The sequence below is a fragment of the Globicephala melas genome, chromosome 14 (assembly GCF_963455315.2).
Source record: "Globicephala melas chromosome 14, mGloMel1.2, whole genome shotgun sequence".
Classification (NCBI taxonomy): domain Eukaryota; kingdom Metazoa; phylum Chordata; class Mammalia; order Artiodactyla; family Delphinidae; genus Globicephala; species Globicephala melas.
In genome coordinates, this window is record NC_083327.1 from 54,106,265 (window position 1) to 54,240,975 (window position 134,711).

The 134,711-nt window shown below is 38.0% G+C and overlaps 1 protein-coding gene across 2 annotated transcripts; it reads left to right on the plus strand.

The window, feature by feature from the left end:
* Nucleotides 1-14,898: 14,898 nt before the first annotated feature.
* On the plus strand, nucleotides 14,899-92,313 carry RSPO3 (R-spondin 3). Of its 2 annotated transcripts, none has more exons than XM_060283558.1 (5): nucleotides 14,899-15,504; nucleotides 47,061-47,252; nucleotides 48,823-48,969; nucleotides 53,606-53,803; nucleotides 91,176-92,313. In XM_060283558.1, the coding sequence occupies exons 1-5, from the start codon at nucleotides 15,408-15,410 to the stop codon at nucleotides 91,367-91,369; spliced, it is 828 nt and encodes a 275-aa protein (XP_060139541.1). In that variant the 5' UTR covers nucleotides 14,899-15,407; the 3' UTR covers nucleotides 91,370-92,313. The 2 variants fall into 2 exon arrangements, with proteins under 2 accessions (XP_060139541.1, XP_060139542.1); XM_060283559.1 differs by lacking the exon at nucleotides 14,899-15,504 and adding an exon at nucleotides 17,791-17,888.
* Nucleotides 92,314-134,711: the final 42,398 nt, after the last annotated feature.

Sequence of the window (134,711 nt, forward strand, 5' to 3'; positions counted from 1 at the left end):
AAATGATATTCAGCTTTTTCACATGTATAACGAACATACATTCATTTGTAAAATGTGTAAATGCTATGTGTTGTTTCATGGCAAGATATATATGTATGGTTTCCATACTGCAAAAAGGAAAATCCGGGACTTGCTTAATTCTCCGAAAATCATAACATCTGAATACATTTAAGAGATTCTTTCACCCGTTTTGCATTCTCAATCTCAGGTAGGCTTATTCAACATAGAAGTTTTCTCAAGGTCACTGAGTCATTAAGTATCATACATCAATAACAATGGAGGTATTTATGAAATCCCTCAAGGGAATGATACTTATGCTAGGATAATCAAGTTACATCTAATCATTTTTGTTCTTTCTAGCAGGAAACCTACATTAAGTACATATATATATATGTGTACATATATATGTATACAGATATCGATGTATTGTAGTTATGGATATAGATAGATATTTTAGTGACCTGTTTAATGAACTTCTGCTATTCTAGGTTGGTAACCCTATTAAAGTGTTATTTTAGTATCTACCACCCCAAAATTTAAATAGCATATTTTTGGGAGAGGCATGCTATGCAGCTTGTGGGATCTTAGTTCCTGGACCAGGGATCGAACCTGGGCCCCAGCAGTGAAAGCGCCGAGTCCCAACCACTGGACTGCCAGGGAATTCCCTAAAAAGAGTATTTAAAGAAACTTGAAAATAACATGAGAGAAGAAACCATAAGATCTTAATTTGAAAATACCTTAACAGTCACCTGAATTTATGTAGGAATTCTACTCTGCAGGAAAACACATTCCACTTTAGGCAGCTCTCATGGTCCAAGACGGCCCTTATGTCCTTCTCTCTCAAAAATGCTCCTCTCAGTGAAGAAATTTCTCATTAGGCCTTGGGTCCCCAGCTATTAGCTGATTAGTAAAGTACTTTGGCTTGTCTACTAATATTAATAATTAACTTGATTGATTAATATACATTAAAGGTGCAGAGGAAAGTCAGGCTGGTGGGAACCTGTAACGAACTGCTTATTTATTTGGACACTCTGGTACATTGAGAGTTCATTTTGACTTCATTGAATACTGCAAAGCAGATAATTTCTCACTTTCTGCAGGAGTGAGAGAGAACTCCTTTTTTGACAAGTTGCAAAATGTAGTGACTAATCTTTATTATATTGTATTACACAGTTATGTGACGACTCCTGACGTCCACAGACCATTTTCCATTCCACAGACTGGACTCACTTGACTTTCTGTTTATTTAAGTGACACTTTTGTTTGAAATTCTGGGTGCTTCTTACCCCTTTGAGTCACACACTGTGTCTGGGAGCCTCTGCTCTGGCACTTTTAGCACCTCATTAATTACTAACTGTAGCAAAGTCCTGCTGTTTTGCAACTCCTCTGCCTTTCTTGGGAAAATCACAACCCCTTGTTAGAATGAGAAGGCAGGACAATAGTTATCTGCCAAATGTCCAGTTTGGAAGCATATTACAAAGGCTAATTATCTTAAGGTCTTGTAATTTCCCTAGATATTCAAACTTAGTAAGATAACTCATTGTGTCTCTGAAGTACGTTTAAGTTTAGCAACAGGGGAAATCCAGGGAGCTTTTGCATTCAGCTAAGATTAAGAGAAGTTAAATGATTGTTAAAGATATAAGTGAGAAAAAGTGATGAAATAGAATATAGTCTCCTCGTTCACATAGGCATCTTTTAGCAGGAGAGGCCCAGAGCTCAATACCCACAGGCATAATAGCACTCCCAACTTCTTCAGCACTTATTGTCTGAATCTCCAGTTTGGCTTTCAGTATGTGCTCTGCTTCAATGTTGTTTATTTTCTTATGCATACAAGTTCTGACCATCCGCCCCACCTCCCTCAGAGGCAGGGCCTGTATCCTTTAATATTCTTTTTTTTTTAACCTGTAGCACATAGCAGAGCACTCCACACATTTCTCTATGTAGGTATTTAAAATACACGGTATTTTCCTACTACAAAACTATAACAAATAAAAATCTAATCATATAAATCAATGCAAGGTCTTAGAAAGAACAAGTTCTTAAATGACAGCTAACAATTTTATGAAGGATTAATCTGTCAGACCAATTTGGTGTTCTATGTTAAGAGGGCAGATATATTGAACAGATGCAATGAGCATACTCCACACCAGTATTAGAAACGTGTTGTTGCACTTTGCGTCACATATACCAATAAAAAGACTACATATTCTTGAAATCAGTATTCCTCAATTTGGGGGTTAAATAAAAGAAATCCAAAGGATAGCTTTCCACAGTACTGAAGAACACCTACTCATTCCCTTCACGTTGAACCCTAAGACTCTCAGTCATGTTAACCATTCTGATTTGCTCTCTTGTCTTCCCCGAAATACTCTGGTTATCTTCTCTGAAATGTTCCCTTTCAGCACCACCCCTTTCCCAAACAAAGAGATTTAGAGTTGTTGAAAATTATTCACTGATCTAGATGCAGCAGGGGCTCTTGATAAAGTTAAGGGGACACAGACTGATTTGAGCTCTACCCACCTCCACCTCTGCTTAGACTCTATCAGATATTTTGGAACGTATATCTCATCCCACATTCTCTCCTTTCCATGTTTACCTCCCTGCTTTGTGGGTCTATTCCCTCTCGTCATCTGGTAAAAGGATATAGGGGCACTGACTAGAACCTCCTGGGAAATGTTGAAATCATACAGATGCCCAACAACCAGAGATTCTGCTTTAATTGTGTTGAAATAGAGCTCGTTCATCAGTACTTTGAAAAGCTCCCTCAAATGATTATATTGTGAAGCAGCTTCTCAAACCTTAATGTACATGCAAATCACCCAGGAACATGGTTGAAATGATTCAGTAGATTGATTCAGCAGGTCTAGAGTGGGTCCTGAGATTCTGCATTTCTAGCAAGGTAATCTCTGGGGTGCTGCTCTGTGGACCACATGTGAGCAGCAAGGCTTATTAAACTGACATCTTTGGGAACGGAGCCAGAGCTAGAGCTAGCACTTACTCACCCGCCTTCCCTTCCGCTCTCCTTCTCCCCCACATACATTACTTATATATTTTAGATTCCAGTGGTGAGTAAGACTAATAGCATGGAGGGGAAGATTGAGAATAACCTGGCAACCTGCCTCGTTGGAAAAACGATTAGGTGAACAAATGTGACAACACGCCATAGCGCCTTGTGTGGACACTGGAACGTGAGCTCTCAGGAATTGCTGCTGAAAGAGAATCTGAATGTTCTGAAGGGGCAGATGTACAGACTGGGTCATTCAATTGGTCTCAAAGGAGAGAGAGAAAAATTCAAGCGTAAGTCTTTCTTTTGAACAGGAAGAACTTCAACACCTGAACTACCCTTTCCCTATATCTTCATCAGATTTGCTTCAGAATCTGGCTTAACACCCAAGTCTTTAAAGACTGATACCTTGACTGCACTGACCTAGTTCTGCTCATTTCTCTGTAGTCTAAAGAGGAACCTTTGTAACCTTTTTATGTCCTCCTCACAACTAAATTATGAGCCCCTGGAGACCTGTGTCCATCATTTCTTTGGTATAATTTTCACAAAAGTTAATACATTTATGTTTATTGTCCACATAGCAGACATTCATCATTCTCACTAATCGTTAGTCTGGAAGCAGAATCCAAGTGATTTTCATACATTGAAGTAATTTGAAAATAAGTGACAATTTCAGCAGTACAAGTATAGGGTATTGCATGGAATAAACACATTGCCTTATTTAATTGAGGAGGGTATATTTTTTTTTTCCTTAAGTACAACTGAAAAATAAAAAAACAGAACAGGGCCACTTGTATAGCAAATCCATATTGGAATTCTCTATTATAAAAACAAATATGGGCTTCAGTTAGGAAAGTAAATACAAAAATATTAGATCTTCCTTCTATTATATTCAGAATTCATCTAACCCTAGACTTTGCAAATGCAAGTAAATGAAAGTCTATGAGGAATTATTAAAAGAACCAGAATTAAAATGTTTAACTCAAGGAAATGGGTAAATTCATAATATTTTAAACTGTATTAAGAGTTCTTCCTTTGAAAATGGTAATGAGAAACAAAGGCAATGCCCACAGAAGGTAGTAAAGGAATGTTGAATAAATGTGAGTGAACAAAAGAATGAACTAGTGAATGAATGAGTTGTTCTCAGACTCCACTGATGTGAAACAAAAGGATACAGATTTCTAAAACAGCACAAGTGATGAAACACTGAATGCCAAATGAAACTGTGTTCAGAATCTTGGTGTGGTCAAAAATATCCTAGTAATGAGAGTGACTGGGCTGTAGTCTCAGCTTTACCAGTGTGACCTTGGGCAGGTCATCTCATCTTTCAGGTCTCAGTTTCCTCATCTACAAAACAAAATAATATATATAGGGCTTCCCTGGTGGCGCAGTGGTTGGGAGTCTGCCTGCCGATACAAGGGACATGGGTTTGTGCCCCGGTCCGGGAGGATCCCACATGCCGTGGAGCAGCTGGGCCCGTAAGCCATGGCCGCTGAGCCTGCGCGTCTGGAGCCTGTGCTCTGCAACAGGAGAGGCCACAACAGTGAGAGGCCCACGTACCACAAAAATATATATATATATATATATATATACTAAGTGATCTCTAAGAGCCCTTCCAGTTCTAGAATTCCATGAATTTGGGGAGTCAAATTAAACTAAAACTTTCATTAAGAACCAGAAGTTTTACCAGTTTTTAAGCAAAGATTCTAGTTTGCTTTTGAAATTTCAATTCAGTACAGAAAACTTATGTTGGCATAAGCTGCATTAGAGTGAAATAAAATTTGTTCTGTATTTTTTAAAGCTTGCAAAGAAGATTGTAAATTCCTCCCCACAAGGTCTTTAAAAACAATGCAGACTTTTGCATCTCAAGGATGCCTTTTGTGTTCTCCTGCCTCAAGTTCAAGTGTCAAACAGGTTCCCCTATTGTATTCCAGCTCCCATCTAATGGCGGTCACAGCAGAGAGCCCTGTATGTAAAGCAGCCTGAAGCCCCTTAGGACTTGGTGTTCCAGGGTGCCACAGTCACAGCAATAAGGTACACTTCAGTGGGAGGGAGTTGTAGCACCAGACTGAAATATTGGCCAAGTATGAAAAATTAGATTAACTACCAAACCCTTCAAGTTCTCTAAAACACATATATATTAATTCATCAATAGCAAACATATCTTACTCCAGGGGATTCAGCTGTGCCATCTTTCAGTCAATTTTGCCCATTATCAGTAAGAGCCTATTGAATCTTACCTTGTAAATTATCCATTATTTTTATTCTGATGGAAATTGTCTATTTTAATTCTCTTATTTATTCTCCTTCTGCACACTTGTCTTGACTTACATATGCTAAGACCTATATTGACTGAAGGAATCAGAATTTGACTTAAGGGAAGTCTCAGTAGCCCAATAACTACAAAGCTGTATTTCTCACTCATGCTGTATATCCAACATAGCCAACAGCGCGTAGAGAATGAGAGGGCTGTTCACCATAGTCCCCCAGGGACCTAGTCTGAAGAAGGCTTCATTTTGTCCTGTGCTTCCATGAACATCACAGCACTAGAAAGAAAATGTGGTAAACCTGACTCTGGTTCTTAAAGCTTTTATCTTGAAGTGACTTAGTATCACTTCTACTCTCATTTCTTTCCACGTATACATTCTATGCCTAACTTTAAAGGGAGGGAGAGGGAGGGATATGAAATCTCTGTACATGGCTAGAAAGCATAGCGAACGGAGATAAGACTATTTGCTGAACATTCATGTGGCTACCACATGAAGCCATGCCAGGGCTGGCATTACAATTATTATAGGGAAACTCCTGTGCTCACTTTCAACCCATACTTGAGTGCTGTACAAGATGTCTCCGGCTCCCAAGAAGGTCTGTCCTTGAACTATTATGTTAGGTCCCACCAGCATAGGGAGGAATTTTAGTTCATCCTCTGATCTTTGATTATAAGTTCCTTATGGACTTTTTACACAAGGCCCTAGATATCCGTAACAATTGTATCCCTCCTATATGAAAAGAGACATGAATGATTGCCTGTCAAGAGGAGACTAGACTATGACTTCTTTGTCCTACTCTCCTACTGTATTTCTTCCTGTTCCAGAAGAATTCTCCATGTCCTCTTCCTTCTGACAGGGAAATCTTTAGTGACTACACTGTGACTTTCAGTGGAACTCTGTATTTGTATCTCCAACTTTGCTTGTATACATAAAGGGAAGTTTTAAAGTATAGAAATATCTTGACTCTCAAAAAATCTATGGCAAGGTGAATATTACTGGGAATTCAAGAAAGGCAACATTGAGACTCAAAGCAGAACAATGAAATTGTGGTCTAGGTGATATCTGCCCTAACCCACAAATAATAAATAGCCTTGATTCAATAGATACAGTAGCCGTAGGGCAGCATAATTTTCAAGAGAATGAAAAGTTCATGTGCTTAACATTTTCAAAATTGGTATCTTCAAATTAAGCAACGTGGAATATTAAACTTCAGGGCTATAAACTAAAACGCTTTTCACTAGCTGGTACAGTCTTTATTTAAAATGTAGCATGGGTCCTAGTATACAATCAGAAATATCTATGTTGCCATTGAGGGTTCCCCCAGTTAAGCATTTAGAAGTTGTTCATATCAGAGAAAATCCTTTCATATAATTCTCACTAAGAGGTACCAACAATAGCAGCAATTTTGATAACAATTAATTTTTCAAAGAAAATGGATAAAACGTAAAAATGGCGTAGTATGTTTTGCCTCACCTTTTTGTGTTCAAGAGTATATACTCATCTATTTTCAATCTTCAGAGCACTTTCTGTACAACTTTTCTTCTTTCCTAAGTCATAGGACATGCCTACTCTCAGGTGAAGCTGTATCAGGGAATTTTAAATTACTTTCAGAACAATCCATTGTTTAATCTTTGCCATAATCTCCTCCTATGGTAAGGGGATTGCAGTAAGGTGTCTAATTTACATTTTTGTTAATGCTTCTTTGGGGTCACCCCTAGAAAACTAAGTTCATCCTTGAAACAGTCACACCTCCCCTTCTGCTGCTTGTTCTTTCAGCTTCTGTTTCTGCCCTTACTTTTCAACCTCCCATAGTCACTGAGCATCCTTATTCAACACAAGTCTCCACATACTCACGTTTCATAATGCCCTGCACATGTTGGACCTTCTTCCCTTGCCACATGTCAGAGATCTGTTAAGAAAAAACAATCTAATTAAAATAATTCACTCCTTCTTAACTTTCTTGGGAATACTTGCCTTTAAATAAATTTTTAATTATGAGGATTTCAAGTCGTATACATGTGAACAATTTCAACAATGGGACTAGACAGATGAAAAATATGTACAGTCATATGCACACATAGAGAAAAAGTAGCCTTACATCTTCCCTACATCTGGGGCATACCACCCAGGCCAACATGAAATCAAAATCAAAATATGTTTCTAGAAAGAAAGGTTTACGTGAGGGTAGAGCAGAAAGAAAGAATGGCAGAGCTAAGCTAATCCTTTACAGCGGTCCCCCGCCTTTTTGGCACCAGGGACCAGTTTGGTGGAAGACAAGTTTTCCACGGTCGCAGCGGGGGAGAGGCAGATGAAGCTTTGCTCGCCCCTACTCACCTCCTGCTGTGCGGCCGGTACCTAACAGGCCGCAGTTGGGGACCCCTGCCATCACTAACGTGTGAACTAGGGTTAGGTTTCAGAGTAGGGCGCTTCTAAAGTGGGGAGGGGGCTTCCCTGGTGGCGCAGTGGTTCAGAGTCCGCCTGCTGATGCAGGGAACACGGGTTCGTGCCCCGGTCCGGGAGGATCCCACATGTCGCAGAGCGGCTGGGCCCGTGAGCCATGGCTGCTGAGCCTGCGCGTCCAGAGCCTGTGCTCCGCAACGGGAGAGGCCAAAACAGTGAAAGGCCCACGTACCGCAAAAAATAAAAATAAAAATAAAATAAAATAAAGCGGGGAGGGCTAGATTGCCCAATGGATGAGACTCAGCAGGGGACGTTTGGGTAAGATTGGGTGACCAAAATCCTGTCTGGGAGAACATGTTGCAAAGAAATACCAGAATGTGTAGCGGATGGTGGAGCGTTGGGGCTAGGGTGGGAGAATGAGAGCAGCCAGACACCTAGAAAGGCTGACCTTCATTTTTTTGTTGGTTACTATAAATATACTCAAACACTTATAAGAAATTGGAGAAATGAAACGTCATTTTTCTCCCATGAGAGGAATCCACCCACAGTGCAGCTACAGTAAACTGGTCAAATCATTAACCCACAAAGACCCCTGCATAGGTATCAGCCATTAACAACACTCCCACATAGTCAATATTGAGCCACATTGAATTGCCGGAGGAGGAGGCCTGATACCATTCCAGGAGCATGGCTGCCTCCCTAGCAAGCGGGCAGCCAACCTTGACCACCGACCTTCACAAAACAAGATAGAAGGAGAGCTTATCCTTCCACCTCGGAATTAGGGCCAGTCTAAGCAAGGGAAGGAATCCCTCCTTATCCACATTTTAAGACTCACCATTAGTCCTTTAAATGCTGCCCATCTTAGACACAGAGTTTATCTCCCCCCACCTTTCCCCAAAGCATTGTTCCTTTTTCCTCTTCCCACAACATACCACCAGCCTTATCACATAGCATTTATCTCGTGGAAGCTTTAATGGTTTATGTGGCTGTCTCCCTCACTGAGGGTGTTCCACTGGAAGGCAAGGCCCTAATCCTCATAGTTTTGTATCCCTGGAGCCTAGCGTGGTGCTTGCCACATGTCCAGTGAATGCTGAAATAAGGGTAACCAGCTGACCAAAAGTAGCTACCCAAATGCATTGGTAACAACAAATGTAAACCATAAATGATAGGTAAATATATAGGTAGAGAGAGGTTGTTTTTGTTTTGTTTTTTAAGAGTTGCTTTGATGAATGTTTCCTTAAAGCTTGTTGTTGCACATGCCCTTATGTGCCTCTACATGCCATTTTATTTCTGTCATAAACCATAACATTGTTTTTAACCAGAGCACCAATACAACCTATAAAGTCATCCCTTGCATGTTCTTATCTTAAAGACCTCGCATAAGTCTCTGCTTCTTTGTCCAGCCCGGAGTTCACTCATAGCAGGCACCATCAACATACATTTCTGGAATGAAGGGATGACTGACTTACCTTAGCTGCCACCCTTCACTACCCTTTCCAATAAAGTACCCTCACTCACCTATGGAATGTAAAAGACTGGTTTTAGACCTAGCAGGAAAAAATAAATATAAAAAATGACTTATTCAAAACAGCCTTAAAATCAACATCATCTTTTGCTCCTGCTGTATCCTGACTACTTTGCTCCTTCCCTTCCTACGTATCACCTTGTTGCTGACGCCTGGCTACAATTTTGAACAGGAACTTCGCTTTGCTCCTTGCCATTCTGATTCTAGTTTTTCCCTCTGGTTTAGCCCACAGCCATGCTCTGATGTCTGTTGTATGCCTGCTTCTTTACTTGCGAAGCCTTCCTGGCTTGTAACCCTGCAGTCTCCTCTATTTCCCTCCCCTTCACCCAACTCAGTTTTAATCAGAGTGCATTCCTCTGGAAAGGCCAGACAACATGGTAGAAAAAGCACTGGCTTTGGGCTTCCCTGGTGGCGCAGTGGTTGAGAGTCCGCCTGCCGATGCAGGGGACACGGGTTCGTGCCCCGGTCCGGGAAGATCCCACATGCTGCAGAGCGGCTGGGCCCGTGAGCCATGGCCGCTGAGCCTGCGCGTCCGGAGCCTGTGCTCCGCAACGGGAGAGGCCACAACAGTGAGAGGCCCGCATACCGCAAAAAAAAAAAAAAAAAAAAAAAAAAAAGCACTGGCTTTAAGTCAGACAACCTTGTTTCGAGACCCAGCTCTGACACTTATGCGTCACTTCAGGACCCCGCAAGAATTTTTGGAAGATACTTTTAAAAAGGACTATTTATAATAGCACAAAGTGAAGGGAAACAACAGGAGATGTTAAGGCACCCAGGAACTAGTCATTTCCACTCCTAGGTAAAGAGGCAGGGAGAGTCAATGGTGTTATTGAAACCTGGTTAAGAACTAGGGCCACAGAAAAGGGGATGCTTGACGGAGCTGTGGTCACCCCTAGGGATACAGCCATTTCCAGAACTATGTCGAAGAAGCGAGGGAGCAGAATCACTCTTTCCTCCCATACTCTGATCTCCTGCTGGTGCCCTCACTGATTGAACTCAACCAGGAATCAGAGGAAGAAAGTTCTGGGGATTTGTCCATAGAAATCAACATCCTGGGGGTCAGGGAAGGCAGAGAAAATAGATGTTGGGGTAATATAACCAGAGTAGTTTCTATATAAGTTTAGGCAAGCAACTTTATCTTTCTGGCTTACGTTATCTCATCTAGGAAACAATGTGTTTTGAGGCTATTTTGAGGTAACACATGCAAGAGCAACTGCAAAAGTGTTGCTCATTAAAATTATCCCTCATGTAGCCTTGCCCACGACATCTTATCGGACTTGTATGTCGTCGACAGTAATCCTTCAGCCTAAGTCTGGGACCACAGCCACTCAAGCTTCACTGTTGACTTTCTGAAGCGTTTCCTGGGACAAAGGAGACATGGATATCAGTCCTCATCCAAAAATATAAGTAGGAAAAAGAAAGGACTAACACAGAATAAAAAGGAAAGGCTGTGCTCAGTAAAATCCATGTTCCTTCCTCACTTACAATTCCTAAAAACAAAAGGAGATTGAGTGGTATCTCCATGAGGTGCAAAAGTCCTTTACTCTAATCTCTATGGGCGTCTGCCCAGAATCTGAGGTTTAAAATGTGTTCCTCCTTGTCCCAAAGTCTAGAGACATCTAGACAGATTAAACTAGTCCCGGACCTAATTTGCCAGGCCAGCGTCATCTAGGATTCTTGTAAGGGTTTAGGCATTTCCAGAAAATCAACGCGTTTACAGGCAGATTTCTAAATCTGGACCTATTCAGTTAAACATAATTCCGTAAGTGAAAGATGTGATGTCACGTAACTAGAAATAGCGTTGACATTTGCAATTACAAGTCTGTCTTTCTTTTTTGGATATATTGCCATTATTTTCAGAGCTGAAAGGGACTTTGGAGATGATTTACTTGAATTCCCTCATTTTTCAGATAAAGAAAGCTGAAACACAACAATAAATTCAGAACAAGGACTCACCTTGATCCCTAGATTCTTGCCCTTCTTACCACAACACACAGCCTCTTTCTGTTAAAACTCTGTAGTCAAACAAAATTTTCTGAGGTAGTAAATAATTTATATTAAGTACTACCAGATATTCACTTTTTAAATGAGCCCAGCAAAGAACTGATTTGTGAAAGTTTTTAAAAATAGGCACACCAGACAGTGCTCACCACAATTTTATAAGTGTCCCATAACTTCATCTGGGAGGAAGAACATTCTTTCTTGTTGACAGAAAGTAATTCATCATGGGTCTTGATTTTCTCATGTTCTTAATGCTATATAACCATTTAATCATTTTTAAAATTGCTATAATAATTCTGTCTCCTTTATTTCTCTTTCTAAAAATAGTAGTTTCCTTCATCTACTCATTTCAATGGCTTTTAAATACTGCTGTCTGCTCTCTATTTCAGGGATGACTTCTAGCTGCATCAGTTAGTTACACAGACACCACCCGGAGGACCCTGCTTGACTTACTCACTCAGATGCCTCCAGATCTGAGTAACTGGAGGGTTGAGCATTTTCAGGATCTGCATGTTAGCTCTGTGGTATAATGACTGATGTCAGCCCGAACTTTGCCAAACAACTCTCATCACTACCAGTTATGTACCATTCCAAACTATTGGGCTTGCTCTCTCTTTCTGGAGCACACCTTTCACATATTTGCAGTATGGATTCAACAATATGACAATCATTTTCTTTCCTTAAAGTGGCACTGCTGCAAGTGACAAAAATAACTTGTTACTGTTGTCACTGCCTGGTGGGGGAGGTAGAAAAGGAGAGATGAGAAGTTACGGTAACTAGTCTGGATGTGTTTAACCCTCTATCTTTATCCAAAACTATTCTATTCTCCTGGCCGACTCAAACTCCTGGTTATCTAAACTCCCTGGGACTTTGATGTTTTCTGGAGAAAAATAGCAAGGAAATGTTGACTTCTATGCTGAGCCTATGGTTTTTAACTTGCTTTAGGCTTGGGCCCTGGAATTCATTGGCAGCCACAGGCTTCTGTGAGCACTGTTTTCTTGATTAAAAAAAAAAAAGTGCTATGTTGCACAAAATAGGCCATGGCAAGCTTTCCATAAGCTGTAAGGACAGTCGAGGGACGCAAGGCTCAGCCAGGGAAGTAAATACACACTTAATAGAACGGTAACATGGATCAGGAAAAAGTTATTCTAAAGCATAGTGTCAAGAGAGAAAGAATACACTCGCCGTTTATTTAATGTTTTCCTTATGTTTCCTCAGAGCAGCACTTATTCCTTGACAAGCTTTTCCTGCCCACTGCATCTAGTTCTTTTCTGGGATGGCTCAAGAACTGCAGCTTCTCACTGTGTTTGTTTATTTATTTACACGCCCATTCCTGTCCTCATCCAAACTAACATATGTCTGCACAACACACAGTGAAAAAAGTAAATTCTTTCTTCGTGTTTATTTCCCTGAACTTATTCACCAAATTGCTTTTTTACATCCCCTTTTGCAATCTCATCCCATCCGGCTCAAGTATCCCGGATTAGAAAGGCCGTCTCTGGAGTCCTTTTCAAAGGGAGCCTCCCACAGCCTTTAAATCCCCCACGTTTTATGGTGCAGATATTCAGGATCTGAGGTATTAAGAAGGAAAGCAAAGCTGACTGAGACGGGCATAGAAAAGTAGAGTAGCTTCTTTTCTGGATAATCATTATTGGAATTGTCCTGTTGTCTGCAACTTTTCTGGTTCAAAGTAATAAACTCGGTCATTCTCAACTGGACATTATGCAACAGATAAAGGAAGGGAGTGTGTGTGTGATGTATGGAAAATACAGTTCCATCACAGAAACAGAAATCTTGCAAATGGGAATTTTTAAATAAGCCCCAAATCATAATCTTGATGGGTTGTTGTCTTCCTCATAATAAAGAACCTAAAGAAAACTATTCCTGCCTCCAAAATTCCAATACAGGAATGCAAAGTAATAAATGATATTTAATTAAGGAATTCATATGGGAAGACCCAGTCTCTCAGATTCTAATTTTTAGCACCTTGACAAGAGTGCCTATTTCATGTTCCCTTCCTTTGGCTTCCAGGCCATTTCCCCTCCTCAATCCTCACTTTTGGGATGTATAACAGCTACAGCATAGAAGTCGTCATAGACACAACAATTTGAAGCACTGCAAGCTTGAAAATGGAATGGCTAGATGCAATCACTTTTTCTCCTCTCATTTATCAACACAGAAATTAAGGCAATCTGGTAATAGGGGTTACAAATAGATAAAAGAGAGAGAAACACAAATCTTAATTGTTCCTGCAAGGCTTTAGCGATTTTCGAAACCGAAATTATTTGAGCATAAGAATTAGCAAGGTGTCTTTGAATCAGGGACTTTTAAAAAGCCACCTCTCAGAAGTCTGGGGCTGTGTAAAACTGTAATGCTGTAGAGTGCAGTCCTTGAGGCAGTCTGTGTAATACAACACATAGGACAGATTTATGTTAAAAATCACTTCGGGGGCTTGTGACTTTCAACTAAATACTTCTTCAGAAACTACTGGAAGCTCTTCGACTTGTGCTACTGGGGAAAAGAGGTGGGAAGCTACCACCGACTAATAAGAGCCAGGGTGTACGCTCTGAAGGGCCGGCCCTCGGCCTTCCCACCCCGGGGTGGACCAACGAACCTTATTTTTCGCTGCCAAGGGCCCCTGGACCCTCTCCTCTCCTCCCCAAGCCGGGAAAAATCTTTCCAAATCTCATTCCCAGTCCCCCAGGTGAGAAACCAAATTGCACAAGAGATCTCGAGAAGATTTGAGAGACGGAGAGTGAGAGAGAGAGAGAGAACGGCGCTGGGCGAGGGCAAGCAAACTGCGGAGGGAACGCCTGAGGGGAGGAGGAATCTTCCAGAGCCTCAGCAAAGACTCCGTTTGGGAGAAAGTCTCAGCACAGTTGGATTTCCAAAGGTGTGTGAGCGCACACACCTCTGAGTCCTACCCGCTCCGGGCAGGTAACGGGCGGCCGACCTGACCACCAGTGCCCACTGAGCTTCCCCAGGACCACCCGCCCGGCGCCCAGCTGCAGCTACTTCTACTGAAAGAAAGAAAGGAGAAAAGCAACAGAGGAGGGGCTCAAGAAAGCTGGGAAGGAGTCCGCAGCCAGAAACCCTGCAGCGATCTGCCAAGGGGGCGAGAAGCGAGTTGCCCTGGGGCAGTGGTTGCGCGCCGGCGCCGGGAGTGGAGGCGCGAGGGAGCCGGGACGCAGGCCCCCGGGAGCGGGGTGCGCCCAGCCTGAGGCGGTTGAGACCGGCCGGAGTCGGGGGCGGGGAGGGGGGCGTCCCGCGGCCGCTGGACCGTCCACCTCCACGGTCCCAGCCCGAGCGCGCCTGCCTCTCCCTGCGACCGCGACCGTTCTGAAGAAGGGCTCTTCTGGGCACGCTGTGCCTCCCCCCACTCCCTCCGGCTCCCGTTCTCCCGCCTTCTTTGCAGTGTCCAGAGATGCTCCGCCGCAGACCCGGGACCCCTTAGGCGCCTCTTCCCGTCCCTCTGCCAAATCGCGACGCCTGTACTTTTCCAGCTCCCTCTTTCCCTCTTGAAATTGAAAGTTATTGAGGTCGCTCAGGGTTGTTGCTCCAGCAGTTTCCTTCCCCGCCCCCGAGCTCCCCCCGCCCCCAGCAGCCATCCCCCTCCCCTCCCCCCTCCCTCGCCCCGTCCCTCCCTCCCTCCCTCCCACCCACCCTCTCGCCCTCCCTCCACCACTGGAGCGGCTCCTGCTCGCGAACAGCAGAAGCAGCTCGGGGTCTCTCCGCCGCCCCTTGGCCATGGCCGCGGTGCTGACGGCGCCCGCTCCCCTCCGCTCCCGGGGCCCCAGCCGCTGCCGCAGCAACCTCTAAGCCCAAGGGGCCGCCACCGTCGCCACCGCCCACCCGGATCCCGCCCGCGGCCGCCGCCGCCGCGCACCATGCTACCTGCGGCCGCCCTGGCGAGGCCGCTCGCTGCTTCTGGAACCCTCACTTGCGGCACTGACAGCCACCGTACAGGAGCCCCCGCAGCTCAGGGCTCGGACAGTTTGAAAGTACAGTAGTTGGTTTCCCTGACCACCCGACCCGCTTCGTTTGCCATCCCAGCTCGCCTATCGGATCTGAGTGGAGGAGTCCGCTGCTTGGATTCTCTCTTGCTCTCCATATACGCCTAACACCTACGTGTATTTCTAAAACATTCAATATTAATTAACAATCAAAAGAAAAAGGAGAAAAGGAAGGGAAATATTACTGGGTTACTATGCACTTGCGACTGATTTCTTGTTTTTTTATCATTTTGAACTTTTTGGAATACATCGGCAGCCAAAACGCCTCCCGGGGAAGGCGCCAGCGAAGAAGTAAGTGCAGGCTTTTTTACGCATTTGCTCCCTCCCGCCGCGTTCACCTGTCGGGTCGCTTTGCCTGTCCTGAGTCGGCTCCCAGAGGCAGCGGTCCTCCCACCCAGCACCCCACGCCTCGAGAGGAGGTAACCGTTTAGGCTCCTGTGTTGGCGTCTTTCACGCCTTCCTCTCCGCGCCCCTCTCTTCCCCCGCATCCTTCTGGGTGCCAGAGTCCGGTGGACCCGGCGCTAAGGTGGCTCCCGCACCCTCATAATTTCAGGTTCGCGGAAAAGTTCGGCCCTTCGTTAGACTAGCTCGAGGGATTTGTGCTTTCCCCCCGAGACGTGGACGGGTGTCTCGAGCCCCCAGGCATCACGGACTCCCGGCCGGCTGGATGCCCCTGACCACTGAGTTCCCGCCGGGGAAGGCGCGGCCGCGGCGCCCGCTCACCTTGCGTCGCCGCCTTGCTTGGGGAGACCTCGCAGGGTCCTCCCGCGGCGCTGGGGTCGCGAGGAACTCTCCCGCCCCTCGAGAAATGGCGAGCGAGCGCCTGCGCGGCCGCTATACCCCCAGCCACGCACGAGTGGAACCGAAGGGCGCGCGGGGCGCTCGGGGTTCGCGTGCCTGCGCGCTTAAGGAGACGCTCTGCGTCCCAGTACGAGGGATGTGAGGGCTGCCGAACCGGCCGCTGGGAGCTGGAGGTGCCAGGTTTCCAGTTACAATCTTGCCTGTCACGCGTGAGCGCTTTTACCGTCTCAGGCCCTTTAAAGTGGGTCCCCTGGGGCAAACACACACTGAGGGTGGGGTTCCCCTAAAGACTCAGGCTCGCCTCCTCGCTGCCCCTTTTCCCGATTCCAGTTACTTGGAAGGTTGGCTTGTGAAGACTTCCTAGGACAGTGCCCTAGCTGGTATGAAACGGGCACCGCCCCCCCACCAGGGCACCCTCAACCCGGGTTGGTCTGTTTCAAGGTGGCGTCTTCCATAGATGAGGAGACAGACCCGAGAAAGGCACCTCTCACTGCCCCTGCGTAGCCCAGCGCGCTGGCCGCTCTGCTCCGGCGTATGTGCAGGCGTGGGGAGTTCCTTCGCAGATAGAGCCGAGGGCGACCCTGGCTCCAACGTGGGGGGCGCTGGCGGGGACTGGGAGGGAGAAAACTTCCCGGGGCGCAGAGAGCGATGCTATTGCTTTGACCAACTCGGACCTCCGCCGCCCAGGAGCCAATGACGCTTGGCGGCGCCGGGTCCCGTGCGCAGAGCCACCTCGGATCGCTGGCCCGCGAAGCCCCTGGGGGCAAGCTCGGGTACAGCGCAAAGGACACAGCACAGTCTTGTGTGAGATGGAGATTTTAGTAATCGCTTCTCCGCCACTGTTTGTGCCCTGCTTCTGGACGTGAGGGACCGCTGAAAGCTCCCTTTGTGCCGCTTGCCTAGGGCAGACAAGGTTTGATTCACCTGAAAATTGCCTCTAAGAAACGCTGTACCAAAGCGCCAGGGGCTCCCGCCCGGCCTCAGCGCCTCTAGGATCGCGTAGCCGGGGGGCAGGAGGGCCTAATTTAAGCACGTCGGGGGCATCCGATTTATTATGTTTGGCCTCTGGATGGTTGTATTCTTCGAAACTCCTCCACTCACCCTTTCACTCGAGACTTGCGGCCGCCTCCCAAAAGAAGTGGCTTGGAGCTCGAGTCTTGCCCTCGTTGCTGACGGTCCCCAGGTCCCCTTCTCGCAGAGTCCGGCCAGGGGAACTGAATCGCAGGTCGGTGAGGAGAGAGAGGGATGCTGGGCACAAGCGCAGCCTCCTGCTTTCCATCCCTCTTCCAGCCAGTGCCCACCCGGCGCCCATGGCCCACACCCTCCTTCACCCCACTGAGGACCCCAGGGCCAGGAGCCACACAATCGCAGGGCAGGGACGGGGTCCTGAGTGTCAGAATGGTCTCCGATTGCAGTTTGGGGGCCCCTGTTTCTGATGGAAGACACCGGAAAGAAAGCTGGCTATCCATTCGTTCTCACTTCCCCCCAGCAAGGACAGCGTGCAGGAAGCTGCCCAGTGGTGCGGCCCCAAGTCTTCTGGGAGCAGAGGGGGGGATGGAGCACCCTTAGGCTCCGATTAGAGAGGATTTACAGAGTCCAAAGGCGAGCTGCTTTTTGATCTGCCTTAATCTTCTCAAGGCGAAGTCAAAGGCGCCCTCTTGTTGAGTAGTGGGGATGAGAAAGGGAGTGGGTGGAATTGTGTTGAAATTCCGATTGTTCTGTGGGTGTGGGGCCGGGAGAGAGCTCCCCTAGCAGGGGATGCTCCTTGCTCCTTCACACTTGAGTCTGCCTTTGCTCCTGGGGTTTGCTGATGCAATCCTGGGAGAGGGGCGACCCCTTGCGTTCTCCGAGGAGACAGAGGAGACTCTTGGCAGGTGCAGCATGGGGTTTGTTGTTGTTGTTTGTTTGTTCGTTTTTTCTAGAATGGGGAAGGAGTAGAGGGTAAGGTCCAGAAAATCAAGGTCAAACTGCAGGTGTACAAACTCGTTTCTTTGGAAATCTCTGAAAAAAACTTTTTCTCAAATAGGGACTGGGAAAAAGTTGTTTAAATGAAAAATAAGATAGTAGTCAAAGGTATTCTAGAAAGAAACGGTCTTTCCTATTTTTGCTTCAAGAGACAATTAAGGTATTTAACCTTTTGGCCTATAGTTAAATAGCTTCACTCTCCTAAACTTTTAAATCTTAACTAATGATAGAAATTTGGGGTGTAAGAACTATTTTTCAGAGTTTTTAAAGTGGGCTCTTGAATGTTTTGGTAGAAAAGTTTCTTGCAAAAACACATTCATTTGCAGTGTTAGATATTATCAATTCTAAGGAACCATGGCTTATCCGCAGATAAAGCAGATAAAGCTATCTATATCAGTAATCTCCTGTTTCCCTCAAGGAACTGCTATACCATTTATCTCTACTTTGTTGCAAACTAGTGATCCTGTTTCCTCTTATAGAAAAAATAACATTTTAAACAGGAATTTTGTACTTTAAAAAAATATCTGTTATGTTACGGATGAATAAATACTCAATAACTTTTTTACCTGCTTGGATTCATATACAGCTCCTAGAGTTGACTCAGTTGAATTTACTCAAGATAAAAATGAAATGCAATCCTTATTCAAAAATCCTGAGCAAGAAATGTTTTCAGAGGATGTTAAATAAAGAATCCTGAACGAGTTTTAAACTCACTTCCAGCTCAGCCTTTGCTGCTTGGTACAGTCAGCTTCTGAATTCTAGCTTATCTGCTAATAAAAGTAAAGGTTATATGTGCCGTAATAACCGCAGTACCTTTCAATTGCACCACACTTTCACTTGAGTTATTCACTTGGGTCCCTAAATAGCCACTTGAAGTTTGGAGGCCGGTATTAATATCCCCATTTTACAGGGAAAGAACCCAAAAAACAGAGGCTAAGTAACCTATACAAAGCCATACAGCTACTAAGTGGAACTTATCTCCTGCCGTTTATGCTATATGTTGGCCCATGTCAGAGAGAAGATGTCAGGCGTGTTAAATAATAAATCTGATGGTCTCAAAACCATCATTTATCCTATGTTTGTAGAATAAGCTGTTCTAATTGACTGGAAATTTTTGAACTGATGTTTATATGTATCATACATTAATGACCAATGTCAAAGAGTTAAATACCTGATAATGATCATGAAGCTTGCTAAATATAATATTATTTAGTTATTAAGAAGACATTGTAGGATCATATTATGCCAGAAGACTATTGTGAGAAACATCAGATGCCATTGTAGTACCCTTTTAATTTGATGCCGTCTATTAATTGGTTTTTAAATGCTTAGATTCCAGATAGATCCAACTTTTGAAAAGCCATTGTAGGCATAATAATTACCAAGCACTCACTGCACAATCTATAAAACTTTTAAAAATCTTTCATAAAGATGTTTGAAATAAAGGAGTAAGAACATAAGAGAAATCATTTTAATGGTGATAAAATGAAAACCGATTTATTGGAATACAGTGGCCATTGCTCATGATACCGTTTTGGATGTTAAGCCATTCTTTGAGATTCTGATACACTCTTTTTTTAAAAAAATTTATTTTGTTTATTTATTTTTGGTTGCATTGGGTCTTTGCTGCTGTGCGTGGGCTTTCTCTAGTGTGGCAAGCGTGGGCTACTCTTCGTTGTGGTGCGCGGGCTTCTCATCACAGCGGCTTCTCTTGTTGCGGAGCACGGGCTCTAGGCGCGCGGGCTCAGTAGTTGTGTCTTGAGGGCTCTAGAGCGCAGGTTCAGTAGTTGTGGTGCATGGGCTTAGTTGCTCCGTGGCATGTGGGATCTTCCCAGAGCAGGGATGGAACCTGTGATCCCTGCATTGGCAGGCGGACTCTCAACCACTGTGCCACCAGGGAAGCCCCTGATACACTCTTACACAGCTAACCTGGAAAATAATAGGTTAACTACAAGACAGAAAAATCTTTCATTCTATTATGCATTTTGTCATATTAATTTTGAATGGAAGTGTATAGTGTGGATATTGGCTACAACGCATTTTTTCACCTGTCTACTTTTGTCACCAGTCTACCTTGTTTTTGAGTGAAACACTGTTTAATAGATGAAGATATGAGTAAAATTTGCTAGAGAAAGTATATTCTGCAACATATTATGTGATATCTGTATGAATCCAAGCCCCAAATTCAAACTCTTAGGCATTGATGGCAACATCTAAATATAAACAAAAGACACTTATTTTTGTGAATTCTAATTTAATCATCATTACACTATCAAAATTGTTTCTTAAAATATCTCTTTGTTATACTATTTTAATTATTTATAACTTCAATAAAAGGATTTTATTAAAAACATTAAGAATGATAATTTTTGAATATTGTCTTTTTAGTCCCAAGTTATTCTATGTAAAGTAATTGAGAATATAATAATCATAAAATTGATTTAATGGCATTACTTCAATTTTTTTTTTTTTTTTTTTGTGGTACGCGGGCCTCTCACTGTTGTGGCCTCTCCCGTTGCGGAGCACAGGCTCCGGACTCGCAGGCTCAGCGGCCATGGCTCACGGGCCCAGCCACTCCGCGGCATGTGAGATCTTCCCGGACCGGGGCACGAACCCGTGTCCCCTGCATCGGCAGGCAGACTCTCAACCACTGTGCCACCAGGGAAGCCCTACTTCAATATTTTTAAGCATGAAATATGAACGGTATTTTAACTTGCAAGTAGATAAGTTTTGTTGAATCATTTCTCCGTTAAATATTTCCTGGAACTTAATATTCTACAAATTAGGTCCCCAGAAAGTGATGAATGGGAAATTACAGCATGTAGTTAAATTTGATTTTCAAGTTATTATGGGGAAACTCTTGCCACACTACTACAAAACAACTTTATTAGTCATCTGATCATTTTAGTCTATTTTAATCTGGACAGAGATCTCCAGATTGCTACTGAGTATCTCAAATATTTTCTAGTTAAATGGTTAATCTTTTTTAAAAAAATGCAATAGTTCTTTTGAATTTTATAAATTATTGATAGAATACTGTGTGTTGTCAGAAACCTTTGTAGAGTTAAGACCACATGATCTCTTTGCAATTATAAGAATGAACTATCAAAAAATAAAACTATTCCACATACAGCAATTTTCTAAATCGTCTTTCCCCCCTTTATCTCTATCCAAATGTTTCATTTTGGACGTTGTCCTAACCTCTCTTCCCACTTCCTCACTATTCACTCTCCCCAGCCCCCAAAACATCCTTTTCCAAGCAGTGAATTCTTGAAATGCCATCAGAGTGGGTATTATGTTTCATGAAATGTAAGAATCAACTTTGGTTACCATTAGGAAAACATCATTCAGTTTTGAGACCATGGTAAGGATCATGTAAGACAGTGTGTTGAAATTATATGTTTTACTTGGTTAAGACTATTTCTTCTCTGAACCGTGCATCATACACTGGCATTCATTTGAGAATGATCATTTGAAAAATTGTCGCATCATAAGTTATATAGATATTTTTTGCCTTGCTTTTGATTTTGAGGAAAAACGTGGGTTGCTTTCTTGATTGTGAATTTTTTCTTAAGGTTTAAAATTATTTGATTATCTTAAAATTTACCATTTGTTGGCCAACCTAGTAAGTTTGAAATGCTTTGCAGTTACACCTTAACAAAACATATAAAGTATAAAATACACATCTGTAAAAGACGCTGCCCATTTTTTCTATTTGTTTAATTCTGTCCATCAGATCTTTCCATTCAGGACTATTACTAGCATTACGACTAAAGTACTTAACCCAGCAATGATGAAAAGAATGGAATGTTCCATTCTCAAGGCTTGTTGGGGTGCTGAGGATGCCATTGAGTGCTAAGAAATCCAATTTTCTGCTCCAAAGATGTTTCAACAACATGCAGCTTTTAGGCAAAATACCTGAATTCTTTTTACATATAAAAAGTTTGAATACTTTCAAAAACTCATTAAAAACAACATGGCTGCAGGTGCCTCTTCTCTGATAATATTTCTGCCTTATTTATATTCTTGGCGAGGTAACTAGGTAACTGGGTAACCTAGGTAACTAGGTCTAGTTACCATCTGCTGTCACTAAAACTGTTCTGGAAGTTTTTAGGGAAAATTCAATGGTACTGAAGGAGATGATTGCCCAGTTAAATACATATTTAATGGCCTTTAACTGCTTTTATGCTTTATGCCTTATGCAAGTATCTAACCCAGTCTTCAAAATACTACCTTATTCGGTTTCCATCTGACCTTTAAGAATTTGATGGATAGCAGCAAACATCATAAATTCATGGTACAGACTGAGACCTAAGAAGTCATTGAAGGAGAATTCCCAGTGTATGTTGAGAAAAGTAGGCTAAGAAGTAGAAGACCTGGGTTCTACGTCTAGCACTGCTAGTAATATCTGAATAACCCAGACAAGTCCCTTTACCACACTAAGCTGCAGTTCCTCATCTGTGAAGTGAGGTGGTTGGTTAAAAGTTTAGATCTAAGCAATTCTTATAGGTTCTTCAACTTTTAATCTTTTGGTATAAGAACATGAACCAGGAGTAGCGAGTAGTAGAAAGTTGCTGATTTTATTTTTCATTAGAAGCAATAGAGTAGCACAGTTTATATGAAATAATCTAAGATTATTCTTCCCATCTATGGTGCATAATACCAAGAGAAGACTAACTAAGGCATGAGAATGTGGGCAAAGTCTAAGTTCTTCTAAACTTAGTTGTTTTATTCAACCAAGTTTAGTGGATGAAGATGAAGAATACAAACAGGGACTTCCCTGGTGGTCCAGTGGTGAAGAATCCACCTTCCAATGCAGGGGATGCCAGTTCAATCCCTGGTCGGGGAACTAAGATCCCACATGCCGCAGGGCAACTAAGCCCTCAGTCCGCAGCCAGAGAAGCCCGCGCGCCACAGTGAAGAGCCCGCGTGCAGCAATGAAAGACCCCATGTGCAGCAAATAAGACACGATGCAGCCATTAAATAAATAAATAAATAAATAAAGAGTCAGAGGAGGAAAGAGGTCATCTTAAAAAAAAGGAATACAAACAAATATAAGTATTCACTTATTATAAGTAAATCCATCATATAAAGATTAATAAGTAACTTATCAACATAGAGACTGAATTAATTATGATATTCCTCACCCATCACAATATCTAGTGCCTGAAAACCATAGCCATAGTGTCAATCCACATACTCCATTTTTGGCAAGGCCGTTTTGTCCTTGGGCTTAGAGTCACAGGGAGCTTGTTTGGAATCCCAGCTAGAGAGATGCATCATGACAGGATTTTAGAAGTGGGCCTGTAATGGAATGGAAGCGGCAATTACAAAGGCCCAGGTTTAAGCTTATAAGACCCTGTGCTATGACAGTGACTGACTGAGCACAAGAGGGCATATGAAGGGAAAAGAGGAAGAGAGCCATATTTGGCACTAAACTTTGGCTTATAAGGACTCATGTCTGGGTGAAAAACAATTATCTCTATCTTTTTGATTAGAGATGATCAAAAAGAACAGGAAAGTAAGACAAGCAGATTTGTTAGGAAACTTATTTTCCTTTTGTGCTGCCTTTGAGGGCCAGCAGGGCATTTAGTAACACTGAATCAAAGTTGCAGAGAGATTCCGGAGCTGAAAATAGCATTTTTGAGTTACTCCCATAGAAGGGATAGTTGAATACATGAGATAAAAATCTGGCAGTGTCTTGTTTATTGTTACTAAAATGTTTGCTGTGCTGACATTGAGACTCACTCTTACTGGTAGTATCAAAATAAGATTAATTACATTAAGGTACTTTGTCTATAGAATCGAATATATCATTTTCAACTGTGGTTTCTCATGCTTATAGCCCTTTTTGTGCTACGTAAGAAAATGGTCACTGGTATCAGGAGCGGTAATTTTACGTTGCCAAGTCTTCCACTTGAAGATCATACTTGGAAGTCTCATCACCTGTGGAACGATATTCCTTTCCCACAGGATCTTAGGAGACCTGAAAAACTTTATAGTAAGGAAAGATTAGTTTCCTTAAGGTGTAAAAATGATTTTTTATATCATTCCACTTGGATCTAGCATCTACTCATAGCATTCTACTTTCAAGCAGATTTCTCAACAAAGTGTGCTCTCTTAAAATAAGAAATTCTCGGGTTTCCCTGGTGGCACAGTGGTTGAGAGTCCTCCTGCCGATGCAGAGGACGTGGGTTCGTGCCCCGGTCCGGGGGGATCCCACATGCCGCAGAGCAACTGGGCCCGTGAGCCATGGCCGCTGAGCCTGCGCGTCCGGAGCCTGTGCTCCGCGGCGGGGGAGGCCACAGCAGTGAGAGGCCCACGTACCGCAAAAAAAAAAAAAAAAAGAAAGAAATTCTCAGGATGGAATGAAACTTGAAGGAATTCAGTCCATCTATATGATACGTGAACTACTTCTGCAACATCCCCACGAGTAATTGTCTAGCCTCGGTAACAACCAGGTTCCACGCCCTCGCTTGCTGCTTCTAGACAAGTTGGGTCTTCCGAATCAGGAAGCAGGTTATATTTTCTAGTGGTCTGTTCTCCTACTTCTCTTCTGAGCACTTGGCTGGGGCATGGGATTACATTTAGTTACCTTAAAACCTCTTTCTAAAATGAATACACAATAAGTCAATGCACTATATTCACTCCCAAAAATTGTCCTTAGAAAACTAGCTGGTAAGCATATTTATAATTATACCCCAATACAAAGCACATTCCTGAGAGTAAGTGGTAAAGCAGCCCCCATTTTATAACCACATAATACAAACCACCACCACACAATATAAAATAACAGAATTTGTGAAATGCTTATTTTAGAACACTGTTTTCTTAACATATGCTTGATAAGCTGGTAAGAAAAAGTGCCCCTAGTTTCTCATTGTTAGGTTAGGTACCCTCATACAATGGGACCTCACATATATGAACACACAGTCATCTCGACAAAAGCTGTCATATAAGAAGAGACAGTATCAGCCACATTGAGATGAAAAGAAAGAGGTACCATAGTTCTCAGAACCACTGTTATATTCACATACATTCTATCTTAATATGCATTTATATTTATATGTTAAAGTGAGTATTGTGATAATGATTCTTGTTTAAATAGCTGCCGTGTTTTGGTCACCTGTGAGTGCCAGACTCTGTCCTTGATGTTTTTGCATACATTATCTCAATTAGTCCTCCCACTTACCTTGTAAGGCAGGTGCCAGTAGTCCCATATCAGTCGCCTGAGGTCATTCAACAAAGATATGGTGGACCTGGGATCCCAGCCGAGGACTGACGCCAAAGCCCATATCCTTCCTTGATTTTTTCATGTCACTTCAACTATTGGGATTGGTACTTGAAGCAATCATGGGAGTGTTCTCTCAAACGCTACCCCACTTTTTCTTTCCTTTACTCTCTGCTCTTTATCTCTTCCTCCTCATTTAACAAACCACAAGTCTTCTTCAAACATTTGCTCTAGAGGTTGCTTCTGGTATTCTAATACTCCTTCCCACATCTCTTTCTTTTCTCTGTCCTTTTTCCTCTTTCCGTAAACCTGCCTTATTGATGGTTTTTAAACATAGAAAGCTGCTGATTTTATTTTTCATTAGAAGCAATAGAGTAGCACAGTTTATATGAAATAATCTAAGATTATTCTTCCCATCTATGGTGCATAATACCAAGAGAAGACTAACTAAGGCATGAGAATGTGGGCAAAGTCTATAATTTTGCAGTTAAATATCAAAATCCTTCTCTGTAATTTATAACCACAATAGATATTTCACTGGCTAGTTTTTGCTGTCCAGAAAAGTTATCTTTATGGTACTTCATAAAATCTCTTATTTATATTACTTTTACTATGAGCATTAACAGTAACCTCCACTCTGAATTCTTGCTTTATGGGCCTTGGTACAGTGATTTTTCAACCCTGATTTCCAGTTAGAATCACCTCGGGATCTTAAAAAAACAAAGCCAGACTCTATCTTAGACCAAATGAAGCAATCTCTGGGAATGGGGCCTGGAATTCTGCATTTTCAAAAGTAGTCCTGGTGATTCTAAGGTACAGCCAAGACTGAGAAGTACCATTGGACCCTTAATTCAAGGATAACTCTTACAGCTAAGCAACTGTTGAAAACAATGCCAGTTTCATGAGAGTTCGACAAAAAAAATAGGCTTGTGTGGAGTATGATAAGAGATGAGATATGTGTCGTTTGAACAGATAGTAGTTTAAAATATAAAGCAGTCTGATAGCCCCAGATTGTTTATCAGTTGAGTACTGTTTAACTTGTGGCACTGACTGGTGCAGACAAGACCATCTGATTGAGAATCGTCTCAGCCAGAGGGTCTAAGAAGACATAGCAGAGAGCACACAGTAGAACATGATGGTGAGTTTAACAGCTACTGCTGCTGTTCTCACAGATAAGACCCCTGCTGCTAGGAGAGGTGCGATCAGGAGGGAGGGTGCTTGCGCTGAACTATACCAGGGGTTAGGGAGGCAGTGAATAGAAGATGAGGTATCAGCCATACCCCCAATTTTTTTTCAAAGCTACATAATCATAAACAACTGTTTTCATGTCTTACCAGATGACTGTGCCCTAGAGTCCTCTTTGTTTTCAGGAAAAATGAAATGGTTAGAAAATGGCCTCTAATAAGAAATAAACATCCTTTTCTTTTATGGTTTCTACAATTACTGACCAACTTTATATTGACTACTGGTGATCAGTAAAACTACTATAAATAGCATAGTTGTAACTATATCTTAATGGGTTAAGTTTTGCAGTAGGTTGTTTATTCTTGAACTTACTGTTCTTACTTCTCTCCTAATGTGCTCTTCTTTAAGTGGCTATCTTCATTAAATCTTGTTTGTTATTCTTTTCTAGTCCATGAACGATGTTCAAACCTTGCCATAAACCAGGGAAAGCTCCATGTAAAAGTGAGGTGGAAGTCTGGGCTTCCTGTCAGACTTAATTCTGTTTGTTAAGGGGGCTCCTTGGGAGAATTTGGGTTCCAGTGAGTCACTAGGCCAAATCCCAATAACCACAATTGCCAAAAGTAATTAGACTGAGGAAAGCCAGGCTTCTGGAGAGGAGGGTCATCACAGCACACTTGAGCCATTGCTCCGTGGTCAGACCTAGTTAGTTGTCCCTAGGGATTGGGAGCAATCATGAGTTACAGAGAGCAGGAAACCCACCAGAAAACAATGCTTTTCCACCAATTTTTTTTTTCCTCAATAGGTTATTCATCCTAAGCATGCAAGAGATGGGAATGTGCCGCCAGTATACGTGCGCAGTGCAAATCACCGTCATCTTATAAACCACCTTGTCTGCCTGCATGAGGGCAAACGCACACATACAGAACTCCTGCTGTCATCACTGCAAGTTCTCCTCCTCCCTTCCTGAGTAGATAAAAAGAACCCAAGGAATGTAGTCTGAGTCTTTGTATGAGAGGTGTCTGATTAGGATGGGAAGGGAAGGGGGAAAGGATCTTTGTAAACATCCTAAGGTCAATTTAGATATAATATTCCTGACGTAACATTTGGAAATCAGAAAATAGTATATTGCACAGGACAGGAGCTCTAAAACCTCCAGATCTAGGAAAAGGCCAAGAGCAAGCTTAGGATTTCTTTTACTGAAGACAATACCATTTTGAAATATGGTGCTGTAAGCAGCTAAATGGAAATTATTAAGAACTAAGCGGTGCTTTGATTTTAAGCTTTCACTATGCTAGAAATTAGAAGATTGTTAAGCCTTTCTATAGGAAAATACTCAAGTAGCACAAATATATCTATGCTTAATAACCTCAGTGAAAGTTCACCTTTGAAACTATTGACACTGCCTCAAATAACCTGCAAGGTTACTCTGTCACTTCCTGTATTGGATCTTTAATTGAACAAAGTCACAGAGTTCCCACTGTCCTTAATGTGGTAAGTTTCACATTCTCTTATGATTCAGAATGATGTCAGTATATTTTAGTACTCCTATGACCTTAGACCTTAGACTCCTGTGACCTTAGACTCTCTTTGTTTAAACATGTGGATGGGTGATATTGCTTATTTTAAATCCACAGAAAGGCTCGCAGTCAGATTCTTATTCTGGCCAGCCTTCTGTGGCAACTGGCAATCTCCAGGTAACACTGGGCAAATAAACCCTGACCTCGTGCCCTGTGTACATCAAAGAGTTATAATGATCTGCTATCAATATGATATTACCAGTTCAGTGGAATCATATATTTGATTTCATTTGGTCTTAAATTTGACCACGAGCTGATTTAAGAATTGAAGAATCTTAACTTTTGGAAATTTAGCAGCAAAACGGTGACCTTGCATTTACTTGTATCACTCACTACCTTCTGATGGCATGTAGTTTCTGCCATGCAATACAGAAGATGTAGACAAGTGCTGCTTGGCCACAAACTAAATGAGCACCTACTGAGCTGCTGAAGATTTGTTTCGTACAGAATTCAGTCTTGTTTTCCAATTTATGAGCAATTTGTTGTTCTAAGTTTAACAGGACCCTCATTACTGTTTGGTAACAAGAAATAAAGCCCGAAGGCGGTATCCTTAGCGGCCTCAATTCACAGACTCATTTCATGCCACCCTCAAGATGTTAACTCTTAGCCCTCTCCACAAAGACTAGTACAATTTAAAAGGGGAAGTCTCTCCTATAGCATATTTCTAAGACACCCATCCAACATTCCAGTTCTGTCCAGAGCTTGATGTAAATCTAAGCTTTTAACATAGATCAGTGGGATTCCCTTGGAAGCCAATTAGACTTGCAAGATCATGTCAATGCCTCCTTGGCCCTAGTACAATCAATAGCATGTACCATTCTACCTAGCACTGAGCCTCCAGGGCCCAGCCCTGATTCATGTGTGTTTTCAGACTTGTGAGCATTATGTGCCCATACCTCAACGTTTAATTTCTAATAGAATAAGGGAGGTTTCCAGCAAGTGTAGGTCCAGACCATTTCAGGCTACTTCTACCATTTTCAGTACCCATGTGGACACCTCATTGACGTTCTAGGAATTCATCATGAACTGTTTGCCTCTGAACTTAATATCTTGCCCATACCATAAATGGAGAGCTTACAAACCCAGAAATCTTTGTGTAATAATTTTTTAACCAAACTACTTAATTCACCGACTTTGGGGCAGAAGTACCATCGTTCATCAGATAAGAACACATTTCAAATGAAAATTGCCAAGATTTTCCAATGCAGGATATTTTCTCTACCCTTCCTAGCCCAAACTTACTTTCTCATCCATTCCTCAAATTCTAAACCACTACTAAGATGAGTCGAACAGCCTTAATTTTAGGCTCTTCCAAAGAAAAAACAAACACACAGACAGCCGAGTTAATTTATGAAACACTGCTGCATTTATCTTGGCATTTATCTTGGCAGATTTCACTTCTCTCCTGTCTAACTCTTGCATGCTGACTCTCGCGCTCAGCAATTCATGGAAGGGACAAGTCATTTCTATATATTAAGCACCTTGGGCTTCCCTGGTAGCGCAGTGGTTGACAGTCCGCCTGCCGATGCATGGGACACGGGTTCGTGCCCCGGTCTGGGAAGATCCCACGTGCCGTGGAGCGGCTGGGCCTGTGAGCCATGGCCGCTGAGCCTGCACGTCCGGAGCCTGTGCTCCATAACGGGAGAGGCCACAACAGTGAGAGGCCCGCATACCGCAAAAAAAATAAAATAAATAAAATACAATTAAGCACCTTGAGGGCCACTGCACAGAATGATTTTGGTGTTCCTTCACACTTCCTATACAAGTTTCTTTCCTCATATACAATTTATTTGCTGGGTCTCTGAAACTGAATCCATCCCTTTACTTTAAACCTGAAGCAAATGGAGAGCCATTTTTATAAGAGCAATAAATGAAGGTGGCTGTTCAGATACTTTACTTGAATTTGTCTACACACTGAAGTACCTTTTTGTTAATACAAACCCTTCATATTCTAGCAAGCAGCTTCCTGAAAATCTAGGGCTGCTTAAAATTATATGACCAGGAACCAGGAATCCCCCCTTCCCCCGACACCAGCCCCTGTTCCTGGGAGTATGCCAGCAGTTTTGCAGGATTCATTCTGACAACTGTTCTGGTGTAAATATTTAGAGAAATCCTTTCCATTAGAGATGAAACAAAGTGTAAGTAACTGTTCCCAAAAGATATATCTTATTAATGTTTGCAACAACAGGCCTTATGCTATCTGATGCACAGATTCCAATATTGTACACTGGAGAAAAGACTAAGGGAAAAAAGAATCCAGATAGGAAGTAGATTGAACTCTATGTAACCTGAACTGAAAAATATAAGTTATCACCAGAGAGATGAAATGTTTTAATGTGTACAGAAAGTAGGGGAAATGAGTTAAATTAAATTGAAAATAGTAAAAATTGGCTACTAGTGTTTTAATGGTTTAATAAAAAGTGAGGGGCAGTTACAGATTTTTCTATCACCCTGCCAGTTCAGTGTAGTTCTTAGCTATTTCTCCATATTCCCCACAAAATGAAGTAATACATCTGAGATCCTATCTGATGTAAGTTCTGGTTTCTGTGTTGTTATTCAAGAACTATTAAAAGGGATAATAGCTAAGCTCTAATACTTGTATCAAATATCACTTGTTAAAACAGGGTGGTAACCTAGCCTCAAGGGGTAGAAGTGCACCAGTGTTCCACTTCTGCACTTTCCTGTCTGCATGGCATTTTCAAGTGTTTTATATACTAGGGGATTACACAGCTAAGTCATTTAAAACATCAGAAGCTTCATTGACTGAATTTCAAATTAATTCTAGTGTATTGATGATTACTGTGATACTTGACTAGAAAAGGTATACATCCTTTACACTACTTATTGTTTCCTCCTTTGCTTGATGATTTAAGGCCTACACTAAAACATAAAAAGCCAAGAATTTTAATTCAGTTTCTTTATTGATAAGTCACAATATAAGATTTCTCATTAGTATATGTAATTTTTTCTTCTTTACAGGAGTAGGATTTTTCTTTTTACTTTACATAGAATCTTTTTTCTGCTGAAAAGCATTTTAGAGAAAAGATGCTATATAAATAATGTTGTTAAAATATCTACAATGGGATTTTATTCCTCCTTGTTTTGCTTCTAACTTATAGTGACAATCATTCACTGCTGAGTCTCCAGTTGGATCCCACTTGAATCCTATATTTGTTGGTGATTTTGCAAAGAAAATAAAAAGAGGTTTAAGGGAGATGGCATGGAAACTTCATAAACTTCATTGTAGGAGAATAACATCTTTCTCATTGCCTTTTTAGAATCTTGATCTTTTTGTGTTTGGACTATAGCTAGAGAAATGCCACATTAGAGGGTAGGTGGGTTGATTTCTAATTAACACTCTGCTGTATAATTTAGACAAATCATTTAGTTTGTGATTCAGTTGCATCCACTATAAAATCTGACTCTTAATCTTTCATTTATTTGAAAGCAAGAGACTGATCTTGAAGTCCCTGCAACAGTAAGATCAAAGAGCTTTCCCTTTCCTTCTTGAAGCATGCTCTGTCCTTAGACAACTATCCGTCAAAACTTCAAGAATGTGGAGTTAGAGCTTGAATTCAAAAGCATGAGATTCTCTTTGTACTTTCATGGAGTTTTTTAGATCATATTTTTTAAAAGCTAACAAATGAAAAAGAAGTTCTGTTGGGGGGGGAAAGTACAGGGAAAATTGAAATTAAACTTAGCCTAAAATAACATAAATTCATTCATTCATTCAACAGCTATTTATTGAACATTTAGTATGTGCCGAGATTGCAAAAGTGAACAAAACATACGTGATTTGTAGCATGTCACAGTGGTTAAGGAAAAAAAATTAAAAAAACGTGAAACCAAAATTAAACAGTATTTGGCCTAAGATAAGTGAGAACTGTTAGGCACTCTTTCTAAGCTGTATAACTTTTCTTTTTAAGTATTGTTTAAATAGAACTGGAAAACAGATTGTTTACAAATAAGCCTAATGAACACCCAGATTTTTCTCTGGAAAACAAGGGTACTAGACATCATGTGGGGAAGACACAGGAAGGTAGAGGAAAGATCAACTGAAAACACTGGAATTTATTGGGCCTCCCAGTATTTTCTTGCTTGAAAATTTATGACCGATGAATAGGAGTCATGGCTTAGCATGACGTTTGTGACAATCATAGGAAGTTTGCTATGCAAACTATAAACGTGGTTGGCATTGTTAGGTAAAGCTTGTAATGGAGCGGCATGGTTTAGCTGAGCGAATTTCCTTTTTGGGCGCTGAATAATTCCTATAGTTGAACTTTTACACTAGTTCATTAACTGGAATTACTTTTATCAAACAGACAAACATTAAAATATTGTATGTTTAAACATTAGTGCACTTTTGTCCATCTCTCAGAGGCATTTTTCAAACCTTTTATGGTAACCCTTGACCACTACATGGAACATACAATCCGATCTACTTAAAGCTCCAGTTTGGCAAATGCGTGTCAACAGGTTATTTGGATTTCTTATGTGATCTTTCCTAACATCAACTGAAAGCTTTAAATGTCGGTTGCCAGAATTCAGAGGCTTGAAAATAATATGATCCAGTTCTTTTCTGTATGTTATTACTAACTTGTGAAGGATTTTGCGTAAGGAGAGGTGACTATCAAGTGTTTTTATATATGTTATCTCATGTAGCCTTCACACCAATCTCGCGATATATAGTTAACTATTTTAGAAATGAAGAAACTGAGGCTTAAACTAATTAGGAAACGGATCAAAATGACATAGTCAGAAAGGGTAGAATTAAGTGTATACCCAGATCTTATGGCCTAAAGCACAGCTTTCCCCATTACACTCTGCTTTTCATTAAGCCCATTAACGGAGAAGGCCAGAGGAGGTTTAAATGAGGGAAGTTCTCTTTCTGCTCCTGAGACAGAACTACTGATGCCTCCTTAGACAAGAGAGTAAACTGGGCTAATTGACAGAAGTGGTTAGTTGGGAAGTATAATGAGAAGCCTTTAAACTGTTGTTAAAGCAGGGGCCTGATAAGATCACAACTACTGTTCTTAAAAGTTCACTGTAGTTGCTCAATGGGAGCAGAAGTGGTGGTAGGAAATGGAAAGATGTGAGCTCCGTTCATAGGAAAGGGTGATTGGAGGTGAGGGTGGGGAGGGCACCCGGCTGTCTGGCTTTAGCCAATGAATGGTGCCATTTACTGAAATAGAAAATACTGGAGAAAGAGCCATGTGGATTAGGTGTACATGTTTTATTTTATTTTATTTTTTTCTAAATTTATTTATTTATTTTTGGCTGCGTTGGGTCTTCATTGCTGCTCGTGGGCTTTCTCTAGTTACGGTGAGTGGGGGCTACTCTTCATTGCAGTGCGCAGGCTTCTCATTGCAGTGGCTTCTCTCGTTGCGGAGCATGAGCTCTAGGTGCGTGGGCTTCAGTAGTTGTAGCACGTGGGCTCAGCAGTTGTGGCACACGGGCTTAGTTGCTCCGCAGCATGTGGAATCTTCCTGAACCAGGGATCGAACCCGTGTCCCCTGCACTGGCAGGCAGATTCTTAACCACAGCGCCACCAGCGAAGTCCTACAGCATGTTTTAATAACTAGGAAGATTGCAGGGAATACTGCATGCAGCATAATTCCCTCACGTAACTGAAGAGGAAAAAGAGAGGCCAGAGAAGTGAATTACTTGACTGAAGTCACTTTGCAGTGGAGCCAGGAGTAGAAACAACTCCTGTGGCCATTCTGTTACACCAGACACCACACGGCAGATGGTTCCAAGGACTGACGTTCCAGAGAAGTGCTCTGTGGATCTTCTGGCAATCTGATTTCTTATTTGTTTAATTAACGGTCGTTTCAAAGAGAATTATTTGTTCGCTGGATACTTATTTCACAATCTCTTCATTTTCTTACTCCATGAGATCTAAACACTAAAAAGTTTCTATAACCTGTTGTCCTAGTGTAGCAAGACTCACAATAGGGCACAATTTTTAAAAAACAAACCAATGATACATACTCTCATCAAATACAGTTGTCAGTTTCCTCATCAAATATATTCTTATTCTATTCCTGGGAATGGTTAAGTTCAGATCTGGCCCTGAGATGGTAAAGTACCATTATGCCCATTATTAACAATAACATATCCATATAATTTTGTACAGCTTATAAACACATGCATATTTGTACGCATATTTGTCTTACAAGTTCATGGCCATTCCTGCATTACCAGAATCCCCATTTATCTCCTGTGAAGTTCCTACTATTAGTTTAATTTCTTTGAGTCTGACAATAAAGGCATGTAGATTAGGGGAAATCTTTGTTATGGATGAGATGATTCTTATTGGCTGACAAGGTGAATTGGTGGCTCTTTAAGGTTCTTTCCCATTTAAATACCCATGTGTGAACTCATCCTGGAAGGTGGGGTGGGGGAAATTCCAAGGGAAAGGGGTACCAAATAAGCTATTTTAAAGACAGAACAGAAATGCTTTTAAATCTAAGAATAAAATTCTAAGCCCATGGCTCCCCTGATAGTCCTTATAAGCTAAAATAAATTAAAAATAAAGATTCATAGTGATACATTATTTGATAAAATATTAAGGAAAAAAACTTTCCCATTTTGTTATTTCACTATAATCATGTATTTTTGTTATATATCGGGTAATGAATTAGGATCTTGAAATTTGCTCCCTGATTAATATTCTGGTGATACAGTATCCAAAGGAACAAGCCTATAGAGGATATGATGGAAGATGAGCCAAGTTGGATCTCTTTTTGTTACTAAAGATTTGGCTGTATGGTCTCAATGTAGAGTGATCATTATCATGGACCACAGGAACATTTATTTCATCCAGTGAGGAAGATGGAAAATCAGAGGAATAACAGGCAGGTGTCTCTGCTCCTACTCTATGCAAGATTCATGACTAACTTTCCAGGACCTGTCTCCACAATGCCTAAGCATGAAGAAATGAACATCAGGGAATGATCTTAAACCCTGGAAATGTAATGGGATATCGATGCTGTAAGAAATCACGCTTAGCTTCAGCATTTTAGTTCTCTTTGGCTTTGGAGAACTCTTAGATTCCATACCTAAACTCGTGCATGCTCAGGTGTAATGATTGAACTGCCAGGTTGCAAGCATTCCCCCCAACTTTGTTTTCTGAACTCCTATTATGCATGAACAACTTTTCCTAAAGTCCCATCACCTTTCAAAACCATGACTTTTCCTTGTTATCGGCACAGCCAACTCCTTGGCCTGCTATTCATGCTCCTTATGTTTAGTCATAACTTTCTCAAGCCTCTAATTCTCTCCATAAATTTCACATTCCAGTCAACCCCCCCCCCAAAAAAAAAACCTGAAAAGTGCCACTAATGCTAGGTGATCCTTGTCAAGGCACCAAAAATCCATAAGCCTCAGCTTTTGTTTTTGGGGAGTTTGGGGTTTTTTTAATAAAATGAAGGGGTTTAGGGTTTTATTCTTTATGATGCATTATGAACCTGTTAATGTGCCTTGTCCTGGGCTATGTGTTTGGGATACAGAAGGGAAATAAGACAAGTCCAAGCCCCAGGACCTCAAAATAAAACAAGCATTTTCACCTGCTTTTCTCCCTCCCTCAATCACCTATCCTTCTAGTTTGATATCTGAATTCCCTTATCTCAGTTAACCACATCATTTTATGCCTAGTTTCCCAAGTTAGAAACCCCCAACTCAACATTTATTACTCTTTCATTTTCCCATTGAAAATTGCTTGTCAAATCCTGTCAATCCTGTCCAATCTTCTTTGAAAATAACTTTAAAATCCATGCTCTCTTTTTGCATCCCATTAATACTATTCTAATTCAGCTAACAGCAATGCCAGATACAGAACATAATATCCTATTGACTCTCTCAACTTTTAGTCTCTCCTTCCCAGTGATTCTTTTCTCCACCATCAGAGATGATTTACTTAGAACCAAATTAGATCATGTCACTGATTTGTCCATAAACAGTTCATCTAAATTACGTGTAAGATTAAATTCAAATCCCCACCCAGTTTCTCCTTATTTCTCAATATCCAGCTCAAATGTCAGGTCTCCCAAGTAGGTGTTTCCAGGTGGTTAGTTGTTTCCTTTCTCCCTGGCCTTGTACACAGTGTTTACCATGGTGGCTTGACCTTGTTTATAGTCTCTGGCCATACTTGGAACTCCTAGGTCTTATCCATCTTTTCATCCAAAGCACCAAGCATTGTTTGACAAACTGTCTGAAGGAAAACAGAAAGCATAGTGGGTGTGCTCTATGGTAGTAGAACTTTCTGAAAGACAGATTAATGTTCACTGTGGGGAGATGTTTTAAGATGTTCAATATGAGGGGATGCAGTAAAATAATTATGTTGGCTGCCCCCAAATATCATAAGATTTGTTTTACTAAACATGATTAAATAGACTGTTCTGGGGAAGCTGTTTGAACTAAATCCCTCTAAAGTTCCAAAGGTTTATGATTCTATCAGCTGGAAGCTAATTAACTGTGTGGATGTCAGTGTTCTCATCTGAAATCTAAGATCCCATAAAATTCCACAGTTTTATATTCACGATTATCCCAAATGTTCTTTATATATTCCTACATAAACATTACTGCTCATAACATTCCCTCTCTTTCCATTTGTCTAAGTTCTTCGCTTCCTTCAAGTGCCATAACTATTCCTAATCGTTCTCTACAGTCTTCAGATACCTAAGCCATCAATAATTGCTCCTACCTTTTGGTTTCTGTTGTAAATTTCTAAACTATGTATTTACAGCCCTCGGAATATAAACAGACTATTCTACTAACTGTATTGTAGAATTCTTGAGCCAGGGACCGTGTTTTGTCTCTCAGTCCCTGCTAGAGAATTCCCAGTAATCACTGAATAAATATTTAGTTGTGAGGATGGCCATGATGTGACACTGAGAGTGTGGTATTTGTATCACCTGCATCACATTCACCTGGGGTGCTTCTTATAAATGTAGCTACCTAGGCCCACCTCTTCATTCCCAAATCAAAATCTTCTGGAGTAAAACCTATGCATCTGCATTATTAACAAGTACTTCAGGTCGTTTTCATATACAGTAAAGTTTGAGAACCACAGGCATAGACCTTCACGTTCTCTATACCATTCTAGTACCATTTCCATGGCATGCCTGACCTCCTTCAGTCTGTTTAAGCAGTTTCTTGTCGTCAGTGTGTTGCTGGAGTCCCAGAGGACTTCTTGCTCAGAATGTTGTTTGAGACCACCATTGATAGCCATTAAAAGCTGTGTCTGCAAGTCCTTAAAATGTAGCCCCTCTCTATGACTGTTCGTGAATCCTCGGTTCCTCGAGGTTCCCCAAATCTGTGTTAGAAAGAAGCTTCAGCATCTGCCCTCTCTCCTGTCTCCTTGCTTGGAGGCTCTTGAGGAGTTATTATTGACTAAAGCTTCCAGCTGCCTTGAATAAGAGTGGAAATAGTACAAGGATGTGTTTGGTACTTCTTGAGTAAAACAAAATGTCTTATACTTACTGATTTGTAACGAGTGCCTGTAAGAGTGCTAGGTGCTTACACATGGTCTCGCTTAGTCCCCCCAGTGTCTATCGAGTAGATATTTTCGGGTTGCAGATGAGGAAGCTTAGGCTCAAAGAGGTTACCCAACTATTGTCTAAATAAATAATCAGACTCTTATTTGTGAACTCTTCGACAGATTATTGGTTTTTTTCATCTTTGGATGTTCACCAACTAGCCCAGTGTCTGGATGTTAGAAAACTTAATTGTTTAAATGAATAGCTAGTTGAAGAGGTACCTTCTGGTTTTTCAGTTAGTAAACGTCAGCACTCTGAGTCCAAAGCCAGTTCTCCACCGCCCAGTTCCTGTTCTCCTCTAGGAAACATGCAAGACCCATTTCTGAATGAGGGGGTACCACAGTGAATCATGCACATAAATACAAAAATGAATCATACTCACAAAGGTGCATTTCAGCTCCTTCTGTTCTGTCAGCAATTTTGTGAATCTAGGAGAAAAATCCACTTATTTTTTTCTGCTCAGGACTTTAGATGTCACACATAAAGCTGGATTTATTTAATCGTATACCCACTATTTGTACATCTTGTGCCTGTTAAAATATCACAAGTCCCTTGCCTGCTGTTTGCTTATGCTAAGACTTCAGCCATCAGATATGTTACTTTAGCATGCTATGTGGTGAGAAGATTTAGGTTTATTCAGAATATAACAAAGTGGAGCTTGTTTTTCGGACAAACTGAAGTTTGTTTCATTCAAGAATATGAACTCAGTAGTTATAGAATCATACCCATGCAGATTCATTACCATTAAACTATCACATTTTCTGTTTATGTTGATTTCTAATTAATTCTCTCCTTAAAAAAAAAAAAAACAGAATGGCTCTCTCAGCCAGACCGGAGCACATAATGATTCCCACTGTTGGATGAACACTGTTGGATCTGTCTCATGAAAAACGCTGTTATTACCACCCACTAACTCATCAACAGGTCCTGGCTCTCTACAGAATCTGGGTCTCCATTACCCCTGTCCACGGCCTCCTATCCTCTATTCACCTCCACTTGGGAACATGGCCACTTGGAGAAGGGGAAGCTTTCCCCCCAATTAGCAACAGCTGGAGATGCTGATTCAGTCAGTACCTTACATTTTACACCCGTAGCAGAGTACTTCATGATAGATTTTCTACTTGTAGTTAGGAAAAATACCCACTATTTTTGGTTCTACAAATGCTTTCTGTTGCAGTTTCAGCAGTAGTGTCAACTATAGCTATCTGGTAGCTCATAGGAAAACTAATATGGTTTTCAGTACTTTTGAAGAATCAACTTTGGAATTAGCCCTTAGGTTATTTAAGTCATTTAATGGAAAAAAAAACCATAATAGTGAGATTCTAAAAGGAAGGTTATAAGTGAAAACTATAATGCTGTTGCTCTAAATTATTTAGACTGTCAGTAGGCGTCACTAATGGCAAGAATTCAGAAAAATACAAAAAGGATTATATTCAAGATTGCAAAATGTTTTACTCTTTTTATTTATTCTTATGACGTCTTACATATTTCATAACTTTCCTGTTTCTTCTCACCACCACCAACGCCCCCTCCCCCTCCACACACACACTCCAGTACAAGAGAATGAAAATTTAAAACCCCAAAACAAACTAAAATTACTGCTAGAGGGAGGTGGGAGGAACAAAAGAGAAATAACATGTTCCCAAGAGCAAAGTACAGGTAGATCAATGTACAGTCTCTTCCAAGATTGCAATCTGAATGTAAATTCCCTATTTATGTCTAGTTAGAACATTATCCTCTAATATAAAAATTAATAGGAAAACATGTTTTCGTGGAATACAAGATGCTGGTTCTGTTCCATGACCCATAAAATTAACAAAAATTAAAGTGAATAACTAAATCAGGCAAAAATGTGTTCTTTCCTTTCCCTCTAATATCTGCTTACCAATGCAGAGTCTGAAGGTACTTGGTAGATAATCCCAGCTATTTACTTTGGTCGAAAAGGGTCTGTAGGATCTGGCTTTAACCTCCTTTTCTAACCTCATCTCATACCAGTCACAGCACTGCAGCCTCATTGGTGTCCCTTGTGCTGTTCCTCATGCCCTGGTCCTTCCCACAGTCTGTGCACTGGCTGATGCTGCACCTGGGGTGCTCTCCCTCAGGTTTTCATGGCCGAGTCCTTCTCACCCTCCAGGTCTCAGCTAAAGGGTAAATTTCTTAAAGGGACCTTTCCTGACCAGCATATTTAAAATAACTTCCCAGAGTTATTCTCTGCTTTACCCACCTGTTTATTTCCCACACAACACTCATCACAATCTTTAATCATTTAATTTTTTGTTTACTTGCTTATTAACTGATTAACGTCATGAGATCGGGAACCAGATGTCTTATTCATTCCTACGATTTCTGCACCATGTGTTGTGTTGGGCACATAGTAGTTATCAGAAATTTTTGTTAAAAACCTTAATACTAGTCTCCACTATATATATATATATATATATATATACATATATATGTACACACACATATATGTGTATATATGTGTGTATAGTATATATAATGTATGTATATTAAATATATATTACATATAATATATATACTATATATAATATTATGTATATAATATACATATATATATACACACAATGCAACCCACTTTCATCTTTCACTTCTAGTTCTGATGCTATAGCCTGTGCATAGAAAAAGCACAGCCATTGTCCACCAACTTGGCATCTAGTTCCAAATATTCATCATATCTTAGACTTCGGGAATTCTATATCTGCCATCATTTGCTAGCCATGTTCTTAATATTTTGAGCTGGCTTGATTTTAGTGGAAAGTCTAGCTAATTGCTACTTAATGTTAGGCCTGTTTTATTGCGTGGTTTTATTTTAAAGTATTTATAGAATATAAATATTAGACTCCCTTCAGGAAATTATTATTCAGTAAGAGAAAAAGAAAGATTTTCCAAGTTTTCAAAGAAATAGTTTCCATTAAAAACAGTGTGTTTCCCACATAATAATGGTGGAGCCCTAACTGGGCTGTATTCAGCAGCTGGTGAATACATTCCTCTCTGAGACTATTAGGAATTTTGTGAACCCATTGGTCTGGGCACAAACTTTCAGAGTATCAGAAGTTGATTCACTGGGACAAAAGATGTGGCAGACTCAATGATTTTAACTGCTTCAGGTCGGTCCATGTCTGTGCTATTGATTTGACAAAAGACCAAATAGAATGTGTGGGTGTCATGTGTCTAATACAGGCGCACACTCACACACACACACACACACACACACGTGTGCATACATTTATATATTTAAATAGCATAGGTGAATTTTAATTCATTTAATGATTAAAACATTGGTATATGAAGACATTAAAATCATCAGATGATACACAGTACTTCAAAAGTAGCAAAATCTATATATGTATATATATAAACATGTTGCTCTTTTAACAAATTATTAGTCAGAAATAATAATAGAGGACTATGATAGACCTCTGTTCATCCAGGTATCATTGTTTAAGAATGTAAAGGAGTATTGTGTACCAGTAAGCGATTATATTTATTTAAGCAGCTTTTGATATTTTGCTGTCTATACCTAATACTCCCAAGTTGCCCAGATGGTTCTAGAGATCTTAGCCATTGTCAATTCTGCCCTAAAAGCTTTAACCTATGAACAAATAAGAAACATTGACTCTCAATATTTCCTGGGGTTGATTCAATAGAATTTGAAAGAGACTGCCAAGTTATTCAAGTTTTTAACATTAGATTTTTCTTAAAGTGAATATTGCCAAACATTCCAAAGGAAACATGAAACATCTCTTTCCATGACCAAAAGATTACATTAAACTTAAAAATGATTTTATAACAATCAAGTCCCAAGATCTGATAGAAATATGCTGTCCTTACTTAGGCAAGAAAAAAGTCTCCATTTTCACCAGGTGAATGGATAACTGAAGTAAATGACACCTAGAAAAGCTTTCATTATGTTATTTTGAATGATTTATTTCATAATTAAGCATCCTCAAAATGTATGTGATTTAAACTTGGTTTCTTTACTATGTGTTCATAGATGCAGTTCACTAAAGTCAATTATTATAGGTACTTTCCGTTAAATATTTACTGCTTTAACATCGTTATTTTTTTAAAAAAACACAAATAAATGGCTTATATTTTATATTTATTGCTTTCATCCATTCAATAATCAAACACTCTTTAATGAAGGGACTTCCCTGGCAGTCCAGTGGTTGAGACTCCGCGCTTCCCCTGCACGGGGTGCGGGTTCGATCCCTAGCCGGGGAACTAAGAGCTTGCATGCTGTATGGCCAAAGGGGGAAAAAAAAAAAAACACCTCTAATGAGGACCTATTCAGTAAGCAGCTACCCTGTGTAGAAGCTGAGAATTATCCAGAAAATTACGAAGAAATTATCTAGACCGACTATATTTCTGCCTTCGAGAAGCTTCCAGTCAATGCGAACGTCCTTGTAAAAGGAGAGGACATGGATGAAAGGATAGATGTAAAAGTAACTTTGATTATAGAATTTCACCTGTCTCTTCTCCCTACCCTGTCTCCTAAGGCCACTACATGGAGAAGAGCAGACAGTGAATGTTGTAAAGACAAGAATGCTTTAGGGAGAATCTGTATGTTTCATTGGTTAAAAATAAATTTATCAAATTGGTTAATTTATTAACTTTTGATTATCTGAATTATAAAATCAATGTTACCTTCATGTGTTTAGCACTTCCTTTGAACTTAGTCGAACCTATTATAAACCTAAAGTCTGTTAAATTTTGTACTTCTGGAAATTCTCTAGCCACAGATAAATGACTCTTAGGTAATTGGCAGCATGCAATAATGGATTTCTTCTGCATAGCAATTTACAGTAGATGTTAATATTTGCAGTTGGGCTGTAGAAAGGGATTAAAGTAAGGGAAATCCTTGAAGTTTACACTTAAATTGTTACAGAAACAGAACTTAGATTCCAATGCTGCAGTTGGTTTGGTATATCATAAACATTGAAAATAGCAAAGATTGTGTATTTTCCAAATGCTCTAGTACCGTTTAAAACTCTATGTTCTGCACCTTTTATCAAAAAAGTTGAATTAACTATCATGACAATAGCCTTTAGGAACAGTTGCATCAGTTACACATCACAAGATTCAAACAGAAATAGTAGGAAGACTTGCCTAACAGCTAGAGAAATTGAAGTCACTTACACAGGGAGTATCGACAATTCAGATACTGAAAATTGGTTTAAGTTATGCATTAAGGTATACTCTTCACTTTTAACTTTCGTATACAAATTAAGAAAAGATACTTTCCTCTTTCCCAATTTTAGGAAAAGATATACAAATTTGACCATGTATTTGAAGCATTTGTAATCAGAAGTTCCCAATTTAAAGTTCCCATGAATTCTGCCCATTTATTCACTTTATATATACCCATGTTACACATCTAGAGTTTACTTATATATAAACAGATTGGTACCAGATATCAAAGATATAGGTTCTAACCTTTGATCTAAGTTCACTATTTGTCCAGCAGTTTACAGCATTTCTTTGGGTCCTAGTTTGGGGTTCCAAAATAAATAATTGTGATAGCTTCTACCCTTACTAACGGCAGTTTCCACGGTTAATTTAGCTTTCTATGAGATGCATGCAAAAAGTGGTAAAAATTGAAAGCAAAAGTGGTATAGAAACACGGAGTATTACTAAAATTAGCTGATAATATATATTTTCCTTATTTGGACTACAATTCCTTCTTCTGGCATCTTCGGCACCTCGCCCTTTCAAGATCTCTTCTCTAATTAAAAGACGCTCACGTACATCTCCAGCAACCATCACGATATTAAGCTCCATCTACTAAGCATCACTTTTTGGACAGTTCACAAAATCTGCAAAATCAGTGATCCCAAACCACGTTTATATTTGTAGACCTTCTTATTCTATGTACCTTGCCACAGCCCTTCAACTGTGGCTTTTATTCAGCCGTCCCTTTCCTTTCTCTTCACTGGCCAGACGTAAAACACAAATCCTCTTACTTATTCAGTCCACATTCTGTTGATCAGCATATTTGATTGAGTCCACCTCCTAAATATCCTTGGAATATGCATCCCTCTCTCACCACATTGCACTGTCTCTGCTATATTTTAAGCTCTCATCAGTCTTTTTTTTTTTTTTTTTTTTGCGGTACGCGGGCCTCTCACTGTTGTAGCCTCTCCCGTTGTGGAGCACAGGCTCCGGACGCGCAGGCTCAGCCGCCATGGCTCACGGGCCCAGCCGTTCCGCGGCATGTGGGATCTTCCCGGACCGGGGCACGAATCCGTGTCCCCTGCATCGGCAGGTGGACTCTCAACCACTGCGCCACCAGGGAAGCCCTCATCAGTCTTTTTACCTTGATCCTTACATTAGTCTTCTCCTAGCTTCCATGCCTGCCATGCTGCCAGGGAAATTGCCTTTCTGATGCAGGTGGGATCGTATCACTCACCAGATTGAAGTCCTCCAAAGCTACAGAATAATTTCTTTGGCAGAGCCCACAAGGGGTTTCATAATCTAGATCTATCCTGTGCTTCCAATTTTCTTGATGTGCCTCATACCTCCATTCACCACTACTTAAGCATAAGTTGCATGGAACGCGTGCCAGTCTCCTTGATGGGGTAATTGTGGTGTTCCTGCTTCCAGTCCCATCATGGCCACTTACATGCTCATAACGTCTAAGATTAAGTTCAAATGTTAGATATTCTGTGAAACCTCCCCACCACCAACCCCTCCAATGCTCATATAAAATAGTAGTACAGAACATTGTTTGCAAAAAAAGTGATTCAGAAATAGAAAATGAAGGTATAACTAGAGTGGGGGAAAAAGAAGCAGCATGACAAAGTAGAATTCTATTTTCTCTCTTAGAATTATAAGATTTTAAGACTGAAAGGGCTGTTACAGTCAATCCAGACCAAAGTTTTCTGTGGTTTCCATATAAAAAGTAAAAACTCTTGCCTTAAGATGAAGTTTGGGAAATTTGTATCTAGTTGTGTCATACCAACTGCATAATTTGAGTGATCCTTGTACAGGGTTCAAGAAAGCAAAATGTCATGCTACTCAACTGTAAGAGAATCTAGAATCATAGAATCTGAGCTTCATAGTCTCAATTTTTCTTACTTCCCACAGCATAACACTTAACCCTTCCAGAAGAAGTAAAGTTTGCCATTATTTGTACGTGCCCATATTCAAAATTCCCTGATTAAAAACAAACAGAAATTTTCTTTGCCAGTTAGGACAATTATATCTTCTTTAATTTTTCGACACTCTGTTTCGTCAAAACTTTTGTCTAAAAAGGCAAAATATGGGGAAAAAAGAGTGATTGTAGTACCATGTGTGAGTTGAATGTGCTACAGTTCATCAGCAAAAGTGTTAAAGAGGGAATTAAGCAAGATACTTTGGCACATCTCATAATTTGGGGCAAAATTGTTACTAATCCTGGGACCCATACAGAGGTCTCTCTGGCAGAAGTTTCCAGGCATTCAAAACCCAAATTTTTAAATAAAATTTATTTCAAGATATATCAGTTTTTGAGGCTCAGAATATGTAAGTCATATTTATTTTCATAACTTATCAATTTAAAGTTATAATTGACAAAAGTTTCAAGGGGCTTACACTTACAATTGTGTTCCTTTGAGCAATTGCGTTTCAGAGATGAGATAGATTGATGTGGGTCAATCCAGTCCATCTTCATTTAAATTCAGTCACTTACTTTCCTGAGCTTGGAGTGATTTTCTTTCAAACTGAGGTCCCGTTTTCCATCAGTAATTCTTATGAAAAGGTTTTACAGGTTTTGACCTACACCTCTCACTTTTTGAAATGGGTCGATTAAATTCCGAACACATGGAACTCTCTTCACCCCTTTCTTTTTTAGGGTCTTTCCCAGATTAAAATATGTACACATTTTCTGTAAGTCTCCAATGCTGGAGTTCCTGGCATGAAAAATGACCCTGTTCCTTGGAAGGCAGTATTCACTTACAAGTCCCCCAGGTCCTGTAATGTCTAAACCTCCTGTGCCACTTTAGATGTCTGCCCCACCCCGCAGAGGAGCATGTACAGGAAGAGCAGACTTCCCTTCCCCCACACATTTCCTCAGTTTATTTACAAAACGTCTTGGAATGAGAATGAGCTGCTTGTGGTTCCTGTGGCTGATTCAGGGATGGTTTCCTCCAGGCAGAGAATGCTGGTCAACCAAATGACCTTTCTGCAGCTAACCCGTGCGCCCCTGTGGGAAGGCTGATCGGGCTTATGGGTACCCCTTCTAACTAAGCCTGGTGGGATTTGTTTTTGCAGTAAAGAACTTAGCAATAATCAAACATCACTGTGAAGATAGACTTAGTCATTGCAAGCTCCCTCCCCGCACCAACAGTAGTCAGAGAAACACGGGGATGCCTTTGCACTCTTGTGCCTCAACCTTGCTTCTCATAGGGTCAGGATTATTCCTTTCTGAATTCCTGAAGGGACCATAGAGCTATTAATATTGTATATGAATAGAGAATACCTTAGGAGAAGAAATCATCCCAAACACCCGCTACATGAGAGATGCACGTCAGTCAGCAATTTTCCATGAGCTCACACATAGGTGTCTGTGACCAGTTAATAGTCATAAAAAAAGGTTTAAAGTTGTGAAGATCTCAAGTAAACATGAATCTTCCAAATGTTTGTATTTGTTCAGACTTGCTAATGAATATTCTCACCACACATATGGGTGACTCATAGAAACCTTGGGATTCTCAGGGATATGTATAGTAGTAGCCCTTAGAACAGACTGGTCATGTCCTCACCAAATATATATTTCACTTAAGTAAATGAAAGATGAGGGCACAAAAACTGTAAGACTTCTCTCCCAAAAGATCGAATATTGAACATAACTTATAGTAAATATTATTATAAATACTTACATATGATCCACGTGGAACTACTGATAAGATAAATCACATTTTCACCTTTATATCAATTTGAACTGATAAATATTAAACTCATGTGAGAAGAAATGTTTCAGGAAAGCATTGGCAGGGAGTGAGGTGCTGAATAGCTACATAGTTGCAGAATCAGTTTGCTTTGAATCAGAGAGTGAAATGGTGTTCTGTAATAGACCAGAGTTGAAAAAGATATCTTAAAAATTAGTGTCATTACTCAGATTAAGCCCCAGTCTATGTTGTCATCCTTATTTGAAGACATTAGAGACATCCACCACATAAATGAAAAGCAAAACTAATACGTATTGATTTCAATGAGTGAGCACAAAATACCCATCTCTAATCTGCCAGGGTGCTAGTTCAGTGAGAATACTTCCACTAGGTATATACTATCTATAAATATTTTGGGGCAATATATTCTTATTTTTCAAATGCTCAAATTTTTAAAACTTTGAAATTAAAACAATATATGTATGTATTAAAGGGAAATACCAGATCACAGAAAAGAGGGAAAAATTCCCAACTTATTCACCCATTACCACCAAGTTGAAAGCTAATAAAAGAAAACGTGTATCCTGCCCAGAGAATGTCATTGAACTTCTATATCTATGATTTAACTTTCATTTTTGTCTTTCTACATTTGTCCCCCTAGTGCATCCTAACGTCAGTCAAGGCTGCCAAGGAGGCTGTGCAACATGTTCAGATTACAATGGATGTTTGTCATGTAAGCCCAAACTATTTTTTGTTCTGGAAAGAATTGGCATGAAGCAGATTGGAGTGTGTCTCTCTTCATGTCCAAGTGGATATTATGGAACTCGTTATCCAGATATAAATAAGTGTACAAGTAAGTGTCTACACAAAATTATGTTTTTATCTCATCCTTGGGGAACTTTCCAAATTTGAAATGGCCTCTAGCCGTATTTGTAATATTCAATGTTAAGTAAATAATATTTACCTGACACTTAGGCTAAACCATACTTGAACTCAGCCCTTAGGGCAGGAAGATTTTCACCACTATAAAAAATACTCCAGTTTTGAGGGGTGTTTTTTTCATCATAAAAACAAAAACTGAGAACGTGGTTATCATTCATTGAACCTGTAGAAAGGTACCACAAGCACCAGTGCCACCTGAGTTCCCACCACCATCACAAAATCCAAGTATTTAATGACTGAAAGAAGTAATTCAGCTATTTTCGCTTCAAGAAGGATTCCAGTACAGCAACTGAAACATTTATTTATCAATTGGAATTAAATGTTGGAAACACTCTCAGATCACATCTCATCTGGACTGAAAGTTTACTCTCCACACCGTAGACCCAGTAACCTTTCGAAATGTAAATTAGGAAATATCGCTACTCTAGCATACATCACATGTGGCCCTGCCTTCCTCTGCATACTCAGCTCCTACGACTGCCCCTCAACCACTTTGCACTAACCTCACCGGCCTTCTTGCAAGATCTTCCTACTTCAAGGCTTTTGAAATGACTGTTGTACGCTCACCGTCCTGGCAGTTTGGAAAACTCTTTGCCCACACCTTTGCTTGGCGGGCTCTCTCCTTTCATTCAAGATTCTGCTCAGATGTCACCTTCTCACAGAGGCACTCCATGACCATCTTGTCCAAAATAATCAACCTCTTCCCCTCATCAGTCACTTTTTATATCTTTTTCCTACCTTTTGTTTTTGTCATTATTTTTTCCAGAGCACTTATCACTCTGGAAGTAGACTGCTTAGTTTCAAAGACCACTCTGCTCTGTGGTCCTGAGCTAATTACCTAACCTTTCTGAATCAGTTTCCTTCTCTGTAAAATGAGAATCATAATAGGGGCTACCTCACTGGGTTATTGTAAGGCTTAAATGACAATATTGTAAAATACTTGTAGCAGTGTGTGACATACAGTAATCACCATATAAGGATCAACTATCATTATTGTTTATTGTATCTCCCCTCCTAGAATGTAAACTTTGTGAGGTATGGGCCTTATCTCTCTTTTGTATGCTGCTGTCAATGTACCTAGAATAGGGCTTGGCAGACAGTAGGCAACGAAATATTTGTTAAATTAAAAAATAGACCTCAAGAGCAGCACAAAGGCAACATCCTAGTACGTTTCATCAAAGTTCTAATGAAACATTTTCACTATCATTTAATATAAATAGACACTTGGTCTTATAAGCATCCTTGTCAAAATTTTTTTCATAAGGCAATAAATACAATAATTTTGAAATCAATGACTGGTGTACCTCAACTAAATGACTATGGAGGAATCTTTAATTTGGTTTGGCAAAATAATTTTGAGCCTAAGTGTTTGACATACAAGTCGCATGTGCCTGTGTTGTAAGCATACAGAACTGGACCAACAATATATAGTTAACTGACGCTAATGGAAGCATATTTCTCTTTTCTTTTTTTGTTTTCAGAATGCAAAGCTGACTGTGATACCTGTTTCAACAAAAATTTCTGCACAAAGTGTAAAAGTGGATTTTACTTACACCTTGGAAAGTGCCTTGACAATTGCCCAGAAGGGTTGGAAGCCAATAACCATACCATGGAGTGCGTCAGTATTGGTGAGGAGGAGCTCTAAGACTTAGGAGGGATGAGAAACACCAGAGATGATAATGTCAGTCTCCATGGAAACGCTGCTCAAAGTGCTGTCTCACAAGAGCCTGAGGGACCACCTCTAAGAGGCTTGCTCCCTCCTTCTTTACAAAGATACCATGCTAATGGGCCTTACTCAGCATGTATCACAGTAAATTTAACACCCTGTGCGTGCACTGTTATTTCTTAGGAACCATCGATAACTATTTCAACTATTGTGATCATTACAGATTTATTTTGTATCATTATCTAATGAAGTTTTACTTATAGTAATTTATATGTATACATGCACACTTCCATATATATATACACACACACACACACACACACACACACACACACAGAAATTTGATCTTGAACTAAATTTCCACCTTAGGGTAAGAGTTTCCACCTAGATCTAATGTCAACCAATGACCAAACTTATTTTCCAAAAGGAGGAAACATATTCTCTGGATACAGCCCTTTAATACTCAGTAGATGGATCAAAGACTTCGAGAACTGGATCTGATATGGTTAAAAAAATTCTCACTTTTTTCTCTCACACTGCTTTGCTGAAACACCCTGCTTGCACAGGTATTCAGACACAAGGAGAGGATTTTGGACTTAGACTGACAGAAGGACACAGTCCCAGGGCCTGATTAATTGCAGGCTGAGTTTCCTGGAGGAGAGGTTCCTCAGACAAGTTGTTTGCCTAATAACGGATCACTGTCAGGCTATATTTTCCCTGTTTTAAATGGTGTGCAGCTACTACAGCTACGAGCTTGGTGAACAGTTGGGGAGCAGATGCTAAACCAAATGGGGAAACAGCATACTAAATCTCAGAATCCCCTGGGCAAGAGCTGCAAGAACCTTTTGATACTGCAGTGCTGTTGGCAAATGCACACAATTGTCCCCTTGATTCAGTGCAAGATAGTCTCCAGGACACCCCTGGGCTCCCCACAGACATATCCATTAGAATCTTAAGTACTGGAGAAATAACTCTAAAGTGGTGGTTTAACCATTTCAGGTCCACATGAGACATTTATTTCTAAACAAAGTGTTTGTGAGAAGGAAACAAATGGATGATATTTTAAAGATAATCTCAGAAGCATCTGGAAAACAACTTTCCTGAAACAGCTCATGGCTCAATTTGGTTCAGTCTTATTTTTTCCTCTAGTCAATAAAAACACAGAAAAATAAATTAGAAATAGGGTAAAAGGTACATGAGAAAGCACTTCAAGTTCATCTCTCTGTAGGTCCTGAGGGCTGATGATTAGAGGTGATAACTTCCAAACTGTGGAGAAAATAGGAAACAGTTCTGAAAATATTCAAGGACAGAAATTCAGGATAAGTTGCAGAAAGTCTGTGATATTGCTCTACCCAGGAAAGGGGCGAATGTTTAGATTTTCTTAGTTGTTGAAGGTGTAGCATCAGTCCTTCAAAGTCCATTTATTTAAATGTGTTAATGCTTTCCTATCAGAGAGCATTTAACACCTGGCACTGTTGGATTAGCTATTAAGGCTTCCTGGTAATTTATAATACTATTTAGACAAAGACTGTTTGGTTAACACAATTACGTTTAAGAAATTTATATATTTTAGAATAGGGGTTAGCAATCTAAAAGCCATTTAGTGAATCAGGCTCATTGAACAGATAGGTGTAAATGACCTAGGACATAGGAATAGGCAAATCAACTTTAGTTCCCAGCTGGCTCTTGTTGCTTGCTGCGTAAGGGCTGTCTCCCGTCACGTGGTATCTGGCCTACAAGCACTTGTGTGGACCATGCCTGTGGGATTGCCTCAGAATTTCACAAAAAATGATGACTTGCTTGATGATCACAAAGGACCATTAAAGGCTGTTCCTTTAACAAATATGAAAACTAGGACCCAGAGAGCTGAAATGGTGATCCCAAGGACACAATGTGAGTTATTGTCAGTGCTATAATTAGTACCTCTACTCTAGCTCTCTACGGCAGAAGTTGAAGAATGTGTCTCTCCCTTTGCTAAAATCTATACTGCTTGACTTGTTTCTTACCCAGATTTTAAATTGAGAGAACATGTCATAAACAGAGAATACACCACCTTCATACAGAGCTAGGGTAAAAGATTTATGTCACAACATACCCACTCCTCATGGTTTGCAAGTCAAATTAAGCAAAAATGTCGACTGAATCCAATTTTATAGGAGAATGTATTTCTTCCACTTTGTGCTCCAGAAATTTGCTTGCTTTCTGCACTGTCATTCTGCCATCCTCATTGCTCTTCTTGGAGAGTTGGTGCTGTTCAACTAGTCACAGAGGGAAGATATCTAGCTCCAAAGAGTGAGTAGCAAAGAACATGGCCTTGCTATGTTCTCTCTGGAACCATGCTGTCAGGCAGCAAGAATGAGAACAAATGAATAATGTTGTAAGACCATTACTGGTGAAATATCCAATTCAACTTTCCTTCCAGTTCAAGAATCCCTTTTACAGCATTCCAGGCTGACGATCAACCACACCATGACCACTTCCAGGGACAAGGAGCTAACAACATTTTTTGAGACACTTGTTTCATTAGTGAACAGTTAAATGTTCCAATGTTAAGATTGTTCTTAATACAGAGGATAGAAGAAATGAAGTTTCTGTTGAGCAGTTCTGTTTTTTTCTTAATTACCTCTTAACCAAATAGTGCCCCAGATCTATATTGTTCATTTAATGACCTGAATACCACTTAAATCAACCTATTTGCTGTCTTTACATGATCAACAAAGTTTCCATTCTTTCCAAAAATATTTTTTGGATACTAACATTAAAGGTTCATTTGAAAGTATTTAGCTAAGAAAATTTCTTCTCCTCTCAAGGCCTTTTAACTATCCCATCTTATTAGAGCTCTTTATATCTGAACTCGCTAGTTGTGAATATTTTTCCTCCTTCTTCAATGGAATAATCTAAGATTGGCACTAAAATTTCATTTTTAGAACCATTCATCATCTGACTAAAGACTCATAGCTACCTATGTTGTAATTTTTTAAATCTGTTTTTCTTAAGTCTAGGTGTACATTTGCCTAGACCACCTTTGCTTTTATGAAAATCACAAAAGTTTGGGTGATTTCCACATCACGTAATTTTTTTCTAATTTAGTCCATGTAGTTCTGGCATTAAATGAATACTGAACAAAGTTACAGCTCACAAACTTGGATTTTTATTTTTCCATTTGCTTTCTTGGAGGTGTTTTTATTTGTATGTGCAAAGCTCCCCTACTTTTTAATGACTAATATTGGGATCAGAGATATGACCTTAACTGGCAAGAGATTATGATATCATTAAGTGATTTGGTTGCTCTGTTCTTTAACCAACTGAACATGAAGACTCCTTTGAAAGTGGTTCAGTAGAGTTCATTTAAGTTCATAGAAACTTAAATTCACTTATCTAATCATTTCCATTCAACTCTGTGTTGCGTTCAGATACCTGAAAGTGACTGAAAAAGCATGTGAAAAAAATGTATTGTGCATGGTTTTAAATTTCTGAAACATTTAGGTTATATTTCTTGAGGTTGTATGAAAAATAGTATTCTGCTCTAAAATAAGAATTCGTTAAATCAGAAGGCAGCAAGGTTACTGGGAATTTGTTTTTGTGGAAAGAGAGTCATATCATCTGAAAGAGTTACTGTTGCAAGCCGTTTCCTTTGTAAGTCAGGAAATTTTATGAACATAAATATAAGAATATCACCTTGCAGGTGTTTATTTTTATTAGAAGTGCAAAAATCTGTTATAATACCTTGTAAAGCCAAAACTGAAAAGATTGATACACACAGAAAAAGGGAAACATCTACAAAAGAAGTTTTAGAAAAAGTATATCAGTTCATCCTAAAAGTCAGCCTGTCAGGTGACTTCTAGAAGCAGTTTATCAGCTGAAATTGACCCAGAATTCACTTAAAACAGATACTGCTATGCCTGATCTACACCCATGAATAAATGACAATATTTAAGTACTCAAGAAAAGGCACATGAAGTAGAAAAAGCACTGAGTTGTAGGCCAAGCACCTGAATTCATTTTTTGCTTAATCATTCTCTAGCACAGAAGTTCTCAAAGTGTGTTCTCACTACCTGCAAATGTGCATCACGTGTATCATTAGAAATGCAAATTCCCAGGCCCCACCGCAGGCAACTGAATTGGAAACTCTGGACGGGGAGAGGTCCAGCATTCTTTGTTTTAGCAAGTCCTCCCTGCGGGTGATTCTGTTGCACACTAAACTTTGAGAATCAATTCTCGAGTATGTAATAATGACTAACCTATCAAGTTATGGTCAGGATCTATCAATAATTGTAGCAGTGCTCTAGAAATTGTAAAGCATTGGTCAGTTGTGAATAATTATATTCATGCCTGGGTTAATCAAATCTACAGTGAAAAGTAAACCCAATGCAAGAGTGAGTTTACCTGATAATATGAGGACCAAAAAGTGGAAAACATTCTATTCCTGCTTTCACTTTCTCTTTGTTTTATCTTTAAGTCATCTTGCCCAACTTTGTTCTGCAGGATTTCTGCTCAGAATTTGGGCAAGTATTGATGGAAGCATGCCTTCTTGTTTATTTAACAATTGTGAAACTATGTGTGAGCGAACTGAGGCTGTTTCTGGTGTTCTGTTTCAGTGCACTGTGAGGCCAGTGAATGGAGTCCTTGGAGTCCATGCACGAAAAAAGGAAAAACATGTGGCTTCAAAAGAGGGACTGAAACACGGGTCCGAGAAATAATACAGCATCCATCAGCAAAGGGTAACCTGTGTCCCCCCACCAGTGAGACAAGGAAGTGTACAGTGCAAAGAAAGAAGTGTCAGAAGGGAGAACGAGGTACAATCATACTAACATGTGCTTGTTTGAATCCTCATGATTTGATGCAAATTTCACTTTATTTCTTAGGAAACATTTATTATTATCACTCACGTCTGAAAACCCTAAAATGTGTACCAAACAAAGAATATGTTGGCTGTAAATTACAGAATATCGATGTGGTAATTTTTTTAAATGGAGCTTGATATCAGAACTTTAAACTACACAAAAGTGTGCTAATTGAATCTTAGGGAAGGGGGCTGCATTATAAGCATATAATATATGCCTATATCTTCCTTTTGGGCCATTATCTTTCCTATCGTCTACCTTCCTAGTACCTGGAAAACTTAGGGGAAGCCTCAGAAACACAAGGTCTAATAATAACATTTGATACACGAGCATGGTGAATACCAGCCATCAGCTTACTCCTTTCTTCATTGCCTACAAACCAAAGTAGTGCAATTAGGTGTTAAACTTTTGTAGCTAAACATGTTTTAAAGGTTACATATTTTATAAGTATAATACAAGCATTCGTGACATTTTATCCCCAGATTTTTTTTTCATATTACAGTAATTTCATACATCAGATTATAGAACCTACCAAATCAATATTAAATAACTCTGTGTAAGGGCTGTTCTGAAGTCGTATGAGTGCCAAGGAAAAATATATCATTTAATCTGATGCTTTAAGGTGATTAAACTTCCATATAGAAGATCTGCAGTTGTTGACTTTTAAAATATAATTTTTCCATCTTTCTCACTAATCCTCAGCACCACTGCCTACAAATATGTTATGTAGCTATTGGTGAGCCTATAAATGATCCTCTCAATTAATTGCAGCTTGGCTGACTCTGTAGTTGAACTTCCTTTGTTTATGTCATTCATTCATTCATTCAACATCATTTTATTGAATTTTTATTTTATGGCCACACATAGTGCTAAGCCCTGGGGATTCACAACTGAATAGAGTACCATCCCTATCCTGAAGTTATACTCAGAGTCCAGTGAAAGGTTGAGATGTTTAAGCAGATAATCACAATATCACATAGTAAGGGAGGTTTGGTGTGTGGAAAATTTCGATGGAAACACAGAAGACGGTGCTGTGAAAACTTGAACTTTGCTCGTACAAGAAAGGACTTGGGTCCCCCGTACTTTGCAGTGTCTTTCACTGTACCGAAAGACCAAACTGACCATCATCAGGATGGATACAGCATGTCGTTGCCATTAGTAATCAAGTAGTTAATGTGATAAGCTTTTTGAATACATGGATTATTTTAAGGGAACTTCAAGTTTTTGTAAATTTATAGGAGGTTTTGATTAAAATTAGGTTTAAGGAATGAAAGTTGGCTAGTGAAAAAGGTCTTTCTGGCATTTGTTACCAATTAATTTAAAACATCTTAGATTTTAAAAGTTGGATTTGGAAATAAAATATTTCATCACTCTACTTGTTGGTAAGCTCCCATAGCCGTACATTTACTTATGTTTACTAAATTTTCTTAAAATTTAATGACTTACAGGTGGTCTTTGTTCATATTATTCTTTCCACAAAGATTCTACATTACTAATCAGTATTTAGTATACTTTGCTTTTAAAATATAAGTGAAGAAAATCTCATCCAATAGAAAAATTAAATTATGATACTAATTACATTTTTTTCTTTTATTTGAGGATGTGGTCTTCTAATATATTTTGCTAGCACTGACTTAAACATTAACATTGAAAATGTTAGTTTTTAAACTAGCAACAACTAAGATAAGTAATGCCATAAGAAGTTTAAAATAGTAACCTGTAACATAAGCTTGACTTAAAAATTTCTTTCTGGTCCTTGTTTCTTCTCCTCTGAGTAGGATACATTGGCATTTTATGTTTACAAAGAAAATGTTATACAACTAGAAAATTTTAGGTGCTTTATTCTTTTTCAAATTTGATAATCCATAGACTACTAAGTAGGAAATGTGGATTACATGTATAATTAAATTCAAGATTTAGTTCCATTTTTATTTAATTTTCATTCATCTTTTTATATGTCTGTCAAAAATAATTTCTCAAGTAGCCTAGAAATTTAAGATAGGAAGGTAACCACTTCTCCCTTCATTCCTTACTTCTCTAACCTATTAGTTTTCTAAACTTCTCTTAATGGTAACTCAAATATCAAAAATACATCTATTTGAATATGAAGAAACCAAATAGAAAAGTAATTATGACCCCTGGATATGCCACTGTATCAAATATCACATCAAAATAATAACACTACCCAGAGTCTTCTTGTTTATACTGTATATCTCAGAGCTATACAATAGTGATAAATATAAACACAATAAAGTGATGAAGACATGATTTCTCCTACCACTAGAATAGCTATTACTTGAGCTGCACCTAAATGATTGTAGATTCATAAAATAACATCATTTAGATTCATGGCTGAGCATTTTCAGATGAGAAAGCTAAAAGATAAGGTTTTTTTAAAAAAAAATTTAGCCTGAAAATCTTGAATTTAAACTTACATCTATCTTCCCTGCCCAAGAGGTTAACAATAGACAGAAGTAGATAACTCATATTTGGAAAAGGTATGGAGCATGTGTTCAGGAATTTTTCTGCTGTGTTGTAATTGCCAAAGGCAAGGTCTCCAGGGAAGAATGATAAGATCCAGAAATGACTTTCTAAAATGTACACAAAGAAGAAGCTGAATAGGAGGAACTAGTTTTTAGTAACAGAATGGATTATTCTAGTTGTGAGATGCATATTTGTATGTATGAAATTTTCATATATATATGAAAAATTGGTTGCAAAATCTTACACATACACACATTTTTCTTTACTAATATTCTTCTCATGCTTAGAATAGTTATAGTTAGTTAATCTGAGGAGATAAATGTCATTTCTGTAGCCCCAAATCTAAACTTTTATCTGATGTACTACTTGTTTGCACATTTAGGATTATTTCCCTTTACCTGGCATGCTGCCTTTTAATATCTTAACTTCTCCATCAATTACTAGCTTTAATAAGAAGTTATTACCAATGCAGTAGTTTCTAGCTTGAGCCTATCTCAATTGACTTATATATCTTAAATGTCAAAGATATATAACGTTTATTTTAAGAGATTATGAAGGCTAACATGTACACTAGTATCACATATGCCTTAAAACAATATATTGTAAATAGAAGTAAACAAGGAGAAAATGCACTTTTAATGGCTGCCAACTCATACTTATTAACTCTTTTGATATATTGCTTGTAACCATTTTAGATAAGGGGAAGTGAAACAGAACAGGGGAGCATATATTTGTCCCCGTTTGATGCAAAAGAGTGATTTTTTTTGTTTGGGTTGGAAGGCAGGGTGCAAAGAAAGGAAGATCACCAAAATGTTTTTCATTCATTTGTACATTCCTTTAATTAACTGAAGAGAATTTCCTGTAGGTAATGGGTTTTGAGGCAATTCACAAAGAATGAAAGAAATTTTGTTCTTTGGTGAATTGCATGAATAAGATCCTAATTAATTACATGTAGTACATGATCTTGGGATAGAAAGGAGAGAGAAGAACAGAGTCATGGAAGAAATGGGGCAGGGTCTACTTTCTTGGTGTGAAGAAGAAATAGCATCCTTCCTAGCAGAGAAGGAGAAAAAGAATCCATTAAAATATAAATAAATAAAATGTCCAGAGACATTTCCAGGGAAGAAACAAGTGTGGGAATTACTGCATTATTTGAACATACTGAAGGTCACCTTATGTGCCTTCCCAAAATTAAAAGTACAGTTGTAAAATCTACTAGGTTTTACATAGAAGAAAAGTGTTATATGTTAACTTACAAATTGCTATTAATCATGTTTTCAAATACCAGTATTATAAATATGCATTATATTTATCATGAGCACTATATTTAAAGTTACAGTAAACTTTGTTTTTAAAAAAGGAAACATAAAAAATGAGCCCACTTTGTTCCCAGGTTTGCACCTCTGTCTTTTAGTTAGCTTCTTAAGATCTTTATAACAGCTACTCCAGTGATGAAGAGTTGAGTTTTATACAGGAAGGATTCATATTAAAGCTTCAGTCAAATTCAAAACGAGACATTTAGCCAAGATTTTCAGAACAGTTCTCAAAATCCAAATAGAAGGAGTCATTAGCTCAAAATTGTAGGATGCCAACTGGCTTGGAGAATTTTGATGATGGCCTCTCACCACCATCACCTCATGCAGGAGGACCAGCTGGCCTACAGACACTGATCCTGTTTAAGCACTGGAGGATGGGAGCTTTCTGCTCTCTCCCTACACCCAATCAGTACACTAGCCCTTTAACATAGGTCAGAGAAAACTCGACAAAGTACAGAGCTGAGATAAGAGTGGCATTAAAGACTGTGGTTTTCAACCAGGCATGATTTTGCTCCCCAGGGCACACTTCTCATTGTCACACTTGGAGGAGGGGGATGCTACAGGCATCTAGTGGGGAGAGGCTGCTAAATATTTCACAACGCACAGGACAGCCTCGCACATCAAAAATTATCTGCCAGTAGTGCCAAAGATGAGAAACCCTGGTATAAACTCAACAATCTCTCTTTGAGGCCATGTTAGTCCTTACCCAAATGGGTTTTTTGTTTAGATTTTGGGAAGGACCAGTGAAAACCTTTCATTGCCACCAATGGAAGCCTGCACATGGTGCAGACCTTTGGTAACAAGAACAATTTGGTGAAACAGAGGGGAAATTTTTGCCCCCCAATCATTACAAAGGTAATCATCAATTTTATTAAAAATTAATATTATTTGAATTTCAAATATTCCAGTACCACACGAAAATATTTAGCTATGTTTAAAACCTCCAAGAAAGGTAGTCTATTGCAAATAAATAATGCCTTTCACTCTGAGCAATGTTCCTTAATACAAATGTATGGACTTTCTCTTAAAGGCTAAGCCCAGTTTTTCATTTAATGTCCCCAATGGAGAGGGCTGTCGTTTGTTTAATCACTATTTAGCTCTCTCTCCACTGAGACAAATTATGTGGCTACAGTCATCTCTTGTTCTTTAATACACTCCTATCTACTAGGTTAAACCATATGAAACTGCCATTTTTGTTGATTATAAATGGTCAAATATAAGCAGTTTCATAGGGTTCAACCTAATACTCCAAAATTTTATCTCTCTGAATTTTGTAAATACTAGAACTAGACCTAGAGTACCATTGTTACTGATGAAAACATTACAGTTTGTATATGCCACAACTTAATTTAAATATTAGGCTTTTAATATTAATACAGGTATGCTATTGTTTTTGAAGGATGTAGGCACTCCTAACCTCTGAAGATCCTCATAAAAACATGGTTCATCTTTGGGTCCTTTTCAGTTATGCTCACTCATGGCCTATGCACTGATTTATTTGATTACATATTTTCTCCTTTGCCATATTACTCAACTCTTACTCTTCTTTGTTTCTTTCCCACCAATTACAGCTTAATCTTTGAAGCATCAAATCAGCTTGCAAATTTCACAGCTATGTGTCCGAATTTATTATCCACATAGTTAAAAGAGTGTTATCACCTCTGTGACAGGCGCCAATTTCTTTCATTGATTCCTCTGACATTGACATTACAATGGCAGGATCTTTGCAAGCATTCTCTGTTGCCCAGGTTTGTGGGTTGAAGACCATGCTAAGATTGTTTATATATGCACAGTTTACTTCCCTCTGTAATAATGGAGCTGAAGGATCACATCCAGCACCTAGATAGATTTTGAAAAAAGTAAAATGACAGTTACTAGGTTTCTCGCCTTGAGCACATTTGACAATTACATTGTATGTTCTTAAATTTCTCAGTGTTAATGAAAAAGTTCTGCAGAAAATAAGAAGGCTTTTATTTCATGTTTTGCAATCCCAGGTACTATACTATTTTTTATAATTCAACCAGCAGTTTTTATCTTTTTATAATCAATATCAAGTTCATACCATTCCATTTTCGTAGGCTCTCTAAGATTTTGGGGACATTCATAGTCGTCAAAATTCACGGTGGGCTTTATTCACAGTGGGAAGATACTTAAGTGTTGTTATTATCTTTGTAGTCCCTACCTTGCTTTGGTGGTAGAAAAATCATGTTTAGGCTTCTGTGCTGTGTTGGTGTGTATACTGCAGCATCTCTGTTCTAAAGCAATCTTTATAATAAATTATTCTTGCAAATGCTTATACTTTCTGAGATTTCCTTTTTGTGATTTTTTTTTTTTTTTTTTTTTTTTTGCGGTACGTGGGCCTCTCACTGTTGTGGCCCCTCCCGTTGCGGAGCACAGGCTCCAGACGCACAGGCTCAGCGGCCATGGCTCATGGGCCCAGCTGCTCCGCGGCATGTGGGATCTTCCCGGACCGGGGCGCGAACCCGTGTCCCCTGCATCGGCAGGCGGACTCTCAACCACTGCGCCACCAGGGAAGCCCCCTTTTTGTGATTTTTATAAATACCTAATGCTTTTCAACCCATTGGTATATGTAACATAACACACACTGGTCAGTCTGTTGAATAGAGTAGTAGCTGTGGTAAACAAAGCATTCTTCAGCCCCCAACCAAACAATGCTCTTGCCATTGTTTAGCTCCTGTGCATCGGGGTGAAGTTGTTTCAAGTTAGCTTTTGCTGCATAAGTAAGAAATAACCCCAAAACATACAGACTTAAAACAACCACCATTTATTTAACAGTAAATGTGGGTGGGTAATATGGGCTGGGATTCACTGTGCAGTTCTGGCTGGCTCCCTAATGTGGTAGACTGGTTGAGGACGGAGGAAACTGCTGTTTCTATCATCCTCAAGGTGGCTAGGGGTTCTACAAGGTTCTAAGAGGGAGAGAAGAAGCAGTTCCTCTTGAGTTTGGGCTCAGAACTGGCACAATTTTACTCCCACCATGTTCTGTTATTCTATGCAAGTTACAAGGCCAGTCCTGATTCAAAAGTTGAAATAGATTTCACCTCTTGGGGGAGAAGTCCCATAGTTACTTTGCAACTTGGCATGCACATACAGGGATGAGTGGAGAATTGTAACCATTTTCTCCATCTACCACAGAGGTCTTTCTCTTGTTTGCAGTTAGATGAGTGTGATTGCTAGTTTATTCACCATTCTCTTCCTATCTAATGTAGTGTCTCTTCCTTTGTAAAAACACTCAGTGGTTGATGCAGGAGATGGTATATAGGAGATTATTTCTATTGTATTTTCCAGTTTGTAAAGGGCAGCATAGGAAGAATAAATAAAAGGCCAGGCCAGGATACCTTCATACACTCAACACATGTTTATTAAAGCACCAGCTATGTGCTAGGCACTTTTAGGTGCTGAAGATATAGCAATGGACAAGAAAGACAAAAGTCCCTGCCATCATGAATCTAGATATTGGTGTCATGGTTTATGTTGGCCCACAAAGTAAAGACAATCGATGATCAGCTCACTTGTAGCATATGCTTGTGTGGACAGTTTTCATCTTTGTGATTTTCTTCTGTCGGTAGCTGCAGTTTCATTAGTTTGCTAACACATTTACAAAGACATTTGTTTATGCTGGCAAAAACGAAATATCTCTGCCTACTTTTTGTTTTGGTCTCAAGGCAAATCTGTTTTTCTGTGACCACCATGTTGATATGCTAATGTGTTTTTGTGAGATGGCTAAGTAGGGTTAAAGGTACAGCTTGTGGCTGTGGAACAGAGCTGAGTTAACAGGCCCTTTGGAGAAATGACCCTGAGACCCTGGCTTCATGTGCAGCCTGTTCTAGCCAACTGAGATCCCTGCCAATTAGGAGGGTTCCCTAGAGAGAGCCTCAGAGAGCATCAGCATAAATTTAAATTCTGGACCCCCAAGTATAGTTTCCAAAAGGGCCTTCTTGTCCTTTGCTAATTACAAAGTAAACATTTCTCCACCAAAAAAGACACTTCCTCCTTTCATGCTCCTGTCCTCCTTCCCACCTCCCTAACACAGTCACTCCTTGAAACTGCTGGTGTTGCTGAAACCTCTTTGGCAAAGAAGACACCCCACATTTGAAGGCACAAAAGAATTATTCTTTCCATAGATCATTATCTTATTCTCTTTTTATCTACTCCAGTAACTTCTTCATAGAAGTGTTACAGACTAACTTTGTAGATTGTTACAGCCTGACAGAAAAGACTGGTTACCTCGGCCACAGGCCTCCCAAGAGGTGTGACCAAGCAAATACAGCCAGGTTACAATTAAATTCCCTGACCTCATTGAAACAGAAACATCCTCAAACTTGCTTACATTAAAACCGTATCATTTTTAGCATCACCGAAAGGGAAAGACCACTCTAATGGTTTAATTCTTGTACATTGCTGTCAAAGCAGACCCCAAATAGAATGTGGTATATTTTTGTACTAATGGACAAATCCAAGCATAAAGTTTTCGGCACAGTGGCTGGCATCAGTGTACATTAACATGTACAAAATGGGTGTAAATGAGAAATTCTTCAAAACTTGTTATTCCACTGTTTCTGCTCTCTTCCCCAGGTACTTCACTTTCCATTTAATTTTCTATTCAGTTCCCTTTTCCTTTTGGTTAAAGCACCCCATTCCTCATGTCCTAAATTGGAAATGCTTTTCTATCATTTTTCTTACTGTTTTTCAGTTTTTCTAAAAAATTATTTGCAAATGTATGTAATTATTATTTTAACAGAAAAACAATATCTGAGTGTTTATCTTTCATTGACAGTCCTTTTTCACCAAGATCACTGTTACCTTCTGTATATTCATCAGGATATTTGAAAAGACAGATTTCAAATTACCGTAAGCAAAAAGTAAACTATTTGCTGAAGACACAGTTTGCTCTAAGTGCTCGAACAGTATCATTGGCTCCATCTTCTTCTCTCTTCTTTCTTTCTTGCCATTTCAAGTCATCCTGCCTCTGTGTCTGTTTATTGGCCTTGTTCTCCCCTGCTACTGTGAGTCTGTCTCTACTCACAGGGAAAGCTGGCTCTGGGAAGCCCTAAATCTATATCCACGCTGCTCTTGGTCCAAAAGGATAGTGCGCTCTCTCCTTCAGAGTCCATTCATCCAATCTCGTGGAAGGTGAAAATTGACCCAGCTTGGCTCACATGTCTACCCTTGAACCCATCACTGTGGCAGAGGAAATGGAGTACTGTGATTGGTCTGCCTCAGTCACATGCTCACTATTGAAGCCAAGGGACACGTGAGCCACTTTGAGTAGCAGTTCTGTGTAGAAATGAGTGCTAGGCTGACAAAACAACAGATGCAAATGATCTTCTTCCAAAAAAAAAAAAAAAAAAAAAAGCTCAAAATCTAGAAGCTTGTACTCTTCTATAGGGTAATCCCTGTCCAATACTATTTATGGCAAAAAACATTTAAGTGAGAAAGTGTAACCAAAGTTTTACTCCATCTGTTTTAGACTAGAGAGGCATGTCTAGCATAATGCTAATAATATTTTAACTAATTTTTTTTTCTGATTTCTCTGGTTTGCTAGAAAACTTTTTTTGTGAGTAAACTGGCTCTGAAATGAATAGAAAAAGAATCCAGTACTCATATGAAGGCTTTCTGGGATTGATTTGTGCAAGCTTAAGTAAAGACATGTCCATTTCCATTTCTAGCTGCTGAGGTTCTGTGTGAAATGTACCAGTGTGGGTAATGACCTTTTGCTTGATTATACATCAGGCCAGTGAAACTTTAAAATTAACTCAAACCTAATTACTGAACTCTTGTGTTTATACTGTGTATACACCACCCGGTCATAACTCTAGCCTCTGTGAGCCCGAGCTGCCATAATTGAAAAATATATCTTGTAAAGGCTTGTTTTGTTTATTTGTTGTTTCTGCTGGAAAAGCCTGCTTTTCTTATTTTTGCAAGAGATCAGATTTAGGAAATAGTTTATGAACAGAGTCCAATTACATTTTATATCTCAATGCAAAACATACATTTTAAAATGAGATATCCCTTTTACTTTTGTATGATGTGAAATCTAATGTCTGGAAGTACAATGCAACTTATTTTTCACTGAGTTTTGAATAATATCACATTTTAGGCAAGGAAATATCAACATACTGAACTCATACTTGGAAAATATGAATAATTGCTAATTCCAAAAATGAGTCATAGAAAAATGTATGCATACTCAGGATCAGTAGTTAAAATATCTAATTAATTACAACCTGTGAACAAAAATTATTATCCTAATTTATAGAACGCTAATTAGATAGCTAATTACTTTTTTATGGACCATGGACGTATGAAATAGTGAAATATTCCTCAAAATAATAAGTACAAACTGTTAACATCTGATGTCATGCTCCTCTGGTTTCCAACCAACACCAAAATCATAAAGGAATTTTGGTTTGTTTCAAATTGGTTTGTTTCAATAGCTGAGATGCAGTTTACTAAAGTATTTCTTGGGCAAACTTTTGGTGGATTCACGCTTGTCCAGTTTTTCTAATTTTGCTTTGAAATGTGTAGGAGAGGCAGTTTTCCTAGTTAATGTCTCTCCCTCGCCCTTCGGCTTCCTACCATGTTGTGTGCCCGTAGTGCCCCTCCTCCTGCTTTGTTTCCTGCCTTAACACCCTTTCCTTCCATTCCTGCAGGTTTCCTCCATTTTCAAAGGACTATATGTTCACAGAATCATTGTTTCTTCTTGTGTTCACAGTCTTCAAAGTAGTTTAATAGTTGCAGTGCCAGCCTAGTTAAGTAAAAGAGTACTAAACTAGTTTGGAAACCAAAACCATCTCAGTTCAACTCTAGATTTGGTGTTTATTTTTTTCTTTGTTTAATTTTCAAAAAAGCATAATTTTTTTCTTTTTGCGGTACGCAGGCCTCTCACTGTTGTGGCCTCTCCCGTTGCGGAGCACAGGCTCCGGACGCGCAGGGCCAACGGCCATGGCTCACGGGCCTAGCCGCTCCGCGGCATGTGGGATCTTCCCGGACCGGGGCACGAACCCATGTCCCCTGCATCGGCAGGCGGACTCTCAACCACTGCGCCACCAGGGAAGCCCCCAAAAAGCATTATTTTTAACGTCAGTGATGGTATATATGATATGGTACGAATGGATACCATAATGGCATACTACCAATATAACATAATGGTACACATGGATAGCAAAATGTTTTCCCCTTTTTGCTCTTAGTACTACAGTAAAAATCTCTATAATGTTAATGAACTGATGCACTCCCTTTCTATCAGAGGTTAAAGACGTATTATCGATACATCGTAGTATTTAGAACACAGGCTCTGGAACCAGAGTACCTGTTTTCAAATCTTAATTGTGCTTTTAACTAGCTGTATGACTTTAAGCAAATTACTTAGGCTTTGTATATCCCATTTTCCTCATCTGTAAAGTGGGGATGATAACAGTAACTACCTCACAGAGTTGTAGTGAAGGAGTGATGTAGCAAGGAGTTAATGTGTGTATAAAACTCTTGAGACTTGTGTCTGGTATCTGGTAAGTGCTCAGTAGTTGTGAGATCTAATATAAAATAGAGTCCCAAACACTGGATGGAAAAACCAAAGGATGTGCACATTTTAAAAATTAATGTATTCTACCAGATTACTTTTCAAAAAGGTTTGAACAGTTCACATTTGCAGTGTATCAGAAATGCCTGTTTCCTTATAAATAGGAAATGCCTATTTCCTGATGCCCAAACTGGATGTTATCAGTCCTTTGAAGACTTGCCATTCTGATGGATTAAAAATGGTATCCTTTTGCTTTCCTGACTACTAGTAAGGCTGATCATGTAAAATGACAGAGCTGCTATGGAAAACATCATGGTGGTTTGGCAAAAAATTTAAAAACAGAATTACCATATGATCCACCGATTCCAAGTATGTAGGTATATACCCAACATAAATGAAAGCAGGGTCTCAAAGAGATATTTGTACATCCATGTTCATAGTAGTATTATTCACAATAGCCAAAAGGTGGAAGCAATCCAGATGTCCATCAATAGATGAATAGATAACAAAAAGTGGTATATAGACGTACAATGGAATATTATTCACCTTAGAAAGGAAGGAAATTCTATCACATGCTACAACATGAATGGACCTTAAGAATATAAAGCTAAGTAAAATAATCCTATCACAAAGACAAATACTGTATGATTCCACCTATATGAAGTACCCAGAATCAGCAAATTCATAGAGATAGAAAGTATTGGGTTGGCAAAACAGTTCCTTCGGCTTTTTCCGTAACATCTTATAAAAAACCTGAACAAACTTTTTGGCCAACCCAATAGAATGGTGGTTTCATGGAGGGGGGAATGGAAATTGCTATTTAATGGATACAGAGTTTCAGTTTTACAAAAGGAAAAGATTTCTGGAGAGTGACGGTGGTGATGGTTGCACAAAAATGTGAATATACTAAATGCCATTGATCTGTGCACTTAAACATGGTTAAGAAGGTAAGTTTTATGTTATGCACTTTTACCACAAGTTAAAATAATAAAAGAAAATAGCAGTGCTCGTATTGAAGTAAGGGCTAACCAACCAGTAGCCCTCTGCTAGGGTATTTTATTTGAAACCGTTAAACAAGATGGTTTATAAAATCTTTTACGTTTTTCAATTAGACTCAGGTAAAACCTGAACTTGACATTTCTATGAACCCTCTGCTACAGTATAGCACAATATTTTTTCTTTGGAAAATTGCTTGAATCTCAGAAAGGAAAAATATGTCAGTGTGCCCCCCAAGGCATTGTGCGGAGGTCATGTCAGATGTCTTAGGGTATATGTTGCTGTAGCTGTAGGATATTTAGGGTGACAAGAAATAAGTAGCTGTGAACGCTAGCTCTCTTGGGAGATACTAATATGCCTGGCTTTGTATTTGTTTGTTTCTTGACTTTCTCCCCAAATTTGTATTCTCTTATACTAATTTATGGAAGTGTGGCTTCCATATTTGTCATCTGAAGCAACAAAACTATGGAAAAGGGACATGACATTTTTAATGTTCCTAACACATACACTGTACACATAACCTTTAGCTTGTAGTAATAGTTAATGAACGGCACCATATCATTTTGAGCATCTTTTCTTGTCATTTGTCCCACCTAATCCCCTAGCACAATGCTTTTTTCAGGATTTTTGTCATTTATCATTGTTGTCAGTTTGTCATTTTTCATTGCTAGATGCAGAATCTAAAACACTAGGTTGCAAACCAGCCTTAAATTGGCTAGGAGCTTAGGAGAAGTACTCTGAACACTTTTTGTATAAACTCTAAGGAGGTCAGATTTAGAAAAATCTCAGCTGCTGTACTTGGATCCCATGAGCCACTGACTATTTATAATTAATATTAATAAATGGCAGATGACAGATGTTTATTGCTTAACTAAAAATGTGTGTGCAATACTAAATTTTAAAAAAACAAGTTAGTTTGAGACCCAAAGGACTTGAATATATGTATTTAGAATACTGAAAAGAATAAAACTACCAACATGTGATCCAGAATCTTCTAACTGCAAAAACCCAAAGTTCCATAGGAAACATAAAACTATTTTTAATTAATGATATTAAATATTCGATTTGCCATGAAATGCTATTCCTTTAAACTAAAAGGCCTGTTTCACAAGCCTACATTTCTCTGGAAAGGAAGCTTATGAATAATTAAAAAGCCCTTAACTATTGATCTTACTCTCTAAAATCAAGTTGTTTAACATATACAGCTTTTATAGTCAAATTAAAAAAAAAATCCAAATTCTGAGTGGGTTTAAATCCTAATATTCCACTAAATAGTACAACAACTAGAAGGGAATTTTCTCACCACTGGACCCTAAGGGGTAAAGCTAGAGTAGTTGTTACCTAGTTACATTATTCCTGGGAACTTGATAAGACGATTAAAATGGAGATGAGACTTCTAGTTATTAAAGAAGAAGTAAAAATGGTTTTCCAGGGTAATTATAGTGGACCCCAAATCACCTTACAAAAAGCCAAAGAAAATACTTTGCTTGGGTTGTATATCCTTACTCAAATCCAATAACCATAACCATTGACATAGATTCTTTATGATTGGGCTGTGATTTAAGAATATGATTTGTCAGAATCTTGGCAGTTTTGCATAATTATCTTATGTAGTTCTTCAAATATTTTGGGCATGTCTGCATTGTTGTTATCTACTCCATTTTAAAAATGAGGAAATTGAGGCTTTGAGTGTGAGTAGTTGACTTTAAATCACACATAGGAAGCAACAGACACAGGACTCAAACCCAGACCTGACTCCAAGTCCAGTGAGATTTCAAGTAACTGAGGCTGAAGAAAGTTTATAACAACCTTAAGCGTGTTAGCTAGTAAACAGATGAATCAGAACTAGAATGTGGACCTTTTGTCTATTAATCCAGTCTTCTTTCTACACTGTCTCTCTCAACACTTCTGACACATATTCAAGATGACCATTTATTTCTATTTTTCCGACCTTTTAAAATTATACACACCACACATGTGGTTGGCATTAGCCATTATTATTATTGTCATTTTGTTGCTGATAAAATTGAGAACCTTCTATTTCTATCACGAAATCTGCTAAATCTTTCTTTCTGTTTTACAATCATTTTGTTGTTCAAAGAACAAACTTGAACTTAATGAGCAAATTGGCCTTTTGCCTCAAATCACACTGCTGTTTTAAAGCCAAATGGTTTTCACAAATTGCCAACATCGTATTCAAATGGAGTAAATGGTTATGTTAGCAGCATCACACTGTCTAAACAAAGACACTGCCAGTCAGTAGAGTCAGTGACCTTCAGGCTCTAAGTGCCATGTGCAATTTTCACAGGGTTATGTTTAAATATGGGACCTAATGAAGATCCTCATTTGGTTTTTTAAAAGGTTATGAAAATTAATACTCCATCCAACTACTATAAATTAACAATGAAGACGTAAAATGAAATTTACTAAAAAATGTATTTCGGAGGTTCAGATTTTCAACTCAATTTACGAAGTATACATGGTCTCCTAAGTGTCGTGTGAATCAGTGGATATGCCAGACATGGAGCAAAGTTCCCAGCCCAGGAGGTTTCCAAGCCTGAAGCAAGCTGTAAGAGGACAGAGTTCCAAGAGAGAACACAATGTGCATGTACGAATAAAGCAGATGCAGCATGACTTTTGGTTTGTTCTTTGGGAACTCACGACTATATGGAAAAATCACATGCTGCTCTCAGTTGCTGTAGACATCTGCTGAAGGCACGTGAGATTGAGGCTAGGGCGCTGGTGCAAAATTCCTCCTAGAATATAGTAGCTTAACTTTGAAAACAAGGGAAACTGACTGTTAGCAGAATATGAGTTTCACTATAACGTTATAAATATATATATAGCATGCTCCTCCAAATAGGCAAAGAGAGGGCAGGAAGCTATTTGTTTGCAAAAAGATGGGAGCATGTATTTCCTCTAGTAGTATTATTAGATAGCTATTTACAGACTTTAGTTTGGGCTGTCAAAGACCAACCCATGAACAGTGTGTGTGTTTATGATACCTTGTTCTTGGCAAAAGCTTAACAATTTAAAGAGGCTTTTAACTATTTTTTAGACATGAAATTGAGCTTACAAAATAAGCTTAATGGCAAGTTAGTCAGAAACACATGGATATGTTTTCTTTAAATTATATACAGATTTTCAGAATTAAGATGTGGTAAAACCTACTAGTGATCTATTAAGCCTTCTAAAGCACTTGAAACATAATTAGAGATTTTCGAATTCAAGGATGGCCTAATGGAAATAAGAACAAATTGGTGGCTGCCATTTTGGCCTTGCCTGTGTGTTTTTACAGACACTTCACTAAATCTCGTTTTTGAATAGTGGATATGCTCCCATCAGGAAAAGACCAAGAGGTGTGAAGAGAGCAAAAGAAACATGGGACGTTAAGAAATCGGGGTTACAGATACATAATGAAACTGCTTATATGCTGGATTTTATTTTGTTGCTGCTGTCCTGTGGGAACATGAGGACCATGGCTTTACAAGCTGACCTCACTGACACCATATTCTCTAGAGCCATTAGAATGTAACTAGTCTAACTTCATTCTCCTCAAACTTTAAGTATGTGTGTGCTACACGGTAATTAAAACTAATAACATACGGAGTCAGAGAACTGGGAACATAGTCACCAACACATTTTTCTTTAACAAAGCCCATTTTGTGATCTATTTGTGTTTATTCTCAGCCATACAATAGATTTACATTTGAAGTACTCAGTAAAATTTTCCTAGGCCAGTTTGCAAGGATGTCTGATAGAAATAGTGTTTAGATTTATAGAGACGCTTCTACCTTTGGGCAGCTTTATCTTAACTCTTTAAACTAGCCATGGAATCATATGAGTGAGTAACTCTTTCATTTGTATTCCTGAATTTAGGTACAAATGCATGAAGATTTATTCAATTTTAAAACTTCATAGTCAATAGATCTTGTAGCACATTTCAATACAAAAAGAAGTGACTATCCCAGCTTGTTGAAAACACTCACTCTCCCTCTCTTCATGTTCTATAATTCATTTGTCCTCTAGCATATATATTTTCCTAGTATGAGTTATTTATTGATTTGTGGTTTTATCCCTATAATTGACACTTAGCGTCTCTTATCTTGGGTATGCGCATTTGTTTTGTTTTGTTCATCTGTCTAACTTAGAAAATTGAGTTCCTTTACTGAAGACAAAGTTCCAAAGCATAGTATTCAGTTTTTGTTAGGTTTGGAGGGATGCATCTAGCTTAATATTGAAAATTCAGAAAATCCAAAGGAATAGCTTTGCTAGTGTTTACAGAATATGTTTGAAAAACATGCAATTGTGATACTTTCCTCAACTGCATATGATTAATCTATTGCAGTCAAGTGGAAAATTGTTTAGGTGACTGCTTCAGTTATCAAATAATACTTCCTCGTAACATTGATTTTTTTCATAAATGATATAAAGGGCTGGAAAATTTTATACTTTTTGATCATTTAAACACCTCTAAAAACAACTGTTTGTTCCAATATTAATTTGCATAACAAATCCTTTTTCTCCCTGAAGGTATTACAAAGGTCAATTTTAGCACATTTATCATAGTCCATTCTAAATCATAGATCCAAATTCATGGACTTGAGCTGATTTTTTTTTATTACTTTGCCTGATTTCTGTTACCTCCATACTGGTCTCAATCGAAAACTAGTAGGAACAGATCTAGTATTAAACCCTGAATATTCTTAAATACTGTATTAAAACTGGCTCACCAAATTTTCTAATACTGGTGAGTGAAGATACTTCATATTGAATGAGGGTATGGTTAGCTGCATTCTCTCCAAGATTCATCTTAAATTTTTTTGTTATAAGCGGTGTGTATTTATAATCAAGAAACATCGCTATTATTTTAAAACACTTATAAAGTGCCCATTTGAAAATGATATGCTGTTGGATGCTTCGTAATGTTAAACAGATGCAGACATAAAGACAAAAGCAAATTCCAGGGTATTTTTGCAGCCATGAAACCACCATAAAAAGAGGTTTGTGACCCCAATGTTACCTTAACATTGTCTTCAGCATTTCATATTTAATTATAGTAGATTACTCACCAATATAATAAATATAGATTTATGAGATACTTTAATGTTCTTAAAACAAATGAAAACCACCCAAGAGGAGCCTCACCAACCCTGAGGTTGTCCAGATTGCATTGGCTAAGATTAAGTGGAAGATCATTCATCTCCAAGGGTCATGCAATTAATCTCAGAGTGGGAGTTAAAGCAATGACTAAGCAGAAAAAGAAGCTGAAGTACAAGCCTGTAACAAAGGAATTGAAGCTCCAGTGTCAGGGAACTTGTTATCTCCTTTTTCTTGGTGAATAGACCTAAATGCTCACTCCTTACTATTAGCTTCTTTGGGTCCTAAAATCCCACTTGTTTTAGGTCAGCCAGTTTTCATGACTATTCTTAATATGGTCAAGCAGATGGAAAGAATAAGCCTTTAAAAGAGCACAATGTGGGGCTTCCTTGGTGGCGCAGTGGTTGAGAGTCCGCCTGCCGATGCAGCGGATACGGGTTCGTGCTCCGGTTTGGGAAGATCCCACATGCCGCGGAGCGGCTGGGCCCGTGAGCCATGGCCGCTGAGCCTGCGCGTCTGAGCCTGCGCGTCCGGAGCCTGCGCGTCCGGAGCCTGCGCTCCGCAACGGGAGAGGCTGCAACAGTGAGAGGCCCGCGTACCGCAAAAAAAAAAAAAAAAAAAAAGAGTGAAATGTGTTTTAATGTCTAGGAAAGGGGAAAAAAAAGCACTTTATCTTAGGAGTCACCGGAAAGAAATTTAGGATGAATTTACGATAATCCAGGGTTTGGATAATGAAAAACCTCAAGACACATTTTAAAGAAGAAATATTTTACTCTAGGGTTTATATATTTATTTAATTTTAAATAAAAGTCAAAGTTCATCTTCATTTAACTCAGGTGACACCCGTTACAAGGTATGAATTCCTTGTAGCTGAATTACTATACTCTTGATAATCCCTGTGCTTCTCTGTGGCAGCAGAGAAATTTTTTATTCTCTTTTTTATTAGAAATTTTTATTTCTAATAAACACTACCTGTTTCCACCCCTTCCACTCTACTAAGATTCTCAAACCTTACATTTTAAGCCAAGACTCTTTCTGAACTTGCTCTTTTCCTTCATGGTAGAGTCTTCCTCTAACTGGGGAGAATTCTGACCCAAGGTTGGCCTGCGTTTGGGGTTTTTAATGTGATGTGCCACGGCTGGTGGCTCACAAAAGTGACTGCTAAGTCTGTTGCTCATGTCAGTGTTCCCCCTGGATATTTTGCTCATTCTTTGGGAATTTAGAAGAATAACAAATAACCAACAAGTCATCAAAAACTATAACATGTTACCCAATTCTTGGGAATAAGCCAATGAGACTAAAATCTGCTTAAATATCACAAATGTGAATTCCCAGCCTTTCAAGCTACCAAATTGTACCAAACACTCACTGATGACAATTCCTTACCTCAGCTGTACAGAAGAGGCACATTCATCTGGTTAGCTGTCAACCATGAGAGTCCGTCTCCTTCTTAAACCCAGCTGGTCTTCCAGCAGACAGGACCTGTGTATTTGCCCAGAGACAGCAGAAGATAGTACCCTGTCAAAAAGAGGACGTGGATACAAATGTAATCTGGGATTCGTTGGAGGTTGGCACCAAATGTTCCATGCCAGTAATAAGTTCTGGTCACAAGAACTTAACTTTATATTCTATTAGAATTTTTGATAAGGTGTGAACATAGTAAGTCAGGAACTATAAAGATGAGTAATCAAAGCTAGGTGAAAAACTAAATTGGTGAAACAGGAACTGAAAAGAAGTTTTTAAAAATGTAAATTAAAAAGATTTGCATCTACTTTCTCTTTTTTTATAACTTGAGTAAAAGAGATGAAAGACAAAGGGAGAAAGGACTCACAAGAAGCCAGACTTTTTACAAATGTGCTTGTTTTTCCTCAAAAGTCAATTATTTAATGGCTGTCCAGGGAAGGGAGTCAGAGAGAGCCAAGTAGTGGTCTTAAAGTTTTGTTTTTGTTATTGGCGTTTTGCTGGGTTTTTTAATGATAGAATAGAATAATAAATTTTATTTCACTAGTATTAGTCTCAATCTGTTGGATACAGTCCTTTGACTCATTTCTGAAATAGAAATGAAGTGTGAAATGAAACTGGTATTAATAGAATATTAATAGGTATTTACTTAGCTGCTCTTCTAGGGCTTTACATCCTATGAGAGAGTCTATAGTCATCTTTAATCCAAATATTGAAATGTTAACTAATTCTATTTCACTGTATAGATTTTTAAGCAGTAGATGGTATATTATAGTTAAGTAGTAACATTTTATAGAATTTGGGTTGGACAACAACTTTAAATATTACAAACAACTCCTTGAGATTCTCTAACATATACACACATGCTTTTTAGTTACTAAACTCATAACAAAATATATGTCTTAAGGCAACTTTAATTTGAGTCCTACTTTTTTCACATAATAATAAAAATGAAAGATAAGTAATATGATTAAATTTGGGGCAACTTAATTTTTAGGTACCTTTTCGAGATTTTCCTAAAATGATTGGAAGTCTGATAAATTAAAAATATTCTCCATGCTATAAATATGCTCAATTATAAGTCAGAATAAATAGTAGAATATCTGTTTACTATACATTTTCAAAGAAAGACATTCTGGACTAAGGGTCAACATCACCATGATACAACATTTATTGCCTTGTATTACATATTATGTATAATATAATAATATTATATATATAATCTTAGGCATTTCCAAAAGATATTTATCTTTTGTGAGCTTCTATAAATCAATAAAATACATGGATATACAAAATACATGTTGTTCTAGATTTCAACTAGATTTTTTCATATTATACTTCAAAAGTATGAAAATATCACTGAGAAAGGAGCATCTGTGTCTTTTCACATATAACTTTTCTTGATTATTCCTAAGAAAGCAGACTAAACATGCAGTTCTGACAAAATGCAGCATCCCATTTTGATTTCTGGTTAGCTCAGAAGCCTTCACTGGCTGAAAAAAGTCTCTGAAAAGGGCAAAACTTTCTGACCTCAGGAGGTTCTGATAGGAAGAACTGAAGCAATGAACACCATGAGTACAGAAAACATTGGAATAAATTCCCCAAAGTTCTGTAACCACATTGGTGTGGCACATGGAGGAAGGCATAATTTCATTCTTAAAGAATCTCCCTGTCTTCACATTTTTTTCATTTCTCTTAAAGCTGATCTTGCAGATGATACACTCCAGATGAATTTCTGCTTAATAGGAATCCTTGTTCACAAATTGACACTGAAAATGTAGGCACCGTATACAAAAAAATAAGATGGGAAGGACCCATCTTGTTTCACAATTTGTCTTATAATTAATCAGATCATTTTTAGGAAAAGCAAATTTTGGGTTCTCACAAGAATTGGATAAGTATTAGAGGTATGACTTTTTAAAAAATTAGTATTTCTGACACAGCTGCTTTTTGCAGGCTTGGTCACCAGTAAATTCTATTTCTCCAAATTTTGAGGAATAAAGTTGCCAGAAAGAAATCTGTGGTGCTTATGTTCTAACAGTCTGTCTAGACAAGTTAGATGCTATTCAGAGCCAAGATGATCCATTCAGGTTACCTAGAGCATCTGAATAGTAGGATAGTGGTCTTCAAAACCATTTTTGGCATATATTTATGAACTGAAATATAAGAAAACCATTACAAAGTTTGGGCTCATATTAGTTTTCTACTGCTGCCATAAATTACCAAAAATATAGTATCTTAAACAACACAAATTTATCATCTTACAGTTCTATATGTCAGAAGACAAACACATGCCTAGTTAGGTTAAAATCAGTGTGTCCACAGAGCAGTGTTTGTTTCTAGTAGCGCTGGGGAAAATTCACTTCCTTGCCTTTTCCAGTCTGTATAGACGGCCCACATTCCTTGGCTCAGGGCCTCTTCCTTCTCCTTCAAAGCTACAAATGGCAGGGTGAGCCCTTTGCACATAGCATCTCTCTGGCCCTCTCTTCTGCCTCTTCTTCCTTGTAAGTTCTTTTAAGGACTCATGAAATTAGACTGGGCCTACCTAGATAATCCCAGATACTCTATCCATCTCAAAGTCAGCTGATTAGCAACTTTAATTCCATCTGCAACCTTAATTCCCATCTGCCATGTAAAGTAGCATATTCATAGGTTCCAGCATTAGGACATGGACATCTTTGGGAGGCTATTATTCTGCCTGCCACACGGCTGTTCCAGTAAAGTAGATCATGCTTCTTAGAAATTTGAAGGGCTCCCAATTTACATAATGCTCTCTGAATGGACCCTGGGTAAATAAATGATTACCAAGCCAAGGACCAAACATCAACTAGCATTGCTTCTTTTTATGAAGTGAACATTTACGGTGATGATTTCCTCCATACGAAATTGTTGACAGATTCGGCTAAGTCTGCCCAGTTCTTTCATTACTCTGCCTGTGTGTCCCCTCTGACTATCTCTCACTGATTTAAAAAGGAAAGTTAATCCTTCTCATAAACAGACTGTAGAAAATATGACTAAATCCATCATCCCTAACTCATCATGCATGTGTTGTGCATATTAATCAGTGGACAAACCGAAGCTTAGAAAATTGGAAGCTGGATGTGATGGAACCATGAGTAAGCCTTGTATCCTTACTGCTTCCAGCTGGGGTGACGTAATGATGCCATGCCTCATATAGAACAGTTTTATTTACTGGATCACATCATCACCAAAAGCAAAGATTCCTTTACTAAAAAGAATATAAAGAAACTGACAAAGCAATATAATTGTGGCAAAGGCAAACTAAGTCTGATAAATAACTTGATGTCCTACTAGAAAATCTGTTTTTATGAATAGAATTGTCGTTAAACTCTTTTGCTGTTTAAGCCTTGTGGTATCACCGCTTGTCTAGCTCTGTATGATTCTGGCATTGAACACTCTGCCTATTCATCCTTTCTTGTGACTTTATGTGTTGAGTAACTACTGTATGCCAGGAACCATGCTAGATGCAAGAAGTGAAAATGACAAGGAAGATACACAAATCTGTATGAGACTCACTTAAGAGTTCACAATTTCATGTGAGAGTTAGTTGTAAACAAATAATGGCAAAATAGACAGATGGGTACAGTGTTCTGGAAACAGAGGAGGTAAAGTGTTATTGGCTCTTGAAAAGCACGTAGAATTCTTCCAGCTAAAGAAGCTTTCCATTAAGGACGAGCATCTAAGGCACAAAAGCAAGAAAGAATGTGATGTGATCAGATATTCATGAGACATGTGGTATAGCTGAAGCAAAGGCAAATTAGGGTAAAAAATAACACTATAAAATAGACTGGAGTCAGATTCTGAAGGGCCTTCTAAGCTATGTATTCCCAACTTTGGAAATACAGGCACAGGGGAGATTAAAAAAACAAGAGACCAACAGGAACAGCAGAGCAGCCCTCCGTGCTATAAGGGGGTAACCTGACAGCAAAGTGGAAAACAGCTGGAAGCAAAAAAATGCAGTGTCCCTAGTTTTGCAGAATTACACTCTGGAGATGGTAAGAGGCTTGAACTAAATGAGAATGAAGAGACAATAACATGTTTGAGCAATACATAAGGAGTAAGATTTTTAAAATTTTAAAGCAGATGGACTTGAGTGGGTTAAGGACTTCCACCAAAAGTCTTAAAAAATTAAGGTTTTATTTTAGTCAAATTAGGGCTCTTCTGTTTTCAAAGGTGATTTGATTTACTCGACTGTTTTATATCTTCATAGAGACCACCACCACCATCATATCATCATTATTTTAGGGGTTATAATTTTATTATTTTTTCAATTTTCTAAGTAGTTATATATCATTTGTTCCTCACACCTATCCCAAGTAGTGAGAAGAATAGGAATTATCTGTTCGTGTTTATAAATGAGTCAACTGAATCACAGAAAGCGCTTCACTTAAGGTCACGTTGCTGTTAAGTAATATAGCCAAGTCTAAAATATACATTCTCTGATACCCATTTCAGATGTTTGACATTTAATTGAATGCCACACATTTTTAAGCACATATTTTTTTAAATGAGGTCTTGAGAGTTTAAGCAACATCCCCCAAGGATAGAAAATGACTAAATGGTTTGGCAGAGAATCAGACTCAGATCTTTCTAACTTCAAAGTCCAAGGTCATAGAAGCTATACTTGACTGCATCCCTACTCACCTGCTGGAGAATAACTGGGGAAGGCTTCATGGAGAAAGCAGCCTTTGAAATGTATCTTAAAGGATGTATATAGGCAAGGAGTGATTTTCAAAACATTTAACAACTAGTACAGCAAAATATGTTAATATATTAATCCATGTATGAATCAAAAATGTAAAATATATTAACATACATAAAGAATACAATGCTTATTATGTGTTGTGAGCAGTAGCAAAAATCATCTATTAGAGCATTCAGTGATCTCTGAAATATTTGCTGATTTTTAGAAATCATGGGTATTGTTTTCTGTTAGGAGAGATTCATCACCCACACCTAGACCTGTTCATACTCAGGGAAGGCTGCCCAGGAGACAGCCTTCTGTGCTTCACTCCTCAAGGCCTGTGCATCTAAAAAGTACCAAGAGAGTTTACAGGGCCCCAAAATGTACTTGATTAAGGGTGGCCAAGGTGTAATAGAGAAGAAAGGATTCTTCTTCCCATCCCCTCAACCCCCAGCACAGCAGAGAGATAAATCTGCCAATCTTACTCCTGCCATCCTTAAATATTCTTACTCCTCAGCATTTTTAATCACCTCCTGACTACTACCCTTTTTCCTAAAAGTTCCCTGGAGATAAGGGAAGGGTTTATATCAATCATTGGTCATATATTCCCCTTTCTACCTTCATATGGTCTCCAGGCACACAGGAAGATTGTGCACTTTGCTCAGAAGGTAAAAAACCAAAACATGGAATATTAAAAACTATTTATTCCTTTAGAACATTTTTTTTCTATTTCATTTGGCCTTTTTATTTCCAAGAGCATCTTATTTGATTCTTAAATTCTCAATTAAACAATAAGGATTCATTTTTGTGGAGATGGTGTAAGACAGATTTCATTCCTTCAGAAACTGTTACAGTTTATTTCATTTTCAGCTCATTTGCTTAAGTCCTTCCTAGGACTTTCTCTCGTTAATTGCATTACACGTGCCATTTGCTGCCCTTGCTACACCCTCTTAAATTGACAGTTTCATCATATTACCCAAGGGCCCTTCCTTTTGGTGGAATTCCACCGAACACAAAATTCAACGGATTACAACAAAAGCCACAGTCAGTCAAAACTCAAGGGGAAATCACACTTCTGAGACTGTGCAGTACCACTTCAAAAGCCCTAAGATTGGGCCAAGATGAGCCAGGGTCATATTTCATTATTTTAAAAGAAGACAACATTCCCTACTCCACCAAATAAAGCATCATTTGTGCCTGCTATAGAAGATAATTTAAGGAAGAAAAAAGCTATTTTGCCATCTTTCAACTTTTCATAATCATCCAAGTCCCTTCCTCTCCTCCTCCATTTCCCCACTCTCTCCCTGACCACCTCTTATTCTCCAGTCTCAGAAAAATTTTCTTAGGCCACTCTTTCCCAGTTTTGGGCTGAGAGGTTGTCCACATTCCCAGTCTCAGGGAAACCTTAGAGCCCTCAAATCCCTAAAACTGTTCTAGAATTTAAGTTCCTTCTCACAATAGAAGAGAGGATGCTCTGTAACCTCTGTCGCAACCTGGACTTCTAAGTTCTCTACTTGAAACAGCCTTAGGGATACTCTAGTTATTCATCATTGGTTTGGTCCCAAAGATGATCTTCTAGAGCATGACAAGTTAAAATTATTTCCCTGCAACCATGATGCAGCTCTCTGGAGTGGATTGTAGTCACTTGAAACCAATATTGTATGGAAGTGGCTAACTGGCAGAGGACTCCATAATAATAAATGTCATTCATTAAGACAAGTTGTTCAAAATACTGGGTAATCACAGCATGCTTGCATATGTGATAATAACACCAAAAGCATCTCTATGTCTGTCCTTCCCCGTCTCTCCCTCAAATAGAATGACAAGCATTAAATCAAGAAAAGAGAGCATTATTCATCTTTTCATTTAATTTTTTTAACCAATATTTATTGAGTCACAACTGTGTACAGGCTTGTGCCAAAGAGAAAGGCAAAACTGCCACATTCTTTGGAGCAATGGTAGCAGTGCTTACCCGTGTACCAGGTATGGAGGCCTCCTATGCCTCCAGGTTCTCTGTGCACAAAATTAAGCAAATGAATCAGGAACCCACTGCTGGAAGCCCCAACGTTATCCACCCGACCTGAAATAACCCATCCTGTGAATTGTATTTTCTTTCTAAATATTTTTATAGGGAAACAAAATTAAGGTTGAGTTTCTACAAAGGTAAGTCCATCATATTTACAGTTATTACTACAATGTTATTCCTATTTTATAAAAAGTAGAAGCATAATTCAATATCATCATGACATATTAAAAAGGGCCTGGAAATATAGATCAAAATTCAGTAGATAATATATGTAGATAATACATAAAATATACACTTAGGGACCCAATCAAAACAATGGAAGGAAATGGACTAATTAGTAGCAAAGAAAGAAGAGGGAAATTGGACTTCTCATGATAATGTCAATGTTAGGAGGGGAAGTCCACATGTAAAAGTTTGAGTATCCAAAGAATGAACATAATTCTTTAAATTCTTCTGCATTAATCAGATGCTTATTAGAGCAACATATTTTGTTTTTCCCACAACATTTTGAAAGTTTGCAAAGAAAAGAAAGGGTGCAACTTAATTTAAGTTAAATTAAATTTAACATATGGAAAATATGTTTGATAAGAAAAAGGTAAAAGTCACATAACTTAGCAGAGTCTCTTAATTTTAAAGGTTCGGGTTTCTGAAGAACTCTTGTAATTGGCTAAATCTCCTTTCAGACTTACTGAAAATTAAATTGGAAAACAGGCTTTCTGTCTTTGAATTAATATTTTTAAATCCACCAGAAAAATAGAACTTTTCCATCTGTGGTGGGAAGGGGCCTATAAATAAATATGTGCATATGTATTTATATGTATACACAAACATACACACACATATGTTGCACATGTGTCTACTCTCCCAACTCCTCCCCCACACTAACATGCATCAATACCATGAGAAAGGAAGTACAATGAAAAACTGTAAAATGAGATGTGGTAAAATATTACTAATCTCAATTATAGGGTGGATATTTCTAGATTAGTGAACGCTCAACTGCCCAAAACTTTTAAAGAAATTAAATCATTTGTATTCCATTCAAGTATATGTAACCACTGTTGATGAAATAATTACAAGGAGCTACCTTGTTGCTTATGGAAATGCATGTGAAAAGTATTTCTAATTAAGAACAGATATTCACATGAACAGAGTGAGAGAAAAAGTACTTAAAACAGCTTGTGTTATCTGCTACAGGTGAAATACACCCCTTATTATCTTATTTACATTAATGAAGAAACTTTATTTCTTGCAAATTTTAATATAGTAGAGGCTACATGGGGTACTCTATGTTTTCTAAGCTAGTTAAGAAGTCAATAGTTTGAGATAGAATCTGTAACAAAAAAAGAAAGAAAATACTAAAACTAGTATTACTGAAACTAGTATTAATAGTGAAAACATTTGAGAATGTACTGAAGTTGCATTAAAAAAATTAGCTTTACATAAGTAATCAATAAATTGCTGAAAATACTAAATTATAACTATAAAAGAGTGTGACATCTTTACTAAAAATATGGAGTAACACACTAGATAAAACGCTTGGTAGTTGTTTTCCCCCCTGTGATGTAATTCCAGATTAGAGTTACATTTTTCCTCCATCAAGCAGTAAAAAGCTTCAAAGGAAAGAAAGAGTGGGATGTGGTAGAATGAGAATTAGACAGCACAGTCAACTCGTGCATAAAATGATAAAAGTGACTAGAATAATATCAACATTTCTTGTATAATCAATCACTGCCAATGTGTCAGCAAGTATGAGGCCATCTCCTCCTGTCAATACAACCGAGTACACAATTTGGGTAAGGGAGGAAGTACAGCACAGTCAAACATGCCTATCAACACTTCTTTTTTTGTCTCAGAAGAACAAAATTCTGAGACAAGTTCTTGGACCAAATGGAAATTTATCCAAATGAAAGTCAAATGATAAATGCCAAGAGAATATTCTTTCTTTGGAATTCTTTCAGTTCTTCAATTTAACCAGCTGGAATGAATTTTCAAGTAGCATTCTGTTCAGACTTTTGAAATGAAGGACTTTCCTGTTAATTGGAAAACTATATTTCATGAAAGATGAAGACAGTGCTCTTGGCTCAGTGACTCTCTTTAAAAAAAAAAAAAAAGGCGTTTGGTAGATATTTACCATAAACAGATTCCAGAACCTGTATTTCAAGTATGAAAGACTGAACTGTGAACCTACACACCTAACTGAAGAAAAATGGGAAAATTCAAATACCAGTGTTATTCTGACTAAGCTCTACATGAAAACACACTGTCATTGTGTTCTCTCATGAGAGGAATATGTGAGGATGAAAAACAGTTTTAAAATATCAATTGTTAATTTTCAGAATCAAATATTGATATAACTGAGGTTTTTGGTTCTCTAAGGTAAATGAATTGGGTAAGTCAACAAATTTAAGCGTTCTTTATTGTGTTACTTTAGCATGTGTTAGTGGGACTGGGGTAGGATGATTGTCAACTCAGAAAGATTTAGAGCAAGAGAATGAAAATTCACCAAGAAAAGTTCACCAAGAAAAACATTTTTAAGACTCAGATTTTCAAAGCAGTCTACACTTCAGGCAGTACTTTCAACTTATTGTTGACTAGTGGTATATTAAATACAGTTGTTACATTTAAAATTTAAATTGAGGACTTCCCTGGTGGTCCAGTGGTTAAGACTCTGCATTTCCACTGCAGGGAGCCCAGGTTCGATCCCTGATCGGGGAACTAAGATCCCACATGCCGTGCAGCTCAGTCAAAAGAAAAAAAAAAATTTAATGACACAAACGTAGGAAAAATAATTTATCACAAAAATATGAAATGTTTTTTAAACATTCATTATAGTGAAGTATTAAAGAAATCATTGCCCATACTTCTTAAAGGAATCACTCAAAAGATGGTCTGACAATTGTGTATTCTGCTTTTAAAATAATTTTGTAGGAAATCCTGTCCATAATAAACTATCTTACATACTTTAAGTCTGGCAATATGCATATGATAGGAATTTTCAAAGAGGCTATTCCTAGAAAAAAACTGGGTGGTATTTTTTATATTTAAATTGCTGCAATAAATTTTTTAAAGGATGATATGAAAAAATTTTGACGTAAACATTCCATAGACTCATACATATTCTCTACCTTGATGTATAAGATGGTAGCCTATCGCAGCAGTCAACATGAGTTGAGGGTGGGCTGTGAGGAGGGAGACAAGGTAGAGAATGAGTGTTACAACAAAGATAAACACATAAATTAATTTCCAAGATACTCATTAATACTTCGAGAAGACTGGTCTCTACTGAAAATTTTGGGAGGACACTCGACAATGCTACTAGGCAGGTTTCAACGGTTTTTGAAATAGCGGTGTCAGCCACATCACTGTCTAATTTCTGAAGATAAGCAATATACACATATCCTCGTAAATTCATAAACAGTATGTGAAACAATCAAAATATCATATGCAGAGTCATTTTTTGTAAAGAGAGCAGTAATAGTCATTTCACAAGCTAGTCATGAATTTCATGGCAAAAGTAATGAACAAAATTTGACTGATTTAATAGGTGAAATTTACCAACACGTTCTTTGACAGCAAATGAAAATCAGAATAAGTTTACTTGCTTATCCAATAGATGAAATTGTATACGACCCAAGATCTAGTTCAAAACACACTATGCAAACATGCTTAGATCAGGAAATTTTCAACATGTAAATTGTATGTGATTTAGTTTCCAAGAATTTTGTAATCTAACCTAATATGCTGGGTAGAATTTCAAAGTGAAGTTAAGAAATTTTGCACTGAAAAAAAAAAACAACACTGAACTTACTAATTTCAAGTGAACTTTCAAACAAAAGGTAGTTGATTCAAAAGAAATTAGCCCACATAAAAGAATACTAAGCTTAAAATAGTTATGTAATGTAAATCGTAAAGCACTGTTATATTTTTTAAATATTATAAAATAAAATACAGGGTACCCTTTACTTTTATAATGAGTAAATTGTAAATATTGCAAATAGTAAAACATTTTGGGTTTCTTTTTTCTCCTTGCACTTTTAACTGTTCTTTTAATACTGACGACTTACAACAAGAAGGCATCACAGTATGCAGTATCCAGTATCTCTGACAGTTCCCTTGGCACTCTAGGTAATGTCCCTTTTGAGTGCAAGAAGTCCAGGGTAGCATTCTAGGCATCAGAACCATGAAGATGGACTGGAGTTGCGTTTGGGGGAAAGGCACATGGAAAGTTCTGTTAGGACGTGGAGCGAGAATTCAAAATTTCAGATCTTGAATCTTCAGTGAGTAATGAAACTATTTAAGCAACACAGGGGAAAAAAATCTGTAAAGGCCTACTGACAACAATCAATTCATAAGGAAAGTATTTGATTTGGCAAAAGCAAGTTGATTATGCTGAAGCATATTATGGAAATATAGATTCTGAAAAGTTGTTATTATTGGCGTTTATGATATCTGCCATAAAATGAAATTATTTATAATGGGACTGCCTTCAAGCCTCAGTGGGATTGTGAAATTTAAATTCATACAGTTTTTCTTTCTCTTTTTCTGATATTAAATGTAACAAAATATAAAAATCCCTGATAATTTTATTAGAATTTCAAAAATGTAATAGTGGTAGTTTTAAAAGTCAAATAAAGTTTCTAAGTTAGATATGAATGGTAAGATATATATATGTATGCAATATCCTACCTCTGTGTGATTGGGAGACGAGTGGAAATAATGAAAACTAAACAGACTTGTAGCAATAAAACAGAAGAGGGTAGAGCATGAGGTAACTGGATGGTGAAGACACAAAACATCTACTGCAAAGTGCTCTTAGGTTCTGAGGAACAACTGGCAGCTCAGGAAACTGAAGTTTCAAGAGGTCAAGTAAGTATGTTCTAATATTTACAAAACCTCTATGTTTTCCTATGTTAGTCCACACCCGCACACTGTCTTTTCTTTTTTGTTTTTTTGTATTCAGTAGTTTAAGTGTGAAATAAAACAAGAATACAAGGATGTCGTGTCACATTGTGCTCTATTGAGACACAGTTGTGGAGGCAGAGGAACACGGTGGTTAAGAAGAGCCCTCGTTTTCCTCATCTTCCCATGGAGGTTATAATAGAGCTTATAGACACAGTGCTTGCTCTTAGAAGTATGCCTGGCACAGGGAAGTGTTCATTAATTTTTAGTTATCTGTCATTGCTCTTACTATTTTTAAAAGCAGACAGCTCAAGTCATCTTCTCCTTGATTATTGCAACAGGATTACTAATTGGGAGTTTAAGGAGCAAAGAGAGGAGAAACATAAATAATCCAGCTTAAGAGAAAGTTAGAAGAGTGAGGAAGATTTCCCTGAAGGGGGATCATGTGAGTACTTAAGTCTGAGTTAGAGCAAGGGATACTAGAGAATGCATTCTAGGGAAATGAATCAAACATACGGGATCTGTAAACACTGTGAGTGTGGCAGGTGAAGTGCAGAGGTGACTAGGAAGAGAAGGATGAGGTCTTCAAGGTTGCTGACTACATAAGCAGGGGCCAGGTTACAGGACAAGCATCCTGGGCGCCATGGCAAGAAGTTTGGGTTTATCTTCTTTCACGTCAGAAAATTTACACTCAGTGCCTTTCAGTCAGGACAGACTTGTTTCAGAATCCCCCAAAGAATGACACAAATAGATTAACATCTCTTACATTAACCATTTTCAATTGGTGGCAAAATGTTATTTCAGTCTTAATATCTTTGCAAAAATGGGCTCAAGGTAACTCCCCAAATTACAGCACTTAGCAGAGCATGTAATGATACATCAAATTATTTTTCTGCGAATAGTTACTCAGAAGCATCTTGGAAGTTAAATGGAAGTACAATTGAACTAATTCATGTATTAAATGATGGTTGACCCTTAAACAACTTCAGAGGGTTAATCCAAGTATAATTTATTGTCGCCCTCCATATCCATGGTTCCTCTGCATCTGGGGATTTAACCAACCAGAAGCTATAGTACTGTAATATTACTGTTGAAAAATATCCATGTATAAGTGGATCTTCACAGTTCAAACCTGTGTTGTTTAAGGATCACCTGTACAGAGTAGATAAATCAAGTAGCTTAAATTTCCATTTGGAGAAATTGTCGCCTATTTTTTTTTTAAACCTATCATTCTTTCATATTTTCCCTTTATTTGGAATAAATTCCTGAGTTAAAATAATAGCAAAGAAATAAGTGTTTCTATTTTATTAAAACAAAAACAAAACAAAAGGTTTTAATGCATTTCTCAAGTCAGTTCTATTTGGTAATAATATAGCTGAGAAGGAATTTGGCCTTGCTGACTTTCAGCTCTGTTCTTCACCACTGGGTCAGGCTGTCCTGTCCTGTGCCCACAGTTCAAAGACCCTTAAATATGTATTTACACGATAAATCATATTTGCTGAAGAAGTTATACCGTAGCAATTTCCCCTCCGTTGTGAAATTTCTTCGGTGATGTCTTAACAAAAAGGAAAAAAGTTGGAATTTTCATCCTCTATACATAAATTTCAGGTCCAACTCTAGATCCAAAATTCATCAGATTAACCCCATTTTCACACCACTTGTGTTCTTTTGAAGGTATAAAGCCTTGCCTTTCCAGTTGAATTTCCTTCTACACCCAATAAAGAGAAACTACCTAGCAATAAATTTTGTACTTTTGATGGGATATTTATTTAATTGGTTTGAATCATAGATTCAGTCATATTTAGTCCTCAGTTTAGAGTGTAGGATACATTCTCAGCTTTTTGAAAAAGTCTTGAAAGTGGAGCTGCTTAAGCTCAATAGCTCCCCTTAGTGGTATCTTGCAAGAAATTCACCAAGAAGCTGCTTTTATAAAGACTTAGACAGATATTTCTAAACATCTGGAAAACTGTGAACTGATATTCATAATTCGAATAATTCTCAATAAATAAATTATATTTGTGATTCTAAGGAGAACAACTCTTTTATTTATAACCGCATTATATTTAAAAAGGTGATTGAGCATTTTCTGTGGTTTTTATTTTTACTTGGAACTTAAAATACGTTATATGTAATTTAGGAAATATAATTCAGGATCATTTCCTTCTCTCTTTGTTCTTTTTAATATGTTTATTCTTTTCAGTTCATATTTCCTTGATATATTTTAAAAAGGCTATCTGCAGCTAATTTTTGTTTTGTATCTAGGTGTCTATTCCAAATGTACCTAATCAGAAAACTTGACTTAAAAATTAGTAGCTACAGTAAGTTAAAAAACATATTTGATATCCATGGGAAAAAATATAAGAAAAGAAATGATAAGCCATGTGATATGAAATAAACTTTTTGCGAGTATATGTTTAAGGAAATTGGATCTTCTGTTGATCTACAGCTATGGTTCTTAAATGAAGCTGCACATAAGAATAAACTGGGGGTGAACATGTTTTTAACTGTAGGTTCCTGGGCCCATCATGAAAACTACTGAATCATGATCTCCAGGAGTGGCACTAGGAATCTGTATTTTTCAGTCATCTGCGCTTGGAAACCTGGTCTGCAGAAGGCCCTAGGAGGTGTTTACATAAATGGCTATATACTACTGTATTCATAGAAAGTAACTTCAGGATCTCAAAAAGGTCAATCACCTACTCAATTATGTGACACTGTCTTGCAACAGAATCTTAAATAATACGCGGCTATATGGTCTTCACATAGACTTTAGCTACCCTTTTAAAAGTTAAGGCTCAAAAATAAATACCAGTCATTACCAATACTCACTTTATGGGTTCTTATTACTTATAGAAGTGTTTCTGAAATAGAAAATAAGGTCACATGTTAAACTAGTCACAGAAACACCCAAACTCTGCTTTGCTCTCAGATTCTGATACTTGCCCTTCTCCAGTTTTCAGTACCACTGGTCCTCAGGACAAACTCCCCAAATGGCAATCAAGTCCTGTCTATTGTTCCAGCTTCTCTGGGCAATATACTGTATATAAACTCTGATCAAACCAAGGAAGTCTACTTCAGTTCCCCAGATTCACCATGTCCTTGCATGCCTTCATGCCATTGACATATTGTTCTCTGCCTACCATGCCCTTTTCCCCTCTTCAGCCTGGCAAACTCTCACTAATTCTTTAAAGCTCAGCTCAAACATCACCCCATCTGGCGAATCTTTTTCGATCTCCATTGGCAGAGTTCAATGCTTTTCTTGGTCTGCAACCAGTAGATCTTGTGCATGCTTCAAATTTTGCATTAGTGTGTGACTATATTTATTGTGTCTGTCTCTATATCGCACTTGTATCCCCAGGTTTTAGCCCACTCTTCGGCATGGGATAGAGGTTTAATTTGTGTTTGTGTAATGAGTTATTAACATTTGCTTTCATTTCTCCCATGGTTAATGTGTGCCATGCACTATGCTAAGTGTTTTACAAGCATCTCACGCAATCCTTAAAAAGTTTAGCAAGTAGTAATGATTATCCACATTTTAAATATCAGACAATTAATCCCGAGAGATATCAACAACTTGCCAAAAGTCACACAAATAGCTGGTGGCAGACCTAGAATTTGAACACCATGTTTTTTTGACTCTAAAGACAGTGTTCTTTTTTTTTAATTTAATTTTATTTTTTCTTATACAGCTGGTTCTTATTAGTTATCTGTTTTATACATATTAATGTATATATGTCAATCCCAATCTCCCAATTCATCCCACCACCACCACCCCTGCCCCCCGCTTTCCCCGCTTGGTGCCCATACATTTGTTCTCTACATATGTAAGACAGTGTTCTTAAACATTACATTTCTATGCAAAGGCTCAGATTGTACTTGATTGCTAATAGCAATTTCTTTTTGATGGTTTCTATGTGAAATCCGCCCATGAGGATGGAACATCGAGGGAAGATGAACATTCTTTTAATCATTGAAACACTCTACAACACAATTCTGGTGCGCGCGTGTATGTGCACACACATAATCAATGAATGACAAAACACAAACATATATATGTAAGATTGTGATAACTGGAATGCTTAGTTTGCATAATTACCCAAAAAAGTATAAAAATAACTATTGACCACATCAATGAAAAGTCACCAGAATAGAAAAAGAAATCCTCTTTAATGAAAACCTTACCAAATTTCCCAAATTGCATGTGATTTTTTAATGGACTAGAGCCACTCTTCTGCATTTTTATTTCTTGGACAAGAGGAAAATATATTACTTACGCAAAAGGGTAGTTAGCATTTCCAACCACTAACACATGGCCTGTAAAAAGTAATAATCACATTCTTCTATTGTGCAATAGCCCTCTGTTGGGCAACAACAATGTACAATGTGCTAGTTTCCTGTTACTTAGTAGAACCTCCCCTTTCACTCACCGCCCAGACTAAATAGTTATTCCTTGGATAATAAAACTATGATACTGGGTTTCAAGCTATTTCCAAGAATGTTTCTGCCCATATTAAGAAATAATCATATCAGTTTGCTAATAAGCAGAAATGCACTGTAAGTTGAGTACATTGTCACATGTAGCTAGAAAACATATAAATCAATCTCTGACCAAGAAAGAAACAATATATTTTTTACATGTCCAAAACTTTATGGTTGGGATCACAGCTGTAAGATGTTGGACCATCATCAAGAGAACAATGTTAAACACTGAACTTTTGGATAATTTCCATAAAAATAACATTTTGTTTGGGGTCAGTAGTTTTTTTGGAACTTTGGAATGATTTTCACTGACAATATTTTTAGAGTTGAGCTTGCACACCTCCAAAATGCTCTTCAGAATGGAAATATTATGTAATCTAACCTTTGCAGCCATGTCCTTCAGCAAATCAAGCATACACCATAAAAACCAGCATTGCTCTCTTTCAGTTCATGCAGATTTGTGAAACCTAAATTATGGTACATATTCAAGAAAGTAAATTAACTCTTCAGTTTTCTCTATTTAGTTACTAAGTTTATGTCAGCTCTTCAAATGTGTAAAGCCAGCATAAAAAAAAAAAAAACACCCTGAATTTCTTCTGTAGAAATCTTATCAATCCAGGATTATTCTTTTAAGTGAAAAGAATAATGGAATTGGTGAATCAATATACAACTAGTCAACCCTAGACATACAGTCAACTCTAATATTGTTTGCTCATCTCTACATATCCAAAATAATTTGACTGATATTTATTTTATGTGGTCTGAGTTCTCATTTTTGTTAACTGTCCTTTTAGAGTCCAAAATTTGGAGGTGTGTTATGTTGAGCCCAACAAGGCAAGTTTTCATAAAGTAACTGGAAGGTTTTGTAAATATAGTCTCAGGCAAAGCTAGCTGCGGCATAAAATCCAAGGAGACTGTGTTGGCCGAGTTTACGAATGCAGTATTAATATTGGTTCCTAGAATTCCATAACCAGAGCTCAAGAAAAGGAAAGCCAAACCACTGAATTCAATATTTGCAGCCTATTTCAGGACGTGAAAATATTTTGGTTCTGTCATGCAAATAATTTATCCAAAATACTTTTGTCCAAAGTGACTTTTTGTAGACCAAAACTAATTTCAGATTTTACATGGCTCAGTGTGTAGGGATACAGCCAATCAGAATTTCTCCCACACCAAGGCGTAGTTTGTTCCTAGTGTTCATTTACTATATTGATTTGAATCAGTAATTTTTCACTGGGATGTGGGTATGAATGGAGGTTACTAAAACCATGCCCTTGAAATTATTTTACGCTGTAGGTTGTATATGTAAAATGTTAACGTGATAATAAAATATCTAGTTAATTCACTAATTTGAAATTTTAAAAAAGATGCATCTAATTTGGTGCCAGACTCATGCATTTTGATCAAATTACTCTCTTCTAAAACTGTTAACAGTTCCGCGAGTCCAATAGAATAAAATCCATTTCCTCACCCTGGCTCCAGTCTTTCTTGCAATATGCTTTTCTGCATCAAAACCTTTAAAGTCGTGTTGATTCCATTTTCAAAATGCCTCAGAGTGTGAATCTGAATAAATCTGTGCTTCAAACCCAGTTCAAGGTCAAGGTCCTCCATGGAATCCAGTATATTCCAATAAATATCTACTCATTTGGTTGATAGAGACACAAAGTCCCTGCCCTGGTAGCTAATACCATAGGGTTATCGATAAGTTATAGACACAGCTACCCCTGCATGTAGAGAATTTGTGATGGAAAGTAATTTCAACATATAAATACTTGCATTAAAATATAGTTATCCTGGTATTCCTCATGAACCTTTATTTACATATTTTTTATGCAAATTAATTCTCTTTTAGTAGATGGCATGTAGATATATCAGCATATTGCAAGTATGTATCTGCTACTTGGACAATTTTGAAAACAAAATAGTGCCTTATGTAGGAGCCAGATAATGTATAGACATTAATAAATTTCTTAGATGGCAAGAAATCTATTCAATAATTTCTATTAAATATCCATAAATAGCTATCATGTAAAATAATATTCATATCAAACTTATAGCAATAGAACCATCTGGAATTCAGAACTATCATATATTAATTGCTTCATTATATGTTGTATGTGTTTCATGCTTACATTGCTTAAAATATAGCACAGCCTTCATAAAGACTAGTTGAATGAATGATTTAAATAGTAGATATTTGGTATCTGTGGGCATGGTATGCAACCTAAGAGAAATTCAACTACTTTTTAAAAACTTAGAATAACCAAATAGAACATGATTCAATGTTTTTTTAAAGGTGTATCCTTTCATTTCAGGAAAAAAAGGAAGGGAGAGAAAAAGAAAAAAACTTAATAAAGAAGAAAGTAAGGATGCAATACCTGATAACAAAGGTCTGGAGCCCAGCAGAGAAACTCCAGAGCAACGAGAAAACAAAGACAAACAGCAGCAGAAGAAGCGAAAGGTCCAAGATAAACAACAGAAATCGGTATCAGTCAGCACTGTACACTAGAGAGTCCCATGAGATTGTTGTAAACTCGTGATGCTGCTATCTCCACCAGATGCCCAGGACAGGTGCTCTAGCCATTAGGACCACAAATGGACAAAGTGTCAGTTACTGCTCAGTCTAAACAACATTCCAGATAGTTGCTATATTCTTCATACAAGCATAGTTAACAACAAAGAGCCGGAAGTTCAAAGAAGGGATGTTTTTGAATGGTTATCTTACGCGCTTCTGTGCATTTTTAAGAGACAAGAAATTTTGTACATAATCATCAATAGGCTATAAGATGTAACAACATAATGACAACATCTGGAGAAGCAACATCTTTTTCCTATAAAAGTATTTTTTGAGCTATTTGTTTAAAGAAGCAAATGATAGTTCTGCAAATTCAAAGATGTGGTATCCCTTCAAAAGAAACAGGAGATCAGAGGAGAGAAACATCTTTCAAAGGACAGTGTTGTTTTGTGCAGGAAATCTAGAGAGTGCTCAGATTTTAGGGCCTGGCATTTGGAATCATAGGAATTATCACCACAGAAACAACTGTTATAAGCTTGGTTCTCTTGCCCTCATTTGTCCTTCTGCAAGAAGCATGAGAGTGCACATATTTACAGAATTAAATATACTGTATGGGATTGGCAAAATGTGGAAGAAACCATAGAGTTGGAGATGACTTTTGTGCTTTCCAAAACTGTGAAGGGTTGTGATTACCTGGAACAGGTCTCCAGTCTATGTCAGCACTGTGTGGTTCAGCCTCTGCTACCCCTTGGGTTATGTAAGTCTGTAAACATGTACCTGTAAGTTACTTCCAAAAACAAATCATACTTATTAGAAGAAAATTCTGATTTCATAGAAAATGAAAACTAGAGCAAGGAAAATATAACATGTTTGCAAAGTCATGTGTTTTCTTTCTCTCTCAACGGAGTGGGGGTGGGGGTGGGGAGCAATCTTATTACCTGCTTAATGGTCCACCTGGAACTGAAAGGGATACTACTTCCTAACAAAGTGTATCTAATGGGGGGAAAGCCACCACAATAAATATATTTGTTGATAGTTTTTAAAGCTTCGTTCATTTTGTTTTTTTAGAAAATTGTTACTCTTAGAGACTCCTGAATTAGGGAAGAGGATTCTGTATCCTATGTAATTCAGAACATATTACATTTCTCAGTGTTTGCTTTTGGAATCCACTGTTATCTGAGCCATTGCAGATTTACTTACAAGGTATTAGGAGATATTTATTCAATTTTTTTTCTTATTTTGATCAAAACATTCTAGTTATAGGTGCAGGGGCCTCCCTAAATGATTTCACTACTCCCCCTTCATTGCTTCACAATTAGCACCTTTTCTTGTGTGTCAGCTCCTCCTGCATCGTGAACATTTGGCCTTTTCTTCTCCATATTTTCTAAGTCTGTGGATCTCTTTTAGGGGTTGAAGTCACCCTAGCTGGAGGCCTCACCAGTATTTCAAAGAGGACACAGCCAGCCCAGGGCAGAAGGAGGCATGTGCCACAGAATCTCATGACCCACCATAAACTTCCTGTTGTCATGGAAGGACACACAGCTCGCCTGTCCACCAGGCTTCCTAGCTCTCTAAAGATCAGTGCTTTCTGAAGACCTGGCAATGAATCTGGTTTCTGGCTGCTTATTTCTGGTCATTCTTTCTCCACCAGCTGTACTGTTCATATGGACTATTTGGCTTAATTCTCTTTTCCTCTTCCAAGATATAAAATTTCTGAATGATGTGTTCCTGTTTCTTACCCTGGTGTTTTCTTTTCTTATCCACATGAGATGTGTTTCAACTAACTAGATATATTCCCAATGTATAAAAATAATTCTATCTTCACCTACAATTTATGTCACTAAGGAGAAACAAATCTTTTCCTACTGAGCTATATTAGGTGGAAGTATATTCCCATCTTCTAGAACTTTGGGGTGGTCTCTATCACCATCTTTGTCCTCGATCTTATGTAGTCAAGCATACGTGGCCAAATTATTTTTGTGTATTTTCTATGTTTACCACTGTCTTCATTCTTTCAACAAGCAATTACTGGGAAGATCTACGCCTGCATATGCAGTACTGGGATAAAGGTTAAATAAACTAGGACACAACAATCGTGGCAAATGACTATCATGTCTTCCCAGGTGTTTTGACTCAAGACTTTTACCCTGTGGTCCCCCAGACAATGGCAGATAATCTAAATCCTTGAAGCAGCATGTAATTACAGGTAGAAATATTACAAAGGAAAAAGAAATGAAAACTAGCATTAATGGTCACACGTTGGGGAAATATAAGTGAAGACAAAGATAACATCAATTTTGACTGCAATTCTCAGTCCACACGTAATAGATCTTTAGGCACATGGAATCATTATCATCTTCAAACTAGCAGCCTACTCAACTTTGAGCAAAATCTCCTGTTTAACTTCTGGTAAAATTCCTGCACTAGTCACAGAAGGCATTAACTTTCTGCTCTGATTCTGTCTCTAAGATCTGGTAAACTGTTAATGGTAACAGATGGCTGGTAAATTCTTGATACAAAGAAAATCGAGGGAGTGCAGCAATGGAAATCCATGTCTGATCCACACTCCTGTTGTAGTCTCCAGATTCTACTTTATAATAGAGACTATGTCTCTCTTCTATGCAGTCATAGGTGTTAACCACTTACAAGTTACTTAACTGCTCTGGGTTCCCATTTCTTATGTGCAGCATGAAAGAGGTAGACTAGAGATGATCATTGGCAGGGAAGCATGTGACCTTTCTGTTAGTTCAGGGTGCTATCCCTAATGACTCTGCATTAGTGACAGTGTTCTTTGGGTTCCCCAGGCCTGCTTTTCCAAAAAGTGGGAATGTGTAGGCTCTTAGATGAGAATTAAAAGGTTCCCTACTCAATATAATAATAATTCTATATATAAATAAATATCAATAAAAATAATTCCACAAGCCACACGCATAAATCAATTTTATCTTGATTAATATATGATAGTATCCATATAGATGCACACATGTAATAATTTCAAGGAATAAGTATATATGTGAGAATCATGGAAATGAAATGAATAATAGGAACCAAAATGTAAATACAAGTTTTGTCTTGGATCTTCTTAAAATTAAAAAATCACCTATTCTTTAAAGTATGCATTTTTTATAAATGGACGTAAAGATACTATGTCTTTCTCATAAATATATTTTAATAGAAGAACTGACTAGACTCTATCTCAGTCAGACTGAAACTATTTCTGGGCAAAGTAGTTGGGGACAAGGCCTCTTTCTAAGGCTGATTTGTTACTTCTTGTAACACAGAGTTGGTCTGGAAGCCAATATAAATTTACCCTCCACTGAAAGAGTAAGATTACATAAAGCTGGTGGTTGGATCAACTGAGACTGTTCCTGTTGCAAACAATGACATTTCATCTCGCTAACTTAGTAGTATTAACATTTTTGTATTATATTCCTACTTCTAGATTAATTAGAAAAAGAAACAAAACCTAAAAATTGTACCTCCTTTGTGCTAGCCACTTACCCTTTGACTAAGTTACATCATGTAATTATCCCTAAAGCCCTCTGAGCAGGTTATTGATATCTTTGTTTTTAAATTGAGGAAACTGAGGCCCAGCGAAGCACCCAAAGTCACAGAACCAGCAACCAGTAAGCCTGGAAGTCTCTCCAGCTCTGCCCCTGCTCCTTCCCCTACCTCATAGCTCTTAAAATCCTATTTATTCTTAGCTCCAAAAATGTCCACGAACACATTATGGGAGTATTTTCTTGTGATCTGAACTAGTATCTCATAAAGAAGAAGCTGAGAAGTCAAATCGCAGAGGCCTTAACCCAGGGTAAGACTCAACTCTGAATCTGAACTCAAATGTGACTACATGTGTGAGTGTGAGTGTGAGTGTGTGTGTCTGTCAGAGGGCCTGTAGGCTAGCTAGTAGGAGAGTTGATGGGAAAAGGAGAAGTGATAATTATGTTCCATCAGTAAAAGACCAACTTTCAGACAAAAAGGGAACAGCAAGTGTGGCTCCTTGGGAAAGTTCTGGATTGCTATAGCTCTTCATGACTGTGGAATGACTCACAATTCAATTCTCTTTCAGTGTAAGCAGAATATTGGTCCGCTCTATCATCTTTTCCCTGAGTCCTTGTTCAGAGTTAAAATAATACAGGAAGAAACATAAACAGGTCTTTTTCACTATTGGAATTGCCAAAACAACTTATTCAGATAATGCCTCACTTTCTCCCAGCTACATCAGACATTCAGTATCAATATTTCAATTGTCACATACCTTTTCTTGCCCATCCTGTCTCTCAAATGTAGCATGTCCATCATATAAACAGGTTTTAAAAAATGAAGGAAAGAAAGAAGAAATGTATGGAGGAAAGGAAAGGGGGAGGCAGAAAAATAGTAAACACAACTTTATTCATAGTTCTCAAAATATAGTTGTAAGAGAACCTCAACTAATAAGAATATTCCACTAGCTGGAAAATTGGCAACATGATAATTTTAGAAGACAGAATTACATGACCATAAAATAATCTGATATATAAACAGTTTGAGAAAATATCTTACACTTTTATATCTGCATTGATGCAATGAAAAATACTGTTCAAAATGATGTTGAGACAATCCAAGATATTGAATCATCTACTAAAGATTAAGTTTTACTTATAAAAACAGAAAATTAGTAAATACATATTAGAAAAGTTTTTAAAGAAAAGTGAATAATAACTTTAATTACAAAAGATTTCTGGCTAACTGAGGTTTAACTGGTATGCTAGCTTTTATACTATTAATACCAGTTGCTATTTTAGTTATCCTTATCAAATTTCCATCACGAATAGATTTTAAGCAAGAGAGAGTTTTGTTCAACCAACTCAACAACCTGCTAAAAATGTTACAGAGGCACCTACTTTTATAATAAAATCTGAAAGAATACAGTACATTTATAAGTGCTTTGAAATTATAAAGCACGATAAATATATACACCACTATTGTTGCTAGCTAGTCACTAACTAAAGCAACACATTGCCTTTTCTTTCTCCATTCCTCACACTGTTGATCCCACTGGAGAGTTTATTCTTAGAGGAAATTATCCATATCCCTCCCAAAAAGGGATGAATAAAAGCACAAATTCCTGAGTCGACCCCATGTTTGAGAATTCAGCATGCAGTTTTTCCTTCTGGCTTATTTTTCTGTAGCTGCTGTCAGTGGAGCGACATCAAAGGTGGGGCAGGAAACACCAATTCACTTTGTAAATTTTGTGGTAGCCAAATACAATAACATAGGCTACCACTAAATATTGATTTTATACCAGGCACATTTTTGAGTCAGTTAATGCTACCATGTGTGCTCTCTGTTCCCGGACTGACCATGCACACTCTTGGTGAGTCCCAGCCTCCCAAGAGGTAGAAAGTTCTTTAACAGATCAGTCAACCATCTGGCCATGACAGTCTCAAGGTTTGAAAAAAAGAAAATAAAAGAAAGCTTAAGATCCCAAAAGAATGGGGACCCTTAGCTACTCAGTGACAACCATGTACTGCCTAACCCCTCTCTCCCAGAATGCTATACAAAAAAAAAAAAAGGCCACATTCCTAGCGTTGGGGCATGGATACTGGGGTCTCCATGATGGCAGTACCAATCATCCTAGCCAGTAGCCTCTTTCCTTGCTTTGGTCCTGTACTTTGCTTGATTATGTTTTTTGGTTGGCTAGTTTGAGAAGGAAAAAATGATTTTTAAATCATTAAGTAGTGATGCTTTAATGACTTGATTTAAAAAATTAATCTCGGAATAAGTTGGAGGAGACGTAATTTAGTAAGTTCCTCTACTCAATATAAAACTAAGGAAAGACATTATTTTACACTTCTTAAAGAAGTAGTTTAATAAAATCAAAACAAGGAACCCAGAAAAACAAAAATAAAACACTAGGTATTTAACACCCAAGGGGTTTTCCTCATGTGGTAACTATTTAGAAGCAGATCCTATTTATCACTAAGTTTGCCCCTACTGATCTTTTTCCCATAACTATTAAGAAACGGTTATGACTCATTTTAGGAACACACCAAATACTACAGGAAAATAGATTATAGTTTTATCCAAACCAGCAGTGAGAATAATTTATGAATCCAAAAAGTCATAGACAAGCAGAGTCAGTTTAGGAAAGTGGGTCATTTTCATGCAAATGAGTCCTAACTTCCTTGATTGCCATCTTAGTCTCCTTTTAAATGTTGAAGTTTTTAGGGTGGGAGGGGGGGAAAATGAATTATTGTGGTAAACCAATATTTCCGCTTCTTGACTGTGGAATGTTTAACGCATAGCTTAATATGCAACATGTGAAAGGAAGGGTCAAGAGAATAGAGCTTAATTTGTATCCATATAATCCAATCAAATGCGAAATGCTACGATTTATAGAAAGGAAGAGATCATTAGAATGTGCTGCTCCAGGTCTCCAGATTTTTCAAATTTATTATGAAAATTGTCCTTTCCACAATCATCAAAATAGATTGTTTGGTCACAGCCATTCCTGCAGGCCAAAGTAATTTGAAATTCAGGGCCAGTATCAATTTCCTTGCCTCTACCACCCCGTGCTTAACAACCAGTCAATTAGATAATAAATAAATTAAGACTAAATTAACAAAGAATAATTAAAAATTAATGAGTTTAAAGAAAAATTATTGTAGAAAAGCATCAATTGTTTCAGGTTTAATATAGTCACTATGGGAGAGTAATATAAAACTAGTCAGTAGATGTATTTCCTGTCTGTCTTAGTCCATTTGGATGCTATAACAAAATAGCAGAGTCTAGTAGCTTATAGATAACAGTTCTGGAGGCTAGAAGTTCAAGATGAAGGCCCTGGCAGATTTTGTGTCTAGTGAGGGCCCGCTTTGTGGTTAATAGACGGAAACTTCTTGTTGGGTCCTCACATGGTGGAACAAGCTGGGAACTTTCTGGAGCCTCTTTTACAAGGGCACTAATCCCAATCATGACGGCTCCACCCACATGACCTAATAACCCTGTCTCCTAATACCATTACAGCAGGCATTAGGATTTCAAGATATGAATTTGGAGGGGGACACATTCAGACCATAGCACCATCCACTAATTAGGTATCATTTAAATGAATAGTCAAATGATAGATTCCACCATCCTTATTGTATTGCTAATTAGCAACAGTGCTTTGAGGGGCCAATAGAACTACCCAATTAGATTTAGTATTTCCATGTGTATAGGTTACATATTCTCTTAAAATTTTCTGTCAGATCTCCAGGTAGAGGTTAAAGCCTTATATTATTTTGTAATAATTGCTCTACAATCCCTGGCATCTATAGTAAACATTAATGTTTTCCAGCCTGTAAAAATGATAAGAAAACATATTATTGCTTTTGTAGTTATATAACTTTATAAGTTTTGATACCAAAAAAAAGAAAATTTGAAAATACAGAACTCTAACTTTGCAAAGAAAGTGATTTAATTATGAGTTTGAAGGAAAAGTCTTTATCTATGAAAATAAGACTGAACTACCGAACTAGCTAGCAAAACTAAGCACTATCCAAGCAGTGCTTCAAAAGACTGAAAAAAATAAAATACACCTTTGAGTAGCATTTCAAATGGAGAAGTAGGTGGGTGTAAGATTATTTTGGACCCTCAGAGAAAAGTAGCATATTGTCCTGCTTTTCCTTGTGTCACTTAATACACTATACAAAACTCAAATATTAAGTTAAAAGTGAATTGAGAAGACAAATTCATTCCCAAATCACTTCTTAAAGCTTGGAAAGAAAAATAATGCTAAAGTAGAAGAAAATAATTAAAAGTGGAATCCCCTGTACATTCTAATTTGCAAGATGAAACTTCAGTTTTACTACAAAGTGCTGCATTATGATTCTAAAGACACCTCACCAGCCCTAATCCATAACTGTCCTCAGTGCTTCCCCAGCCTTCATTGTATACCACATTCCCAGCTTCTTCTTTGCACGGCGTCCAACATGTACTCCCAGAAACTCAGTGCTAGATTTCCCAATAGAAAGTCTAAGGGATTTGCAAAGCAGAGGTAAAGAAAAGCAATCTTTGAAAAAAAATTGCTGTTTTATATTGCAAAACAATTTTTGAAGGAAAAATGCTATTCAATATTACCGAAGTGGCTGTGAAGTAGTCACAATGAGAAAAATGAGAACTTTGTGGGACTTTCTCACCCTTGTTTTACAGTTTAATATTGTTTTACTTTGCAACACATAAAGGAAAGGAATGACAGCATTGTTCAGCACAGGAAGCCTCCACAACCTTGATCCAGCCCGACTGCACAGTCATAACCACCTTCTGCCCACCCTCCTCCACACCTCCCTGGTCCTAAGCCTGGTTTGAGAAGCACCAGTGATGCTATCCAAACACGAGGAACTGCTCTCCATCCTGGGCGCCTTGGGAAAATCTCCAGCTATTCCAGTTTCAACCTGGATAGGAGCCAGATTTGTAAGCAAATCCTCGAAGTCCCAGTCACCCCTTCTGCCTTGTGTTTCTTTCATTTCCTCTGCAGGATAACTGGTCCAGAAGCTCAGATTTTCCTCCCAGGATGAATCATGTAAAACCTTACAGGACTGGAAAAGATAAGGAAAAGAAAGAAAAAACGGAAAAGAAAATTCCAGAGTCCCCATAATGAAAGAACATGAGAGGAATGAGAGAGAACATACTGGAGGTTACCAGACGCCCCCATTCTTTCTAGTGCTGGGTAGCTTTAACCCACACCCGCGTCAATTGTCTTTACTTCAAGAAGCTCTCTCTCTATAAATAAACTGACCAATGTATCTTTAAAACACAAATGGCTTGGACTGTAAAAATAAACTTTGCAAAATAAATACCAAATAACATCTGGAGGCACAGCTTTGGAGGGGATGGGGTGAGAGAGAGTGCTGACTTTTCTTAGTTCTATTACTAAAGTATGGGCTTCATTTTTTAAACTTAGGACATGCTTTCCATTATTAACCAAACACAAACCAAAAATGTACTAATTTTACTTTAAAATCCCAAATAATGTAATACTGTCTGTAATTATGTCTTTGAGCTGATCTTAGTGATATTTTAACTCTCTTGTTTTCTACTATTTGAAACTAAGTGTTCAGTTACTAAGCCACTTCATTTAGATATGAAAATGGTTTGTATTTAGCTCTAATTATTATTGGTGCTGGTAGACAAGAAAAATACCCCCTTTTGCCTTGGGAAACTAAAATCTCCAATGTAATGTACTAGGAAGATGCAACATTTCCATCCTAAAAGAATACAATAGTTATTATTACATTAAATTATTTCTCCTTGCAATGACAAGCAAAAAGACCATGTTCCATTTGCTTCTCATATGCATCAAACCTGTGGGTAGTGATCCCATTCAGTTAATATTTATAAAGACAGCAACTGGTCAGACGCTCTTCATATGCAAGATAATTAAAAGGAATGCTTGAGTCTCTCCTACTGAATTTAAGGATTATCGTGTGGATACTTGCCCCAGAGTCACTTTGCTTATTTTGTGTAAAGCTCTCATAAAATTTTTGTAGGTGACATAGGCATTGTATGTCCAATGCCAAAGAAAAAAAATATTAGAAACTTCTGTAACTTTGTAAGTAAATTGTAAGACCTCCAAAAAATATATATCTTCATGCCTAATTTATAGTGAATAATAATCATCAGCTTAATTATTCCGAACTTATATACCCTCAGTTATTTCTTCTTCCTAGTTCATAAATCTTGATTTTTTTAAAATAATGAAACAAACCTGTTCACTACTAGTGGGATAATAAATATTTCTCATTAGTCAAATAAATATGTAAGGATGTTTAATCTCACATAAGAGTTTTGTAAAAGTGCACTCATTTCTCTTTCCATAGGGGCTAGAGCTTGGCAGAGAATGTTGCTGAGATATGGCCTGAGATATCATCTCATCTGCGAACAGTCTGCTCCTGATGACACATATTCTATTTTTCACATATGGCCTAAACTATACCAGCAAAATGGGGAACTCAGTTTTCCTATCTAAAAAAAAAAGATCCCATTTGACTGCATCACGAAACACTCCAAATGCACTTCAGAAGAAACAGCCAAGATGAATAGTTAGATGGACTCTCTGGAGAACACCAGGCGATAAGTCATCAGACATTTCATTACTTTTTTTTTCTTTCTTTTTCTGATTAACCAAAATGCCAGTTTTAGGCAGGCTGCGTAAAGGATGTTTTAAATTCCAGTCTCTTCTATCAGGAACTGTAAATGTTGGCAGTAGGTCAAATTTACCCAGGCTACAAGTTGTAATAAATTTAAAAGACTCTTCCTCAGCTTTGATGATTAACCATTTCCTCTCTTTAACAAACAAAACTTCAGCAACAAAAATAAAAACGTATTCATATTGCAAGTTTCAAAAAGAGCATTTGCTTTTCATTCTACAAGTTTTTAAATGTCACAAAGTAAAACATATTTAAGCAAAAACAAATATCCCATAGCTCCACAGAAGGGAAGAGGAAGTGCAAACATGGGGGGCACAGTGCTGGCCATTTTGCCATCTGTCTACATCCACTGCCCCTTGACTGCCCTCTTCAGTGACTCCTGGCTCCTGTTTCTCTCCCGATCAACAGACGTCCACTTGTCGGCATCAAGAAACAATCCAAATGTGCTTCAGAAGAAAAAGCCAAGAAGAATAGTTAGATGGAATCATTGGTGAGCACTAGGAAATAAGTCTGGGGTTACTTTGTTGAGTGAAAGTTAATGGAAAGGGCACAGTCTTTGGAGAGTGGAAGAGTTACCATTAAATCCCTCCATCACAGACTAACTGTGCAATCCTGGAAAAATAATAATTTAAGTTCTTTCATTCTCATTATCTTCTTGTATAAAATGAATATATTATTCCAGACTATACAGACTTGTTGTGAGGATTAAAGGAAGCAAAGTATATGGCTTGCAAAATAAATAAATGAATTAAAATAAAGTTTTAAAAAAGTATATGACTTGCCAGGCACATAGTGGGTACTCAGTAAGTTGTTGCTGTTATTGTAAGATCTTATATATGCTTTGTTTAAAATATTTAGAATTTCCAAATCACTCGAAACGGAAGTTCTTATATATACAGGCATGTTCTATTGCACTTTGCTTCACAGCAGTTCACAGATACTGCGTTTTTGGTATTTTTTTTGCGGTGGCCTCTCACAGCTGTGGCCTCTCCCGCTGCGGAGCACAGGCTCTGGACGCGCAGGCTCAGCGGCCATGGCTCACGGGCCCAGCCGCTCTGCAGCATGTGGGATCCTCCCGGACCGAGGCATGAACCCGTGTCCCCTGCATCGGCAGGCGGACTTTCAACCACTGCGCCACCAGGGAAGCCCAGATATTGCGTTTTTGACAAACAAGGTTTGTGGCAACCCTACTTTGTCAGATGATGGTTAGCATTTTTTAGTAATAAGATATTTTTGTTTTGTAGATATCAGCAATGTATTTCTAAATATTCTTTTATTTTATTTTATTTTTTTATTGAAGTGTAGTTGATTTACAATGTGTTAGTTTCAGGGGTACAGCAAAGTGATTCAGTTATACGTATATATATATCTATTATTTTTCAGATTTTTTCCTTTATAGGTTATTACAAAATGTTGAGTAGAGTTCCCTGTACTATACAGTAGGTCCTTATTGGGTATCTATTTTATGTGTAGTAGTGTGTATACATTAATCCCAAACTCCTAATTTATCCCTCCCCCCTTTCCTCTTTGGTAATTGGTAACCATAAGTTTGTTTTCTATGTCTGTGGGTCTATTTCTGTTTTGTATATAAGTTCATTTGTATCTTTTTTTTTTTTTTAGATTCCACATATAAGCGATATCATATGATACCTCTGTCTCGGTATCACAGTGCTTGTGTTCAAGTCACCCTTATTATACTTAATAACAGCCCCGCAGCACAAGAGTAGTGATGCTGGCAATTCAGATACACCAAAGAGAAGCCGTAAAGTGCTTCCTTTAAGTGAAAAGGTGACAGTTCTCAATAAGGAAAGAAAAAACATTGTATGCTGAGGTTGCTAACTTCTATGGTAAGAACAAATCTTCTACCTGTGAAATTGTGCAGAAGGAAAAAGAAATTCGTGTTAGTTTTGCTGTCCCACCTCAAACTACAAAAGTTATAGGCACAGTGGGTAATAAGTGCTTAGTTAAGATAAAAAAGGCATTAAGTTTGCACAAGATAAAAAAGGCATTAAGTTTGCACAATAAGATGTTCAGAGAGAAAGAGGGAATAATCACATTCATTTAACTTTTATTACAGTATATTGTTACAATTATTTGATTTTATTATGTTATTGCTTTTAATCTCTTACTGTGCCTAATTTATAGATTAAACTTTATCATAGGTATGTATGTATAGGAAAAAAACATAGTATATATAGGGTTTGGTACTATCTGCAGTTTCAGGCATCCCCTGTGAATAAGGGGAGACTACTGTAGTTCTTTGCCAGTGAAACAAGGTAGGAGAGAAGTGATGGAGTCACAGGCCATGAGAAGAGTCTGGCATAAAAGAGCATACATATGCTGTTTGCAGAAATCCAAGTAGCTTTTGTGTTCCCTGGCAAGAGATTTGGTGGGTATGTGGGCAGGGAACAGGTGACAAATGGCCTTATAAGCTATGTGAAAGACTTAGGACTTTATCTTGAAAAGAGTGATGAGTCTGGGAAGGGTTGTAAGAAGGGCAATGGAATGATTCTATTTGGCTTACAAAGATGCCTTTGGTGACAAAGAAAGGATGAACTTTTTAAAAGAATGAACAAAAGAAGACTCAGATGAGCAGCAGTTTTAAGTATAGGGTATAAAATTATATTACTGAACTCAAAAATAAATAGAGCCTGAATTAATGAAGAGAGAAAGTTGAAGGAGAGTAGGGAATAGGTATCAAACATCATTTGAAAGTAGGAGCTACAAAATGCAGTGACCAGTAGGGAGAAGCTGGTGAGTGAAGTGAATCCCATGTTTCTCTTGGTGTGTCTGAGGATAGAGGTGTCACTGCCCAGAGAATTGACCACAGGTAAAAGTGGATTGCTTCTTTGCCTTGTTGATTTTGAGATGTGTGAGGCATTCAATAGGGATGAACTCAAGGTAGTCTGAAATATAGGTCTGTCTCATTAAAATGTATAAAATGTAGAAATATCGAGTTAGGAGTAATTATCAAATAAATAAACCAGAGGGCATGAGTGAGTGGATCTGAGCAGAATACATTAAAAGAAAAGATAAAAGATTGAACACACTCAGCAATATTTAAAGAGTGAGTAGAGAAAAGGGAAGTTATGAAGGGAACTGTGAAAGTCAGTCTGTGAGGTAAATAAAGAACAAAGAAAGTGACAACACAGAAACATTTAGGGGTGGAAATCAAAAGAAGCTGTGATAATATCAAACGCTGCAACAAAATCAGTTAATCTAAAGGCCCCATGTTGCCAGGGTTTGCAAATCTGGTAATCTTTCAACTTGTTTCCTCAAAGTTGCACGGACAGAATTCAGATTCCAATGTGTTGAGAACAGAATGGGAAGTAGGGAACTGCAGATGTGGAAGCAAAGCAGTGGGGAAGCTCTCCTCTTGGTGGATGAGAAAGGGAACCCAGAGTAGGGCCCACACAGAGTCAAGTTATCTTTTACTTGGGTCTGCTTTCAAAGAAAGAAATTGGACTAGAGCATGTTCACCTGCTAAAGCAAAGGAGAAAAAGGATTTTCCTGGCTTAACAGACAAGGAGTACAATTATGCTAACCTGTAATAAAAGTAAAAGTGCAACAAAAGATATTGTAATAAGCATGGAGGACAAATAGCAATTTAAACAGTATTTCCATTTTAACATCCTTCTCCCAACACATCTTCCAACTCTCTCTCAAATCCCCATATCACTTTGTAATTCTCAGAAAGATCTTTTTTTTTTTTTGTCTTCTCCTTTGTCTTTTTCCACAAAAATGCATTTGGTAATGCTATTTCACCTTAACTGATTTTTCTATCCAAAATCAATCTATATCACTGCCCTCCTTAACACCCAGGTCAAGTTTCTCAACTTTTAGACAATATTGCCTACTCAAGTTTTTGCCCAAAACTTGTATATACTATATTAATTTCTATTTTTTGTATGTTACTTTATAAATGAATTACAAGTAAAATCAAAAAAAGGATGAGTCCTTTTAAAAATATAAAAGACTGCAAAACTTAAAGTATAATATATTATTAGTATCACTTTAAGGATGCCATATCTCCTCCTCCATCAAATCATAAGTCAGTGTTTGAATCATGAGTACAAGTCATTGACAAGAAGGAAAGCTGTCCAAGTCAACTTATCACTACCTAGTAGAAAATTTTTACAAAGAAAAGTTTAAACCTACTAGGTATAATATATAGTCTATGAAGCATAAATTTTTGGCTCTATATTTGCTTTCCTCTTTTCAAATACATGCAGCAGCAGTCCAACGTATGCAATCCTGTTTAATGAAACCAGTTATATTTTGTTGCAGTTTGTAACTCTGTCTTTCACATATTGGCACAGTTTCATCTATTCAATTAAAAATTAGATGTTTTACTCATGTGTTTAGTTGCTGAGAGGAAGCATCTTGTGCTCAGCATATGCAGCAAAAAATCGGGCTAAATTGTCTCCATTAACTTATTTGATGTCTAGAAGCAGAAACCTAATGTAATGCTTATTGTATAGATCCAATGGTAAGTATAGAATTCTAGTTTTCTGCCTGATAGAAACTCAGATAGCCAGTAAAAATCACATATCTTCACAGCTCCTCCTAAATAAAAAAGAGAAAAACTTGCTTTCAAGTCAGATTTTAAGAATTTTCTTAAATCTGTTGTACATTCTTTTGAAAAACAACATCAATTATGTTTTATCACCTCCTCAAAACAGCTCATTTTTAAAAATTACTTTATTTTCAAAACATATTTTCTTTTGCCTAAATAACAGAGCCTGCCCTGAGGAACAAATGTAGATTCTGAAGACTACACCAAAGTCATGCGTTTATATCTAACAAGATTATAAAACTCATGTTAAGCTATTGACGCAGAAGCAAGAAGACCAGACATTACTTTCAGGGGAGACTGTACAGGCCACCGAGGAATTACCACAGCTCCCAGACATCAGGCTCTGCCTTACAAATCACACGTTTCCTTTCCTGTCATGTTTTATGGTGTAGGAGATTTTGGGGGGTTTTGTTTTGTTTTGTTTTTAGAGTTTATAAAGTAATAAATTAGGGAAATTTCAAACACTGTCTTGAATTTCAACAGAGTTTCTCTGGATATTTTCATGAATAAATTTGCAGAAGTGGCTACAATTAGATGGACCCATATCTAGCTGAGCAACGTTATAGAAGGAATATTGGTAAAATTCTCTGTGTCAACCTGCAGTTTCTATGATGGTGCACCAAATCTTTATCCTTCATCCTTTACTGTTATTTCATCTCAATAAGTTGGATGAAGCTAAAGAAATTTGAAAAAAAATATAAGAGAATGCTGGGAGAAATAACTGATGCTTCGGATGAGAAAATAAGAATTGGAAAACAGCCAAATAAACTGCTATGTCAGTCTGGCACCAAAATGATAAAATCAAGAAGAAAAGAAAGCACAGACCTACATTAAAGTACAACAAACTAAAAAGGAGCAAAGGAATTAATAGCCATTGGCATGGAAAAAATCAATCCATAGCGGTTCTAGTTGACCACAAGCTTCATAGGGCTAAGAGTTTGATATGGTATGTAAAGGAGCTAATGAAGGATGGTACTGTGGACCAGCCATCCCTCAGGGCTGCTGCTATTTCCACTTCAAGGGCAGGTCCTGGGAATTAGCTAATCTGAGTGTCTGCACACCCGGACTAGAATGTCTTCAGAGACCCACAATAAAATCCCCTTATCAGTTAGCTTAGAATCTTGAAAAGTGACATTTCACTCATGTCCTCAAGCCATTGCCTGTTCAAGTTCACCCCTGAGCTCTATGGGGAAATGGGAGGTCAGCGAATCCCAGAACATAGGTGGGATTTTCTCAGGAGGGGAGAGGATTCAGGTTTGCCTGATTAAATACCAACTCTCTCTCTCTCTCCAGGCCACCCCTGTCTTTGAGAAAATTAGTCAAATTTCAGCTAAAGCAAAGAAATGGAGAGCTCAATTTACGAAGAATTTGGTAACATGTTGCATTCTAAGTATGGAGTTGGGAGCGATGAAAGGGAGGAGTGGATAATTCAGACTTGAAGCAACATAGATTATACAGAGAAAGGATCCAGTTTGGGGGAGGTGACCAAGGATAAGAGGGATGTGCATGAAGGAGAAGAGCCAGAAAAATGAGATTTCCTGTTACTTTTTTTTTTTTTTGCGGTACGCGGCCCTTTCACTGCTGTGGCCTCTCCCGCCACGGAGCACATGCTCCGGACTCGCAGGCTCAGTGGCCATGGCTCACGGGCCCAGCCGCTCCGCGGCACGTGGGATCTTCACGGACCAGGGCACGAACCCATGTCCCCTGCATCGGCAGGCGGACTCTCAACCACTGCGCCACCAGGGAAGCCCCCCATCCACTTTTTAAAGTCAGAAATGGCATTCAACCTTCACAGTTATCCAATGATTAAGTCCTCTTAATTTTTTTCTTAATGTTCCTTAAAGCCATAACTTTGTTATTATTATTACTCCATGATTACTGTCAAACACTGGCCTTCCATGTGGTTTTCTACAAGATGTTCCTCATCATTTCTGCTGAAACTCACTGGAGCCATATTCAAATAAATATTGCTATTTATCCTTTCTTACTTTTATAAGTAAGTACTTATGGGCCCCTTTGCCCAGAAGCCTCTGGAGAGTCTCATCGTGTGAGAGACTTCCCTTCTCATGCAACCCTGTCCAAGCACTGCCTAATAAATCTTGCCCTGTGTTACTGTCTCTCGTGAACATATTTTTTTCCTTGATGAGCGCTAAATTCATTTAACCTGGGCAATGGCCATACTATACTTCTTTCAGGATAAAACCCAATATTTTTAGCAGAGCATATCAGAGAACTCACCATCTGGTCTATTTCTCCAGCCTCACTTCTTGCAGATACTTTTCTTTGTACCTGCTACAATCCAACAGTACCTTATTAACTGCATTTCCTCAAATGGCTGTATTCTGTCTCATGTTGGTTCTATGATAAATTCTTTATTGGGATAATAAAATAATACCCAAATATCAGTAGAAAAATTTAAATCAACCAAAGTTAATAAAAGGTTAGTTAACTGTTTATGCTGTATTCTTCAGAGGCTCAAGTCAACAATCATTCATTTATTCCTTCAACAAATATTTAGCACATACGTACCCTGTGCTTGGCATTCTTCTAGGTACTCAAGGTAGATCAGTACATAAAATGGACACACACACATACCCCGATACCTGTGAAGCTTCATTCCAGAGGGGTATAGGGTGAGTTGGCAATTTTAAATAGATTTCAGAGATTTCAGGGCGGAGACACGTGAATGAGTTTGGGATTTTACTCTAGGATGAATGGGGAGCCAATGGAGGGAGTGAGCTGATACGTGCCATGATCTGACCAAAATCTCAACAGAATAACTCTAGCTTCTAGGTTAAGAATAGATTTAGAGGATAAAGAACAAGGGAAGCAGCTGAGAAAAGATGGTGTCCTAGAACAGGGTGATACCAATGGAGCTGGTGATAGAAGGACAGATTCTAGAGTATTTTGAAAACAAAGCTACCAGATTTGCTCATAGGTTATAAGTAGGGTGTGAAAGAAACAAAGGAGTTAAGAATGACTCCAATATGTTTTGGTCTCAGCATCTAGAAAGATGGAGTGGCCCTTAACTGTGATAGGGAAGACTTTAGGTAAGGTCTTAGCATTTATTCTTTCTCTTCAAGCTTAACCTTTCTCCTCAATGAACAGTAATTGTTATTGTGTACCAAAGCTTTGAAAACATACCTTGATCCCCGGAGAAAAAATAATCCAAACCAAGCATCTCAAATTATACAGTGAAATAATTACAAGTTGGGTGGATCAGCGTGTTCTAGATACTCTGATATTCCATATGGTCTAAAGCACAGTACAATCCAAATTGCATCCATAATAATGAGTCACAAACAGGAACTGTTTAAGACTTGGAAAAAATAAAATATAAATACCAGACTGGATTTTGAGATTTATTGTGAAAAATCCATTTTTCTTTAGTTTTGTTTTATAACCTTCTTTTTCCTCTTCATCCTCTCTTCTATTACCTTCTACTTTGTTATTCTTTTCTCCTTTCTAAAATTGCATTTTTTTTTCTTGGTTTCTCTTTGATATATTAAATTTTCAAGGCATTGGTTTTATACTTAAGTTAAAATGTGATTTCTGAAGCATGTGTGGATTAGAGTTCATCCAAATCATCATGTTTTATTTTCATCAGCCTCTTTCTGTTAGCGATACAAAAAGACCCAAATCTACTACAAAGCCTAACTGGTAACAGAGGGGCACTGATGATTCTTTTCATTGAGAGTAAGCAGAATAGGTACTTGCTTTATTATTTGCTCGAGCAAAATACACACACTGCTTTAAAAATAGAAAGTCCCAGGATGAGGATAATCAAATATTTATGTCAGTCTGGAAAAAAAAAAGCATAAATTTTAAAGTCAGAAGACTTGGGAACTGCACATTATATCTTGTAAACTAACTTTGGGCAAGTCATTTAACCTCTCTGAGTCATAGCTTCCTCAGCTACAAGGCATCATTCTATAGTTTTTTCCTTCCTGTTTATCTTATTTATTTCTTCCATTCATCTTTACTTTCTTTCACTTCCTCTCTCCACCTCTTCTCTTTCTCTCTCCCTTCCTTCCTTCCTTCTTTCTTCTTTTCCTGCTTCCTTTCTTCCTATTATACTTCATACTATATAGAATTTGAGAGAGATTTCAATAAAAACATGCCCAATAAAAAATAGAAAAATGAAAATAGGAATAGGAAGCCAAGAGTACAAATAAGTAACCTAAAAAGCACCAACAGAGCTGTAATAGTTGATCTCTAAGCAATTAAAATTGAAAAGATTAGGGCTTCCCTGGTGGCGCAGTTGTTGAGAGTCCGCCTGCCGATGCAGGGGACACGGGTTCGTGCCCCGGTCTGGGAAGATCCCACATGCTGCGGAGCGGCTGGGCCCGTGAGCCATGGCCGCTGAGCCTGCGCGTCCGGAGCCTGTGCTCCGCAACGGGAGAGGCCACAACAGTGAGAGGCCCGCGTACCGCAAAAAAAAAAAAAAAAAAAAAAAATTGAAAAGATTTAGCTTAGGGTACTATGCTTCGATTAGAATAAAGATATTCAATCAACACCGTCAGCTGGAGAGAAGCAACTACACCACTTTATGGAGGTGTTTGCAGCCTCAGTTCTCAGTCTACTCCATCACTTGCACACATGATGTAAGTGTTTGTTTCCATTCCTAATATGGTCTTTCTAAAACTCTCCCTATCCTTCCACACACTTATGAGGTCGGTAAACATTAAGTTGTTTAACCTCTCTGAAATCAGTTTCATTATCTGTAAACACTAAAATAAAAACATAAATCTGGGCATTTCTACAAGAATGAAATAACAGATGTGAAAGTGTTTGTAATAGTTCTCTATTACTATATAACCATACCGCCACAAACCTAGAGGCTTAAAACAACCCAAATTTATTATCTCAAATTCTCCATGGTGAAGTGTCTGGGCATAGCTTAACTGGATCTACTGCTCAGGGTCTCATAAAACTGTAATCAAGGTGATGGTCATGATGCTGTTCTCATTTGGAGCTCAGGGTTCTCTTCCAAGCTTAGTCATTGATGAGAGAATTCAGCTCCTTGCAGTTGTAGGACTGAGGTACCCATTTTCTTTCTAGCTATTGGCTGGTAATCAAAAGCCACTCGAAGTTCCTTGCCATGTGGCTCCCATAGTCAGTTCACAGCACAGAAGTTTGCTTTCTTCTGAGTCAGTCGGAGTGTATTTGCTGATGCTTCTTATCTCTTTTATGAGCTCACTCAGTTAGGTCAAGTTCACTGAGGATAATCTCCATTTGAGATTGATCAGTCAACTAGTTAATAACCTTATCATAAGGGTGATACCCCATCATATTCACAGCTTCACCCACACTCATGACCCATGATGATACAATGTCATGGGTCATTGGGGATTAGCCTAGAACTCTGCCTGTTGTATGTAACATATCATAACACCCACTCCCCACATATAAAACAATTAAAACAAGTTTTTATAAAAAGTGCAACTTGGTTTAATCTTTTGGCACACCAGATCTTGACTGGTTCAGTCTGGGTACCGCTATAGAACAATATTACCTTAAGGATTTCTCCAATTCCCGAATTTTTTGCTTTCTTCATTCATCTCTGTCATTCATTTAGCAAATATTTGTTGACTATCCACTATATACTATGCACAGTGCTAGGCACTGGTGTCATAGTAAGACAGGCATAGTCTCAGCCTTCACGGAGCTTATACTTAGTCCTGAAAGAATAAAACAAATAAACAAAACAAACAAACAAATAAGGAAACAAATAGATACAATCTTTGCAAATTATGGTAAGAGTTTTCAGTCATTAAAGGGATTTTAGCAGAAAAGTGACGTTATTCAGATGGCATTTTTAGAAAATGACACTGAACATTATTGAGATTAATGTTTATTGAGATTGACTGGACCCATTCATGAAATGAGAATTTGGGATTATTTACCCCAAATAAACATAAATATGTTGGCCTTAGGGAGAACTCAAGACTCTTGCATAAGCCTACCTTAAATTCTACTCACAATGAAGAATAACTCTAGTCTAATTTTATTCAAGCCTCAGAGCACTGAGCTTGGGCCACAGTCCTAGTAAGGGGATTAAGACGTGTCTGCCCCAGTCTAGTCACTCAAGTCCCTTCTTTAATCTCTGTATATTTTTGCCGGTAAATGTGATCTCAATTAGAATTTTCTCCAACTGCAATGGCTCATCATTTAGGATTAGTTTGGCTGCATATAACATAATAATATTGACTTAAAAAAGAAATACATTTATTTCTATCTTGTTTTAAAAAAGCCTGAAGATATGTGTTCCAGGGCTGATACGGAGCTCCATGATATCATAGACCCAGGTTTCATCAACTTCAGCTCATGCCTTCCACCTCATGGTCCAAGGGAATGAGTCAAATTCCCTGGGAATTGGTACAAGGGAACAGCCAGTTGAGAAGAAGGAGGCATGAAGAAGAAATGGGCAAAGAGCACATGCCAGCTGATCATGAAAGAAGGTTTTTGAGAAGCTGTAAAAACGAAAACAAACAAACCAAAAAACCTTCTGCTTACATACCATTCACCTCAATTGCATGCCATACCTAGCTGCAGGGAAGATTAGAAAATGGAGCCTTTTTTCCAGGCAGTCATATTTCTAAATAAAATCCAGGGTTTCCATCACAGGAGGAAAAGGGAAATGAAAACTGGAGTAGGCAACTAGCAGTCTCTGCCATGTGGTCTAATCCAAGATATGAATTTGAGTGGAATAGGCAAAGTCCTCTCCTTTGGGCCAGTTTTATTTTGGGCCACTCAGGCTAACTCAGTCTAGACAAAAGGGGTGCTCTACCTGGGCCAGCCCCATCAACTAGCATTCTCAATATAGAATTTGAAGTTGAAGCCCAACTAGGACTGGTAGAGCAACTTTTTATGTAAAAAAAAAATAGAGCAATTGAAAGTCTTGATGTATTAGTCAGGATTCTATCACATATAAGTGACAGAAACCCACCTTGAACTAGCTTAAGCAAAAGGGGAAGTTTTATTGGAAAGATATTTGTCTAATGTTAGGAACTTAGAAAAATACCAAACAACCTAGACTTTGGAAGAAGAAGGGTTGAACTTGCCTCAGGAATAAACCAGATACTGGAGGACTCTTCTGTATATGGTAATATTCTCAAGACATTCTCCCTACTTCTCACCTCTATTTTAGGGGGTGGGAATTAGCTTTATTTTCCTGGGTTTCTCATTATGGTCAATATGTAGAATGCCTCCTGACTATTCAGTCACATCCTACAGTTTCTGACTAGAGAGGAGATAGAAAGAGATTAAATTCCTGGAAAGAGACTCTGATTTGCCCAGTTTGGGAAATATCCCCATCCATGGACCAATCACTCTCAGCCCCCAAGTGAACCAGGTAGATGAAAACAGGAATGAATGGGTGCTTTACATGAAGAAGGAGGAAAGCAACAGAGCAAATAAACTCAACAAAGGTCTGCTGGACTTGGAGCTGATATACTAAAGTTTTGGAAGTCCTGAACATCAGTTCAGGCAAAAAGAGGCAAAAAGAGAATAGATGTTCCTGTATATAGTTTAGAATTTTAATATTTCTTCAGGAGTAAATCAAGAGTAAGACCTATTTAAGGGACTTTTCATTTCTCTGTGGGAACAAAGGGTGTTCTTGATTAAGAGAAGAAGTTCATTTTGCTTAGTTTTATAGAAAGAAAACGGTTTTCAGACACTTTATATTTCTGGCCTCATATAACTGAGATAAATTAGATAAATTAGGCTTTTATCTGGTGTATGTTGCCTAACTGGTTAGTTCTTCCACCCAGCTGCATAAGAAAAACCAAGGAAGGGATCTTCCTTGAGTTCCTCTCCCAGCCAACCCAAAATAATGCAGAGGGAGGGAATACAACCAGCTCTGCCCTATGCCTTGGGCCAAACATTTTCTTGGCTTTTGCGCTTTCTTCCTGTTTGTTGGTTGACGGTATGCTTTCCTGGACTCAGAGTGCTGACATTCAGAAATCAGATCTGAACTTTGCAGTAGAAGCAAAGAAAACAAGTAGGTCTTCTGCTGGACTTCGTCACTGAGGACCAATTAACCAAGTCCAAAGAATTAGAGTATGGTCTAGGCTAGCCCAGCCACTGAAGCTCTCCATGGGAGTTTGGAATCAACACCAGATAGCAATAAAGTGTTCCTTTGTTTGTTTGTTTCTGTGCTCGATTTTTCATTTGTTTGTTTGTTTTTGTTTTGTGAGTATGGGTACCTGTTAAGAATAGAATCAAAGCGCTTGGGTTGCTCTGTCATGGCTAACCTTATCTCTTTCCATAAAAGTTGCAGTTCAGACATACGTATATTATGCACACTCACACACTTATATACCTTTTTACAACTATATGTATGCATACATATGGGATTCTGATATACTAATATAGTAAAGTTCTAAACTAGACGTTTAATTCCTTTTTACTAAGGAGCTTATGAGAGCCCTTTAGCCAGTGTAGATGAGAATATACAGTATATGTACTGCTTCAATCTGGAATCCTCTTATATTCTCTTCTACGGCTGTGATAGTTTTTATCAGGCCACCTACATTGGGATTTGTGTTTTTCTTATTTAAAAGCCCTCATTACTATTTTCAGAGTATCTTCTTTTATATATATCTACATGCTCACATTTCACTACCAGTTGATTTCTATGGAGAGTTGATTCCTCTAATTTGTTCCATAAAATACTTTCAGCCTGTTTTACTTCTTAACCTTGAAATGCTCCCTCTCTCCCTCCCTCTCTCTCTCTCTCTGTCTCTTTTTTGGATGGATGAATGGATGGCTCATGGATGGATAAGAAGAAAGGGAGGAAAGGAGGGAGGGAGAAAGAGAAAGAAAGAAAGAAAGAAAGAAAGAAAGAAAGAAAGAAAGGAAGGAAGGAAGGAAGGAAGGGAAGGAAGAAGGAAGGAAGGAAGGGAAGGAAGAAGGAAGGAAGGGAACAAAGACAGTAACAAAGAAAGAGAAAGTTCTCGGAAAGCACTGGTATTATGTTCCAAAGACATTGGTAAGAAGGGTTATCTCCAGATGGGTTGATAACAACTTTGATATTGACTAAAACATGAATATCATATATGACATGTCCTATGTCAACACGAACTACAGCATTTGAGCATGTGTCTATTTAACATTTTCACATACAACACCATACAGGTTAGACATAGTTAATACTCAGTTTCCTTCTCTATTGGTTGAGGATAAACACAAAGGTGATAGATTCACAGGAGCCCCAGCAGTGGCAAAAAGAGGCTCAGAAAAAGAGACTGAGGCTGCTGAGTACAAACTTTACTGCCTCACTACTTGGCCTTTTCAGGACCTTAGGAATGAGTCGGGGAAAGGCTTTGCAGGACCTAGGAGTGAATTTAATGGTCCATTTGGCACCTTTGAAATCAGGGAATCAGTAAGAGACGGCATCTCCCTTAACTTCCATTGTTTCATGGTGGCCTGGGTCATGTCAGAAATCCTAATACAGTCAGAACAAGTTAGCTATTGCCCGCTCATTTAGAAGTCTTCTTGACCTGAAAATGTCAATGAGCCTGTGATATGTGTTAACCTTGGAAAACCTCTTCTCTTTATTACATCATTATTACTCGTGCCAACTTGTAAGTATAATTAGAATGTAAGAAAAATGAGATTGAATTAAGCTGCAGGCAGACAATAGCTACTATTCTTAAAAAAATGGACAAACTAGTGTCTAATCTAGTTACATATAAACTGTGTCGTCATGACACAAGAAGTAGAGCAAACAGATGTGGAAAATGCCACCTGCTATCTGTTAAAGCACCAACACCTATGAGGGACTAAAATTTAAATGTAAATTTGAACCAATTCAAATTTTATTCCTAAAATGTTATCACTCCCATTTCCTGCATTTTGATATGTGCAGGGCTGGGGACACGCTCAGTGTTCTGCCCAGAGCGCCTTGGATTCCCCATTACCTGCCCTCTGCCAGTTTCCTGTCTATACCTCAACCTCTTTTGGAAACTGCCTAAGGCCAACTGAACTGCTTTGCCCACAGACTTGGAGCAAAGGAGCTGAAGGTGCCTGAGAGCTTATGTACCTCTCACAGCCCCAGCCCTTGGCCATTTACTTACCGACACAGAACTGTGAAGGCCTAGCTCTTTCCCCTTCCAGTCAGGACATATGTCGAGGTGAATTTCACTTTCCAGAGAATTTGACATTCCCCCAGATCAGGCTAAGGCCCCTCCCTGGCTTCTTTTGCTTCCCTGTCCTGCTAGCCTGACTCTCTTCCCAGTGTCTCCTGAGCACTTCCTGTACAAATCACATGGCTGGGGCTGCTATACTTCCGAGAAACCTAGCCTTAGACAATATGCTGTCTTGAATAGAAGAGAAAATGATAAACATGGAGATGGTCTGTCAGAAACTGCACAGGGCTCCAAGTTCACCCACAGAACTGTCCTTCATAGAAATGCCATCTGTTAGACGTGTCACTCCAAAAAAAAGGGTTGAAATCCCTCCACAAATTAAGCCTGGTTGAGGAATCTTTTTATATATTCAGTCTTTGTGCCTCAGAAGAGAGAAAAAAAGTTAGCGTCCATATGAGCTTAAAGATTCTTATATCAATTGAATTTTTGAAATTTTGAAGAGAGAAAAATGTATCACAATCTACTTATCTTTTAAAATTATTAATGGGAATGTTGAATTCTATGGATTTATTCTGAAAATAATTAAATTTCCACTTCAGTTACTTTCTAGAGAAAGGTGAAAAACAGAGGAGGAAAAGAGCAGAATACAGGGAATGCAGACAAGGAGACACAGTGAGAAACAAAACTTATAATCCTGCCTATGCTTAGAGAGTGCTTCTTGGGGACCAATTATCATTTGCATATGCACACACATTTGTATGTGTACACAGACACACGTATACCTATACATATGTATGTGTGTAGGTACATATTTATCCTCCCAACAATTCTATGATTGGGCACTATTATCATCTTCATACTTCAAATGGGAAAACTGTAACTCTGAGATGTGAAGTTATTGGTCCAAGTCATCGCTCAGTATATGGCAGAGCTGAGGTCTGGTCCCAGGAAATCTGGCTCCAATGTCTGTACTTTAATCTGCTATGCTGTACTACCTGTCCTGGGAGAGAGTGAGAGAAGTAAGTAGAAAGTGGCAGAGACAGAAAAGGAAAAATGGGAAGTTAATTAAACATGTAAAAATTGACCCATACATAAAGGATTGGGCAGAAAGGTATCAACAGAGAGAAACACACACACACATCCCACAGAGGCAATGGGAAATTGATATAAAAAGATTCATACTGTAACACAATCACAGAGAGAGATCCATACACACAAAAAAGGCATGCAGACTATAAAGACAGACCAATATACAAACCAAGGTGGGAAAAGGCATGCATATAAATAAGCAGGACTCAGGAAGAATGGGATGGACCAGCTGAAGGAGACTGGGAACTGGAATTCAGGCAGACAGACCTTTACCTATTGCAGGAATGGCTTTGTTGGCATGATTTGAAGGGAATCATCCATCTTCCTGGATAGAGAGAGGAGAAGAACTGATATTAACTATCCTAAAAAGGAAAATTAAGTCCAAGATTCAGAATATCCATTATCTACTGCTGTGTCAAAAATGACTCTGAAACTTAATGGCTTAAACAATAACCACGTTGTTACATGTCATCATTTTGTGAGTCAGGAATTTGCATACACTCAGCTGAGCAATTGTTTTGCTCCACAGGGTGCTGACTCACGGGTTTTCACCTGGTGCTGTGCTGGGCTGTGCTGGAAGGTCTAAGGTAGCTTCACTGTCACTCTTAACATCTTGCCACAGTCAATGGGAGGGCTGGGCTCAGCTAGACCCCTCTGTCCCTCTCCTTGCATTCACAGGCTTTGCCATGTGGTCTCTCCAGCAGTGTAGTCTGACTTCTTATTTTGTGGTCTGGGGCTTCAGGAAACCAAAGCAGAAGCTGCTAGCCTCCTAAAAACAAGGTCTAGAATGGCCATAGTCTCTCATTGAACACTGTTAGTCAAAATAACCTCATGCCAGCCCAGATTCAAGAAGAGGGCAAGTAGAGCCTATCTCGTGATAGAAGGAGGGTCAAAAATTTTGTGGCTGTCATTCATCTGTCACACCATCCAAGCAGAAACAGGCTAGTGATGCACAGGTGTTGGAGAAACCAGCAAAAGCTGAAGCCTTGGACATTTTGCAGAAGGAAGTGTCATGGGAAGCTAGAGTTTAAGAGCAGAAAATGTCTCTGAGGCAAACTGAGGGTTGGATAATTATGAAAAAAGAAAGAAAAAGAAAGAAAGAAAATGACAGACTATGTGGTTACAGTCCCATACTTCATTTAGAACTAACTAAACATGCTGCATTACTTGGCCCAAAAGGTTGTCTTCAGGTCCTAAATCACATGTTTACATTGTGCGTATTGGCTTGACTCCCTACATAACTTTCTCATTCAGACTTTACAGCCATGTTTTTAAGATTGTCAGTTCTGGTATGTTTCATCGTCCTTTGTATTTCTGATACATTTTCATTTTGTAAATATATCTGGGCCCATGTGATTCATACTAGTACATAGCACCATCACGAGAAGACACACACAAAGCAAGGAGTGGATACGTGCCTGGTAACAGGACTGACCGATAAGTAATTAAATGAGCAGAAATTTCTTCTTCCAAGGCAAAAACAGAATAGGTCGAAATAAAGTAATTGATGTGGGCAAAGTGCTCACTCTGGTGTCAAGTATAAATCTACCACACCCTTTGAAAGGTGACTTGTTTATTCCATATTTAATATGACATTAGTACTACTTATTTTCTAGGATTGTTGGGATTATTCAAGAAAATGTATATTATGTGGATAGCACATAATAGTCATTCAACAAATTATAGCAATCATTATGAATATCACCACAATTTTTAAGATCATAAAGCAAGTAGAGAACTAGAATAAAAGAATAGGGGCTTCCCTGGTGGCGCAGTGGTTGAGAGTCCGCCTGCCGATGCAGGGGACACGGGTCTGGGAAGATCCCACATGCCGTGGAGCGGCTGGGCCCGTGAGCCATGGCCGCTGAGCCTGCGCGTCCGGAGCCTGTGCTCCGCAACGGGAAAGGCCACAGCAGTGAGAGGCTCGTGTACCGCAAAAAGAAAAAAAAAAAGAAGAAAACTCATAGGTGCAGCCCTAGGATGTGGTTGAACCTCTTTGCCTCTAGAACCTTAATTTCTAAGTATTTTATTTATTTTATGTGTGTAACTCATATAATTACACAGATATTATGTGGATAGTTTATATGTATAACTCATATGATTATGTATTGTATTAAATCAGAAAATATATGTTACATTGTAGTTTTTACCAAATTTATTTTTAGAAATATCGTTCATTCTACTGTAAATTTGATTTGACCAGTGTCTGAGTTGACTAATTATGTTTGCTTATCCTCTTCATGAACACGAAAATTTAGAAGATATTATTGTTAATGATTTAAAATCTTTAAATCTTTGTAATAGATTTAAAAGTGACTTTTTATGACCGCAATGACTGCTTGGTGTTATTTCTTAATTTTTCCTAGTGTATTTAAAAGTAATACACTTGAAAAATGCATGTAGTGCTGCAAAAGAAAGTTCCAAATATATTAGTTGTCTTCTAATATAGAAGAGAATTTAAAATAGGTCCCCATACCTATTATACAGGTTCCCTTAGTCTGGTAGCTCCTATTTTCTTTATTAACAGAGTCTGGTCATCAGGTCATAACATATTATTTGTTTCCTCCTCTCTGTACCCTCCAGTTAGAATTAATCTCTCCTTCATTCTCCCTTGTTTGTAAGGGGGGTTATGTTGTGTTTTCTTAAGAATTATTTTGACATCTTAATTTGATGCTTTATTTAAAGTTGTTTGTGTTTTTGCCTGCCTTCCCACTTGCTAATGAATTCATGAAAGATAGAAGACCCTTAAGCTGTGTTCAAAATACAAACCAAAATACAAATCAAAAGACTTTGTATATAAAAGTTATTCAATAAAAGAGATTAAATTTGCTAACACATACAAATAAACCAATCATGTACTTCATTAACCAGACAAAACCAGATGATAATATAAAACAATAAATACTGACTTTTTATAGCAACAGAAATATTTCTTTATGATGGACTATTTAAAACACATATCCTTACTAAAGTATTTCTGACTAGTTTTAATCCAAAAATATATCATCTAGTGTCTTGAAACAGAATTGCAACTAGTATAATTTCTAGAGTTTAGACAAGAGTTACTCCAAGTGTAGTCTGAAGACCAGCAATAACATCATGACCTCAGAACTTGTCAGAAATACAAAGTATCTGACTTCACCACAGATCTACTTAATCAGAATGTCTGTATGCAGGAATCAGGAATCTGTGTACAAATTCACTGGGTGATTTTGAGGCATGCTAAAGTATGAGACATACTGTTCTAAGTACTTATTAAAACAAAACAAACAAACAAACAAAAAAACACCTCTAACCTGGAAGAGAATTAGAGGGTCTTTTAGTCTAGCCCTTTACTTATTTGTTGGATGAGAAATTGAGGCCAAGAAGGGATAAGGTAATTGCCTAAATGGTGGAACCAAGACCACAATCAGAACTTTTGATTCCAGACCAGTGTTTTATTATTTTTTTCACGGTAACCTCCCTAAAAAAAAATCATTTTCTCTTAAAACAAAACACATAGGCTTTGGGATAATACTACATGGAATTTGAATCAATGCTAGGTAGAATTTGGGATACAAAATATATTCATCATTTGTTACAAATTGTCAAGTTAACCAAAAGTTATTAAATAAAGAGAAGCATGGAAAGGTTGTATTCCTTTTTTACATATATACATCTTTATTGGAGTATAATTGCTTCACAATGCAGTGTTAGTTTCTGGTGTACAACAAAGTGAATCAGCCATATGCATACATATATCCCCATATCCCTCCCTCTTGCATCTCCCTCCCACCCTCCCTATCCCACCCCTCTAGGTCATCCATCGCAAAGCACCGAGCTGATCTCCCTGTGCTATGCTGTTGCTTCCCACTAGCTATCTATTTTACATTTGGTAGTGTATATACGTCCATGCCACTCTCTCACTTCGTCCCAGCTTCCCCTTTCCCACCACCCGTATCCTCAAGTCCATTCTCCATGTCTATGTCTTTATTCCTGCCCTGCCACTAGGTTCATCAATACAGTGTTTTTTTTAGATTCCCTATATATGTGTTAGCATACGGCATTTGTTTTTCTCTTTCTGACTTACTTCACTCTGTATGACAGTCTCCAGGTCCATCCACCTCACTACAAATAACTCAATTTTGTTTCTTTTTATGACTGAGTAATATTCCATTGTATATATTGCCACATCTTCTTTATCCATTCATCTGTTGATGGACATTTAGGTTGGTTCCATGTCCTGGCTATTGTAAATAGTGCTGCAAAGAACATTATGATACATGTCTCTTTTTGAATTATGGTTTTCTCAGGGTATGGAATATGGCAGTATGTGACCTTTCTATTCATTCTATCACTGAGCAATAAACAATTAGGCACTTGCATGTGCTCTCACAGTTATAAATGAGGGAAATTTCACTCCAGATATGCAACTCTGTCATGATGTAGCCCTTCCTCCCAATGATGGATTTAGGAAGAGCCAATATTTATGTCTTGTTTCTGACTTTAGAGGGAAAACATTTGTTCTTTTACCATTAAGTATTATGTCAGCTGTAGGTTTTTATGGATTTCCTTTTCGGGCTCTGGGAGTATGCTTGTGTTATTTCTTTGCTGAGTATTTTTATCAGGAATAGATGTTGAATTTTGTCAAGTGCTTTTTCCATTTGTTGAGATGTTTTCGATATGAGTTTTCTTTTTTATCTTGTAATTTAGTGAATACATTGATTTATTTTCTGTTAAACCAGCTTTATATTCCTGGGATAAAGCCCACTTGATTATGATGTATTACCCATTTAATATATTTAGGGGCTCAATTTGCTAAAATTTTGTTTGGATTTTTTGTATAGATGCTTATGAGTCATATTGATGAGTGTTTTTTCTTATTTGCTTGTTTTGTTTAGCTTCTTGGAATGCCTTGCCTGGTTTTAGTATCACTTTAATGCACAAGTTGGAAAGTATTACTTACTCATTAATTTTTGGAATAGTTTGTGTAGAATTAATGTTGTTTTTCCCTCACCAGGTAAGCAAGATGAGGCTGGAATTATCTTTGTGGGAAGTGTTATAACTACAATCTGTCTCTTTAACAGATACAGAGGTATTCAAATTTATTCCTGCTTGAGTGAGCTTTGGTAATTAATGTCTTTCAATTTAAAAATTTCCTCCCTTCTTCATGGCCTGGAAACTGCTCCCTCCAGCCCTTTGGGGTTACTTTGTCCCCAGGCTCAGCCCCCATGTGTCCCTGCATGGCATATGGTGTCCACTCCCAAGCTGTGAGTATACGTGGCCAATAAACCTCTGCCAATCTCCTCTGTCCATTGTTGAGTGCCATGTGTTTGGCTACCTCATACTATTTAGAGTGAAGGATACTGTTGAACAGTGTCCAAAGCAGCCTTCAGTCTAGGGCTAATGTAGTCCCACTAAGGTGATACTCTTCTGAGAATTCTTTCTGATGAACTCTGGGTTGTATGGTGTTTACATGTTTGTTGATATGAACATGAACAGTTCCCAACCCTGAGTGATTTCTAGGAATTATTCTGCCTACTCCTTCATGGTGGTTCTCTCTATGTTCCTCAGATAGTTTTTCTCTGAGAATCACTTCTCAGCTAAAGACTCAAGAGATCCCTCTGAAAACCTCTGGAACTCTTTTTGCACAGTTTTTTTCTCTTCAGAAATTTCACGAGCAAATTCTAGCCAACTCAGCCCCCCAAACTTTTACTTTTTTTCTCTTCAATTTAGCAAGACACTTAGGCTGTTCAGGTTCCTATAACTGTATTGCAGCATGAAAACTGTCTCTGGGCAATAAGCTGGTAAAAACATAAGTCTTGCACTGCTTATTTCCCTTCTCTCAGGGGTCATAGTCCTGTGCTATTTGCTATCCAATGTCCAAAAACTTACATTTCCTGTGTGTCTCTTTTTGTAGTTGTTTAAGACAATAGATGTGGGTAAAATCTGGTCTCTATTAGTTCATCTTGACTAGAAGAGGAACTTCTAGTTAAAAATTTTAAAGTGTATTTTTAAACAAATAATTATGTGCTCATAAACTTTTAAAAACATAAATAAAAGCTAATTTCCCCTTTTAAAATTCTGAGAATTTATAGACACATGAAGGACTTAGCTTTTAAACATTTACTTTGGAAATCTGAAAACTGTTAATTTTCACCAAGATGTATGTGATATTACATTTTCAAACAAAGCAAATGACAAGGGATCAATCTCCAAATGTACAAACAGCTTATGTAGCTCAATATCAAAAGAAACAAACAACCCAATCAAAAAATGGGTGGAAGATCTAAATAGACATTTTTCCAAAGAAGACATACAGATGGTTAAAAAGCACATGAAAAGATGCTCAACATCACTAATTATTAGAGAAATGTAAATCAAAGCTGCAATGAGGTAGCACCTCACACTGGTCAGAATGGCCACCATCAAAAAATCTACTAAGAATAAATAAATGTATGGAGAAAAGGGAACCCTCCTACACTGTTGGTGGGAATGTAAACTGGTACAGCCACTATGGATAACAGTATGAGGTTCCTTAAAAAACTAAAAATAGAACTACCACACGACCCAGCAATCCCATGCCTTGGCATGTATCTGGAGAATACCATAATTCGAAAAGACACATACAACCCAACGTTCACTACAGCATTATTTACAATAACCAGGACATGGAAGCAACCTAAATGTCCATCAACAGAGGAATGGAAGAAGATGTGGTACATGTATACAATGGAATATTACTCAGCCATAAAAAAACAAAATAATGCCATTTGCAGCAACATGGATGGACCCTAGAAATTGTCATACTGAGTGAAGTAAGTCAGACAGAGAAAGACAAATATCATATGATATCGCTTATATGTGGAATCTAAAAAAAAGCTACAAATGAATGTATCTACATAACAGAAATAGAATTGCAGATGTAGAAAATAAACTTATGGTTACCAGGGGGTAAGGCGGGGGAGGGATAAATTGGAAGATTGGGATTGACACATACACACTACTACATATAAAATAGATAACTAATAAGGACCTACTGTATAGCACAGGGAACTCTACTCAATACTTTGTAATGGCCTATATGGGGAAAGAAGCTAAAAAAGATTGGATATATGTATATGTATAACAGATTCACTTTGCTGTACACCTGAAGCTAACAAAACATTGTAACGATACCCTTATAAAATTTCTTTTTAAAAAAGATGTATGTGATATTTCTTGGCAGTGTTTCCTTTTTCTCAATTCTGCCTTGCAGCTCTCTTGTCATCATATACCTTTAGATTAAAAAACAGATACAGAAGAACAGACAAAGAGCAATGCTACAAATGGAAACTAAGAAAATGATATTCAAGACATATACCTCTCCTTAAAAAATTCCTCATAGGCAAATCAAAACTCTTGAGTGTTTTCACAAAATTAGTACAAAATAATGACAAGAAGATAAGGGTCCAATCCAAGAGATTAGAAAAAAGAATATAGTAAATGAAAATAAGATACAGAGGAAAGGAATTAATAAAGATAAAAGTTGGAACTTTTATCTTAGTTAAAAGAAATTCAAGGCAGAGTTGGAAAGCAGAAGAGCATGAACAAACACGGCGAACTGAGCTGGCACAGATGGCTTCCCTCTGACTATAAAGAAAATTCTGAATGAAATATTTTTTAAATCGCTTAACACAACTCTCAGCTTGAAAGGAAGACAAGAAGACTCCAGGAGCCATAAACATAGAACTAAAGGAATAGTAGAGAGGGAATTTGAAGCTAGGTCTTTGCCCATGGAGTATTCAATGAGATATATCATAGGGGCTGGGATTCAAAGGCAAAGAGGAAGATTGAAGTGTGACAAAGTGTTTCACAGTGGAAAATTTTAACACCCTCCTCCCAGAAACTGACAGTTAATGCATAGTTACTGATAGTTAATGTTAAAACATTTTTTAAAGTGTGCAACAACATTAATAATTTAGACGACAATTAGGGAATGCACATTCTTTTTAAGCTCTAATAAGACATTTTCAAAGGTTGATTAGGCTTCAGACAACCAAGTATTCTCAACAAATGCCTCCAAAATGAATAACATATACCACATTCCATAACTACTCTGCTACAAAATGAAAAACCAATAATGTATACCCTAAAAAATAAACAACAAATCAAAATCATAGTAGCAAATATCTGGACATTTAAGCGAGCACAATTGTAGATAAGTCATGAGTCAAAGAAGAAATAATAACGGACAGTATTTATTATTAAGTATTAAGTCATGAATTACAACTAGACTCCCATATAGCAAAACTTGTGCAATCAAAACAGTTTTCAGAGGAAAATGTATAGGCTTAAAATGTATATATTACAAAACAAGAAAAACTAAGAATTAATGAGCCAGTCATCCTTCCAAGAACAGAAAAATAATAACAGGATAAGTCCTAGAAACAGATAAGGAGAATAATACAACTAAGATCAAATATCTATTAATATAAGAAACAAAAATACAAACCAGAGAATCAAATAATTCAAAAAATTATTTTTTGATAAAACTAATAAATAGAAAAATATATAACAAGTTTGATGGAAGAGAGAGAGGACAAGAGGGAAAAAGGGAGAGAAGGGAGTGGAGAGAGAGAGAAAGAAAGAAAGAGAGAGGGAAGGAGTTATTCTGGTAAATCAGCTCTCTCTGGGGTGGAGGTAGGCGCTAATTTGTAAGATTTCTGATTTCCATAGTTTAAATATTCCCACTATTTCTGATTTTAATCTACAGACATGATGTCACAGTGCACATGTTGGGAAGAGGTGCACATGTTGGGAAGAGATACACAAAGTTGGCTCTGGGAAGCTGGTACAATCCAGCTCCAGCACACCACTGGAGAGAAGTCACAAACAAATAATATTAGAATTGAAAAACAGAGCACAATGTACTAAAGATTTAAAACATTGTAAGAGAATATCCTGAATAATTCTGTCAACATAAGTGAAAATGTGGACAATTTCTTAGAGAACTATAACTTACCAAATCTACCCACAAGGAAACTAGACTAGAATTAGGTCATTAAGATAGTGAATTAATATTGATAGTTTCAAATTCACCCATTACTTAAGAAAATAAAATGAAACAAACAACTTGGTCCATGAGATTTTATAAATTTTACCAAATACTTAAAGCAGTAGTTTTTAAAGTCGAGCCCTCAGAACATAAGCATCAGCGTCACCTGAGAACTTTCTAGAACTGCAAATTCTCAAGTTCCGCTTCATAACCACTAAATTAGCAATCCTGGGTAGGAACCGATGAATCTGTATGCGATGCATGCTGAAGTTTGAGAATTTTGTTTCAAGGAAAAGATCAACCTAAAATTATACAAACTATTTTAGAGGACAGTAAAAACAGAAATTCCTCTCTAGTGATTTCATTTCATAAAGCCAATAATGCCTTCACTCCAAAATCAGATATAAACACTACAAGAAAGAACAATTATAAGCTAATGTCACATGGGATAAAAACTCTCTAAACAAACTATTAACAAATGGAATCCACCAATGTTTGTGTGTGTTTGTTTCTGTGCGTGCCTTGACTAAGTTGAGAATATGAGGAAATCTGTTACTCTATTTGCCACACTGATGAATTAAAGGAGGAAATTACCGTATGATGATCTCTATAGGTACAGAATGTATTTTTGATAAGTTTAAATATCCACTCATGATAATAATAATTAACTCTTAGCAAAGTAGAAATAGAAAATTTTTAACCTGATAAGAATTATCTATTAAAAATCTTCAATAAACATAATAGATTGATAAAATTATAGATTTTAAAATATTAGGAACAAGATAAAAATACCTGCTATTGCCACTTCTACTCAGCTTTGTATCGGAGATCCTATCTATGCAGTAAAATAATAAAAGAAATAAAAGGATATGGATTAGAAAGAAAGAAATAAAGCTCATTCTTTTTAAGTGATGTTACTGTAAATACAAAAATTCAGGATACTTTACAGACAAGTTAATTAATAAAGTTCAACAAGGGTGCTAAATATGAGATCACTATATAAAAATCAATAGGATTCCTCTGGAATAACAAATTTTCTCGTTTACAATAACTTAAAAACGTTTAACTCACTTAGGAATAAATCTAACACAATAAGCCAGATATACAACCCTAATGATTTAGTGATATAAACACTAAATAGATGGAAAGGATAGAGTGTTTGTGAAAAGGATGACAATATTTAAAGATATCATTTCTTCCCAAATTAGGTTGCCAGAGTTATCAAATTAAAATAGAAAATAATTAAACTTCAATTTCAAATAAATAATTTAAAAGACTCTTTTGTATAAGTATGTCCCAAATATTGTATGGAATGCATTCACACCAAAAAAATTATCACATATATATAATAATTATACAAATATATATATTTGTTGATTATCTGAAGTTCAAATTTACTTGGCATCTTGGATTTTATTGGGTAACCCTATGCTATTGATCCAGTATAATACAAACAACCCCAACAGGTTTTTTATGGAATTTAGAAATAATCCTAAAAATCATATGGAAGAGTAAAACATGTGATATATAAATATGAAAATGGCTTTTCCAAAAATAATGGGTAATATAAAGAAATCCTATATTACCCCTGTGTTTCTCCTTTACTCTCACATTACTATCAGACTCACAATACTTCTGACATCAGCTATGGGGGGTTTCCACACACCAAGCAATTCTGTGACACCAGCTGGGTGTCCTACAATTTAACTCAATTCTGACACTATCTACTAAGAGATAGCATCTTACGCCACAGGTTAAAGGCTCAGTCTCACAAGGCTGCCCCCATCCTCAGAGGCCAATAGCAAGTCTAGGGTACAGGTTGTTACCTGTACTTCTGACTGATCAGCTGTAAACTGGAGTTCCCATAACCACCTCCTCAGGTTCAATTAATTTTCTACAGCTGTTCACAGAATTCAGGAAAACAGTTTACTTACTGTTTACCAATTTATTATAAAAGAATATGACAAAGAATACAGATGAACAGCCAGATGGAAGAGATGCATAAGGAAAGGTATGTGGGAAGGATTGTGGGGTTTCCAAGCCCTCTCCGGGCACACCACTCTCCCAGCACCTCCACTTTGTTTAACATCCCGGAAGCTCCTTGAACCTGGTACCTTTGGGATTTTTATGGAGGCTTCATCATGCAGACTCGATTATCATCGACTCAATTCCAGCCCCTCTCCCCTTCCTGGAAGATAGAAGGTGAGGCTGAAAATTCTAAACTTCTAATCACGTCTTGGTCTTTCCAGTGACCAGCCCACGTTAGGCAGTCCACCAAGAGTCACTGCATTAGAATAAAAGACACTGCTATCACCCAGGAAATTCCAAGGGATTTAGGAACTCTGTGTCAGGAATAGGGTCAAACACCAAATATTAGACAAAAAGACACTCCTAGTTCTTTTAACACTTAGGAAGTTCTAAGAATTTTAGGAGATTTGTGCCAGGAACCCGGGGCAGATATATACATGTGTATATATATATATATATATATACACATACACACATATATATATATAATTTTTTTCTATTGTCTCACAGGCAGCTTTCTGCTTTAGACCTATGGTTAAAGAGATTAAAGAAATACTTAAAGAGACATTTTTAAGAAGCCTAACACAAAACAAGGGAGTGTCTTTCCCAAAGATAAACTCAACTTTTCACCCAGAACTAATAAACCTCAGCCCTGATTATACCTGCATTGGTCTATTCCTTCCCGCCAGGTGGCAAGGACAGGGGAAAGGAGACCCTCCACATCACTGGTCATTACTTTCATTCATTTTCTTCTCTTTTCTTCAGGGACTCAAAGAGTACATTTGATTTGAGGCAATGAAAAAGCAAAAAAGCTATTATCATTTGAAAATGAGTCATGACAACTATTTCACCTCAATAACCACATTCCAGGCATGATCTGATCTTAGCCTCATCCTGGGATAGATCCAGCATCTCAAGAGAAAGTAGACCAGATCAGTGAATGGTGTTGGTAAGATCAATGCAGGATTCTATCCTGGTAGATAGATGCAACTGAGTAACAGGAAATGTAGAGAAAAAGCACACTTACATAAAAATGTTATCATGAGTAGAACTTGTATCACTTAGACTTTTAGGTGCAAGAAACAAAAATCAACCCAGCCTAACAAGCACAGGGGGATATATTGGAGGATTGAAGAACATGGGACATCTTTACACAAAATGAGTCAGTCTTGGAAAAGTCAAAAGCCAAGGTTTCTATGGGGAAAATGAAAAGGAATGGACAGTCACAGCCAGATGGAGTTGATCCACTCCAACTGCTTTTTCTACCTTTTCCCACATTCCACATGAGCTTCAAATTCCAAGGAGAGGAAAGGATCTGATTGGTATAGGTTGGGTCACATGTCCATCCCTTGGCCAGGGGAAATAGGGACATCTTGATTGATAGTTCCGTGGTTGCATCCAATAGTGAAGGAGTAGTTTTCCCAATGTAAGTTCAGGGTACCATTCAAAAGACGGGGAAGTGGATTTTTGGCAGCCTTATACAATAGATGTCCAGTGAATGACTGAATAACACAGGTTTTGAGAAATGTACCAATGTAGAACAGCACTGTGATTACAAGTTGAATCTTGGTGCAAGACCATGATTTTTCAGCAAGAGAAAGGATTTTCTCAAGATCAGTCATTCTAGGAAGTGGTTAATGCTAGAGGAGGAAATGAGATAGGCCTCTGTCTGGAAGAGGAAGGGTCTTCACTCTCTGGAGCTGCAGGCATCATGCTGATGCCAAGATGTTATCTTAGAACTACTCCTGCCTGTGGTGGCTTCAGGGAATCTCTGTGTGCTGTGCGAGGTGCAATAGCAACAATGAAGAAAGATAAGCTACTTTCTGGAGCTTCCTGTATCCGTGACAGTGGTTGTGGAGTCCTTCTGTTTCATGGATGGTACCTCTGAGTGAGTGGTGCATAATTGGTGCATGGTAAAAAACCAAAAAACAAAACAACACCCCCCCCAAAAAAAAACTGCCCTCCCCAACAACAAAACAAAAAAAACCCAGTTATTTGGACTGCAAGAGTTTCTTCTTTGCTTAAGATCAGGATGGGGTTTCCTCAACAGTGACCAATAGAGGGTCTGTGGCCAGCAGAGTAACACTCAAGAGAATCAGCAGCGGCAACATAGCATAGAAGCCAGATGAGAATGCTGGAGTGAAAGAAACAGCTTAGTCCAAAGCAAGCATTTAGTGAAAATCCATGTAACCATATCTTGCATAATGAGATTCATATAAAAAGACAAAGAGGAAGCTAGAAACACACACATATATATGTAATACATATAAATGTGTACATTTATGTATGTATAATAAACACAATACATATTTCACTTAGGAAATAACTGCTCTAATATTTCCAACAGTTTTCATTCCCCTCTTAATTTATGGTATTTTTGATGTACAGAAACTTGTCATTTTTATGGTATCAGATACCTTCCTTTTCCACTGTAATTTCTTCCATTTCTTTCATGCTTGGAAAGTGCTTTTCTGCAAAATGCCAGTGTTGTGGTATCTATAGTTCACTTTAAAGAACTTGAGCATAGACAGTGTGCTACAATGTATGTGCTACTTAGCTTAAGCTACTTGTTATGTGTAGCTATTTGCCCTAATTAGAATTTCCCATCCAAAGGGTGATCAGCTAGCAGTCAGAAAGGCCACACCCAAAAGAACGCCAATGCTTCAGCTAGCTTGTCTCTAATCACCACCAGAACTTTTGCTAATCGATATACAAATGGTAGAAAAGGATTTTTGTTGGGGAGATGAGTTCTTATTGGTGAAGCTAATGGCATTTGAGATATGTATGTTGGATAAAAAATTTCAGAGACATTTCCTACCCTTTCTTCAATAGTATGTAAGAATTTAGGGAGCCCTATATCCTGTTTGCTTAGGGATGACACCAAAACTTGATCCCTGAGATGTTTTGCCTACTTTCTAATAAAAATTGGATAAATGGCTGCTTGTGGGGAAGAATTTGGTCTGAGACTTGCTTTCTCTATAATGTGATAGAGAGGTTGTGACGAAATAGTTAACCTTCACCTACCTCTAACCCTTGGAGGTTACCGTTCTTTAACAAAAATAACCCAAGAGTTAGGCCACCTCACAAGAACCAGTTAAATATCCACCTGTGTTTTCTTTTAATTTATTTCATGGTTTTATCTTTTATATCTAACTCTTGATCCATCCAGAGTATTTCATCTCAAATGGCTACAGGACTGGAGCCACTCGTCTAAATGCATGAGGCAAGCTGGCATAAAATGGGAGGCAGGGGATTCCCTGGTGGCGCAGTGGTTGAGAGTCCGCCTGCCTATGCTGGGGACACGGGTTCGTGCCCCGGTCCGGGAAGATCCCACATGCCGCGGAGCGGCTGGGCCCGTGAGCCATGGCCTCTGAGCCTGCGCGTCCGGAGCCTGTGCTCCGCAATGGGAGAGGCCACAACAGTGAGAGGCCCACATACCGCAAAAAAAAGAAAAAAATAAATAAAAATAAAATAATAAATGACTTTGCCAATAAATAAAATAGAGCATTTATTCAATACAATGCTCAATGAGGTCATGTCCAATGAAACAAGCATGGACTTTGGAAATAATATAATAGCTAATATTGTCAATATAAGACATCTAAAAATCAATACATACATTCATGTACAGATACAGTCAGGGTTAGGAAAGGCGTGCTTGCCTTTACAAACTATAAAATCTGACTCAGTGACTGTTTTGTGTTGGGCTATTTCCCAGGCATACAATTATCATAACTCAGTTGTAACTTCCACGGCTGCTGTAGAAGCACTAAGAATGAGCCAAAGAGAGAGAACTGATTATCACATTAGGTAAAGGACGAGCACCAGCAAAACTGTCTAGTCTACTACTATTTACAAAGGAATTCTGGTAGAAAAGTACATATTTTTGATAACTGAAGAACATGTCAAATGGTAGGACAGAGAGCAAGATATATATCAGCTCTTGGAGCAAAATCTTCAACTGAAATGGAAAAGTTTGCTTTCTAAACCTTCCCCTTGGCTTTATTTCTATTCATCTGCTAGCTATAATGACTAGTACATTCCTGAATCTGGTTTGTTCTGTTTCCAGAAACATGAGAAAGTTGTGTCCACAGTTATCAGATGACTGCTGGCATGTGGGAAGAAATCTAGCTCAGGGTTGGTGCACAAAATAGTCCCAGTCTATTTTACATTACACTAGAACTAGTGTTCTGAAAGTTCTTGGTCTTGGGACCCCTTTATATTCTTAAAACCTATAGAAGGCTCAGAAGAAGTATTGTTTATATATGTTAATTTATCAATATTTACCAAACTAAAACAGAGAACTGTTTAAAATATTTATTAATTCATTAAAATTAATTCATCAATTAAAATTAATTCATTAAAAATAACCCCATTAATGTTAACATTAATAACCCCATAAATATTTCCTGATAAATAACTATTTTTAAAACCAAAGTTAACTTAGTGAGAAGGGCAGTATTATTTTATGTTTTGCAAATTTATTTAATCCCTGGCCTAATTAATACAGCCAAATTCTAGAATCTGCTTCTACATTCAACATGTTGTTACGTCACATATCATGTGGCCTCTGGAAAACTCCACTGTACTAAAGTGAACGGGGGTGCGGGAGAAACAAGGCAGCTAGAGTCTTTGTATATATTATTATCCAAATAATTTTTACCTCTAGGATCCTCTGAAAGGATCTCAAGGACCCCCAGGGAACACTGGAAAACACTCTGAAAACCACTGCCCTAGACTAGCTATATCAATTGTTTTCAAAACATTTTCCACTGTGACACATACAATTTTCTCATGCATGTTTTCATGGATGTCTTCAGATGTTAACTAAACAGAATATTTTGACCATTAAACTAACAACACCAAACATTTTTATATGTTGGGGGGGATAGTATAGGGAGGAGGGGGTACCTGAGACGTGTGGTATTCATGAACACATTTTATATGCTTGTGGGAAACAGACAGTCAGTTATGAATAATGAGCAATTCCTAGCAGTCTTTTGCAACTTCTTGATTCAATGAAGCAAAATAGAATGAAAATGATAATAACATTATTACAGAGATACCTTGAATCTGTTGGGCTCTGATTTATTTCTTTATGTAAACCATTTGAAAGTTTGGGCATCTTGACAATTACTGGAAACCAATTACTTTTCAAATAATTCTGTCCATGTTGAGAGGTGCCCTCCTGTATTACTCATAGAGAGAAACTCATACTATCTTTCAGGTGTGGTGAAGGTGGGGTGCATAACATTCCATACACTCAATTTTCCTCTCTATATACAACTGCTGACAAATAAGTTTTTATTCATTTATATATTATTTAGTATATAAATGTGTGTGCACATATTCATTCAATCATTCAACATATATTTCCAGAGAGCCTCTCTAAGTGTGTTAGGTACTATTCCTGGCAGTTGGAATACAAAATAGAACACAAATTCTTGACCCCGAGAGACTTATGTTCTAGTGTGCAGAGACACACAGTAGAGATAAACAGGTAAACTAAGTCATCCTTTACATTGTGCTAAGTATTAGAGAGAAAAAGGTGAGAGGAATAAGAAATATTGGGAATGGGGGAATGTCACGATTTAAAATAGTTTGGCAAGTAGAGGCCTGACTGAAAAGATGGCATTTGAGCCCAGACAGAGGGAGAAAGCCACTATGGTGAAGAGTTTTCCAAGCAGAGGAAAGAGCAACTGCAGAGACCGAGGTTCAGAGACTTTGTAGAATCTTCTTGGAACTCAAAGGTAAACAAGCAGTTTGTGAGGTCAGGGAGGTAATGAGGGGAGAGTCTTAGCACCACTGTTAAGGACTTTGGTTTTTACTTTGTTTTGGGAAGCTAGGGGAGACTTCCAACAAAGATGTGGTATGACTGACTTCCTTTTTAATAAGTTTACTGTGGCCTCTGGGTGAACAGACTAAAAGGAAAGCAAGGACAGAAGCCAGAAAACCAGTCCCTGGTCTAAGAGATAATGTAGGTTGTAGTAGAGGCGGTCAGTAGTCCAATTCAAAACGTGTTTTGAACGAAGAGCCAGCAGGTTATTTGCAAAGTGGATATGGGGCATGAGAGAAAGACAGAAAGTACAGATAGGTGTGAGCAAGGAAAGATGATGTGAGCAAGAGCTATTCACTGAAATGACTAAGACTATGGCTGTGCTGAGAGTTTGAAGCCTGTAATGGCGTTTTAGTGAGACTCCTGTTGCACTTTCTTGCACGCAGATGGATAGACAGATCAGCAGATAGATAGGTAGACAGACAGAATAAAAGAAAATACACATATATATAAACTCTGAAAAATTTCCAACCTTGAAAATTAACCATAAACAGTTAATGAGAGTTCAAAATGCAACAGCATTGCAAATTA

What these genes read in the sequence shown, in the direction of transcription:
- RSPO3 (XM_060283558.1), top strand. Translation starts at nt 15,408, where the DNA reads ATGCACTTGCGACTGATTTCTTGTTTTTTTATCATTTTGAACTTTTTG. An exon ending in AGATATAAATAAGTGTACAA is followed by an intron (nt 47,253 to 48,822) that starts GTAAGTGTCTAC and finishes TTTTGTTTTCAG; the next exon opens with AATGCAAAGCTGACTGTGAT. An exon ending in CATGGAGTGCGTCAGTATTG is followed by an intron (nt 48,970 to 53,605) that starts GTGAGGAGGAGC and finishes GTTCTGTTTCAG; the next exon opens with TGCACTGTGAGGCCAGTGAA.